This window comes from Callospermophilus lateralis, chromosome 9, assembly GCF_048772815.1.
Source record: "Callospermophilus lateralis isolate mCalLat2 chromosome 9, mCalLat2.hap1, whole genome shotgun sequence".
Lineage (NCBI taxonomy): Eukaryota > Metazoa > Chordata > Mammalia > Rodentia > Sciuridae > Callospermophilus > Callospermophilus lateralis.
Window position 1 is genome coordinate 87,566,695 of NC_135313.1, and position 144,179 is coordinate 87,710,873.

At 34.3% G+C, this 144,179-nt stretch overlaps 1 protein-coding gene and 1 pseudogene across 1 annotated transcript; one reads left to right on the forward strand and one right to left on the reverse strand.

The window, feature by feature from the left end:
* Positions 1–48,675: 48,675 nt before the first annotated feature.
* Positions 48,676–113,016, reverse strand: LOC143642158 (chromobox protein homolog 1 pseudogene; annotated as a pseudogene).
* Positions 113,017–120,670: 7,654 nt separating this feature from the next.
* Positions 120,671–121,303, forward strand: LOC143407185 (transcription elongation factor SPT4-A). Its single transcript, XM_076866334.2, has one exon. The coding sequence runs from the start codon at positions 120,732–120,734 to the stop codon at positions 121,083–121,085; it is 354 nt and encodes a 117-aa protein (XP_076722449.1). The 5' UTR covers positions 120,671–120,731; the 3' UTR covers positions 121,086–121,303.
* The last annotated feature ends 22,876 nt before the right edge of the window (positions 121,304–144,179 follow it).

Below are 144,179 nucleotides of genomic sequence, written 5' to 3' on the forward strand. Positions count from 1 at the left end.
CATATGTCAGAGAAAACATTTGGCCTTTGGGTTTGGGGGATTGGCTTTTTTGCTTAGCATAATACTCTCCAACTACATCCATCTACCTGCAAATGCTGTAATTTCATTCGTCTTTAAAGCTGAGTAATGTTCCATTGTGTATATGTTCTACATTTTCTTCATTCATTCATCTATTTAAGGACACCTAGGTTGGTTTCATGGTTTCGCTATTGTGAATTGAGCTGCTATAATATTAATGTGGCTGCATCACTGTAGCATGCTGATTTTAAGTCCTTTGGGTATAGACTGAGGAGTGGGATAACAGGGTCAAGTGGTGATTTCATTCCAAGTTTTCAGAGTGGTTGCACGTAGGAGTACATCTGAAAATGTATGGTTCATTTTGAGAAGGAAGTAACACCCAAGGGTAGTTTGTTAGGATGGAAACTGAGTATATGCCATATAAGGGCTAATAATGACAAATTCATAATTTAGATCACAGAAAACTTAGGCTATAGAACTTGGTTTAAACAAATTTTCAAAAAATCTAGCTTGGAGCACAATCACTCATTTGTTAAAAATCTAGTTGCTTATTTATTTGTTTATTTAATAAACATTAACTGAACACTTAGTATTTTTCTCCTGCTATTTCTGGTGTCTATTAATTAACAAATTTTAAAAAATATGAAAAATATTCTCTGCCCTTAAGGAGACAGCAGTAGACAGGAGAACAATACACATTTGCACCAAATTGATGATATTTATAACAGAAACTGCCAAGAAAATACACAAAAGCTTATATTTATGTTAATATCATAGATATTGAGAGGCCAAGGAAAACATCCAGTAATTTACTAAATATTTATGATTTGACTTTTTATCTGTGTGTAAGACTTACCAGTGTATGCTGTTAATATATAGCACTCTACATTTATTTTACCAAGACCAGGAGGAAAATTTGCCTTGACAAGTACTACTCACTGAATCGCAAGAATGCCAGCAATGTAACAAACTGAGTTTGCTCCTATTGCTCAGAACAATCAAGGAAAGTTGTAGAATGTGGTGTCTGCAGAAACACCGGTCTCCTCCATGATCATGAGCCTCCAGGCCTAGGCATCATTGGGATCATTGTCCACTAACTCCGAAAATAGCCAAGATTGTGTAGATTACCCAGAAAGGACATGAACTGGATTTTTTTTCCACTTAGAAATAGCTGTTCCAGTAAACAAAAGAAGGACTAAAATATTTATAATTCTCATATTAAAAAATGTATGCTGGATACTATGTGTTTTTCTATTAGTGATCCTTGACAAAATATGTTTGAATTTTAAAAATCCAGACTCTCATAAAATCTGCACTCCCATTCTTAAATCAACTCATATGTTGAACTGAATCTTGAATGCAGGTAAATCATATCATGTAAAAACTCACTGGATATCTGATTTTTGTTTCTGAACGTTGGTACAATTAATTGAAGAGTTTATTGAGTTTTATACTTTAGGGCATGAAAAATATGGGTGAAAAAAATCCTAGATTATAATAAGTAAAACTATCATTCTCCAGTTAAAACAGAAACAAAGTACAATATGAAGCTTGATACCTAGAAATTACTTTATGATGACTGTCAAATGAAATACTTTCTCGCATTAATTTACATTCCTTTTATCAAGCTTTACTACTATAAGGTCCTTGCTTAACATCTGGATGGTCATCTTAAGTGACAGTCGACCCTTTTAAGAAAAAATTTGCTTTCCCACCCAAGGGCGTTTACACCATTCCCTCATACTAACCCCACCCTTAACCACCTGCATTAAGACCAACCCAGATCTGATTTCTGAGCCTCCCCCATAAAAGTCCTGAACCCCAAGCCTCTATTGCTTCTCTTTCTCTATGGAGAGATGTGCCTTTATTTGTCAGTTCTGACAAAAAAACCTCTTGTGCATATCTCTGCCTGGTCTCCATCTTTCATTTCTTGCTCGCCTGTTACCCAGTTCCTCGATTTCCTTTCAAATACTATTTTTCATGTTTGTGGATGATCTGTATATGTGTGATATTTTTTCTCCCTTGGCATTTGTCTTATTTTTATTAGTCGAAAAATATTTGTTCAAAGGGATGATGATTTGTCATTTTTATGGCCAATATTTAACCCAATTATTTTCTTTTTGAAGTGAGAATGTGAAAGGAAAACCATACTAATGTTACTGCTGTTTACCGTGAGAAGTCCTTGCTTCCCCGAATGCTGAAGTATAACACCAGAGAAGCACACGGAGGCAAGTGTAGAGTGGAAAGGGGAAGACTTTATTAAAGGATAGCAGAAAAGACTCCCCTTCCCACCCCCCGAAGGAAGAAGGGGACCAAGGGGGCCTGAAAGGCAGAATCTGTGTAAAGGGGAGGCCTTCCCTCTTTTATTCCTAAGGTCTTCTTTTTTCCTTCCATGTTCCTGTCCTTTATTTCCTTCTATCCTGTATGTGATGGGGGATGCTGGTGGAAAAACCAAAAGTGGGAAACAGGTGGACGGATGGGCTAGGAGGAGTGATCTTGGCAGGAAGGGCCTAGAGTGGTTTGATTAGCATCTCCCTGTTTTTCTGAGAGCTACTTCATTTAACAGTTCTTTAGGACAGACCCAGGGCCTTGGGGACATTAACATTTCAATTTCCCCAGGTGTCCTGGTTTCCCAGGCTCAGATCAAACTCCATTTTCTTTTGGACTCCATTTTTTATATGGTCTTCATTTTCTTTATTAGACCCCATTCTATCTACATTAACTACCTATCTTTAAATCTGGCTTCACTAATATAAGTTTTTTTCTGAATTTCTGTGCAGATGGCATTCTTCCTAAATAGCTGAAGAATTCCTTTGCTTTAGATCAGCTAGATTAGAGGAATAATTAAGGAATTATTATATTTTAAAATTACTTTAAGGTAATTTGATGGGTGCATAATTTTCTAATCATTAAAGATGATTAGAAAGAGTATTCTAAGAATAAAGTTGTTCAAATTTTCTCATCCAAATATGAATTTTGGGTTTTTCAGCAAGACAGGAATTCATTTTATAGCAAGAAATTTCAAGAGCTTCAATAAAAAAAATGGGGATAATTCATTCTTTTATATTTCATGGATTATATAGCTCTTAGGGGGCATGTTGTCTAGAAAACTAGATAAAGAGGAATAAGCCCACCTTAGGTCTGTAACTTACAGTGCTTAGTATAAAATGAAAATGCAGAGTCCTTTTATAAAAAACAAAAATCAAGAATTTCAAAATGGTGACAAAAAGACATTAAGCCAAGTATGTGGCCCTGTAAAGAGGCACAGTTTGCATGTCCACGAAACCAACTTGAATCAGCCTCTTCCGACCCTGTTGGATGTGGGGAGAAGGGAGACAAAATGAAAGGAACCTGTTGATCAGAGATGTGCCCCTATTTCCCCTCTTAGTCTCAAAGTACAGGGCTGGGTGAACACTTTGTAGGTTTAAGGAAGTTGCTAGGGAAAGGCGCTATTTTCCTTCATACACATTTCACATTTAGAACTAGGGATGGTGGTGGGTTTACTTTGTTCTATAGCAGCCCTCCTCCCCCTCTCCCACCCAAAGGAGGTCACATGAAGGATAAATCAGCAGATTGTAGCTTGGGCAAGCAGTGTGGAGCTTCGCAGAATTTATTCGCTTGTGATGTCAACAGGACCTCTTTATGCTCCTAAGAGGAAGAAAAAAGTCAGTAAAGGAGACTCTGAAGGACAGTGGGGTGTCCACTGCATCTGGGGAGGGAATTACTCCTAAGTAGTGAATGGAAGAGGAAAGTGCCAGGCAAAGCTGCCCAGCCCCAGAGCAGTTCAGCAAAGGCCTAGAATTCAGCAGCATCAATTTATTCGTCTCTATGGAGCAGTCTTCAGAAAGAAGGGTAGAAAATTCTGGTGAAGATTATTGACCTGACACAAAAAATACTTTATGCATTAATTTGTCCCACAAATAAGTGACACATGACACAGTAAAAATCCTATCAAGAACTTTAGGACATATACAGCTTGTAAATAATACATCAGTTGCAACTTCTGTGTTGAAAACTCTCAGCAGCCAGATGCACTGACTGGCACATACCTCTAATCCCAGCAACTCTGCAGGCTAAAGTAGGAGGATTGCAAGTTCAAGGCCAGACTTCACTGTGTTTAAAAAAAAAAAAAAAATGGGTGGTCCAACTGAGGATATATTTCAGTGGGAGAGTGCCCCTGAGTTAAATTCCCATGATTAGAGGGGTGGAGAGAAAGGAAGGAAGGAAAACAAGAAAGAAAAGCAAGCAAGCTCTCTGCTATTGTTAGTATCAGCTTCCAACTCTCTAGACAGATACCAAAGTGTCCTGTTCATAAAAGGAGACCAAGTTATACTAACTTATTACAGGAAGGAATACTTCTACCTTAAAAGAGACTTGGTAATGAATGAAAGATGGAAGACTAAGGGTATTTATGGGGCTTTAGCCTTCTTTGCATAAAGGAAAGTGCTCAATTCCTGAATGTGATAGGCATTAGGCACAGTTTAATAAAATTGTCTAGAACTGGGCAAAGAAACAAATTGAAACTCTTAGAAAAATTGTCCTGAGTCACTTGTTTTCAGATAAGTTATCTCTACCCATTTGAACAAACTCTTATTCTGAAAAGAAAAAAAAAAAGTATTGTCCTAGAAGGACATTGGTTGAATATATTCGAAACAAACAAAAAAAGAAGTTATTTGCTAATTTTCACTTTTCTCATTCTGGGAAGAATTTTTCAGAACATGTGTAAGGTCAGGTTGATGGAGGCAGCCTTAGTAGTGAAAACCAGGCTGCTGGTAAACTCAGTCCTCTATAGATTTACAAAAGAAACAATAAATGCATCTCTTAGGGAGAAAAACATTAATTCCTACTATTGGTTAGGAGCACCAGACATTCCTATGGTAATTGCTAACTGATTTATATGGCCAATTCTGAGAGACATTTTGAAGAAAATAAAATCCTACCACTTCTTTCAGTACCTTTGTAATTTTACTCCTCCTCAACTTTGGATTCCCTTGTGTGTTTTTTTGCACCATTGCCCTTATCCCCCCACCACACACACACCCCAGATTCTTAGATACATAGAACTACTTGCTATTAGTTCATTGATTTGGTAGTGGCTGACTACTTCAATAGACACTTCATAAAAATATGTCCATACATATCTGCATGTCACAATTTGTTCTATTAAATAGAAAGTATAGCATCCAGAATTCATATCTTTTAGAGAGGAAGAATTACTTAGAAACACAAAGTATATTTTCTAGAAATATTTATTAATGGCACAATGGGTTGAATATTAATTCCCTTCAACATTTTAAGATTTGGTTTGCTCCATTGGGTTGCAGTTGGCTTAAATAAAATATTGAATTGGAGATTTCAGGCCAACAGAGATTGGATTAAATAACTGTAGCTCATCAATCACCTTCCTGTAGTTATTTAGTGCAATATAGTAAGTAAACACAGGATTGAGAGTAAGGAAATCTTGGTTTTACTCTTCATTCTGCCACTAAATGACTGTGAAACTTCATATATCACTTAATTACTCTAAATTCCAGTTTATTTATTCATCAATTGAAGAACTGACCTCGAAGACTAATGCCTGCTCCATCTCTGATGGATGTTGCTGAGTTGTGCAGCATTTTCTAAATGAGCCAGTTAGATGTGAAAGGTCTGTTTGCTTGTATGCATTTGCCTGACACTGTTGCTAGATCTATTATGTCATTTACCCACATTATTGATTTATCATAATTCTATACATCTGCTTAAAGTGTCTAAAATAAGCATTTCATAGCACTTCCGAAGTTTGTAGAACACTTTTAAAAGGATTAACTTTACCAAAAGCACATTGAGAAACTTAATAAGGTAATGAAGATTGTTTGGGATCAGGAAAAACTCTTGTAAACTCCTCAGATTAGCTACACAAACTTTCAGATCCGTCTCAACAAAGATAACCTATCTCAGAAAGATGTCTGACTTCTCAATTGATGATAGTTGGGAGTGGGAGGACAAGAGTTAATTAATTCCAACTCAAAATATTGCTTATTCTTACTCTCAGATATAGCTCAGTGAGAATTAAATTGTACTGATTTCAAATGGTTTTGTAAAATTTTTGATAAGCAACATTGAAGTGAGGAAAGATTCCTACCTTCTATATCACTGTAACTGGCAATAGTAAATGTAATAAACATTTCAAAACATAAAGGAAAATTAAGCTTTAAATCTTCTTTTCTATCATAGTGCAATTTGTGACCCAGAGTCAAAAAAGTGAGAGTTTATCCCTGTTTCCCATTTTTGCACATTTGGTTTTTTTGTTTATTTCATTTAACTTGTATTTGCTTTGTTTGTAGATGAAGATTTAATTAGAAACGAATTCCTTACCTCATGTAAGAAATATGAACCCAGTATGCATTATAGAGGTAAAGTATACATGTGGCAGATTAACTTTTTTTTTTTTAATGAGTTTTAGGTCCTGAGTATATACATCATGCTCTATTTCTATACTGTCTCAGAGCTGCTTCTGTACCACAACGAGGTCAGTGTTAATGTGTAAGGATAGCAATGCTTGATTATTTCTACAGTGTTGCGTTCACCAAAGTAGTCCAGCCCAAACTCACTCTATTTCCAGTAACTGCAAAAAATTTTTCAGGAATGCACTGCTGGCTTTTTGCAGCAATAATCACTGCTATGTTTGGATATGGTTTGTTCCTCAATGTTTCAAGTGCTGAAAGTTTGGTCTCCCACATAAGTGTATTGAGAAATGGTATAACTTGTGAGAGGTACAGCGTTGGTTTATTGTTTTCTTCATTTCAAGAACTTCTGACTTTTTTTTTTTTTCAGAATCTCTATCTCATTCCTGAAGTAATCTTTTGCAACCTGTAGTTATTCCCTTATCTCTACATTAGAGTGATCAATTTTTGCCTCTATTTGCTCACTGAGGTCATTCTTTAATTCACAGATCTTTTTAATTCTGTATATTCTGTTATTGTAGTATCCTGGTTTCTTTGGGCACTTTCCTCCCTTGTTTTTTTTCATGTTGTCTGTGTGCTTTCCTTTCTTACAGTGTGGATCTGAGGTATTACAGTTTATACCCTCTAATCTTTTAATATCCATGAAGATTGTCTGTACCTCACTTTGGGGTTGGGCTTCTAGACCCTGTTGGTGTCCCATCATGGTTGCTACTACGGTTAAGGTAATAATGGAGGTAACTTGAGGTAGCATTGGAGGTGTCTCAACATGGATGCTACCTCTTTCAAAGATGGAACTCAAAGGATAGGCCTTACACTGGTTTTGGGTTGCTTGTTTGAAGATGTAGCTGCATCTTCCTGTCTGTTGTCACAGGTGGATGCTACTGCATGGGGAGGGCAATAGTGATGGCTGCAGTGTCCCAAGATGGAGGTGGGTGAGGTCTGGGCATTCATAGGTGGGTGGTGGGGGAAGGGGTTGGACCTGGGCTTAACCTAGGCCTAACCTAGTCCTGGGCATCCATGCAGATCTGCAGAGGGGGTCCTTGGCCTGGGCCTGGATCCACTGGAGGTTGGCAGGTTAGTGGGGCAGACCTGGGCCTAACCTGGGCATGGGCTCCCATGTAAGTCAGCAGAGACAGTACTTGGCCTGGGCCTGGATCCAGTGTAAGCTGGCAGATTAGCAGGGCAGACCTGGGACTAACTTAGGCCTGGGCTCCAGCTTGGGGGTCAGGGGCAGTCCTTGGCGGGGACCTGGGTTCCCAGTTGGGTCAGTCTTGATGTAGCCTCTTGATGTGATCAATGGACAAATTAAATATAAGATACATGAGGCTATTGGTTTAGTGTGACATATTGCTATGCCATAATTTTTATTTAATAGGTAGACACAAAACATTCTAAAATAATGATTGCAAAGACAGTATATTCCATATATTAAACACTTACATGCTCACTTATTTGTTATCAAGTTTTATGTGTAAATTATATATTATATACTATTGTATGTATTGCAGTTTCACATAACTATTGGCTCAGTAGGTTTGTCGTGCAGCAGCACAACAAATACACGGGTAATATGTTTTACTACAGGGTTAGGATGATTACTATGTTACTGCATGATAGGAATTTTTTAACTCTATTATCATTTTATGGGACTACTGCTGTTATGCTATCCATAGAGACTGGAACACCATTAAGTGATACTTGATTATAAGTGGAAAACATTATTAAGTTAAAATTATAAATATTTATGTTAATTTTAATGAAAAAATTGTGGAATATTCCATACTAAACAATATACACAATATTTACAAATAAAGTGTCCATTGAATTATTCAAATAAGCATGTAAGTAATAATTGATATAAATAAATGTAGCTTATAAATAAATTACAATTAGTGACAAGTTTACTCTTCTTGCTCAAAAGAGAAGGATGATTTGGGGTTATTGTTGAAATTGATGGAGAAGTAGTAAAAGAGAATAACTCTTTTGAAGATGCCTCTTTACACTTTTGAAGGAGCATGTTTATCTTTCACTCAAATTGCAGTTAGAAATGAGTGATGGAACAGAAAAACACCTTTAGGGAAAAATAAAGGCTCTACACAAGAATTCTTTGAAATATGTGGAAATAGGCCACATTCACAGCCCCGACAAATCCTAGAAAACACGGACTTTTCATCACTCTTGTTTGGCATAGAATTCAAAGAAAAACCTTTTGGGTTCATTCAAACAGTGCACAAATTCAATTTTGTTCGTTGCTATGTTTGCTAACTAGAATTTATGTTGAGTAAATTGGTGAGGGCATTTCTGCTTGAAACCAACATGTTAAAATATAACTTCTTTCAGAATATCTACGTATTATATTTGAAGGATAAATAATGTGTTATTCTAAAACAAAAGTCCTTATCTCAAGTCATATATGTTTTCCAGGATCATTCTGATAAAAAAATTAAAAGTAAACAGTCATGTGAGATAGGTCGGTGGAAATAAAATAAGCCTCAATGTAGATACTGATATAGACGCAGAAATAGATGTAGCTATAATAACATTGGATTTAATAGATTATTTATTTCAATATACTGAATATATTTGTCTTGAAAAGTTCAATGAAGTACTTGGGTATTTTTGTTCAGAGAAGCACATAGTTTTATCTGGAAGATAATCTGAACTGAGATGAATTAAGATTGACTTGCCTAGCACTGTGTAGAACAGACAGACTTTTCTCTCTTCCAATACAGCCCTTCCAAATTATTTGTTTCCAAACTGTTTTAAGTGTGTGTTTAAGGTCAAGGCAACCTTAGGAAGATGGAAAACATGAGTGAAAATGAAATGCGAGAAAAGGTCATGTCTACATAGGGCTCAAAAGTCGAGCTCAACCAAAGTGATCAGAGAACAAGAGACCATTTTATCGAGGCTTATATTTGACATTATTTATGGAAGTATTTTATTTGTGTGTATGAGTAAAATCATCCCCTTATTTGGGTGATGTTGTGTTTCATGGTGGTAAGGGACAGATGGTGGGTGTGCCATACCCATACATGTCTGTGCTGCAACTACACCACAGCACTCCTTTACTCCTCATTTCTGTGTCTTACACCTCTTGCTTTGACACATCATTTCTATTTATCTCCTCAAAAAGGTTTTCTGAATACTTACTTGCTTTTCACCTTCCTCTTAAAATCATTTTCACTTTCATTTCATATCTACCTATATGATTACCAGGGTTGCAGGATGATGGATTGAACACATGTTACAGTCCATCTCCCTTATATTCCGGGTCCTTTTAAATAATTTAAACTTGTAATAAATCTCAAATCACAGTGAAAATCGCAAGGGAAAAGACTCATCAGCTTACAAGCTATGAAAAATTCTTGCAAGTTCAAAATAGTTGAGGGAGAATTAAAGAAGAAAATAACTATTCAAATTATCTGAGGGAGATTGTGTCAGTGCTACTGTCAAAAAATACCGGTTGCTCAGTGAATTTATTTTTTTTGTAATAGGGTTTATGTGGCTCACAGTGCTAGAGGTCCAAAAGCATGGTCTTAGTGTCTACATGATGTATGGTGAAGACCTCACAGTGAATGGCATTATGCAGTAGGAGCTCACATAAGAAAAGCTGGCAAGCATGTGTAGAAGAGGCCAAACGTTTGTACTTGCTTTATAACCACTTATTCTCTTGATAATTAATCCATTCTCTTGAAACTTAAACCACTTCTACCACTTGAAATACAGAACATCAGATAATGAAGACAAAGTATACAATCCAGAAAATAAAGTTGACTACACAGTGAAGATGGTAAGAAACCATGAACAAAACATCTAAGAATTATAGGATACTACCTAAAGACCAAATCTAAGGGCTATTGGGATAGAGGAAGGCACAAAGATTCAAACCAAAGGAATGCACAATCTCTTCAATGTGATAATATCAGATAATTTCCCAAGCATGAAGAATCAATTATAAAATCAAATACAAGAAGTTTAGAGGATACCAAATGTACAAAATTACAACAGATCTACACCAAGTCATATTATAATGTAAATGCCTAGCATACAGAATAAGGATAGAATCCTAAAGGCCACAGAGAGAGGTATTATATCACATATATGGGGAGACTGATTCATATCTCAGCATATTTTTCAACCCGACCTTCAAAACCAGGAGATCATGTAACAACATATATCTTGCTTTGGAGATCATGGAACAACATATATCAAGGTATGAAAAAAAAAATGGATGCCAACCAACAATCTTATACTCAGCAAAATTAAGCTTCATATTTAATGATGAAATAAAAATCTTTCATGATGAACAAAAGTTAAAAAATAATTACAGTGAGAAAGCCCATACTACAGAGCATCCTCAGCATCCTCAGCAAAATATTCTAGGAGGAAGAAATGAAAACCAACGATGAAATCAGCAAAGGGAGGAACTACACTAAAGAAAAGGCCAATCAAAAGAGAAACCAAGTCAAGTTAAAAACTAAAAATAAACCAAATATATAGGAATACAAATCTTATTTCAATAATAATTCTGAATGATAAGGATTAAACTCATCAATTAAAAGACATAGACTGACAGATTGGATTAAAAGAAGAGTGCCAACAATATGTTGCCTTCAAGAGACTCATCTCACAGGAAAAGACATCCACAGACTGAAGGAGAAAGGGTGGGAAAAAACATGCTACTCAAATGGACCACATAAACAACCAGGGGTTTCCATCTTTGTTGAGGGCCACAGCCGAGTTGGGATGACGCATGGCATTTTTGCCAGAAGTAGTAGTTGAGAGGTGACACCAGTGAGCCTTTAAGATGATGACTTTTGAGTTCTCGCGGAGTTCCAGTTGAGCTCTCGCGGGGATTCCTGAAGAGTTGGCATTGGTTGGGGAAGTGCTGGAGGAGGGATTTCCGGTTGTTGGTTCCTGGAGGAGCCGCGTGGCGTTCGGGAGAGTTCCAGGGGAGCGTGTGTGGAGAGTGCTGGTGGAGTTTAGAAACAAAGTTTGTTCCTGCTTGAGTGGCTCATGATTTGTGCCCAGCCAGACTGTGGCACATCTTCATCTCAGATAAAGTGGACTTCAAACCAAAGTTAGTAAAAAAGGATAAAGAAGGATATTTCCTACTGCTTAAGAGATTCATACATCAACAAGACATAACAATCATAAATATCTATGCCCCCCAAAATGGGGCAACTATGTATGTCAAACGCTTCTCAAATACAAGAACCAAATAAACCACAATATAATAATACTGGATGACTTTAATATACCTCTATTACCACTGTATAGACCTTCCAAACAAAAAATAAACAAAGAAACTATAGAACTCAGTAATACAATCAATAATTTGGACTTGAGACATATATAAAATATTGCATCCATGAACAAGCGAATACACATTCTTCTCAGCAGCACATGGATCTTTCTCCAAAATAGACCATTTGTTATGCGATAAAGCAAATACAAAAAATTAGAGATACCACCCTGCATTACATCTTACCTTAATGGTATGAAATTAAAAATCAATGATAAAATTTAAAAAAAGAGAGAGAGAGAGAGAGAAGCTACTCCAAAACCTAGAAACCAAACAATATGCAACAGAATAATATATGAATAACAGAATACATCAGGGAGGAAATTAAAAAAAAATTCTTAGAGATAAATGAGAACTGTAATACAACTTATCAAAATCTCTGGAGCAATATGAAGGCAGTGCTAAGAGGAAAGTTCATTGCATGGAATTTATTCACTAAAAACAGAAAAAGTCAACAAATAAACGACCTGATATTACAGCTCAAAGCCCTAGAAAAAGAAAAAAACAACACCAAAAGTGGTAGAAGACAGGAAATAATCAAAATCAGGGCAGAAATCAATGAAATTGGAACTAAAGAAACAATTCAAAAATTGACAAAACTGCAGGGTTTCTGTTTGTGACTAAAAGGCTCAGGGGTCACTCCAGTTGAACTGGGTAACGGGGCTGCACAAAATAACCACACAAGAGACACAAATACCTTTTTCTTTGGGGTAGCTATGATGGCTCCTCTGACCTTAAGGGTCCTCAGGAAGAGAGAGCGCAAGAGCATGCGCTGACCCCTTTTATTGAGGAGAAGCTATTCAAATGAGGCAAGGGGTCAGATTTCAAGGGGCTGAGTCTATCTTCATGATGTCCACTGTCAGCAGGTTGACTGACACCTAGGTAGGCTATACCCAAGGGCACAGTAAGAGAAAAAGACACACACAAGATACTTACAAGGAAGATTCTACCCTAAACAGGGCAAGGGGTTATATTACAAAGGAACAGGTGAGCATAGCTCCACCCATGGGGCTGTAAAAAGGACACACCCATGCATGAGACATGGACCCTCGAACCCAAGAAGGGTGGGGAAAGCTCTGCCATATTTCTGTGACTGAGCACCTCAGCACCCAGCCGGGTAGTGTGACTCAGTCACGTGCAAGGTTGGTCTCCCACACAAAACAAAAAGCTGGTTCTTTTTTAAAAAAATAAATAAAATTGACAAACCCTTAGCCACCCTAATGAAAAGAAGGAGGAAAAAACTCAAACTACTAAAATTTTTGATAAAGGAAATATCATGACAGTCACTATTGAAATACAGAGGACAATTAGAAACTATTTGAAAATTTATAAGCCAGTAAAATAGAAAACCTAGAAGACACTGACAAATTTCTGGAGGCATATGATCAATGTCCAGGAGAGTGTGGGAGTCGGGACTTATGCACCATATTGTACTGGTTGTGCAGTGGCTAGAGCCATTATTTGATTTTCTCCATGTGACCTGAAATTTTCGTTACTAGCCTGAGGTCCCCACTTCGTGAACAGTCCCGTCCTGAGTGTCCTCCATGCCACTCCATGCAGAGTCAGGACACCCACAGTCCTGGTCTGATGAATGTGGCCATGATGGCCCCAGGTGTCATTGGGCCAAAAGCCACAGAGGCCATGGCCTTACCCTGCTCACCCTGATCATTGCAGATTTCTCTTCACCCCCAGAGAGTCCCAAGCCCTCTGCACTCTGCCTGTTATTAGAGCTTCTCCTGATGCTTTGGCTGCAGACATTGTGTCTGGCTTCTATGGCCTGGAGAAGAGCCCTCAACTCTGCAAGCCACAGCTACCATCCAGCACTCCCGTCACCATTGGGCTGTCTGCCTATGTCTTACCACTCCAAATCCCTCCATGGCAGCATTGTGGTGGAACCCCCCCTTCCCTCCACTCCAACACCCTATCAGTGCCCTAGCCCAGACAGAAGGCAGAAACCATGGGCAGAGAGCTACAGCCAGTCCCCTGTCCCTCCCACTATCAGGCAGGTGTCTGAGCTCCTGCAATCTGCAAACAACCTCCAACACAAAAGCAGGCTCCAGTGGCATGCACCAGTGCTGCTATTAGTCCTTAGGGCCACCTGAATTTGGCACCCAAGCCAGATGCTCAAGGGGCAAAACCTCTACTGGCCATGGATCCATACACAAGCCATAGACCCCACCAAAATTGGCAGTTCAGGGCCCTGTGTCTCTCGTAGTATACCAAACCTGCATGATTGGAGTTCAGCTGGGCTATACTCTAGGCAAGATCATTTGATCACAGCATTTGCAAGGATGTAATGGGAGATTCAGTGGAGAACCCACTGGCTCAGTTTGAAATGTTAGATATTCCCGAAAGCAGTAGAAAAAGCATCTATTTTTGTTGTTGTTAAATTTATTTATCTAAAAATAGAGGATTCCTTGTGCTTAATGTCTCACGATAAGAGAAATCTTTCTTCTCTCCTCTTATTGTCGAAATACCTATCCACAATACACTGAATCCACAAAATTCTCATCCAACATATTTTTGTCCAATAATACTTCAATCCACATGATACATCCACAATATTCTAAACCGTAGCATGCTTTTTCCTGTGGGAGAGGGCCAAATATCCACTATTTTCCTTAATTACATGCAGAGGTTTCCTGTTCTGGCACCACTAATCACCCACATCCCACATGGGCAATGGAATTTGAGTCTCCTCTGTGTGAAGTGGGCTGGCTGCAAAACTAAGCTAAGAAAAATAAGCAGCAAAGAAACCACACTACACAGGAAATAATTTTGGAAAGCAGGGGCAGGACAGCTCTATGACATTAGGGGTCTAGTTTCCAAACTGGGAAGAGAGAGAGAGTGCGAGAGCACACATTTGCTTTATTATATATGGGGAAACCTAAAAGGTTAGCCATAGAATACTCTTTGCCAAATAAAACAGGAGGTAGGTTATTCAGGCCCAATGGGTCACTCCCAATTCCGGAGCTGTGAGAGTAGAGATTAGCCTTCCAAGCTGATTGAAGACTGAAGTCAGGTGCATTGTGTAATCCATTAAGTGTGAGGGGCCACAAAATAGCATTCAATACCAGACTGTAATCTCCTTGGCTCAATGATGAGTGAAGATGCTAAATATCTCAGGAATGGCTTCCCACAATCAACCCAAACTGAATCAAGAGGACATACATAGTTTAAACAGATCAATATCAAGCAAGGAAATAGAAGATGTCATCAAAAGCCTACCACTCAAGAAAAGCCCAGGACCAGATGAATTCACAGCTGAGTTCTACAAAACCTACAAAGAGGAATTAATACCAATACTCCTCAAATTATTCCATGAAATAAAAAAGGAAGGAAGCCTTCTAAACTCCTTCTACAAAACTAGTATCACTCTGATACCAAACCAGGCAGAGACATATCAAGGAAAGAAAATTTCAGACCAATAACCCTGATAAATATTGATGCAAAAATTCTCAATAAAATTCTGGAAAATTGCAAACAAAAACATTAAAAAATAGCACATCATGATCAAGTGAAGTTCATTCCAGGGATGCAAGTTTGGTTCAACATACAGAAATCAATAAACATAATTCATCATATCAATGGACTCAAAGATAAGAATGATATGATTATATCAATTGATGCAGAGAAAGCATTTGACAAAATACAGCACCCTTTCATGTTTAAAACACTAGAAAAACTAGGGATAGTAGGAACATATCTCAACATTGTAAAAGCTATCTAGGCTAAACCAAAGACCAACATCATTCTAAATGGAGAAAAATTGGAAGCATTCCCTCTAAAGACAGGGATGCCCTCTTTAGCCCTTTTTAGAGTTTCAACAGAGTCCTCAAAACTCTAGCCAGAGCAATTAAACAGATGAAAGAAATTAAAGGGATACAAATAGGAAAATAAAATCTCAAACTATTATTGCTGGTAACATGATTCTATACTTAGAGTTTCCAAAAAACTCAACCAGTAAATGTTTAGAATTAATTAATGAATTCAGCAAATTAGCAGGATAAAAAAAATCAATACACATAAATCAAATGCATTTATATACAACAGTGATGAATCCTCTCAAAGAAAAATTAGGAAAACTACGCCATTCACAATAGCCTCAAAAAATGAATAAATAAAATACTTGGGAATCAACTTAAAAAAGAGGTGAAAGACCTCTACAATGAAAACCACAGAATGCTAAAGAAAGTAATTGAATAAGACCTTAGAAGATAGAAAGATCCCCCATGCTCTTGGTTAGGCAAAATTAATATTGTCAAAATTGCCATACTACCTAAAGTACTATACAGATTCAATGTGATTCCAATAAAAATCCCAACATAATTTCTTATAGAAAAGAAATAGTAAAAGCAATCATGAAATTCACTTAGAAAAATAAGAGAACCAGAGTAGTCAAAGCAATCCTTAGCAAGAAGAGTAAAGCAGGAGGCATCACTATACCAAGCCTTAAACTACACTACAAAGTTACAATAACAAAAATAGCATGGTATTGGCACCATAGTAGACATGTAGACCAATGGTCCTGAATTGAGGACACAGAGACAAACCTACATAAATACAGTTATCTCATACTAAACAAAGGCACCGAAAATATATATTGGAGAAAAGATAGTCTCTTCAACAAATTGTTCTGGGAAAACTGGAAATCCATATGCAGCAAAATGAAAATAAACCGGTATCTTGAACCATTCACAAAACTCAACTCAAAAGTAGATCAAGTACCTAGGAATTAGTACAGAGATCCTGTGCCCAATAGAGCAAAAATTAGGCCCAAATCTTCATCATGTCTGATTAGTCCCTGACTTTCTTAACAATCCTCCTAAAGCCCAAGAAATAAAATCAAGAATCAATAAAGGGAATGGATTCAAACTAAAAAGATTCTTCTTAGCAAAAGAAATAACCAATGAGGTGAAGAGAGAGCCTACATATTAGGAACCAATTTTGCCACAAGTCCATCAGATAGACCACTAATCTCCAAAATATAAGGAATTCAAAAAATTTAACACCAAAAAATACAAACAACCCAATCAATAAATGGGATAAGGAACTGAACAGACACTTCTCTGAAGAAGATATACAATCAATCAAAAGATATATGAAAAAATGTTAAACATCTTTAGTAATTGGAGAAATGCAAATTAAAACTACTCTAAGATTTCATCTCATGCCATCAGAATGGCAGCTATCAAGAATACAAATAATAGGTGTTGGCAAGGACATGGGGAAAACACACATTCATACAATACTGGTGGGACTGCAAATTGGTGCAACCACTCTGGAAGGCAATATGGAGAGTTCTTAAAAAACTTGGAATGGAATTTCCATTTTACCCAGATATCCTGCTCCTTGGTCTACACCAAAAGGACTTAAAATCAGCATACTATAGTAATGCAGCCACATCAATGTTCTTAGCAGCTCAATTCACAATAAGTAAACTCTGGAAGCAACCTAGATGCCCTTCAATAGATGAATGAATAAAGAAACTGTGGTATGAAATTTTACTCAGCATTAAAAGAGAACAAAATTATGGCATTTGCAGGCAAATGCATGGAGTTGTTGAGTATTATGCTAAGTGTAGTAAGCTAATCCCCCCCACACAAAAAAAGCCAAATGTAAGTGGATGCTGATAAATAATGGAAGGGATGGGGCATGGAAAAAATGGAGGAACTTTCATTGGGCAAAATGGAGAGAGGGGTGGGGAGGGGACACAGGCAGGAAAGGCAGTGGAATGAGATGGTCATCATTACCCTAGGTACATGTATGACTGCACATATGGTGCGACACTACATCTTGTACAACCAGAGAAATGAAAAGTTGTACTGCAATTGTGTACAATGAATCCCAATGCATTTTGCTGTAATATATACCTAATTAAAATAAATAAAATTTTTAAAAAGTGAAATTTTAAAAAAAGAGGCTACATCAAGTGATTGAGCTATATTATCCAGGTTTGTATAATGACCCTCTGTGATACACAGACAAAAATCACCTAATGATACATTTTCCAGAATGCATCCCCTTCATTTGTTAAGCAACTCTTGAAGTAAAGTTTTCTGAAACCAATTAAGTTCCTTAAATAGGGATAAGTGTGCATAAATTATTTCCATTCCAAAAGGTTAAGAATATGTGTGTCAAAGATTTAATATCTCATAAACTAACATAGAAAACATTAAGAAGTTAAAACTCACTCAAAACAGAATTCAAGAAATGAAGTTGTTTTATGTAGTCAATCTGTCATAGAAAAGCTGAAAAGGATTCGCAGTTACATATAAAATTAGTGATATTCTACATGACAATAAACTCTAATATAGTTACTTTTTCCCCTGGATGCAAATAATTTTACATTACTGCGAATAACAATTTGTTGTATTGTTCTTAGTTGAGAAACCTTTGTATTAGTATCAAATTTTTAAGTGTAGTGTTGGTTTGGGATCATACTAGTTTCCTCTAAATTCTTTGGAGAAATCAGAGGAAGTGACACTGTACGCATCTTGCTTCTTGTCTGGATTCCTGATAGGCGTGTGCACGTGAAGCCCCCCTAGTGTGTGAGAGCCAAAGGAAGAACCCACTGATAGATGAGGATATTACCCTCAGTTTGCCCACAGATTTTGTGTCCTTAAATATAATGCCCAGCTTATTAAGGAAAAGAGTCAATTTCTTCTCTAGATGTGACTTGATTAGGTAAATGGATTGTTCATATATATAAAACCTGGATCTGTAGTGAAGCCAAGAGAAGCAAAGCTGCTTCTCTGTAGGCGGAGCACATTCCCAGGGAGCCTCAACCCAAGCTATCGTAGGTACCACCTTAGCTGAGTAGAGATAGGGTAAATACATCAGTGGAGACAGACAGCATAAGAACATTGGTGTGTAATAGGCCACCCAGATTGTGAAATAAACCAGAAATGATAGAGGAGGTCGAATGAGGCCAAAAAATTTGAAAACCTGGGAAAGAATGTTCAACAAGATAGGGACTGATCTACAAGGCCTGAATTAAATGAGAAACTAACCATTGTTTTATACAGAAATTATCCTCAGAAATGAAAAAAAAAAATTAAATCAACCACAAATAGCAAGCAGGTAACTCCAAGACAAAGAATTTTTAAAAATTATATATTTATATGTGTAAAATTAAGTATAACTTTTATTTATAAGTACATTATATAAGTCTGTCATTGGGCTTGTAATTTTACTAAATGTGCATACATGAGTATTATTTATTAAAGAAGATTAAAGTAAACCCAGATTCTAGCTCAGTTACTTGCATCATTATACCAAAAACTGTATACTTGATAATTTTCACAAACATGAGAGTATAGTTAGAGCACCTAAATATACTGTTTCACTATCTGCCAATATTTTAATTAGAATCATTCAAACTTATTATAAAACGCAATAGTGTGTGAGAAATACTGGTAAAAAACTTAATGAAAAAAAAAGTACATTACAACTGAGAGATGCTTATATTTACATTAAATCATGGGAAAGCCCAGAAGAAAGATGAGGCTAAAGACAAGAGGAAGAGAGGAGGCCACTTAGCAATTAGAACAAGGTACCATGTCGCCAGCGTAGGTTTGATTTCCTGAAGATCAGACATTCATGCTTACTTTGAAAACTAATTTTTCAGAGGTTTACTTCCTATTATACTTTTTGTTGTCACAAAAATTATATAAACAAACAAAAAACCTTGTTGTCAACTGGTGTCAATGACCAAAAATAGGTTTTCTCTTTCCACATAAGGGCCTTCTCATATTACAGGATGAAGTGAATAAAATACACTTAAAATTTACCATCCTAACAGATGTAAAATATACAACCAGTAGCATCAAGTACATGCATAATATTGTGTAACCATCTCAATTATTTACTTCCAGAACTTTTTCATCACCACTCTGTACCCAGTAAGTGACTACTCTGCACTCCCCCTTCCCTTGATTCATTCCTTGGCAACTACTAACCTATAATCCATTTCTATGGCTTTTCCTCTTGTGGATATTTCATGTAAGTGGAAACAGTCCACAGTCATTTTTGTGTGCCTCCTTTTATGGCTTCATTATATTTCATTGTATGGATATACACATATTGGTAGACATTCATTTGGTCAAAGACATTTAGGTTGTTTGTATCTTATCTGGCTACTGTGATTAGAGACTGATAAATATTTGGGTATACATTTTGTTTGAATACCTCTTTTCAGTTCACTTGGATGAATAAATAGAAGTAGAAATTTTTGAATGTATGATAATTCTGTGAATATACTATTAAGTAACTGCCAAACTGTATTCCACAGAGGTTTCACAATTTACATTTTTACCAGTCATATGTGATGGTTCCGGTTTCTCCACCTCCTCACAATACTTGTTATTTTGGGTTTTGGGTTGTCATTGGTGTTATTAATTGTGTCCAAGTCTAGGTAAGAAGACTAGCTATATCATTGTGGGTTGGGTTTGCATTTCCCTAACAATTGAGGTTGCTGAAAATCTTTGCTTGTTAAGCACGTGAATATATTCTTTGCAGAATGCTTATTCAAGTCCGTTGCATATTTTAAAATTTGGGTTGTTTGTGTTTTTGTTGTTAAACGATAAAATTTTGAACATGAGAGTAAATTTGAAATCATTTTGAACAACACTCTCTAGTCTTGTAAAAAATAAGAGTGAAGATTTTAATCAGTTTTTTCACCACGGTGACCAAAAGACCTGACAAGAACAAATACAAGAGAAAAAGTTTATTTGGGGGCTCAGAGTTTAAGAAGTCACATAAAATATCTGGCTCCGTTTCTAGGGACCCAAGTTAAGACAAAATATCATAGGCAGAAAAGGGTGACAAGGAAAAGCAGCATAGGACATAGCCCCAGGATTCAGAGAGAAAAAGACTTGCCCTCACCACAGACAAAATAGGGCACACACCCATCAATCCATCGACCCACCTCCTCCAACCACATCCTGCGCACCCATAGTTATCACCCACTTAATCCCTGCCAGGGGATTAATGCACTGATTAGGTTAATCTTTTTATAATGCAATCATTTAACATCTAAACTTTCTTGCATTGTCTCACACATTAGCTTTTGAGGGACACCTAATATCTAAACCCTAGTAGTCAGATAATGGGAAGTTACTGAGCATGACCATATCTAGTTCATTATTACTGAACCTAAGACTCAGTTGCAGGTGTCTAGTCTTCTCAGTGCTCAAGTGCTCCCTATCCTCTGTTCTTTTATATGACATCATGATGGTAAGGGATTTCAAGAAAGTTGACTGGGATTAATAGGGCAATCTATAATGCAGAAAAAAATGATAACTTTCTAAAGCACTCTTACATATTTTAAAAAGACGGACACATATTTTAACTTTATATTGTTGATTTAAGTTTTAATAAAAGAATTAGAGTAATATATATTAAATAATATGCAAACTATCAATATGAAGTTTATTATTTTGTGATTAACCAAGTTATCAAAGAAAATACAAATCATAAGTATATTTGAATGTGAGCAGTATAGATTTAGTTTAAAATTTGTTATCAGAAAAAAATAAAGGAGGGAGGCTAACATCTGTTATAAAATATGCAATAGGAAATGTAACTACAACAAGTCCATTATTATGGCTTCATTTAGTATGCTCTCAGTTTTTCATTCATGTTACTTATTAATGATTAATAAAGTATAAAAAATAGCACAAAGGAAAACAAAAAGTTTCAAAAAATGTTTTTAAAAATGGGTGACAGTTCTCCAGAGACCAGAATTCTTTGGGCTAGATATTAAGTGGAGTGCAAGGAGGCCAGGTCTGCCCTCTAAGGACTCTGAAGTCAACCTTTGCTGTTCTGTATCAATCAGAACATGGAGGAAACATAAGAAAAAGCAGGGCCAAAGGTCTAAAGCCACTGAGATGGGAGATAAAAGATGGAGCTAATCAGATGCTTAGATGGTCCAGGAACCAAAGCATGGATTTAGGATAAAAGCACTCAGCTATTTCAGACACAGCCAACAGAAGAAGAGCATGACCTTCAGCTAGGGAGAGGACGAGACAAGTCCAGATTTTCTCAGAGGTCAGGGATTATAAATGAAGGAACATTGATAAAAATACGAACAGGAGTAAATTGCCTTGGTGCCTTGTGACCTGAGAGGTATATTTGCCCTGCTATTCTTTCCTGTATAAGAAAGATCATTCTTTATCTCAGTTACCAAGAAGCATTGCAACATTTTTTTTCCCAAGTTCACATTCATTTCTTCATAATTTTAATATAATTAAGATTACCTCTTCCATTTATATGAGAAAGTCTTAATTCTTATCAGTGATTCTTTACCTCAGTCTTTTAAAATAATTTGCATAGTTTAAGTAGAATTGGGGGTCTGCTGCATCTTGTGTGGATGAACAGGAGCATAGTGGAGCGCCAAGGGAAGCTAGGTGCTCTTACACATGAAATAGAATTCATTTGGAATTACATTGCTTCTGGTTAGATAGTTAATTTGCCTTGAAGACAAGGGAGTAAACTATGCACAAACTCAATTTCCCATTGGGCTTTTATGAATGTCTCCATACAGATGATGCAGACCATTAGTTTTAAACAATGGGCTATTCTTCCTAAATACAAAATATGTTTCCACTTGATATCTGGCAATATGAAAACAAAACTATGAATTTGTAGTTTCAGAAATTAAAATATGCACACATTTATTTTGCTCTGGAGAATGGTATAATTCATCCATATGTTTTCTGTTACCTTTGGAGACATTCTTTTATTTTTAGTTTTAAGTAGTTGTCTTATGTCCAATTTATAGGACCAACTCTAACACAGACATATTATTCATATCTCCTTGCTATGTCTCTACTTGCCAGCAAAAATAGAGTGCAGGAGAGAGGTATACAGAGTAGGGAATTCTGGGATTGAAATTATTATGATGGGTCAATCTTTGGTCCTTAAAACTGGTGGGGCAGATGCAGCACATTGCACAATTGAATTCTACCTGCTCATATTTTTGATGGTAGAAAACAATTTGTTTACACATCCAACTTTCAAAAATGGTCTTCTCTCTCTAGCTTTAGAATAAATCCTAATTTTTCAAAAGTTCCAGTACTGTTTAGTAGGAATTTGCATGATGAAGAAAATGTGTCATGTCTATACTGTCCAATAGTTATTAAGTATGGAGTTATTAAGTACCTGAAATGTGTTAAGACTGAGAACTGACTTTTTAGTTTTATTTAATCTTAAACAACTTAAGTTTAATTCATATGAATTGCACTTTGAATAGATGCATGGAATACTGACTGCCAAATTAGACAAAATCATGCATTTATTCATGGTAAGACTGGAGTTAATAATTTGATCAGCATTAAGCATTGGACAAAGTTTTGACCAAAAGATAGGAGGAGAATGCTGCTGAAAAATGAAATGGTCTTTTTCACTGCTCAACAACACTCTATTTTTAATTGTTGCCTAGAATTTGCAGCAATTTGCAGCATGGGAAAACAAGGCCGATTCAAGATTCATTAATTAATTTTTGGAAGAGCATTACTTTAAGACTCCCTATAAATGAGATAAGATTTTTTTTTTTCCTATTCTGTAAACCATTTTAATCCATGTGTCCTATTATTTGATTAAAGTGTCAGGGAGGATTTATTTTTTTAATCTTTGAAATTAAAATAAACTATTATGTTAATATTAAGTAAAGAAGGTTTCTTTGTGTATAGCATGTCGCTTTGATATGGTAAGGGTAGTACATATGGTAAGGGTAATACATACTCACGATAATAACATTGAAGGTCAGAGTAGAGTGCTTTCATATTTGCTATCTAAACTGAACTTCATCTTAAAATCTTGTGAATGGTTAGCACAATGAAATATATATACAATTTTGTCCATGAATAAATTGGTGTTTGGAGAGAATTATGAGATTATATAGTTCATAAGTAGTGGGGGTATATTTCAATTCAACCATGCTTATTTTAGTTATATTGATTTTCCTCCATATAAACATTGTAGATAATATCTACTCTTTATTAATAAATTATAAGAAGAACGGAAGACACACCATTTTGGTATTTGTACATATACATATAACAGTTCGGTTTTCTTTGTCTCCAACAAATCTCTGGCTTTAAGTAGAACAAGCACAATTTTGAGTCTGGGAAATAGGCTAGAAGTGTCATATTGAAGGGATGAGAATTTTCGACTTCATAGAAAATACAGGAGAAAAGAAATAATTGAAGTAAGAACTCAGATTCTAAAAATTCTTTGAAACAAAGGATATAAATTTATGAAGTTACTTTCAGAGAGTGACTTACTAAATTTCAGGGTTAAGAAACTGACGAGAAGAAACATTTACCACTATTAAAAGTTAACTATTCAAATCATAGGTCGTAAACATGTTTACAATTAGTTGCAAATGTTACGGTATATTTCAGAAAGCCTGCCTAATAATAAGAGCAGTAGGTTTTATTTAGTGTCTCCTGAAATTCAGATAAGGAATTGTGTTTTCCTTTTCCTTAATGGGGTGGGGGATCAAATAATGTTGATCAAATTTTCTATATGATATTCTATATGAATGTAGTAATTAAGGATTAAACCCAGGGGCACTTTACCAATGAGCCACATCGCCAAACTTTTTATTTTTTTATTTTTAAAAAGGGTCTTGTTATGTTGCTTAAAGCCTCTCTAAATTGCTGAGGTTAGCCTCAAACTGTCCTTAGTTGCTGGGGTTACAAGGGTGGGCAAATCAAGCAGTAACAGAGCTCCTTAATTCAGGCATTAACGTTTGTGAAACTCAAGAAGGGCTTGTTGAGGGAGCCTCATGCATCTCCTTTCATGAAGGCATTTAAATGTAGATTTGATCATCATGTATCTGTAAAACAATTTTCTATATGATATACTATATGAAGGTATTATGAACTAGATATTATTCAAAGCTTTTCCAACTTTTATGATTTTATCATTTAACTTTAATCATTATAAATTTAATTAACATGTTCAAACGTTTGAAATTTAAATATTTTAAACATTCGATTTACCTGAGAGGATTTACTAATTTAGGTTTTTTAAGACATTTCCAAAACAAAAATTAGAGAGTGACTCAGATAAGGGTGAATAGAAAGAAGTCTATTGCTGTCTAAGAAACTCCTTTCTAGACACCACTGAGGTGAAACAACACTGAACAATGATGTACAAAAATAATTATAATGTCTATTATAATATAGGTGTTAAACAAAAATTATAAGAGGACCTTATTTGAACTGAGCTGTTGTAGCAATTTAAACCAAAATGGTTATATTCATGTTAACTGCTGTGTAACCAAACTGAAACTTTAAGGAATTAGGTAGACTTCAAAACAGATCAGGGTTTTTTTTGAGAACAAGAGATTCCAGTCTATCCCAGCCAGTCTAATGTGGAAGTCCTCTCTGCTTTAACCCTTACCAAATGAGTATCTTGATGTTACCTGACATTAACCAATCAGCTTTTTTTTTTTTCCTGTTGTTCTGCTTACTTGTCTCCTCCTTATAAAACCCATGCTCTGTTCTGCCCTTGCTCACTGAGAGCACCCATTCTATTTTGTAGAAGGATATTACACTGATTCATGAAATGAGAATAAAAGATAATTAGATCTATAACTAAGTCTGTTGTAAATTTGTCTTTTAATATATAGGCATATATTATATATTGTATATATTATGTATTATGATGTATATTTATATAGAAATTATTTTAAAAATTATTAAAATTATTATTAAAAATTGCAATAACAAATTTTATGTGTTAAGCACTAAGATTTGATTTACTTAATTATTATAGAAATCTGATGAGATCCATACTAATATCATGTGAATTAAAGAAGCTAATCAATTTTCTCTCTCTCTCTCTCTCTCTCTCTCTCTCTCTCTCTCTCTGTTGGTATGTATGTATGTATGTATGTATGTATGTATGTATGTAGTTTGGAAATCAGGGATTCAACCCAGGGGCACTTTACCAATAAGCCACATTCCCCAACTTTTTTAATTTTATTTTTAGAAAGGGTCTTGTTATATTGCTTAGAGCCTCACTAAATTGTTGAGGTGAGCCTCAAACTCAAGGTCCTCCTGCCTCAGTCTCCTAGTTGCTGGGGCTACAGTCATGCACCAGGACTCCCCATCAGCCAATTCATTTTAAGGCATGAATAATAGTTTAAAAGATGGAGGATGCTAGGACTGATCTTCTTTGCTTCCCTTCTCTTAAAGATCATTATCCTGTTCTGCCTATTGGTCAAAGTTTGAATATGGTGATTTTCTGGTTTGGGGGAGGGGACTGGTGTTTACTTTGTAACTCTAATCATGTGTTCAGATCAAGCAGGTTGAAATCCCATAGAAGAAAAGCAAATCCAAAATTAGAATTCTGATTAGATTCCAAAATCAGTGTGATATATTGCCTCACTTCTTATTTAGAGCTAAGAGGATACAACACTCTCAAAAGGGGGAGGTGGGGAATAAGCTATACATTGAAACAGTGAAACTCAGCTGAGAGGGCCAAAGGTAACCTAAAATAGATCTCCATACTGAGAGTTGCTTGGAATAATAATTTGTATGCCCCAAAGCCTGGCATACAGCTCATTAAAGAATAGCTGAAGTTGGATGAGTGTAAGGTCCTTTTGCAATACACTGATATCCAATGAACTGCCTATCTAACCAAAGTTTTGGTTCCATGTAAATGTCCTTCACTCAATTTAGACAATGCCCTGGTGGGTGGGGTAGCGGGAAAGAGATACAAAATTCCCTGTGTTTAAGATTCTGCTGTTAAAGGAGTAGAATTCAAATTATTGGTTTTTTTTTTAAGAGAAAATTGCATTTTCATATTCCTAAGTTGTGAAATTGCAAATATCTAATTCACACATTAGATCTAGATTTCTGAAAAATGTAAGTTGATTTATAATTTTTATAACATGATGATATATGGCAGATATGACTAGCATGTCTGCATTTGCATGCCATGGTTAATTCAATAAACAGTTTGAAATGATTGCATTAGAAATGGTATGTTCTGACTATTGCACAGAACTATGTGTGATTACATCCATAATAACACAATGTAAGCTCCCTAAAAGTAAAAAAAAAAAAAAAAACATGACTTTTTTTAATGCCTCAAGTAGATTGTTGGTCTAAGGTTAATATTGAGAGAATAAATACACAGATGAATATAATTATATAAATAGATAAGAAAAATCTAATACAGTAAGGGAAAAAACTGTGAATGATATAAGCCAAGTTTGTCTTTACTTCTTGGCTTAGCTTTATCTTGACATGTTTTAGAGATCAGAAAATTCACATTGTGTCTTTATGCAGATAAAATGGTGGTTTTGACCCCTCTTGGATCTTATACCCTCAGAATCATGCTGGATGAGACTGATATACTTAATTAATTTATCTCAATGCAGCTAACAAGTAGGCTTAAATGTCATAATTTCCTAAAGTTTTCCACAAACTGTTTCTGATTGAAAGGCATGTGTTTACACATGGAAGGCTTATCTTGAGATGAAAACATTCTGGGACAAAAAGACTTTTGAGTGACTTTATATTCACTCTTCATAGACAACTTTTTGTGCATTCAACATGTGGCTCAAAGTAATAAAGTATTATACATAGCTACAATTTTTACTGGGGTTTCTGCTAATGGATGTGGTCTGTTAGTCCATATTCACAACTAACAGCCAGTAGCCTCTGAGTTTTACAAACATGACTATCCAAAAATACACAATTCCAGACTTTGTGTCCCAGATTTCTCAGCCTGGTTTTCATGAAAGAAAATGTTAGATGATCTGTAGATGAAGGAAATTTCATAAGTAGCATTCATTTCTATCACAGGAGGTTCATACTGTAGTGATCAAAATGTCTGAAAAGGAATTGGCATTTTTCCAATTTGGAAAAGAGTAATTCATTTTTATATTAACTAGGTTTATAATTATCCAAGATTAGTTCAAAATATAGGCATTTCATTAAATGAGTTTGTGTGTGCTGGTAAAAATTAAGCTTACAATGGAGGGCATATAGAAGTGATAGATGAGAAATAAAATAAAAACAAAGAAAACCTTTTCATCTTTTTCACTTTAACAAAAGATTTCCACTGCACATTAGAGCAAAAGATAGCTGTTTCAAGTGCCAGCTAGAGGAAAAGTATCTAAAAGTGTAGTGGTAATTATTTAATTGAGCTTCACCAACGACATGGGCGAAATCTATCCCTCCAATAAAATTATTGTGACATCTCGTAACTATAAATGATGGGGCTCCTGCTTCAAGCACCAATACTTACTACAGCAAAATGGCTCTTGAAGCTGTGTTCACATTTGGCCTCCAACTCCAGTGAGGGCAAAACAGGGGAAAATAAGGCTATAATACCATCTGAGTGATTTAGAAGAGTCATAAGAAAAGGCACTTCGCTCCGAAAGTTTATACACTCATAGATAAGAGGTTATGTGACCAGGGTGATATACAGCTGGCCCTGCCCAGAAGTCAAGTGATGTAGTATTTCATGATTCTGGGTGTCACCAGATGAATGAATTGGCAATAAAAGTTATTATTGTGTAGGTGAGGGAGGGGAAAGACATACTATTTCTATTTCATCAAACTGATAGATACAAAGTAGGTCTTAGATTCTTGATTCAGTGTCCTAAAGCAACAACAGGTGAGATTTGGCAAACCTATAAACACCTAGAAATTAACTACATAAAATTTTACATGCATGCCTATGTTCATTTATATGAAGGAGATCTACATATTTCATTGGATTCTTTGTAAAATCTGCAATCATATACAAAAGGGTTAAATACTTTTTGTAATTAATTTGGGAATTAAGAAGTATGCACATGGTTTTAAATGGTGATGCTTTCAATATGTTATAAAGTATTAATAAAGAAAAGAATTATCCTACAATTTTTGACTTCTGTGCAACAACTTCCTTTTTTTTTTCCAAGGATACTCACTGTTACACTAAGAAAATTCTAATTTGAAAAAAAAAAATCATAAATACTACTGCCCTCCTTTCTGCCTCTGTCACAAGCTTCTGTCATGTCCCAGCTTGTCCCCCTCAAGCTTTCAGCCTTGGACCTATTGACTCCTGCAATATCCAGTGTGTTTTGTGTCCTCTCTGACCTCTTACCTTTTGCAGACACCACTTTTTCTGTCTGAAACATTATCTGCACCTCTGATCTCCAACTGATTAACCTTACTTGTCCTCCAGGACTCCTCTCTGGTGACCTTCAAGCAAGACTCTGGGCAAATCTCTGCCAATGAACATACCAAGCTGCATTAAAAAATATGATTTTACTTTTTTTCTCTCACCAAATTGCAGAACTTCTTGAGACCCTATGTGTTTAACTTTATTCAAGTCAGCAAGCCCACAGTCTTGCAACCTATCTGGTGCATAAGGGGCCAATCATTTTTATGGAATGGTTGGTGGCCTGGAAAAAATGAATTGCAGTGGTCAAAAAGTTTTAAAAACCCTTCTTCTTTATACTGAATGTGTCTTAAGTTAAGAAAAAAGAAGTCTTTAAGCTAAAGGAAAATCTTTAGGCTAAAGGCCTAAAATTTTCTAAACTCTTCAGTCTTTAAACTAGTCTTAAACTAAATGACTAGTTATAAAACTGATTTCATTCATAAGCAATGTTGAAAAATATCCGGTAATGAGCAAACCTTCCTACAGCCACTGAGAAGAGAAAAATCACAAAACAGTAGGCCTATTTTTTCTTGAAACATGAATCACATATGCTGTTTGAAAGTGCATTCGAGTGTACTTTTTTTTTTTTTTTTGGTACACACAGTATAATTAAAATTTGCAAGAAAGGAATACTATTTATATTTTGTTGGAAAGACAACTATCTTAGAAATATTCTAATAAGACATAAATTTAACCTCCTCTCTTACTGATTTCCTAAGACTAATCATTTCCAATGGGTTGTATAGTGGATATTGTGATGTTTTAACTGTATTCTTCATTAGTACTGAAGGGTTTATTTTACAGCTGCTGGCAACTTTTTTTTTTTTTTTTTTTTTTTTTTGCTCCTTGATAGTCTCTAGCTATTAAGGGTTTCTATATTTGCTCTCAGTGGAAGAAAGCCTACTTATCCAAAGTCTCATTCTGTTTCTGGGGTAGTCTGTATTCCATGAATGGTTAAATGTGACATCTTGGAAAGAATGCCAACACAGCTTCAGAAGTTCTTGTGGGATTGACTGACCTTTCCTGAGACTGTATCACAGCTCCACTTCTCTCTCTGCTCAAAGATGTTTTTCTCCTTCACCAAGCAGATTCAAATGTGATTCCAATTCTGAGAATGGTTCACAATAAACATTGGCCTTGTGTTGAGAATGGGCTCCAATAGAGAAAAGTATAAATAGAAAGATCATTTGGGAGGATATTTTAATAGCTCTGGGAATGAATTTTGGTGGTTTCGATAGAAGGAATAGAAATGTTTGGATTTTGGGCAACATAATTTCCTGACCAATTGGGTATGGGCAATGAAATAAAATGAGAATTCAAGGATGACTAAATTGATACTGGCATGAGCATGGGAAAAAGGGTGTGGGAAAGGGTATATGTAAAGCAGATTTGAGGACAGATTATAAAGAATTCATTTTCAAATATGTCAAGTATGAAATGTCTACTAGACATCCATGGGAGATTACAAGTTGATAACTGGATTTACACGTTGGCTATCGGGTGGTGTACCATGTGTGGGAAAAAGAATTTTAATATATTTGAAATATAATAATTTTTAGATCTATGAGAATAGATGAGATTTCCAAAGCAATGAATGAATGCAGAGAGTGAAAATAAAGGCTAAAATATAGAATAATCTAATTTAGAGAGTAAGGAGAAGAACCAACGACAACAAAAACTGAAATGGAAAGACAAAAGACTACTGAGGTAGGATTCATACCAAGGGAGTGTGGAGTATCACTATATAGCTAAGGAGAGGAGTCCTCTTGGAAGAGACATGGGAAAGTAGATAAAGACAAAGGACATGATCAAATACTTCAGATGCTACCTCTAGGTCAAAAATTGAGCTTATTATTTTAATGGTGATATTGATGTCAGAATTTTTAATGGGGCAAGGAGGTAGAAATCATGATTAGAGTGAGTTCATCAGAGTATGTGAAGAGAGTAAATGAAATTTTCTAGGTGTGTTGCTACAAAGGGAAGCAAAACACCAGAAAAGTAGTTTGTCAGGAAAATAGAGATCTGAAAAACTCTTTTGTTAAAATATTTTCATTAGTGCATTATAGTGACACATAATAAATTTTTTTATATGAGAAACAATATACTTGAGTGTTGATAAAAATAATCCAGTAGAGGCTGGAAAACTGGTGAGAAAATGAAGGATTTCTGGAGTAATGAGCTTGGATTAAACAAAGAAAGGTAGGATTGTGCATAAGAGAGGTATTAGATGTAAGTATTATAATATAGAAATAAAACATCAATGTTTTGTGTTCTGAAGAAGGTGGTGTACACATATAAAGTATTATTTATGGAGTGGCACTTGCAAATAATAGGCTGAAGTCTCCCCTGTTATATGAATGATCAATAAACATGTAAAGTTGCTCAAAATCACTAGTAATTAAAGAAATAGCTATTTTAAAAGCCAGCAGCTACCACTTTCAATCCATCATATGAGGTGAAAAAAAGCACATTTGAATCTGCAAATACCACCTACATTTACGTATATATTGATGTGATTTTAAGTGCACTACTTGGAAGAACACATTTGTCAATATCTAATGAAGTTGGAGACTCACAGACCTTAAAACTCAGCAATTCCACTGCTATAAACCTAGAGAAATTATCACACTGGCAAGAAAAGACATGCTCAATCATGTTTAGTAAAATATTATAATGGAAAACATCATAATCAGCCCAAATTCCCACTGACATCAAGGATAATAATTAAATTGTGCTTAAGGCAGACATTTTTGGCATAATTATTAAAAGTGATGCTTCTTTGGGAGCCAAACTGTCAATTTTGAAGTCAAGCTCTGTCAACTTTGAGCAAAATGTAACTCTATGCTCCAGTTTCTTCATTTGTGGAATAAAAATTGTACCAATCTCATGTCTTTGTTGTAAAACATTAAATGTTTAATATAGAGTTCAACATGTATAATCAAACACATAATGGGCATATAATAATTGTGAGCCCTTATTAATATTAGTTACATGACTATAGATTGTATAGCAGATTATATAAATAAACTGAATTTATATCAATCTGAGTGAGTTAAAGCAAATTATATTTAAAGTTTTAAAAGAAAGATGTATAAAGTATTGTAGCATAAATAAATTTAATACTTGAAAATAAGACTATGTACGTTAATGGATATATACTGATATAATTGAAATACGAAAACATGCACAGGAAATATATGGGTACATCCTTAACTGGATTAAACTTTCCCCCAAAACTGACCTGAAGAAAGAGATGCATACAATATATGAACATTTACTTAGTTATTCTCTATCCTTTTATCAGTGCTTGACATATTTGATAATTACAAATGTCATAATGTTACTATATTTTCTGATCAAGATATCTCCATTTACTCAGCTTTTGAACTCGACTTCCCCCCATTATTCAATTTTTAGAAATCATTTCCACAGTTCTTAAAAGTGCAATATCATTTGTCTGTTTAAGTCTTCTTTTGTAACAATTAGAGCTTGTCTATATATGTGCTACAAATTTATTTTATAGTACACAATCATCCTCTTAAAAAATGTGTACACAAACAAATTAAACAGTAAGATAATCACTCTATATTTTTAAAAAGTAGCATACTACATTATAAACAAGAATTGAAAACTGGTGCATATTGCCACTTCCATGAGACTGTCCTTTCCTTCAAAGCTTTCTGTGGTGCTTTATTTGTGCATATAGTCCATTATTTTATGAGTTTTAATAGCCTTCCTGTAAACAAAGTAGACCCTTTTCATATCCTGTGATGAGAGACTTATATTATTCAGACTTGGTATTGTAAAACATTTTCTATAAAGGATAAGATGTAAGTATTTTAGAATATGTGGTCTATAAAGTCTTTGTAACTACAGTGATATTATAGTGCAAAACCAGGTACGGATAACCTGTAAGGGCTAAGACATGTTCTGATAATGCTGTACTTGGAAATAAAGAAAAACAGGCTTCAATTTCCAGCTCTGGTTCAAAGTCTTTATATAGATAATTAGCTTTTTAGTTCTTCCCAGACCCTACCTGAAAGTTTATGTGAAAAAGATGACTCATTATTGGACTGGCCATACTAGAAAGATCAACCATTTGATTAAAGAGTTGGGACTTTGGACTATATAATACAAGCTCAACCTCTAGAGATAAGAGCTGGAGGTTGAGTTTAACCATGTGGGAAATTAATCAATCATGACTGCCTAATGAAGCCTCAATTAAAGACACCCAGAGCCAGGTGAGTATCCTGGATAGGCAATAATCCTTGTGCACATTGCCACATTTAGATGCTCACAGTAACATCTTCCTTTAACACACAAAAGGCTTAAACTTGGAATGCTTTTTCTAGCCCCACATTCTGCTTTATGATTCTTCCTTTTGCTGTTCCTAATTTTCACCTTTTATATAAATACAATAGTAAAAGTAATGGTAAAAATAGTGCTTTCCTGAAATCTGTAATCTATCAAATGGGAAGGTAGTCATGTAGACCCTGGAATATGTAGACAGTCTGTCTGAATTGAGAGTAGCCGTGGGGACTCCAATTGTTGCAACTTGCAACTGGAATCAAAATTTATGAGAAGACTTGGCAATGTGAAAAATTGTACCTCAAACAGTCTCAAGTTTGGACCAACTTTGTCCAAACTTGGATAGCAGATGGTGTCAAAATAAGAACACTATAATAAAGATGCACAAAAAGGTACATCATCTATTATACAGCAATTCTATGACTAAAAGTTTATACTAAAGTGTAGGCATATGAATACTTCAAAATTATTGATGATAGTAAAAAACAAGATTTTAGGTCTTTCTCAATATTTATTTAGTCTTATTTATAGACCAGACAGGGTAATAAGCCAATGATAAAATATTGAAAAGGACAGATAAACATATTATTTACTCTAACAATTAGAATATAGAAGTTATCCATTTAGATGAATAGGAAATTTTAATATTCTCCAACATCTTTCTTGATAGATGGTGAATATATTCCAATTATATAACATAGAAATGGCACCTACTATGACACTGGGAATCCAGTGTATATTTCCCAAATGAAGTGAAACAATAGAGTAAACCGTGAAGAAAAAAAAACAGAATAACAGACTGAGTATATTGTTTTACAAATAAAAATATTTGGTTATCAGACAGTGATTTAAAATAAATATGCTTAATTATCACACCAAAAAAGATGAGAGGCAGGTGATAGTGAATGTGGAACCAAAATTTAGTAGTTGTCACCAAGGACTCAGTAATACCATAAAGTGGACCTTTGTTTTCCTGCTCTGCCATCTTTAGCTAACTGTTTGTTCAGTCCTGAGTAAGAGTGGATGCTGAATGCTGGATGCTGCAGGTTCATGCAATCACATTAAAGAAAAACAAATAAATGAAGATGGAAAGTGATCATATGATTTTTCTGGAAGAAATTCTTTTCATCAGGGGAGCAGACCAATGCATTTTCCAGAATGATATCATAGGCCTCAACAGTGAGAGAATGAAACAAGTGAGGTTCTGACATAAGTGCATGGAATTTCCAAGTTTACATTAATCTTGTACTGACTGATACCACTGTGCTGGTGAAAGTACAACACCATTTTGAAATCAACCCTTTGCTTAAAAAAATCCTTTTTTCCTTTAAAAAAGATCATCAAGTAGGATTTGGCTATTGGAAAAATGACCGGTATCTTCCATAGTAAGTAACCTGTAACACAAAATGTGGTGGGTAAGTAGGATTAGCTAGAAAACATACGGGGATTAGAGGGAGAAATTGAGAAAAAAAAAATGTTCAGATCAGGAGAATAATACATGAAAAATTCCAGAGAGAAAAATCTTGGTAAATTCACTGAAATTCCAAAAATTTGAGCTCAGACTGTAAAAAGGTGATTGCTAAAAAATTATGTTTTAAAAAACTAAGAATTAAATAATGAAAACATAAGCACAAATTTGCACAAATGATTTTCTTAAAATGGAAGTTATTTATTTATCAAAATGACACTAAAATTATATGAATCATATATATTTATGGCTAATATTGAGAACAAATTTCCTCAAAATACACTTTTTGGGCAAGAATACATAGTAAGTGGAAAAAATGTCTAATACAATATGCAAAACAGATATAGTTGTGAGATGATGGTAGAATTTCTATACTAAAATATACAATTATATAAAATTCTTTTAATTTTTTGTTGGACCAGAAATTAAACTTTTAACATGTTAATTGATTTCTCAGTAACACTTTTTTTTTTTACCTCTACTATCAAGTTACAAAGAATAATTGTCAAGTAATAGTTTATTTTCTTCAAAGTTCAAGCTGCCATGTATAGTTACATAGATCGTGCACTATACAAGGTCACTAAAGAGAGTTCTGTTGCTTGGCCATTTGTCTTACCCTGGAACGTTTCCATTCCTAATTCCCATAAAGTTATTTCATGCATTAGCCAGAGCACTACTCATGCTGAAGAATACCTTATTACTTGAAGAGGTCTTTTAAGATATTCATTTTCCAAATCCTTTTTTATTGCAACTATCATGACTGTTCAAAGTCAGTATAAAACACATGAACCCACCAAAGCAGTATTCTTGAACTTACACAAAGGCATAACAGTAGCAAAGTTCATGGAATAATGAATACCAATATTCTTATTGGGAAATAAAAATTCTTTTAAAGAAAAAAATGTATCTCAAGCAACAGTGGTCCCTTGAGTGACCTCTGGAGATTCCTATGGATGCTCTTTGCTCAGAGCTCTTTTTCTTTTCATTATTAAATTATTTCCTAAACTTCCCAGATCTTTTTTAGTGCTGTTTGACCTACAAAAAAAAAAAAATATATTGAAATAGATTTTTTTTTTTTCCGTTCTAAGGGAAAAGATGATGAGAAGGAAAAGGTTTGTGGAAGTTTTTCAAGAAATAAATTAACTATTTATTACAGAAAATTATTTGAAGGAAAGGGTCAAAATATAATTTGATTTCTGGCCTTCCTATTAAATCACATAATTTTTCAAACTTTGTAATATATTATTCTGTATTTTCCTGAAAAAAAAATCAGAATCCCCCTTTGGTTTAAGCTGGTGATATGCCATGCTGAATACTGTCACAATACAGAGCAAATTTCTCATATGTGACTCTGAAAAAAAAAAAAAAATCACACAAAGCTTCGGTAAAGTAATATGAAAAATATCTTAAGAGACATGGACATCAGTGCTCCTGATATACATATTTCCTTTTGCCCTAGGGTTTTCCTTGCCTTATAAACTTGCCTTTCTTACTTCTGGATGGAAATTTTAACCAGATGTCAAATCAACTTAGCTCATCTGAATTAGAAATTTCCAGAAACAGTGGTTTTTATCTGAAAGTAATTTATATTTATTTTCAGAAATCTGTCTAATGACCTCAGCCAAATCTATTACCCTGTGGCAGTATTATTAATATCACTAATTTATAATTAAATATTAATAATTAATTTATTAATAAATTATTAATAATTAATAATTTATTCAATGCTATTTACTATGATGTATTCTAAGCGTTTTAACTGCCTTTACTAACCTACTACTAACAATATACCACAAAAGTACTATTGCCACTTACAATATACATTTGAGAAAACTGAGTTATTGAGAGATTAAGTAACTTGTTAACTTGTCCACAGTCAACTAAACCTTAAGTGATGAAGTCAAATTCAAACCTGAGTGTCCAGTCCTTAATAACTTCAACTGTATGTTCTCTGTAGTGATGACACTGATGGATTGGCATTGAATATTATATCCAGGTCAGAGAAATATGGGAACATGTAGACTAACAAGGCCAACCTACCACCCAGTGCTTATCATACTTCTGCATCAACCCCACTAATCATTTATCATCGCTGGGAAAAGAAACTCTTGTAAATCTGGACACTTCATATAATTAGGAAGTATTAAGCTGTTACTTGTATTCAGACTGGTTGACTTAGGCAAACATTACTGGAGTTTTGGACTAGTGATCGTATCTATTATTAATGAAGTGAAGAACACCAATAATGTCCTATCTGATCAGTAGGCTTGAATTGTGCAAGACATATCAACATCAACATGAAAGAATTTCTTAAACTATTTGCTCCAAACCATTTTTTTTACCCCCAATCAAAAAGCTTTTATACACTCAAAGTAGCATTTTGTGCAGTTTGCAATAATACTTTCATAAAAAAAATTGAGATAAATTTTACTTTCATGAGAACAGTTTTAAGGCTTCAGAATAGAAAACTTACCTGAATTATGAGGTTACCTATGAATTAGCAGAAATAGGGCCTCTCTGTAGGGCAGCACTGCATTAATGCTTACAACTTGTTAAAGTAGCAAAGGGCCTTCCTGTTGTGCAAATGATGGCTATGTTATCCAATCTGGGTGAAAAACATGTCCTTGCTTAAGATGCTTCTCCAGAAAGCAAGGACAATGACCTATCAGAGTAGGTATATAGTTTTATAAAATATATTAGAATTTTTAAATACCCTTCCCATAAACTTACATATCCTTAATAGTTTTCTGATTCTCAACTCCAGTCTCTAGTCAGTCCCTCCTTTCATGTGGACTCCTTTACTAGCCTTCTATTTGAACCTTCTCCCGGGAATTTCTCTGGCCTCTAGCCCAGTCTCCCCTCAATTATCTCAGTTAAGTTTCTAAATCACATATCTCATTTGTTTATTTCAGTGCTTAAAAACATTCAGCAGAAGGTTGATTTCCTGATAGGATATCACATTCTTAAATATGTAACCCAAAACCCTCAGCATTTGCTCAAACTTCTGCAGGCTTCACTATCTAAAAAACTCTGTTATTTTTCTTCACTAAAAGTTTCACACAACAATATGACAATAGCAAGGTATAGATAAGTCACACACTCTCCTAAAGAACATTGAGCAAGGCTGTGTGATAATTGTGAATTAAAAGTAGTCATGTAGGGAATTTTATATGATGTGAGTTATGGAATTTTTCAAAAATTAAAGTTTTAGAAAAATGTAGAAAACAAGAAACTCAAAACCAGAAATGTAGAACTGTAGCATTCATTACAAAAATACTTATAGAGTTAGAAAATTTTAATGAATTAACCATCACTAGATGAATTAGGAATACTATGCCATGGCCTTTAGGTGATGTCAGAGCTCTGAAAAGTTGTCATCAAAATGCAGGCTGAAAGACATTTAAATAATAGGCTTAAAAATTCTTATTTGTATGAAACTGTACTAATTTATGAGGAAGTGAGTATAAATTGTCTGCAGTTGCTTTATATATTACTTAACTAAATCTTCTTTATTTTTTAATTGAATGTTGGCCATTGAACTCAGGGCCTCATGAATGCTAATCAAGCAGTCTTTCTACCTCAGTTCACGTTAACAGATTTTTACCAAATTTTCAATTTCAACCAAAATATGTTTTTAAATGTCAATGAAAATGTATATACATCAACTGTTCATTATTTTATGTTTTCATAAAAACTTAAATGAAAGGTTGATTGATCTCCATAGAAAACATATTGAGTTATACCAACAGGAGCAGTGTTCAAGATCTCCTATAGCCAAACATACTCATAAATACACATGCTACCACATTTTAATTAATTAATTTATTTTTTATTTTTACAGGTGAAAATGGTAATTTATGTTTATTTTAATTTCAAATTTACCTATTATGAAGGAGACTAAGCTTTGAGATCATAGGCTTAATATACATTTTATATATTTTGTGTAAATTATCTTCCTATTTTTTGCTCTTTTTCTTTTTAGGAGGATGTCTTTTCAATATAGTAAAGACATAAATCTAGTGTTTATGTTATGAGTTGCAAATATGTTCTCTAAAGTTTTTCTCAGCATTTTGCCATTTTTTTTAAAAAATGCATGTGGTCAAGTTTATCATTTATTTATTTTGAATTCTGAGTTTGAGCTTACAATTAAAATATATTTTAACATTAACATTAGAAAGCTTTTCTCTTAAGTTTTCTTCTAGTACTTTTACAGTTTTATTATTTTACATTTAAATAGGTTGGAAAACTGCAGACTATGGGCCGACTATTGTTCAGAGAAAGCCAAATTCAGTCATGCTAATTAGTTTATGTATCCTGTATGATGGCTTTCACACGGAAATGGTAGAATTGAATAGAGTGACAGAGAGATTTTGCAAAATTTTACAAAAAAAAAAAAAAAAAATTCTATCTGTACCTATAGAGAAAACCATTTTCTGACTCCTAAAATATGTAATAAAAATACTGAAATTGAAAAAAAATAAGCATATAAATACAAAATCTCCCAAATAGCAATTAAAAATTCATAGCTAAAAACTGATTTGCCACTCCTGCTTATGAGTTTTGTATATAAGGGGCATCTATGATTAATAGGTGAGCTCTGAACCACACTAATTTAGGTGCATCCTTATTTAAAATCCACCACTATCTTCCTATTATCATGAGCAATATCTAAATTCAAGGATGAAAGGCAAACCTCATGTTCACTGCAAGAAGATTTACTTATCATTTGGCTCACTTTTTCTCCAACTGAATAAAAGGGGGGAAAAAAGTGTGTGCGTGTGTGTGTGTGTGTGTGTGTGTGTGTATTCTTTTTTATTGATGCATATTAATTTTGCTGCATATTGCTTATACAGAATGTGAATGCTATATTTTTATTTTCAATTGCCTAAAATATTTAAATAAATATATTTCATTGCTTTTGTGAATTTTATGACAAACATCTTAACTCATTTGTACAACGTCCAAATTATGAGAGGAAATTATTGACTGGTTGATGCCCAGACATCCACTACATGGCCAACGTGGAGAGAAAATGGAAGATTGGTAAGCTAACTGCCATTTTAAGGAAGACTTGATATGACAAGTGAAATATAGTTCTCTAAAGTAACAGTTAAATCTCTGTCGTTTTCAGATCGCCTAGGAAGTTTTAAATGGCCGCTCATTGTGAGGAACTCATTTCGAGTTCGTTTGAAAGGCAAAACATCTAAAGGTAGAATGGCCTTTCCACCTCTCGGGAACTTTGATTGGCCCCTGACTGCGAAGGAGAATGCAGAGAACTGAGCCACCAGCACAGCTTCTATAGCACCCTGGGGTGCTTTGCAAGCGACTCTCCAACCTCAGTTTAGGAAGGTTTGCAGCAGCTACTAGTCAACGCAGGGGTCTGAGATAAACGACCTCCCGAGCCCTTGCTCAGCCTCATGGGTCTTTGATTTTGAACTGAGGAAGTGCAAGCCGACTTTAACTAGGTCATCCAGAGAGCTCACATCCTGGCGTGTCGTTGGCCTTCACTAAATAATATGGCGGGAAGAGAGAGAGAGAAAAGCAGAAAACGAGAAGGGGAGGGAACTGGCGAGAGAGAAAAAGCTAACAGTAGACCTTTTGAGAAAGGAAATCTTTATACATATGCTCATGTTTTCCAAAAGTTTCTGTATCTTTCTCCATCCTCTGAGCAGCTCTTTCTGTGGGTAATAGCAATGATTATAATGAGCAGGGAAATAAAATTATATGTGATTGTTTATGGCACCCCCGCTCACAAAGCAACTGTGAAAAAGAAACCTTGATCCTTCTGTCTAATTCTTCAATGAGGGAAGGTGGCATTTGGATTCATTTTACTTAGTGGGCCAAATACTTTACACTCCATCCTGTAAAAATCATTGAATTTTTAAATGTATGAGTTTGATCAACTCTGGAAACGTTGTGACTGCAAGTTCTCAATCTTTCACCTCCTTGATCAGGTTTGCAGCTGACTTTTGTTTCACCTAAATTTCTGAAATTACTGTTATCTATGATGCAGAGGAAAAGTCAGATGTTGCCATGGGTTATTGATATCTTTGTAACTTCTGTGACCTGAGAATTATGGTTCTTTAGCAATCTAAGAAATCGTATAAAGTCCTAAAGTTACAAGGCATCATTGTGATCATCTAATTCAGTTCATTGACAAAAACTGAGAAATTGAAATCTTTCTGGGTCAATTTTCTGTATCAGGTACCAAAGTTATTTTCTTTCATTTAGTAATAAAATGTACTTTTCATTTTTATTTCTAATGAGCTATTTTATAGGCACAATTTCTTATCAAAGTAGATTAGACTATATTCTCTTTCATAAATGTCTCCTTCACAAAAGATAACAATGCTCATTTTTCATGTTACTATGGACGATTTTGAGGTGTTTATTTTGCTAGAGAAATAGTTTCAAAATACAAGCATTCTGCATTTTTTTTTTTTTCCCTCCTTGTCAGCAGAAGAGGTGGCTGGAATTTGTCATGTTAGGATTGTTTTGTTTTTTCTGAAAAACAGTATACAATTTGTTTCTCTGGCCTCATTAATGCACTTATTAAAAACAAAACAAAAACAACTCAGGCTCTGAATCATTTTGCCTCAATCATCAGCTTCACTTGAGTGCTCTTCCAGGCACATCACTCATTTGAATGCCTTGGTGAACCCCTGGCTTGCTCCTCAGATAGGTTCCTTCATTTTTTCCCCACTGCATATATGTATATCTTGGATTGATTGGGAGAGGATCCTTGTCCATGACTCTGTAAAAGTATGCAACATTAAATAAAATTCACTAATAAACATGCAAAATATTTGATTTAACTACTATTTTTTCCTCTAAAATGTTTTTGAGAAAAGAAAACATAGACATTTCATTCTTTTGACTTTTCCTTTGTGTTTGTTTCTTAGATGCATACAAACTATTTCAAAAAGTTGCAAATAATGCAGTTTCATAACTTGAATATGATCTGGTAAATGAACCAACATTTGGTTTACATAAAAATAATGAGATTATTCATTATTTTAACTCTGGTTAGGATTTATGGTTTCACTCTTTTTCTCATGTTTCTTTGAGAAACATTATCGACTCATTCTACTTTTTAATCAAATATTCTTGAATTAGAGGGGTTTTTTTGATGCATTGTCTATCTGAGCCTCAGATCTGGAACATCATTTCATAGAATCCAAAATCCCATGTTTATCGTGGTCAAAAATGGCAATACTGAAGAAAGCTTGTCCCCCAAAGATGGGTAGTAATTAATGAACTCAGAACATTGGAATAAGGAGTTAAAATCAACAACCTTTGAAATTAGCAAATTCTGTTTAAGTGGTTTTGGATATTCTTAAACAAGTTTTTTAGTTCTATGCAAATCTATTGCTATTGTAAATTTCAAGTAGATTATATAACTCCCCAAGACTATCTTAAGTCATAAAAGAGGTGAGTTTTTTCCTGAAAAAAAAAATAATAGAAAATTTACATCCATCCAATAGATATTTTGTTATTTTAGCTGTTTTTTCAGAGGTGCCACAGACATGCTGTTTCATGTTTTGTATCTCTGTAATAACTAGCAGATATCTGTTCATAGAGAAGTCCATTTCCCCCCAGAATCAAAAGCACAAGGATCCCTAAAGAAACACCACATGGGTACAACAAAACTACCAACAGAGAACAAAATCATTTTGTTATAGTATTAATTATAAAATGCAATAGAGAACTCAAGTATTTGAATATTCAAAGTGAATCATTACCATGAGTCTAGGCTGCAGTTTGGCAAATGCTAAAAAATTGACGCTGAGGATTTGTGATAAACCTCTGTTATAAAAAAACAAAGCTGTTGGAATTAATGCTTTCCTTCTTGCTTGAGAGCATAAAGCCATAACTTATCATGCCGGCCAGATAGACTTGTGCATTTTTGTTTCTGAATTCTTTCCTTGACATTTTAAAAGATTTTCCAATGTGACAATATAAAATTTCTTCTGCTACTATTGATTACATGCTTATATAGTGAGAAGAGCCCTCATCAATTCATATCAAACAATTTGAGTGGAAAAAATAAAACAAAAATATCATAAACAATGAAGTAGAAGAAACTTGTACAAATGAATAGAAACAAATTCTTATAAACATATTGGTGTTCAGAAGCACTAAAATCCTGAAGGGGGAGTAATGGACACCTATATTTCAGCAATCCTCCTGATTGCTAACACCCAACACCTGAACAAAGAATCCTGCTCCATTCCACAGAAGACATTTGTTCAACTCACATACATTGTGTGCTGGACCCTGTGCTTGGAACTCATGAGAAAACAGCAAATAAACACAATCCCCAAGGAAATCATACCTGAACTTGATAGACATGCAATGTGGTTGATCTCAGTGAAAAATAGTGCAAAACAAACATCAACAAACTACTAATGAATGGTTTTCCCTGATGAGTAAAATTTAATATTTTTTTTGTCACAGTTAACATAAACTCCTGTAAGAAAGAGGACTGTACCTGAGTCCTATAAATCTATCAGAGGAGGTAAAGGGTGTTTTTTGAACCAAAGTAAACTGAACCCATGACAGTGAAAGATAAGTGCATTTGTTTTTGCCATAATAAATATGAGATCTTTTAAGAAAATATTTATACATATTTGACTAGTTCCCTTCCAACTCTCCTAGGATCAAATGTCATTTAAATAAAGTCAAAGCCAAAATTAAGAATACTGAAGGAATTTTAAGCTCAGTATGAGAAGCATATGACACTGGATCAGAGAAAAAATCACAGCTCGATCGCCATTTATTAAAACGTTTATTTATTTTTCTAGTATTGTTGGTTTCATTTCATAAATCTTGGAAAACTAGTTTGAATGTTATTCTGTTGCTAAGATCCTCTAACATGGTGGCACATCTTGTTTTGCAGAACTGGCAGCAATGTAAAGAATCATTTCTAACAGCTTGTAAATGTTGCTAGAATCCACTACTCTTGTATAAACTCTGAATACATTTGACTGGTATTCGCTAATTAAATCATGTAAGTCTGCCTGCATTAGGGACATATATTCTCAATAGGGGAAACAATAGAAATCAATTTACATCAGAATGGAGCTCTCAGGACTCAAGAACCCAAGCACCTTAGTTCATTTTGCTACTGTTCTAGGAAAGCAGCAATTGAAGATGAATGTTTATTTGAGATTACTGACAAGAAAAAACCTTTTGTCATTCCTTTTTACTTTTTCATTCTTAGTATGGTAGTATAATCAATAACTATAATTAAACTTTTCTTTTTGTTATCAACTCCTCAAATGCCTTCTTACATGTCATATTTTCTGACCAAGTCTTTATGCTTGATTCTTGTACTCAAATGCTACAAAATTAGTAAAATGATGACTTTGATTATAATAGGTTATAATTGACATGGAAAAATAATTTATGCATGATAAGAGTACTTTACCAAAGACAGTAATTAAAGGTGAAAGAATTAGGGTGAAATGAAATTATCTCTATTGTTCCTTATTTTAAAAATGAAATGTCTAATTCAGATTGTTAGCAATTAATTAAGTAATTCATTTTACTCTTTCTAAAGTCCTTGGATATTTGTTGAGAAGAAGCAAAATAAACAATGTGAAGTCTAACACCTGCGCCACATAAATGGGCACTAAAAATTATTCTTTTCTATTTATTTAACTTTGATTCTTTCTACTTAACGAGAGCATTTAGTTAATATTTGTTGGTGTTGCCTATTTTTCAAGTATTCTTCCTCAGGAAATTATTGCAGCATTTGCTGGTCAAATTGATAACCAGACTAAGAAAAAAATGTAAAAACTTAATGGATTCTGAAACGTTTTCATATTTGTAATATTTTTCATCAATGACACAAAATGCCAAATTATTTTGAGGATATGTGCTAATTAAAACCATTTCCTGTGTCCTTTATAGAAAATATTTAATAATTTCATTGAGCTTCATTTCTGACCATTTGGGAAGTGTGATCACTCCGGAACAGCATATGAAGTGTACTGTTGCTACTGAAAACTTAGTAGTTCCACCTATGGATATTCTCTTTGGGGTAGAGGCAAACTTACTACAAAATAGACTTATAAACTGAAGGGTCCTCATGTAACACTTCTCCAGATGTGGATAGAGATGCATATTCCTTATGATCAAGCCTCTTGTCAGAATGCATAAAGAAAACTACTGGCTCCACTGCTTATTCTTTTTTATTGTAATTGGTTATTAGTTCTGAAAAATTATGACTGTCTTTACTTGTCCCCATCATCACAGATTTTCCATGGATAAAATCATTTTGCATTCCAGCTAAAAAGTTTACCAGAGTATCTCACATGCCACATGCCAATCCGTATTTTGTAGATTTCCTAATCAGAGGTTTACTTTCTAATGTTAAGAAACATTTTTGAAAGCATAGGTTTTATATGACTTTTTAAATGTTTGCCTTTTGAAAATGTCAGGTTTTAAGCAAACTTTCTTAGAAATGAAATATTAGGAATCCCTGTTTAAGTGGAATATTTTTACAGAACTATTCACAGATCTGCCACTGTTCCCATAGTAATTCATTCTTAGATAAGCAAAGAATCAGGGAGGGACTAGGTAGTGTATTGATAAAACTGATTCCATAATATTTGATAAATATTCACTCATATCTAGGAGGAGATAATAGGAGAGTAGATTTTTTATCAGAATATAAATATGTTCATTCATTGTCAAAAACAGGGAAAATAGATGATTGGATGAAGTTTGCTTTTACCCTCTGTTGACTTTTCAGAAGATGACTTCTCTGGTGTCAGGAAATATTATGATTTTATTTTAAAGAAGGAAAAAAATTATAGAGTAACTTCAGAATCCTGTAATGCGTTAGAAATTATAAGTACAGTTTAAAGAGAACCAATCTTACGCCAGGGTATATAGTTAATGATTTTATGGCTCTATACCAACATTTGACACTTTCAATGAGATTGGAATCCTCAGAGAAGTAAGCCTGTTATACACTTATTACTTTATTGAAAACCTCAATGGGTAAGTTTAGTCCATAAATGAAAAAGATGAATAACAACAAAAAAATAATTAAAATATTGCTGAAAAGAGCTGTTGCTTCTAACATATCTTTCAAATATCTCTGAGATATTCTGAGGTCTATAAATGTTTTGAAGCCCATGCCTGAATCTCCTGCAATAATGACACTTTTTATTTTATAATTAGAAATAGGAAACGAAATATTTTAAATAGTCTTACTTCTAATCCTAACTCCCCTCTAGACTTTATTTTATGCTCATATGGTTTCTATTTTTAAATGTGAGATATTTTAATTGATCAATTTAATTACAAAATTGTGAATTTGGCATAAGATTTTTGCTTATATTTTTATGGTAACATAATGAAATTATTTATATAAAAGTGACTGCTATGGCAGGTGCTGAGATCCAAGTATTATATCACATACTCTGTGCATATGTTCTCAGTGAGGGTCACTAAATGTTAGGTGATAAATAACTAACCACATATTTTATGTAAAATTATATGTTTTCAGCAAAACGCCGAGATAAATTTATTTTGACAACTAATTTTACTTTCTGCAAATATCATTTGAATATGTCATTATTTCTTAATTATAATGGCAAGTTCATATGATTCAAATCATTAAATTTAAGTCTTTGTATTCATGCAAAGTTCATCATATTTTATGTCCTTGGGAATTGGTAAAAATTTTATTAAAAAATGGAAACTGAGATGTGTGTGCCATACATTCTAGTCTTCTATTAAGGAAAATGAATTTCTATGTATTTTATAAACTTCACTTAAAATGTTATATCATGCATGATATTCTTGGAAAATGTCAATGGTCATAGTTTATATTGATCTAGCTTCACATCGATTTTTTTCTTTATCATTCTTTTAATAATATGTGTAAAATGGTAACATGCAAAAATAATAACTGACTGCAAAATTTGGGTCCCATCATTATTTACTGTATCAAAACATCTTCAGTTCCCACTTGAATTGGAAAGAGGCTTAAATTTATCATCAGTTAAATTGGCACACAGAGATTTGAGTGTGTCTTCTTCTGGCAGGCTTGTGGGCATTAACACATGAGCAGGCTAGTCCAAAGTTAAACATATGGGCTCAAGGATTTGCTAATTAGATTTAGAATCCAAGTCACCCATTTTCTCTTCTCATTTTAAAAATGGAATAATAGTATTCACAGGTAGGGGAAAATGAAAATTATGTGACCAAATGTAGGAGAAATTATAATAATTACTGGCATCAAATAAGTGTTTAATAACTGTTATAGTATTACCAGTGACAATACTTCTGTACTTGAGCAAAGTACTTCTATTTCTCTATTTTTTCTATAAAACATGGATATTTTTATGATCCATTTAAAAATTTGTTATGAAGATGAAGTAAAACAGTGCACACAGAGTTCTTAACACATTGCCTGGCATACATAATCAGCACATATTATTATTATTACAGTCAGTCTATAAAATTCTCTTCATGATTGCCACCCTTTTCCAAGTTATAAACTGTTTTTTCTTTTCAGTGATTATAAATCTATAGCTTTAGTAAGTCAAAAACTGATAGTGTGGGCTGGGGCTGGGGCTCAGTGGTAGCGCACGTGCCTGGCATGTGTGAGGCACTGGGTTCGATTCTCAGCACCACATAAAATAAATAAAGGACTATCAACAACTAAAAAAAAAAAAAAAATTTAAATTTAAAAAAAAACAACAACTGAATAGTGTGTATGAAGTTTACATTTAAACAAAAATTTCACAGAAACCTAAGACATGCCTAAAAAGATTTTACAATGTAGCTCTAGATGCAGGTCTGCATGATATCAGGAACTTTTGGATTTCATGATTTAAGACAGCATTTTGGGTAGCAGTTGATTCATTAAATTTTTTCTTCAAAAAAAAATTTAATGTGTTTAAAGTGAACCACTGCCCCAATGTGAAAGAGAATCTCCGGAGACCAGGGCTTTCGAAACCACTCAACCCTTGAATTGACTTAATGAAACTCTTGCTGTCAGTGACTGAACCCTGCTGCTAATGGTTTCAGAGTTTAAAGTTCAAAAACCAGAGGTTCCAAGAGTTTTCATTCCAAGAGTATGGGCCCTCCTCCTTCCCTACTCTTCCTCTTTGTCCCCCTTTGGCCCCTGCCCTTGTACTTCAGCCAGTGGCTTAGATGGACAACCTGGTTTTATTTATAAATTCGTAATTGGAAAAGAAAAGGTCTTTTTGTCTAATTGCAAGAATTAGCACCTTTAAGACAAAATAATCTGCCTGTGTCTACTCTCCAATAAAAGACATTCCCATCTCAGTCAATTTCTATCTCCAAAATGGCAGCTTTGGTAACTTAGGAACTGGCTTAGTTCTTTGTGAGGAACCACATTAACTCAGACTGGGAACACCTTGGCTTATAGGTTTTAGGCATTCACAGCTTTTAAGCAGTCTCTCACAGTCCTCATTTATGGTGCCAATGACCTTTTTTTTTTTAAGGTAAAATATTCTGTACATAGAACCAAATCATTAGTTATTTATTCTTTCCATTGTTTCACCATTTTCCCAATCAGGCCCCAAATTTTAACAAAAATGATCCTACTCATCTCCTTCTTTACCACCTTATCCCTCCCACCCCAAATAATATACCAGTAATAGACAAAAACTACACACATGCTTGCTGTAAAAATGCAGAATTAACACTGTGGGTTAGAAGGCTGTGGGTGTGGGGATCAACAGTACCTTTTTTTTGCCTTCCCCCACACCCAAGTCTTCAAATTTTGTCTTTTATAGAATTCCCTTTGCCTTTCTCAGTAAAGTGAAGAATGGGTTGCCTTGAAACACTCACCCCTACTAGGATGAGTGTGCAAATTATACAGCTTGGAATGGGCTTTAAAACACTGGGGCTTCTGCAGGGCACAGAAAATAAGCTGGCTCTTTAAAGAACATCTTCTCATACCACCTTTATGGGGTCAAGACATTGGAACTCCTTCCCTCCCTACTTAAATACACAGTCAGAGGTGACAGGGGCTGGTACTCAGGATTGTCATCGTTTATGTCATTATCCTCTGAGGAGTAGGAATGCCACGTCAGTCTTTTCTCACAGAAAGATAAGACAACCTGTGGACACTTGACATTGGCCTCTTTGGTTCAGCTCATCAGAGTTTTTCCATTTCATTAGGAACAGGAGCTCTGGGCTGGAGTCTGTAGTTCTAATAATCTGCTTGGGCTCCAAACCCCAGGTCTAAGTCCCATGGCTTTTCTGACTCTTTTCTTTCTTCTTTGGTTTGCTCACTTCTCTTTTATCTTCAGAATCAGAATCAGCTCTACACTTGCCTCAGTCTGATTTATGTCTCACCCACTCTTTTCTGCAACTGTAGAAGCTCAGCAATGAGGGCCAGTTTTTTTCTGGTGCCTGTGTGTTTTACTCACCTGAGAAACCTTCCACTTTAGGAGGTTCTCCACTTTTTCCAGACAATTGAGAACTTTTCCTACCACATGTTCCTCTTCCTCTTGTTCTACTCTACCTCCTCTACTTTTCTTCTTGTTTCTCCCCCACCCCCAACCCCCCTCCTTATTGCCCTACAGCTTTCTGATGTAAAGGGTGACACTGCTCAGAGCAGCGCCCAAGAGTCCAGAAGGAATTGGTGTTGCAATGGTGGCATGGCATCGCGCTATCCTGGGGAGTGGCGCCCAGTAAAGCCTATAATAGTTTGTTTGTTTTTCATTCTTTTCTTAAGGAAAAAAGTTGTTCATGTCAATCTAATTTCAGCTATATATAATTGACAGGGGAGGGATTATACCCTGTGATTGATTTGCCCCATTCTCCTTTGTATCCCTCTGGGGAAGACCCTGGGCATGGGCAATAGCATTTTCTCACAACAAACATATGTCCCTGATTCCCCAGCCTCCTTTTTCATGCATAATCCTCTGCCAACTGCTGATACTGTTTGGCTCATGTTCAAGATAAACAAACATCCTTATCGATTCAGAAGCCTCTTTCTGATATTTGCAAAGACTAAAAGAAGTGTCTGGATCTAGATGTGTCAGTTTATTATTTTAAACACAAAATTACTTCACACCATGCACCTCCTCATCTATTTACTTTTGCATTTCCTTTCTAAGCCATTAATTACTTGCCACTATACATGTGATCATTGACAGAATCCTGATATATTCCATATGACACTTAGGGCTTCTGCTGCTTTATTCTTTGTGTTATCTAGAAGAGAAAGTCAAAGATGCACTCTCTCGTGAACTGATGATGTCCTACATATAGTTCCTGTTATGGCAAGTGATTTTTTTCCTTATACACCCTATTCTCCAGCAGTTTTCTATCATAAGTTTACCTTTGCTTTGTTTTTGTTTTTAGAAAGTGAGAGCTTTCTAATCCTTTCTTCATTTAAGTAATCCTGCTTTGATCCCTTGATTTTATAAGATAGGCAAACCCAAGTCTAATGTATAATGTAGAATTATTGAAGTAATTACTAATTATTCTCTCTTTCCCTCTTTGTTTTTTTGTCCCTAATGTTTCAGATCCTCTCAACCTCATGAAACAGAATTCTGCCTCTTTTGTCTTCAAGAAGAAGTCCAATGAAGGTTTAATGTGATTTGCTAAACTCATAGCATGCACTGAGCAATGCATGTCGCTATCAAATATTTCACAAGCTCACACCATGGGGTCGGACCCCAAGGCATCCAACCCAACCTTTCTGCCACTTATCCAAAGCCATCACTCCCTAAGTGAACCTCAGCCTCCTAAAAACTGTATCTATTGAATTCCTTCCCTTAACTTACTATTTTAAAAGACAACAGGCCTGAGACACTTGTTACAGTACAGCCATCAGCAGAATCAGGCTTGTTGAGTTAATTTTCACATTCTTTTCCTTAGCATGACAGACCAGGCCTGTACCTTCTAGAACTATCATTCCAAATCTTCAATGTCTTACAACAAATGTTTGAAAAAGAAAATAAGAATGTCTACTTTGTGAAGAAATATAACATTCAAGCAGGAGCAGGAAAAAAAATCTAGATTTAGAAGAAAACATTATTTAGCTTGCATGGGTGTGATTTCACTAAAATGAATCTATTTTAGTGAAATCTATTCCTTTTAAGAATATGGCATCACGATCATAACATCTTATTTTAGATTTGTTCATTGCACTTAAGTCTTTGCCAAGAAAATAGTCAATACTTATCTTTGTCTTTACATCTAAAGGTCCTGTTGAAGTGATGTTCCTGAACAACAAAACAGTCTTAATTTCTCATAGCAATTGGTCCCAACCCTGTGCCTTGGAACTCCAGGTAACTCAGTGAATTTATTGAGCTCCCTCCTCAACAATTTCATATCAGGTAAGTTGTAATTTCCTTCCATCCAACTGATTTTATAGTTATGTTTATTACCTATACTTAGTCATATATTTTTTATATAAAGTTTCATTATATATACACTTTTAAACAGTCATACTAATATGGCTAATATTCCTGTGTGTGTATATTTAATATATTCATATATATTATATATATACACACACACACATGTGTATGTCTATATATGCATGTGTGTATACATTTATATATTTACCATTATATAACTATGCTAAATTGTCATCTTTTTTTTTTTTTTTTTTTAGGACATATATAAAGCCCTGTAGATGTCCCACAGGTCTTATCAGTAGCAAAGTAACATTCATTGGGTTAAATTCATTTTACCTTCTAGAGAGAAAAATAAAATCTATTTCATATTTATTTCTACTAATTTCTATTTCCATGGGCATTCTCCATCATTGTCCTTCAAATTTTAGAACATTACTCTAGGTACTTTGATGTCTGCATTGATGCAATGAAAAATGGCATTTCTACCTCTTCATCTACTCACTTAACTAGAACTGAGACAAAAATTCTTATCCTCTTCATCACAGATTGGAGGAAGAGTCAGACATCCAAACTTCCTGATTCCTTGATATTCCAACCCTTTCTTTTGTCGGAAACTTCCCTTTGCTTTTCTCCACAGCAGGAGTCCTAACTTGTGATCAGCCAGCTGCCTATAGTGACACCACAGTCCCTGGCAGAGTTTTAGCTGTCCTGAGGTGCTGCAGCTGAATACTCAGTGTTGTGTCCTCTTAAAGGGGATCTTTCAAGAAAAATCCATAGGCTTCATAAACACAGAGGGAGGCCTGCCACTGAATTCTGATTCCTCTCTAACCTCCAAGTTCCTAGAGAGCCTTTTAAGATACCCTTTTCGTGTTCCTAAAGACTTAATTTCTCTGAACGAATTTTTTTGGGGACAATTGGAGAGAATAAAATTTTATATTTCTATGAAATAAATAAAAATAATATGTAGCTGTAAGTGGGTTGTCTTAATTGAGTCAGATCTACTAGTTCGTTATAGCTTCTATCAGCAGTGTCATTTTGTACCTACTGATGTTTTCTAAATGAGAAGCTTTTTTTTTTTTTTTTTTGTAGGCAAGTTTCTAAGCTAGTTGTCAATCCACTGGCATGTGGTATACTTAAGGAGTATTGTTAGAAAATAAGGAATTACATGTAGGTGAACTTAATACTTATCTTTCTCAAAATAGCATCTTTTCAACTGTGTGTAAAGATCATCCAGCTACTAGCAGACTTCCCTATCCCTTTAGGATAAACAGCAACCCTCACAGGCAAAGCACAATAGTTCTCACAATATACACCCTTTCTCTCTCCCACATTCCCATTTTTCATGACTTAGATTTAAAATCTTAAACCACAACACATTTTTCTATAAGGGGATTGAATGGCAGTTTCCCTGAAGTTATTAACACTTAAAACCTATACATGTAAACTTATTTGGGAAGAAAGGAAAAGGTCTTTACAGATAAAATTAAGTTATGGGTATCAAAAAAGATCATTCTGGTAAACCCTAAATCTAAAGATAAATATGTATTTGAATAGAATGCAGAGAGAGTTGCTGATGAAAAGCCAAGGCAGAGGTCAGAGAGATGGTATTCTTGCAACCACCAAAGCTGGCAAAGGCAGGGCACAGAATCTCCCCTAGAACCTCTGGAGTGGGCACATCTCACTGACTGTGGACTTTTAGCCTTCAGAACTGTGAGGGACTAAATTTCTGTTGTTTCATGACAATATTTGAAGCCATTTGTTATAGCAGCCCTAGGAAACTCATATAAGGTCGAAAGAGTAAATATTTAGGTTTTGTGAGCCATATGGTCTCCATAGCAACTATTCAACTCCACTTTGTAGTGTGAAAGCAATATACAAACAAATGAGCATGACTGTGATCCAGTAAACTTTATCTATGATTTTTCCTATGTCAAAAAAATATTATTCTTCTTTGCTATTTTTTTAACATTAAAAAATGTAAACACTATGCTTGGCTTACGGGACATGCATAAATAAACAGTGGGCCAGATTTAGTCTGTAGGTTATAGTTTGTGGTTTCTTTCTCTGGAACAGGAACCATCAAATGGAACAGCATTGATTATGCAGATGATACTCATTCTGGAGATCAGTTTGAATGTCTGATTCCACTCATCTTTGGAAATGCCCTTTGTTTTTAAACTCAATTTCTGATGCCTTTGAAAAACCTACGTGAGTACCTCTTTTAAGAGTGTAGATAGTACCTCATAGATAGACTTGAACCAAAACTACATGGCCAGGGATTCTGCTACTAGTACCCACCAACACATATCAAACCAATATTCTTGACCTTATCAATAGATTGGGAAAATTATTCTAAACATTGTATTCTTATTCAAATGAAGCAGGGAATTTGATTATGTCTCATTTTAGAGACTGTGATTTCATTATTCCAGGATGAGCTCCCCTGTCACTGTAAAGAGCTTCCTGGGCAATATTGGCTTCGGTACATGATGCTGAGAAGCATTTGCTTGCAGAGACCCTAAAACTGTAAGTCATCCCCTTAGCCACCAGCATTCATATGCAGTTGCAAAGGTCCTTGCTCCCAAGCATCTCAAAATTCTAATATGGCTCACTGCTTTACCAGCACAATGTTCCCACACAGTGTCTTTCTGGTACTCCCGAGGAGAAAAGTTACACCTGTCAGAAGTTTGACAGACTGTTGAAAAATTTGAAATCACCTATGTCAATTGGGAATTAAAAAATGCTATGGGGATTTTTTTCCCAAGATAGTATAATTGCGAAGTTTTTATCAGGATTTAAAAGTCAAATAAAGACACTTGAAATACATGATGAAGGGATCTCCAATATGTCACTGAAGGAATCTGTCCCTCTTTGTCATTTAGACACACTCTGTACATGCACTCTTCCACACTCTTTCTACTAGCCTCATTCCTGTTTCAAACAAGGAGAACCTAATAAGACTCAGATGGGAGATTTGTGACTATTCCCAAAGGAAGGAGTCACTGCTTCTGAAGATATCCTGTTTGTTCATTTTCTTTTTCTGATTTCTTTTCTTTGTTTTGTTTCTGGATCCCTCTATCTTTCTCCCAGCTTGTATTGTCAATTTCTGTTAACCTCCTCTTGGGAGCTCTCCCGACAAGTGTGGCAATAGAGAATGGCTTTGAATAAAACATGCATTCTATACTTGATATCAAGTCCCTGTTTCTCATACATCTACAGGAGGAAAATAAATAGCTTTGGACCTAAAAACCTAGCAAAGCTGTTTCTAACCTATGTGAAAATTTATAGAAGCTTTAAATGTATTAAATTAATCACAATCTTTAGGTTATGACAAGAGAGCTTTTTTTTTTTCCTTTGAGCACCATTTTTTTGTGTGCTAAACATTTATTCTGAAGCATTTAATGTGTCTCTTCAAATGTACTTAAAAGACTTTTGCTAAAATGTACCCAAAACCATGTGAACTTAAAAAACAATTTTATTTCTAGAAGTGATTTAAGTGGATGTATCTAGTAGCCTCTAATACTAGAGCTGTCACTGACAAATTTAATAATTATAATAATTAAGATGAATCAATGAAAAGAATGACCTTAAGACATTTGGCTCATCTCTGTGACTAATTTGTAACCACTTACATCACTGATGACATGAAATACCACATAACTGGTGCAGAATTCTAGACATATCATCAATATATTTGATCAAACATGTTTGTTCATTGATTTTTATATAGCACATGCCACTTTTTATGAAAATTACTTATACTTTCAAAAAAGCTTTGTAAATATTTTAAGAATTATTGCCTTAATTTTTTCTTTCACCAGAACTCTAGTCTTAGGAGTAGACAATAATGTTAAAATAGCTTAATAAGCAGACAAGCAGCTGTAGTCCACATAGACATCTATTTCATATTATGCTAAAGGGCAAAAATTATACTAGGTTCACTTTTTTATGAGAACTTACAGCTCAGGATAATAGGGATTGGATCATTATAAGCAATAAAGTGTTAAAGGAGGATAGTTTTCTGAATCTAAAAAGTAAGGATTCAAAACTTCGCCTTGCTAGTTACATGACTGATATTTAACTTATAGGAATATATGTTTTCTTTGTAAACTTTGGTGAATTCCCATGTAGGATCTAGAAAAAAGAAAAAGTTTGTGTTGATGGCTTTGCCTATAGAGTAGTCCATCAAGACTATGGTAGTTAATATTATTCTTTTGATTTCCATGTAGTGCATGCTTGGGTTTGGTAACATTAATGGGATTTCTCCCTATTGTTCACATTGTTCACCAACAGAGGCAAAAGTATTATTAATCTTCCACAATATACATTTTTATACCTTATCTCAAGAATGAAAACACACACACACACAGGCTTTAAAAAAAGTCAAGATAAATTCAAGGATAACACAGATGACATGAATTTCTAACATCAGAAATGAAACAGGGGCCATCATTACTGGTTTAATTGGTATCAATAGAAAAAAAACAGAAAGAATAGTGAAATAAGAAAGAAAAATAGAAGAATATTAAAAGAAAAAGCTCTGTAATCACAGATTTTATAATTTAGATGAAATGGACAAACTTTGGAAAAAGAACATTTTTAAAAAAAAATTCACACAAAGAAATATAGGTAATATAAGAATGATATTTATTAGAGAAATTGAATCAATAGTTAATAATATTCCAAAATAGCAAACACTGGAACTTAAAGGGTTCACTGTGAATTCTACCAAACATTTAAATGATGATATATCAGTTCTCTATAATTTTTTGAAGGATATAAAAACAGAGGGGATGCTTCCCAGTTTATTCTATGAGGTAAGTATTATCATTATTTTAAAAGAAGATAAGTCATACAAACAAGAAAATCTACACATCAAAATTTCTCATCAACATGTTTAAAAAATTCTCAAAAAATTTTTAGTATACTAAACCCAACAAGGCATGAAAATAAATGTAGTTCATGATTAGATGTGATTCATCTCAGGTCTGCAAGATTGGTTCAACATTTGAAAATGAATTAATGTTAAACTTTTATATCAAAAAAGAATCATATGGTCTATCTTTTGAAGCAGAACACACATTTGACAAAATTAAATTCATAATAAATATTTTCATCCAACTAAGCATAAAGGAGAATTTTCTGAGGATGGTAGAACTTACAAAAGAACTCTACAGCTAACCTCATCCTTACAGGAGATAAATTATAAAGGAAATTGTAGCTAATCTGATAAGAAAAAGATGAAAAAGGTACACCAAAGGAATAGATAAAACTATCATCATTCATAGATGATTGTCTATGCAGAATATACAAAAAAATTGACAGAAAACATCTCTTAGAACTAATAAACAATTATAAAATTATGCAAGATACCAGGTCAATATTCAAAAGTTTCTATATGCCAGAAATAACAAGTGGAATATAAAATTTAAACAGATTGCCATTTATATTAGCATTCTCTTTAACATGAAAAAAGTCATATACTTAACAAACTATTGTCAGAATCTACATGAGAAAAGAGACAAAACCTAAATAATTGGAGACATATCTTATGTTCGTGGAAGGAAGACAATATTATCAAGAGATCAGTCCTTACAAACTTGAGTTATAGACGCAAAGGAATCCCATTCAAAATTCAAAATTCCATTATTGTACCTATATTGACAAACTGATTCTGAACTTCAGGTAAAGAAGGCAGAAGGCTCAGAAGAGTCAACACAGTATTAAAGAAGTAACTCTGAATATTGGCACTACCTGATCTCGAGATTTCCTAAAAACCAAGGTAGTGTAACATTGGTTTTTTTAAAAAAATAGACAAACAGAATGATATCCCAGAAATGAACCCACAGAAACATATTCAATTGATATTTGTAAAAGAAGCAAAAACAATCCTGTAGAGAAAGAATCACTTAACAATCCTGGAGCACGTGAATATGCACGGGCAAAAAAGGAAAAAAAAAAAAAAAAAAAGAGAGAGAGAGAGAGAGAATAGACTTCATATCTTTCCAAAAGTTGACTCATAATCTAAATAACTTTGAATTTGACAAAGACTTTTTAGATACACCAAAAATATAATCCATAAAAGAATAATTAATAAATTGCACTAAAATAAAATTAAAGGAGAGGAAGGAATGGGGAATGGGGGTAGGAAAGATGGTGGAATGAGATGGACATGATTACCTGAAGTACATATATGAAGATGCAAATGATGTGACTCTACTTTCTGTACAACCAGAGAAATGAAAAATTGTGTTCTATATGTGTACTATGAATTGAAATGCATTCTGCTTTCATGGATAATAAATTGGGATAAACAATAAATTTAAAAAAGAATTAAGTCTATTAATTAAAAATTAACAAAATTTAAACAAAACTCTGAGCTTCATTCAAGGCTTTTAGTTATGAAAATATTATGGTTTCATTTCTTCTGAAAAGTCTGACTTCCTCATCATGACACTCAATTAGCATAGTTAATCAACAGTCTGATGCTACATTCATCAGAATGGTATTACTTAATGAGAAATAAACAATTTATAGTTAGTAGAATATGCAAGGTCTCTGTCAAATATCTCTATTTTTATTTTCTGTGAAGTTCTTTCAAAAGGAAAAAAATTCCTTTTTAAAAGATTTAAAATCTAATAAGGTGGGGAAATAATTTTAAGTTCACTGAAGCTTAAAATTATTACAAAATTACTGGTGGCAGAACTGTTTCCAAACTTAACTCTTTTTGTGGACACAAAGTAAACCACAACATTGTGCTTATCTGTGGTGGAAATTGTGACAACTCTAGGAAATCGAAATGCAGTGTCACTCTTAGTTTTTCTGTTTTCTAAGGACATCACTATCCCTCTGAAATAAAATATAATTAGATGAGAAATGCCATAAGATTTTATGCACACAAACGGGCACATGTGTACTATTGTAAACCCCTAAAGAAATACTTTCTTTTCAAATTGACAGAACCTAGAAAGCACCTCTTTGGAAAATAACATTAATCTGGTATAAGCCAGAGGCACTGCGTTTTATTATTGTTCCCTAACACCTTGAGAACAATTGCCAATTTGAAGATTTTGCTCAATGCTCTGAGTGATGTTAGTATCTATCTTTTGTCAATCATAGATAGCAAGTGAAGTTCTCCTTCATTTTATTCAGATTTATACCATGTCATTTAATAGAAAGTCACATGTTCTAGAGAGGAGCCTTAGATATAGTTTCAGCATGTGCTATCAAATCACACAAATATTACTATTATTGATGCAAAATGGAAAAGAGCTGGAATGAAGCTAGTTAATTATTTGCCCTTTCCCTGACTCTTAATTTATAAATTATGATTTTCCTGGTGATGTCTTAGATTTTAGAGAGATAGCGTTAGTCAAAAGCACCACAATTACTCAGTTTTATAGTAACAGACTGCAATAGAATCGACATTTGACCTCTTAAGTATTTAAATTTCTGTACTCAATAAGTCCAATTAAATTTTTTCCCCAAGGGAATATAGCATCTATTTTGATAACAAACAAAGCATATAAGAATAAATATGACAGATATTTCAGATATTTGTGTTATGTCCATTAATAGGATAAACAATAAATAATAAAATTCATTATTTTTTAATTTTTAGAGTAAATTTTAATAAAAAAATTTAATGTGCTTTTATTCAGTATTAGGCATCTTTATATGATTCATTTAGATCATCATAGAATTTTGTGAGAAAATGTTATTATCATTTTATGTTGAGGAATCTAAGACCAAAGAGATGACATAACATGGGGGTACATGAGAAAAGTTAGAAAAAATTAGGTGGAAACCAGATTCCAAGTATGAAGTTCAGATCTTGTATCTTTTGAATGAATCACTCAGCCATTTTCTACAGAGTTATTTCTTTTTGTGCCTCTGATCCATTCATTCCCTTCAGGGAAGTGGCAGGTAAGGACATGCTCCTAGAAGAAAAGAAAGAACACAGGTTTCCAACTTTAATCACTGTCAACTTGACCTTCAGGTAAGTGGATAAATGATCTTTTCTAGAAGGAAGAGACGTATGCTGGGATATTTCCCAGCAGGCTCTGTTCTATTACCTTTAGTACAGGGACAACCATGCCTGGCTCCCCAGAGAACACTGTGCAAGCTGTACTGCTCTCTGCAAGTGCTCCCTGCTCTCTGAGGAACTCCTGAACCTTACTCTTGACACCTCTCTTTTTGTGGCCCAGAAGTATATTTCTGACAGACCAAGGAAAGGCCTGGGAATCTACTTTTGAAATTCAAGATTTCTTTCTACTTTATGGGAAGCTCTTGGTAGCCAGTATCCTGAAATTTTTATAAATCTTCATATATATGTTTCTGGTTTATGTCTATTTGGCTACCTCGACTGGTATGTTAGCCATCTTGCTAAACTGACCATTGTTAGCATACATGTATAGCTGACAAAATGTGACCAGGGAAAGCTGGTAGATTAGGAGCTCTACAGTAATTGTAAGATTCCATAGCTATGGGTGGCTGGTGTGTCTGTGCCACTATTTCCTCTCAATTCCTGAGACGGTGCTAGATCTCTGGGAAATGTTTTCATTTAGCACAAGAAGTTAGTAATCACTGGTCTATGGAGAGGTTGCTCAAGGGACTGGTGGTATGGCACCATCAACAGATGGTGGAAGGAAATGAATATTGTGGAATTAAGCTCCAAGGGAATCTCAATCAGGCCAGTTAGAGCTATTCAATTATATTATAGGGGGACTTGTATTCTGTCAAATATGATGTGAGTAGACCTCTCACTACATGTTTAACCTTTAATAACTCGTTTTTGAAGGTCTAGTCCTCACTTCTATTGCACAAAACTTTCAAATTTCTAAGCCATAGAAGTTGGCAATGGCCTTCATAATCAGAAATAGCAAATAATGTTATATAGTAGAGCTTACACTGGCTTAAATGCATTTTTTCAATAAAAGATTTGCTCTCTATTTCACATTTTTCTAGACTGTTATTAAAGTTAGCTTCAGAACATTGATTCCTTTATGTTAGACTCCCAATAGGCAAGGTAATCGCTTTAAATTTATTACACTATGTGTCTTTTTTTTTAAATCCTCTGTGAAAGAGAGGACAAGATAGAATCAGATGTGCAAGATATTTATTTTGAAAGAAACTTACGAAAAAGCAGGGGTAAACAGGGAGAGGATGAAGATTACAGTGAAGGTCTGACTCTTGTCCAGGGAGGAAGGCACAGCTGGAACACTTCAGAGGATGGCACCATTCTGTGAAAGCTTATGGCATGGTGATGGGGATCAGATAGAATTTGTCCCTCAGATGAATTCCTCACTAGAAAACAATCAGTTTGCATGATAACCTTAGTGCACCCAACCTGTGGTTAGGAAGAAGTTTGGAGAATGGTGATCATCAGTTACTTTCATTATTTGTGTTTTCTTCTTGACCATAGACCATACTCTCTTGCCCCAACCTTTCTTCTAAATTTTTAATTCTGTGCCAGATCGGTATGTAAGAGAATTAAAGATCCTGCTACTTTCCACCAGAAAGCAATTTCCTTTTCTCTGTTAGTCAAATGCTATGGACTAGATGTTTGGGCCCCCTCAAAATTCATTTGTTGAAATCTAATTCCCAATGTGATGGTGTTTGGAGGTGAGGCTTTGGGAGGTAATTCGATTTTGAGGTGGAGGCTTCACAACTGGGATTAGTGCTCTTATAGGAAGAGGATGCTCTTATAGAAAGAGAGGTAGTCTGCTCTCTTTCTTCCATGTGTGTATAAAAATAAGTAGGCAATGTGAAAACTGGAAGAGAGCACTTGTTAGAACTCAACCACGTTGATCTACCATCTTGGACTTACAGCTTCTAGACTGTGAAAAATAAATCTCTGTAGTTTATAATCAACCTAGTCTATTGTACTTTGTTATAGCAAACTGACCAAGACAGCAAATGAGGTAAAACCAGTAGTAATCTTAACCAGTTAGGAATTGAGTTGATTTATGTTGAATTGCGGTTTTAGAACTACAATTTAAGTTTGTCTTTCTTCTTTGGCCTGGTCTTCTTTGTTTCTGTTCAATGTGGTGGTTTCTGTCGTTTTAGTCATGAACATTCCAAAAGAATTGGTTCTGTGCTTTGCAGGTTTTGAGCTTACCATGTTAGCTTCCACACACAAAAATTTAGACTCTGTTACATGTCTTCAGGAAGAAAGAGACTTTGTCTATTTAAAGCAGGTCCCTCTTCTAGCAGGACTCTGATTTGTAAACACCACAATGCCACAGAGATTTTACTCTGTCTTTTTAGATGGCTCAGAACAGCCCTCAAACTTTCTGCTTTACTGCAACTTGCAACAAATTTCTCAGGGGAAAAGTCAGGTGAGCAATGGGGGCTCCTGTAAGAGAGTGATCTATCACGTCAGTATTCCAGGAGAGTACTTCTGCTTGGGTCATGCCTCAGGCAATGCCTAGAATTGATAAATTCTTCTAGTGAAGAAAGTGGCTGGTCATTTTCACTTCCTCTAACAAGTTTTTTGTTTTTTATTTTAGCTAGTTTTTATCATTTACAGTTTTCTGATATGTTTGAAATATGATTTAAGAAACTTGTTCTTTTTTTTTTTTATGGCTGTGATAGGAAACCGCTCTCTCAGTATTCGATGATTTAGAACTATTTACCAATTTATTGTGTAGTGCTTTCTGGGTTCTGAGATAGTTAGAAGGACTTTTTCCCTCCTTTGATCCTATAATTAAAAGACCCATGTTTTCTTCTATTCTTTAAATTATAGATTATTATCCTATTTAAATCTTTAGTCTAGGGTTGAAGGTGCACTTCAGTGGTAGATTGCCTGCCTAGCATGCAAAAGGCCCTGAGTCCAATTGCCAGCACTGGAAAACAAACAAACAAAACACACACAAAACAAACAAAAACAACAACAACAGAAAAAATAAAATTAAATTAAATTATGTGTCTACCTAAAATATTTTCAAAGCTCTATTCCTCTCCTATCAATACTTCCTATTGGATAATTATATCTACTCTCCACCCAATTTCAGATGCTACTCTTATAATATAGTAATACATAAGTGCCCATACATAGTTTGTATATTTTGGGATTTTCTACTCTTTTACTTTGGTCTGTTTATTTACTAATAAAACTCTCCATTGTCTTTTAACTTTGAGACTTTAAAATACATGTATCAGTATGTGGAAGTTTCAGTCTTTTCCTCATTTTTCTTCTGTTTAGAATTTTCAAAGTTTTTCTGTTTAGTACATTTTTCCATGTAAAATATAGAGTTAAAAGAACAAATAGAGGATTTTTAGTGGGATCTCAACAAACATAAAATAATATAAGAAAAATTAGAACCTTTATGATTTTATCTTATTATCCAAACATATTGTATTTATTTTCATTTGTTTGAGACTCATTTATTCTCTTTTACTAGTATTTTAAAATATTTTGTACATGTGTGATTAACTTTTTTTATTTACTATACTCCTAAGAGTTTGATTTTCTGTTGTTATTATAGTAAATGATTTTTCTTCCCATTTATCTTCCATATGTTAGCTGCTGATTTTGATGTCAATGACAATTTAACACCTTTGTTATTCATTTGTGGTTTTTTTCTCTTTTACCAGTCACACTGATAAAATTATAGAATATCTGCAAGCAAAATGAAAGTTTTAACTTTATTATTTAAATAAAATCATAAATCTTTTGAACTCTTCTTTTCAATATTTATTTTTAATTTCTAATTTTTTCTTGTCTGAATGCATTCCATAGTACCTTTGGGCAAAAATTATTCAAAAAGAAGCTGGTTATGGTGGTGCACACCTAGAATCCTAGCTACTCAGAAGGTGACAGGAGGATCACAAATTCAGTGCCAGCCTGGGTAACTTAGAGAAACCCTATCTCACCAAAAAATGAGCTAGAGGTATAGCTCCGTGGTAGAGTCTGTCACGTGTCAATTCCATGGTAGAGTCTGCCATGTGTCAACTCCAGAACAGAACAAACAATAACAACAAACCACTGTCCATGACCTATTTTTCTTGTTTCTGGCTCAACAATGAATGCTTTACTGTTTTCTTATTATCCATATTGGCTTGGCAAAGGAGGTAAATATTTTTTTAAATGTAATTTTTTTAAATTTAGAAGGATTCATCTATTTTTATTTCTTGAATATTTCATTTTTCATTTTTAAGTATTTTAATGATTCAAGAAAGTACACAGAATAAAAATGTCTATGTGAGTAAATAAATTGCAACAAAATGAAAAGCTATGTAAGTTATCAGCCAGGATAAAGATAAAGTAATGGGAAGTTTTCACCCTCTGGCTCACTACCCCTTTTTTATCCCCAAAGTTGAGCCCTTCTCTCACTTCTAACTATATGGCTTAGTGTTGCTTGTAAGTATATTTTAAGATTTTTTTTTTTACTCAATATTAAGTATGTGGGATTCACCCATGTAATTTTGTTCATTTTTACTGGACTATACAATCAGTTGTATAAATTTAAGTTATAAAAAGTGTCAAATGTCACCACATAAAGGTTAATTTATCAGTTTTATTGTTTCTGGCAATTTTTATGCCACATGATTGAGGTTTTAATTTCATGTATAGCCTGTACAAAATAAATACATATATTTGACAATCTATTTTACTTTCTTCTTTATGGAATTAAAAAAAATTCCTGTAATTATTAGTATTAAAAGTTATGCTAAACTCAACAAGGCCAAGTTTTACAATAGATGTGAAGCATCTGAGATCCTCATATATCACTGGTGGGAGTGAGAATTTTACAACCATTTTGGGCAGCTATATATTTGAATGTAACAACTAAAATTAAATATATGCATTCTTTATGATCTGTCAATTCTACTCCCAAAAGTATACTCACTATGCATATGTCTGTTAGGATATTGTATATAAGAATATTCACAGTGACATTTTGCATATTATCCTCAAATTGGAAACATTCCAAGTATACATCAACAGTAAATAAGGTATACAAAAAATAGTACATTTATACAATTGACTTTATAGTCAAATAAAAATGAACACAATCACATGGATGAATGTCACAAACAATATTGAGTAAAAAAGTAAATCCTAAAATATATTTAGAAGCAACACTATGCCACATAGTTAGAAGTGAGAAAAGTTAGAAGGCTCTGCTTTGGAGATAAAAAAAGGGATAGTGAGCAAGAGAGTGAAAGCTGCCCATTACCTTTTATTTGTCCTGGCTGAAAACTTACATAGATATTCATTTTGTTGTAATTTATATACTCACAAGCACATTTATATTCTGTGTACCTTCTTGAATCCTTAAAATACTTAAAAATAAAAAATAAAATATTCAAGAAATAGAAATAGATGAATCCTTCTAAAACTCTAAAAAATATTTATCTCCATTGCCAAGTGTGCACGTGTGGCATGTGTGTGTGTGTGTGTGTGTGTATATATACATATGTGTGTGTGTGTGTGTGTGTGTGTGTATATATATATGTGTGTGTATATATATATATATATATATATATATAGTTTTTCATGTACATTCTTCTTCAGAACATCTGGAATATTGACAATTGAGCTTAAGGTATTATGCATACATGCCACCAACTAAATGCTAATAATGATATTAATATAAAATAATTTTTAAGTATAAACTTTTTTAAGATAAAACTATAAAATACAGAGCAGTAAAAGTCAGCAATAAATATTTTCTGATCCTAAAATTTTGATTCTTCATTAATAATCCTAGGTGGTAGCTACCTAAGATTAATAGTTTCTAGTGTATTATTTCAGAAATTTCTGCATAGGAATACATAATATGTGGTAAGGTAGCATACTTTATAGATTCTTATTGACTTCTCCACTTTTTTTACACAAATAGGTCATCTTTTGCAAATGATAATGCAACTTTGTTTCTTTCACTTAAGATGTAAATTTTGGAATTTAATATATGCATATAATGTATGTAAAAATGTATATATATATATATCATATATACATATGTACATATATATAACATATAACACACTTACTATGTATACAAATGGGCATATATAACATATATACACATTTACTATATCTAGTTTATCCTAGAATTATATATATATATATATATATATATATATAATTTATATATATTATATCTATAATATATGTATAAAGTAAGATTTAATATCAAGATGTATATTGTTTTTTACATATAAATTGATGACATATAGTTATGTAAAGATAAAATAATCATACATGAAAATCAAATTGTAGAATGTATTTTATAATAATACACATGCATTTTATGTATTTTATATTTGTAAATATAAAACATGTAAAACACATTTTTATACCCACACAGATTTTCTGTTTTAAAAAAAATACTTATTTTTTAGTTGTAGGTCAGCATAATATCTTCATTTCATTTCTATTTGGTGCTGAGGTTTGAACCCAGTGCCTCACATGTGCCAAGCGAGCGGTCCACCCCTGAGCCCCAAACCCAGCCGTACCTACACAGACTTTCATTACACTGGTATGACATAATTAATTTTACTAATCCTTCATTGAAGTGTATTTTTCTGTTTCAAAATAGGTTTAAATGAGCATCCTTAAGACACTTTTTTTTTTAACTTTCTACAGAGACATATTATTTAACCAGCTATTGCAGAATAAGGATTGGAGAACTTTTAAACAGAATTATTTAGGTATAGTAACCTCAGATAGTAATGACAACTATTGTCCATTAAAATTTTTCTTTCGAAATTCAAGAAAAAGAAACAGATTTATACAGAAAATCGAGGGTACTGTTCTTACAAACTAATTCTAGCACAAGAGCTTAGAGAAGCTACTTATCCTTGAGTATAAGTAATAGTGGCTATGCAATACATGGGCTAGGACAGGACCAAAATAAGCTTCATTTGGATTGAAATAGTTTCCATTAATTGTACTATTTTTTTTAAGAACCAAAATATGAACCTACTTCAACTGTGCAGTGTCAGATTACACACACAAATATACACACACACACACACATACACACACAATCCTGTCATAATCTTATGGACTTTCAGAAATGCATCAACTTTTTATACTACATAAAGTATATTTACATTGATGTGCATATCAGTTGGGCTATACCATTGTAATTGTTTAGTAACTGTGTTAAAGGATTTATGAAACATTCATTGGAAACTTCAAAAGTTACTTATCTTAGTCCCATGTGTCTGTGTGTAAGCAAGCATTTGGATAAAGTATAAACTGAAGTCAAACTTCAGTCCACATAAATACAGACTTGCATTTACTAGTTTGGTAGTTTGTACCCGCTAGCTTTCTGGAAATGGCTTTATTTCTCATTTTTGACATCTTTGGATGTGTATTGCCATTGTAAAAATATTTCTGAATTAATTAATTCTACATTAAAAATCCAAATGTACTGACTGTAATCAAAGAAACTAAATGTGATGGTTTTCTTTCTTACCCTCCAGATATTGTTCAGCTATTTTTTTGACAGTTTTGTCAAATTTGTTTTATGTTAGAAGACTTCAACCTTTAAGAAAAAAAATCTACTTGTGAGCTGACAATATTTTAAAGATAAAAACCCAACCAGTTTGGTGCCTACAATATTTTTGTTTAAAGTAAAACCCATCTTTAATTGATATTTTAGAAATTTATTCTGTCTTTAAGAAATCTTATACATTAAAAAATGTTATGCACCTATATGAAACTCGAAAGCAAGATAACTAAACTACAACTCTCGTTTCTAGTATTATTGTTACTCAGTTCCAACTGAGAATTAAAGGAGGTTTATGAATTATTGAAAATTATTTACTAATAAAATAAGCCAAGTCCCATGATACACAATTACAGAAACCATTAATACTTCTTGTATAATTACTATAAGAAAGAATAAATAGTCTTATGCCATTAAACATATATTCACTTATATGTGTATAATCTTATCTTAAAACAGTTTAGTTTCTTCCAATGTTTTGTGTTCCAGCTATGAATTTCATTGTTAGGATTTTATGGTTGTATGCTATAAAATTCCATAAGTTGCAGAACTACTAGCCTGGGATTTTCTCTCTTTAAAGCAATAGAATCCAGATGGTATATGGAGGAATTTGATGCTAACTTCTGAAGGAGAAATAGAAATTTCCTTCTTACTGGTGATTTGGCACTCACTGAATTTCCTTACATTTAGATTAGAGCCATATTGGTACTCCTGGCCAATGAACTGTGAGCAGAGTTGTTGTCACTTTGTGGCAGGTGCAGGCAAGGACCTCCCACACCTCTTCCTTCTTTGCTCTTATAACCTTGGAAGCTATACACTTCAGACAGCAACGTGAAAGATGAAAACGACTGGCTGACCTTTACCAGATTTTAAGGGTTTGATCTCGTGCATCGAGTACACTAAATTTAATCTAAACTTACATCTAAACTTAAGAATTAGTATGATCTCAACTCTTATTTTAAGTGATGTATGCAAAGGCAGTAAGACAGTCATTAAATTTAAACAAGGTTCTGCCAAGAAGTAGCTGAGTAGCAAAGCACATTTTAAGGCAAGATAGAGTCATTTCTCAGAATCTGGTGCAAATACATAAAGCTCACCAAAAATCATTCCACCATTTTCTTCATTTTAAAACACCCAAGTTATAAAGGGTTCTAAAGACAGTAAATACAAGATAAGAAAGTAACCCAATACACAGATGTATGTCAAATGTAAATAGATAAAACCATTTATGTGTTGCCAGTCTGAAGTGTAACTAAAAGAATACACCAGGAAAGTTCACTGCCAGGGTCCCTCCTTTCAAGGAAAAGACAATCATTTCCTTGTCATAGAGGAAGACTTTCCAGATCCAAAGAGTTGAGGAACAGGTAAAGATCGTACAATTACAAAAATATGAGTATATGCTAAGTGTTAATTATACTCAGTACCAATAGGAATCCAGTTGAATCAAAGCACACCAAACTCCCTTGATCTAGCAAGTAAAATCTCTAGTAAAGTGATAATATAAAACTCAGAGAGAGAACAGATGTGCTGCAGGAGAACATGCTGATTTTATAGGCACTAAAGTTTCTCTTAAAATAAATACAGTCATTTAAAGTCTTTGAGTCATGGCTGGAGAAGCACCACATGGAGGTGATAGAACAATTAAGTGTCCTGTGGGAAAAAGAAAGAACTGGAAGAGAATCTCTATGGAGCAAATCTTGAATATACAAATTAAATTGTCTGTAAATAGTAGATTGAAACATGTCTGAAACTGGTTCTATAATAGCATAGGAATCTATCATTCAATAAGACTGGTCTTTGATGAGGCATGATCTAAAAAGACTGGGGGAAATAACAGTCACATTGCAACCCAGGCTCAATCTCATCACTCTTTCTCAATTTAGTCTAAGTGGTCAGTTTAGCATTGACTCTGCATGGCTAGTTTCATCACTCCGTGGGCAACCAAATGTGAAATTTCTTCAGTTTTTAAATTTTATTTTATTTTTTTAATGAAAAAAATTGCAAAGAATTCTGAATTTGATTTTCAGCTCTATTTGTTATTTGAACATCTTTGTTTTAAGCTCCTTAATTAGTTGAAGGGTATTCCCTTATTTTTCAAACAGAAATTCTAACTCCTTACTTGTAGGGTTTTTGCAAAGATTAAAGATAGTAAGCTTTGCAAACTCTTAGCCACATAATGCATGCTCATAGCCATTTCTCTTATCTTTTGAAAGAAGGCAGAGCATATGGTCAGGTTTACAAAGGGCCTGGAGGTAAGCTCTGAAATAATTTTTTTTTATTTAAGATTTTGCTTCTAAAATTTCATGTATTAAATAACTTATTTAAGTTTTCTCCACTGAGAAAACTGAGAGGATTACAGTCCTTCAAAGATGTTTTAATATTATATTGAGAATTTAGAACAGTATACAATATTAACCATGCTGACTTTAAAGACTGTTGCAATATTTACTTTTTAAATGGACATATAACCTTTTCAGGAAAAGTGTAATGCATTGTTTTGTTCATATCCACACTTGGATGTCTAACAGGTCTTAAATTTGAAAAGTCCAAACCAAACATATTTTCTTTCCTCTACCAATGTAAAACCTTCCCCACCCCACTCAATCTTTCTAAAGGTCTACTTCTATTCTACTACTTAGTAAGAGTAAAATTTACTTTTATCTTTGTCTTATATTCAAAAACCAAATCAAAAGTTCATTTTTTCAATGACCTTCAAAATACATGGAATTTTAATACTTTCCCTCAACTCTTCTGCTGCTATTAAGGTACAAATTACTGCTGAGGTTCCTGTAGATTATTGCAATTGTCCACACATGGTCTTGTTCTATTTAGATTTTTCAAATAGTCTTGTCAAAAGAGAAATCAGAGTAGTGTTTTCAAAACATGAATGCCAAAAACAGCAGGCCACTGCTCAAATTGCTTCATAGACTCCCATTGCCTCCAGAATAAAAGTTTCTGTCATGGGTCATCACCTAGGTGACCCTTAGCTATCTGTTTCTCATTAACTCTAGAGCTCAGTTTTTCCTTGCCTTAGTCTATCTAGTCATTCTTACCTCACTGATGGGCCTCAAGAAAAACATGCTTTTCATCAGTGAAGTCGGAATGTTCTTCTCCATATTTTCCACCGTTCACCCTCTCACTTCCTCTCTTCAAACATCATCTTCTCAATGAAACCTCTCGACCACATTTACCAACAAGAACACCCCTACCCAAGGGTGTTCCCTATGCTCCTGAAACTGCTCTTTGCTTCTCTTCATGTGAAATGCTGGATAGCTACCTGTTTATTGATTGATTGTCTGAATCCCCTTGTTCACATCTATTTGTTGTTATTATCCTCAGTGTTTAGAGTAGTGCCATATCCTCTTTTCTCAAAATATATTTGTTGAAGGACAGAAGAAAGGGAAAAAGATAACATTTTTATTTTCTTTTTCTGTGTCTTTAGATTTCCAAAGAGAGGGAGAGATGCTTTGGAAGTCACAATCCATCTCCAGCATAGTCTCTCTTAAGACATTTGTCAGGTGACTTGGAGAGAGAAAGTAGTCACTGTCCTAATAAAGCCTCAATGCCTGCCCACCCCCAACATCTGGAAGAATTTGGACCTTGAAGGAATAATGTAGTCTCAGTTGTTTGCCAAGGTATTTTGCTGATTCTGCAGGGAACAACCCACCACAGGAAGGTGGCACTGAAGGTTACAAATCTGGATTACCTCACTGGTCAATAAATAACTCTCCAAGTACATTGTGAATTCTGTGTCCTTAGAAACATGAGGGAAGACCTGCAGTTATTTTTAGTCTTAGGATAATTTTGCAGAGCACTATGAGTTGTGTTAATCTTGTCAATAGTAATCACTATTGGTAAAAAAAAAAAAAAATAGCGAACACGAACATATAAAAGTGACAGGAGGAAAATAATATTAGGAAAAGGAAGCATTAGAAAGCACATAGCTTATTTTTCTTCCATGTTCTCAAAGTATAACCATTATTTCTTGAGTGCCTACTATATGATAGGCAATTTACAAATCTTAATTTTGCAATAACCCTGTGAAATATTAGTATTCTCACTAAGTAGGTAAAAAACAGGCTTGATAAAGTTGAATGTTTAATCCATAATTGTACACAAAGTACACATTAGGGCAGAGAATCAATCCAGCATCTCTGTGCGTTCACAGCCTCTGAATTCTCTTGAACATGCTGTCTTGTTTTAGAAGTGTTGCCTGTAGCACCTCTTTAAACCCAATAGAATAATTGGCCTGCCTCTGTAGAAGAGATTCTGAAGGTATATTAGAGAATATACTGTTTTATTATAAATAATGAAAAATTGCTATACCAGTATGTAACAAAATAATCCAGAATAGGATGTCCCTATACCGTCTATTAAATTCAAAGGAATCCAATCTGCTGCCAAAATGACGTCCTAGCCATCACTTTCATCACATTCAAAATGTAAGATTATGTAAATAAGTTACAAATTACCTCTCATCGTTTTATAGAATGAGCTTCTGCAGAGTAGCTGCTGAATCAGAGAATGAACTCTGTGTAACACTCATTAATTTTAAGGGTTATTGCAGTCATTAGTTTCTGTCAATTCACAATTGCTTTAAGTGAGCCTAAGATATTTGAGTTTTTCAGGTTGTGCTACGTCTACATTTGTCTTAAAAATGTAATGCTTTATCATCCTACCTGGCAGTTATTTGGCTTTCCCTATACACAGAATTTGGCAGAACTCATAGAGGTATTAAGTCTTTTCTTTCAAAACAATTGGTTATTTCTTGCTTTTCTCAGCATAATAGTCTCCCCGCCCCTTGGATACTTAATAAAACCCTTCTTTAACTAGCATGGTTGGCTCTTAGTTTGAAATTAGTTCTTCATAATTTAATTTACATAAGATATGCAAGTGTTTTTGCTATTACTTGGATTATACAGCTTATATCTTGTATAATATTGAAAGCTATATCAAGCGCCTTATGCATATTGTATTTATCCTTGCTACATGCTCTCTGTCAGGTGAGTATATGCATCTTCATTTGCTGAGGAATATGCATGAAGCTCCAATAGATTATGACTTACTTAGACAAAACTGGCACTGCAACTATCCTTATCCAGGTCTGACAGCCTTCACTCAGTTTCCGTGATGTGGGTTAATTTTTTACTCATCAAAATTAAATAATGCCTGCTCCATTTACTCTACAAGACTGTGGTGAGGTGAAAATAAAAGGAAAAAGACTTAAAAAAAAAAAAAAAAATGAAAGATGCTTTCAATAGCACGGGAACTATCTCCAGCTCAAAAAAGGAAGAGCCAAATTGATCGGTCTGCTCGTAGAACTTGTCATGATGGAGAGAAAGTCTGGCTGCCTCTGCAGCAACACCTTTCATCTCGTGGAAAACTGCATGATTGCATTGTGGCGTGCTAACAGAGCAATCCAGAGGGAATCCACATTTGGCAAATGAAACTGCTAGTTAAAAGCCTTACTTTGTGAGAACAAACTCTCATTACATAATAATGCCCTGAGAGCAGGCCCCTGTTCCCCAAACTTACTAAATCCTGCCTTTTCTCAAATTACCATTTTTATGGGTTTCACATACATAGCATAAGGCTTCAGGTGATGGAATTCACTCTGATCCGTGTGGTTTGGAATGGTAATTGCACCTATGCAATGAATATCCATTACTAGCATATTGCTATTTCACTTCCCCAGTAAAGTGGGAAAGCTAAAGTCGGGCAGTGTCACATATTGGAAGCTACAAAAATAAATTTCTTAGTATAGTAGAGTTTCAAGAGAAAATAACTTGACTAACGCATACTCAGGCTTCTAACCTGGACCCGTAAGTAATTTGAGGCCAAGTATGAGAAAGTTCTGTGCGTAATTTGTGTCTTACTGTGGCCAAGGATGGGGAAAAACATGAGAAGAAGAGAAAAAAGCACAGAAGATAGGAACTCTCTACACTAGAGCAGCCAGCAAAACTAAATTCTGGAGCAACACCTATGAGGTATGATTTATGTACAACATCATTCATTCATTTAAAGGGAAGAATTTGATGGGTACTGAATGATGCTTACCCACAGAGCAATCAAAATACAAAATATTTTATATTATTCCAAAAGTTGCCTCAAACCCCTTTGCAGCCATCTGTATGCTTCCTGATACAGGAAACCATCAACTTGTTTTTCATCACTGTAGGTTACGTCGTAGCTTTATTATTGTATATAAGTGGAATCATATAGTGTATATTCTCCTGTGTGGCCTTTCACCAGCTTATTAATTTTGAGATAGATTCATAGTTTTGCATGTACCGTAGTTCTTTCCTTTCTACTATTAAGTAGAATCTAAGCATGTAGAATTATATATTATTTTACCACTGAACACTTAATTGATAGTCACCATTAAATGAGTAGTTATTCCCAGTTCTTATACAGTTACAGGGGAATTTATATCTAAGTCTTTGAGAGAATATATATTTTAATTTGGTAGTATATTTTAATTCCAGGTATAGGACAGTTAGGAAGAGGTTAAACAATTAAAAAACTGCCACATCAAGTTTCAAAAGTTTCGGTACGATGTTTCATTCCTATCCACATCAGCCTCCTCAATACTAGATACTGATGGTGTTTTTAATTTTAATCTTGCTAATTAATGAGACTATGGTTTTGTCTTACTATGCTCTTATTTAAATAATTTTTTAATTGAAGAATCATGCACATATAGAAAATATGAAATGTATAGTTGGACACATTTTCTTGAAGTGAACCTCTAGTGCAACCATTAGATAAAATAAATAGAAGGTAGAATGCTAAGTTAAATATGATATATTTTATCAAAATGATGTTGTAACAGTGTGCGGGTTTAAAGATTATAGGGAGCACTACCTTAATTCAGTGAGAAAAAGGCTTTTGAAGGAAATTGTGTTGGAACAGAGGATGGCTTCATGAAAGAACAGAGGGAGTCATTTCTATATATACAGGAAGAGCCCCAGGAAGGGAGAAGGGCAGGTGCAGGGGTCTGAGGCTGGAGTACCTATGGCTCATCTGTGAAGTCCAAAGATGCTGTCCTCTGTGAGTTCTGTCCACCGCTGCTGTAGAGTTCCAGCACTGGAGTGGACAGTGCAGCCACCACATCTAGTGTCATTATCTTATGTCGGTCCATATTTTCATGGAGTGTTATTTTTCTTACCTGAAGGACTTCAGTTAACATTTTTCATTGTGTGGATCTGTTGGTGATAATCTTTAGATTTTACATGCTTGGAAATGTCTTTCATTTTCCTTATTTATTTGAAGCTATTAGTGATAGGTTTGGACTTACATGCTTGACAGTTTTCTTCTTTTGATACTTTAGTGATGTTTCTCACTTCTTTTTTACTTACATTATTTCCCATGTGTGATCTGAGGCTATATTTTTTTAATCTTCTTAATGCACCTTAATCTGACTTTATTTTTGATTTTCTGCTTATCAGTGATTTTGAGGCATTTAATTATGATGAACCTTGTCGTCACTTTTCTCTTCATTTCTTGTTCTTGGTGTTTGCAGACTTTTGCCATCTGTGGACTTGTGGCGTTCATCCAAACCAAAACTATTCCCCTCCCTACAGGGCTTTGGGTAGAGAGGTTGTTGGGTTTTGTTGTTTTGTTTTGTTTGCACTGGCATTTTTTAAAATTTTATCTTTTAATTTGTTCTAATAGTTATACATGAAAGTAAAATGCATTTGGACACATTGTATACAATTGGATCCCAACTTTTCTTTCCTCTGCCTGTACATGGTGCAGAGTCACATTGGTATTGTAACTAATCATACATGGATATAAGGTAATAATGTCCCTCTTATTCCATCATCCTTCCCATCCCCCAACCCTCCCCTCCCCTCCCCTCTCTCCCCTCTGCACAATCCAAATTTGCTTCATTCTCTTCTAACCCACCATTATGGATCAGCCTCCACTTATCAGAGAAAACATTTGGCATTTGTATTTTTGGGATTGGCTTAATTTGCTTAGCATCATATTCTTCTGCTCCGTCCATTTACCTGCAAATGTCATAGTTTCATTATTCTTTAAGGCTGAGTAATATTCCATTGTGTATAAATACTACAGTTTCTTTATCCATTCATCTGTTTAAGGGCATCAGGTTGGTCCCATAGTTTAACTATTGTGAATTGGGCTGCTATAAACATTTTTTTTAAAAAAATGGCACTTTAAAAAAAAAAAACTCTCTCAGTTGTTTGAGAACTTGCGTTACATATATATATGTATATATATATATATATATATATGTATATATATATATATATATATATGTATATATACATACATATATATTAGATCACTTGTATCACAGTTTACTGATTCCCTCTTTTGTTGTTGTAGTGGTTGTTGTTGATATTTTTAGTCTCCTTTTTTTGTACTGTTTCATTTTGGATAATTTCTGTTGCTAGTTCTTCAAGTTCAATACTCTTTTCTTCTATCCTATTCAGTGTACTTTTCATTTTGTACATTTTAATTTTTTCTGTAGAAGTTGAATATGAGTCTTCTAAATATTTCCTCTATGATTTCTTTTCCGTGTTTTTTTTTTTTTTTTTTGCACGAGGGATTGAACCCAGGGATGATTAACCATCCCTGGCCATTTTTTTTTTTTTTTTTGAGACAGGGTTTTGTTAAGTTTCCTAGGGCCTCATTAAGTTGCTGAGGTTGGCTTTGAACTTGTGATCCTTTAGCCTTAGCCTCCTGAGCCACTGAGATTAGAGGTGTGTGCTACCTACCTCACCCAGCTTATGACTTCTGAGTATACAAAATTAATTAAAATAATTTTTGTAATGTTCTTGTTTATTATTCTAGCATCTGCCAATTATGGGTTAGTTTTAGTTTTGTTTTTTTAAAGTTTTCCTTTGTTATAAGTTTCATCTTCTGGCCTTATTTTCTTTGAATGTCTGATAACATTGAATGGATGTCAGGAATTATAAAATTTACCACATTGGGTAGAAAAATTTGGGTATTCCTAAAAATATTTTGAATATTGTTCTGATATTATTTTTCTAAATTACTTAGAAACAATTAAATCTGTTTAGATTTGCTTTCAAGATTTGTTAGGTAGATCAGATACATTATTCACTGTAGGACTAACTACTCTTCAGTACTGAGACAAACTTTTTTGTACACACTACCCAGTGTCTGATGGAGGGTGAGGACTCAGTTTTACAATGGAAGTAAGCACTATTTCCAGCCTTCTGTGATCATTGAGTGCCATTACCTCTATTGGTGGTTCATTCCCCAGCTTTGGATATTTCTCACACATAGCTCCTGTTCAGTAATCAGCTGAATGCTCAGGGAAGACATCTTGCAAACTTCTTGAGTTTTTTATTTCTTATTGTCTTCTCTCTCCTCAGCAGTTTTCTGTCCTGCAAACTCTAGGCATTGTAGTATCTCTGGATCCCCTGGACTCTTCAACTCTAGTATTTTGCCAAACTTTGCCTGGCTTTCTTCCCCCGGTGACATTGTTTGGACATTCTCTCAGAATAGTGAGCTGGGCCAATCAAAGTGCCTTCCTTGCTTATTTCCCTTTATGCAGGGATCACAGTACTTCATTGTCTGTGTCCAGGTTTTGATAAAACATTGTTTCATGCAGTTTGTCTATTTTTTCGTTTTGGTAGTGTTGCTCTTATTTCGAATGATACATGAAATCTCTCCATCTTGGTGAGAAGTGGAAGTCCTCTCTCAAAGGGATATTCATTTGCATTTATCTGAAGACTAATGATATTACCCATCTTTACATGCACTTCTTTTTTTTTTTTACCATTTGTATATTTTCTTTTGTAAAGTGTCTCAAAATATTTGGCCTGTTTTTTATAGGATTACTTCTCTTATTGTTACTGAATTGTAAGAATTTTTTCATATATTCTGGATATAAATTCTTTACTAATACATGTATCTAAAATGAGGCCTGTTTTTAACCTTGTTTTTTAAAGTTTTATTTTATTTTTAGTTAATAATAATTGTACGTGCTAATGAATACCTTCCAAAGAGCAACATGTTTAACTATGAAGTAGAATTCATTTTAAGTGATGCTTTTAGTGTGTGTACTAAGAAATCTGCTTACCCCTAAGTTCATAAGTCATTATTTTTTTTATTTTTTAAAAATCTTTTTTTGTAGTTGTAGATGGAAAACATGCCTTTATTTAATGTTTTTTAATGGGGTGCTGAAGATTGAACCCAGTGAAGATTGAACACATGCTAGGCAAGTGCTCTGCCACTGAGCTACAGCCCCAGCCCTCATAAATCATTCTTTAATGTCCATCCTATCTTGGTTTGTTGTTTCAACATTAACATTTATGTCAATGATTCACTTCATTCACTTTATTTTATTATTTTAATTTTTGGGGGTACTAGTAATTAAACCTAGAGTGTTTAACATCGAGTCACAATCTCTGTGGCTTTATTTTTTTTTATTTTTTAAATATTAAGACAATTTTGTGACCCTCCTGACTCAGCCTCCCAAATTGCTGAGATTACAGGCATACGCCACCATGCCAGCTCAATTTATTTTACTGTGTGTATGTTGCTAGGTAAGGGTTAATTTTTATTTTTGTTCTCTTACAAATACTAGCTATTCCAGAAAAAAATTGTTGAAAAGATTTCCTTTTCCTCCCTAAATTTTCTTTACATCTTTTCTGAATATATCTATTTCTGAATTCTTTGTTTACTTCCATTTATTTATATGTTTATCATTTTACTTTCATCACACTGTCTTTATTAATGTGGCTTTAAATTAAATCTTGGAATCAGACATTGTTAAAATGAATACAATTTAATTGCATAAGGCTTATTTCAGCAATTACTGTGAGCTAACCTGGAGTGACTTACTGTGGAAGATAACTTTACCCTCTTTCTTGGTATCCCTCTTAACCCATAAGATATAAAACACCACACCCAAATTCATTTCTTAATGTAATTTAAGATCATTCACTAAACATCAATTAATTTTAATGTGCATTTATATCTTTGTATTAGAAGTCAAACTAGAATTTTTCAAATTATGAATATATTTAAGGCTTTGGAAGCATTTAGGTGTTACCTTTATTTATGATTAATTAATAAAATAGAACCATGTGTGTTTCAACAAGTATTTAAGCCATTTTCTCTTCAAAAGGAAAAAAAAACTGCTAAAAAGCCATAACACAAGATGATAGTTAAAAAATTAATGGAAAAAATTAAAATACTGTTAAGATTTCATAATAGAAGGTTATTGTAGACTGGAGTGGTTTCAAAGAAAGAAGAGTTGAGTAGTGTCTTGATAGAAAAATACCATTGGACAGGCAGGAGTGTGCTTTTCTATGGGTTGCCTTGGGGCTGACCTGGGGTCATGTTGAGGTAGGTTGGGCATAGGTAGGTGAAGCAAGGGCCCCTTTGAAATGAATAAAATAAGTGACTTATCCAATTTTAGTTTATTTATAGTATATTATTATATGATATGGTAATACTGTTATTAATATACACTTATCTTGCTAGTGTAGTCCACAATAAATTTTAAAATCTGAGAATATGAGATAGTACAGGGCAACTGTGGATGAATATGCATGGAAATTTATAATCTCTGGGAGTCATTTGGTCTATCTTTACATTAAATGCAAAAAATCTTTACTGCAACATACCAAAAAAAAACAAAAAACAAAAAACAAAAAACAACAGTTATCCTTGTGATTTGTCCAATAGTAGAGAGTTTGCTACCTCACAAAGTAGAATATTCCCTTCCTTGCAATGTCCTGTTATTTACAAAGTTCTTCTCACATAGTGACCTGTGTTATTGATTCACTATCTTACTACTTATACCCCACTGTATGTTTCCTCTCCCTCATTGAGCCTCTGGTATTTTTAGAAACTACTATAATAGCTTCAAATGCCTGCTATTGATCCAAGTAGTCATGTAACTGGTTTCCCCACGTTGATTGTTCTCTCAATGCTCTGCACATTATGCATTTCTCTGCACGTGTGCTTCTGTTTATGGCCAGATCACTGCAGAGCATGATCTCCATTAATCTGGTCAGTAATTATGTATAAATATAGCAGAACCCAGAGATAATTTTGATGATAATCACATTGTGCAGTTGATCTTTATGAGATCTTTGTGAGATAGCACGCTACAGTGGAAAAGCCATAAACTTTGGAATTATGCAAACTTGTTTCCTTGTTTGATTAACATTAGCTATAGGATGAGTATTTCAGACCTCTGAGTTCCAATTTCCTTCCCACTAAAATGGGGATAATACCTATACCATATAAAGTTATTGTAAGAATAAATTTTGTTAATGTATGCATTATGACAAACATATAGTGGTCCTATGCAGAATAAATGTTAGTGAATTTCTCTTCTGCTTTGATATGTTTAACAAACAGCTGCAGCAGAGCGCAAGCAGATATTGATATACAGGTTGGACAAAACAAGGCCAATAATCTACAACTTGGGCATGGCGTGAGATAGTTTCTACCTGCCTGACTCTGATTCATAAATCACCACCCTGGATGTGAGCACAGAATCAGGCTCACATCCAGCCAGTGCACTATCTGCTGGCCCACATTGCTCTAGTATCTGCAAGGACAACTGAGACACTTGTCAAATTGCTTTCTAAAATCCAGATGCATTATTTTCTGGGGCATTTCTCTCATCTAGCCTTCTGGTAGCTGTATCAAAAAAAGGAAATAAATTTAGTCTGTCATGTTTCATTTACTGAGATCATGCTGAGCCCAAATGTTATGTGCTTTCTTTTGTGAATGTTTACCGACCATCTGTTTTGTTATATGGACTGGGTATTTGGGGGAATTTACATTAGGTGCTATAATCTGGGGCATCTTTACTGTTTACCCTTTTGGAAACCAAGTAATTCATCCATCTGTAGGCTATTCCTTTTCCTGTTTTCTTTCTAGAAACTTCAAACAGTCTTCATAACCTCAGTAGTTAAGGGAACATTTTAGTTGAAAGATTATTATTCTTGGAAGAGAAAATGGGGCAAAATTAAAGTTGTGTCCCTCAGCTCAGTGTCTATTGGCTATTAACATTACAACTTGAACTCTGGATATATTCCTCCTTGTTCTCCTTTTTATTCCAAACACAGTTTTTAAATCCTTATGTTATTCTTAGTATGATTTGTTACAGCCTATTTTGGGATGTAACATTTTGCTTCACTTTACAATTCCAGGATTATTTAACATCTTTTTTTCTTGTTGTTTTAAAATCCTTCTTGTTGAGATCATAGCTCAAAAACCTGTGTGTGTGTGTGTGTGTGTGAGTGTGTGTGTTCAAAATGATTTCTTTAGTTTTAACTCCACCTTTAATTGATCTAACCAACTTCCTTCATCCTATTTATATTTTCCTCCAAAAGGCCATACATTTCCCTTGAGCATCAGTCCTTTACAAAGCCCCTGCCCAAAGGATTGCACTTTCTCTTCCCTGAGAAGCTTGACATTTATTTTTCTAAACTCATAGATATTGACTCTGTATGGAAGTAGCATTCCTTTCCTTGGATATTAAGAATTCCCCAGTGACATGGTCACTTTTTATTTTTTTAAAATCATGTCTTTCCTAACTTTAAATAGATTTCTTCATCAACATCCTGTAAGATAAAAATAATAAGATGATAATTCATAGATTATTCCCTTTGTCCCATAGAGGTTTTAAACATTTAGTATATATTTATATATTTCTGCATTCTTTCCCAAATCCCTACAAAACTATACAGTAGCTATTCTGGTTTCTATATTCCACTTTTCTGAGGTTTAGTAACTTTAATAAGGTGTCTCAATTCATAGGCAGTGGTATTGTAGAACTCAAGGAAAGTGAAGTCAATTGCAGATTGCGCATACTATAAAGATGGTCAAAACTTTTTAGACCTTTGATTTTAATAGAAATCAAATTGTATGAATATTTGAAGACTCTCACAACAACTTATATCTGTCTCTTATCCAGTTTGTAAGTTTGGAAAATATTTCCTATATTCTTTTCTGACCTTATCACTTGTCTGTCTGTATGTGCTTTATAATACATCATTTTCTAACTTTTATTATACTCAAAAGAAATATGATATAACACTTATGTATTACTTTGATTCTAGTACTTTGATATAAATTATTTTATGTAGGCAATTAATCATAAAACTGATTTTTGAATCTGGGTTTAGATATCTTCTATCTGATTTGCATTCCTTTGAGTTTTTACAATGTCTGATATAGCAGGAAGAAAATATTTTTAACTACTGACTTCTGTTTGAAAATTTGTTATATTACTTTCCTCACATCTTCTTTTAGATAGTTATATATGGATGATAACTTTATTTAATTTTCAAATAGCTCTGGTGGACTAAACTTGTAATGTAGTCATCTACCTTATCTCTAGTCTTGCTTCACCTGCAATGCCTGCTTTTTCTAAAATTAATAAGACTAAACCAAATGAATTATGGTACATATTTTCCAATTTACATTTCAATCTTTTATGTATGTTGCTTAAACACAGCATACAAGAGAAGTTTGTTTAAGCAAAGTCTGACAATTACTTTTTATGTAAATTTTTCATTTATATATGACAGAAGAATGCATTACAATTTTTATTACATATATAGAGCACAATTTTTATATCTCTGGTTGTATACATAGTATATTCACACCAATTCGTGACTTCACACATGTACTTTGGATAGTAATGATCATCACATCCCACCATCATTAATTACCCCATGCCCCCTCCCTTCTCCTCCAACCCCTCTGCCCTGTCTAGAGTTCCTCTATTCCTCCCATGCTCCCACTCCCTATTCTATTAATCAGTCTCCTTATATCAAATAAAATATTCGGCATTTGGTATTTTGGGATTGGCTAACTTTACTTAGCATAATGGCAGTTTTAGTCCACTTAAATTTATTGTGAATATATATATATATATTTAGATATGCAGGAAACTCATGATTTTACTGAGACATAACCTAACTATATTCACTATATTCAATTAAATTTACTCCTTTTATATGTATATTTTAATGAGTTTTAACCAATTTATAAAGTCATGGAAATCCATCACATTTATTAAGTTATGAAATACTAAAAGTTTTCCCTACTTAATAATTAATTCTCACTCGTTATTTCCAGATTTACCCATTGTCCTGATTTCTATTACCATATATTACTTTCAGTGTTTAGAATTCTACAGTATTTGCATCTTTGACTGGTTTGTATTTAAATTAATATTTTTGAGCTTAAATCATATTACCGTCTTTCCTTTATATTTAAATAGTAGTCTATTATATCAACATAGAATTGTTTATCCATGTAATTCTTTCTTTCTTTATTATTAGATTTTTTTTTGAAAAAGAAAAGAGTTTTACTGATTTGTTAGCAATAGAGAAATAGAGAAATACAAGGAACTCCTGTCCCAGAGGCTGTGATTCTCCCCAGTTGCATTAAGAATATCATTGTTTTTTCTTTAAAAATACATGTAGGGCTGTGCTTAGGCTATACTTTCTTGCCAGGTGTTTAAGATCAAGTTGGTCAAAACTGAGTTTGTTCCTCTTTTTAATAAGTTATACATAGACTATTGTGTTATTCTTCATACTGAAATAGGAATTTAAATGTATTTTGGAAGGTAATAAGGAGAGCCTGATCTGTTTAAAGGTGGCATTGTAACACATGGAGGCATTTTGCCACTTTTTCCATAAAAAGAGAGTTCAACAGTCTCTTAGCTTTCATTTATTCAAGTTTCAGGTGTAATGTTGTATTGTGTTATTTGTCAAGAGCCCCACTTTACCTGAGATAAGTCTCTCCCTCTCATCTTATTTCATGTTAGAATGGCTCCAACATAGGCTAGACTTGAGCTTATTTAAAGTTGTGGTCAAAAGATTGCTTTTTGTTGTAAAGATTACTGTGATATCAAAATAAACAGGGAATATAATGTATAACTAAGTAAAGGTTTACAATCATAAAAGTATTTTTTCTTGGCTGATAGCTTTTACACAAATTAAATATGGTTTTGCTGTGTTAATTTTATTTTGTATTTTCCTTGTAAGCTTTATAACTGTTTCCTGTTACTATTTTGCAGAGGTACTGCTTCTAATAAAACCACTTGAGTTAATTTGAGATAGTAAGCCATCAACCTATAGGACAGATAGTATATAATGCTAATTTCCGGTACTGATATTAATCTAAATTAAATGAAAGGGGTAACTGCAGAATTATAGATATTGAAGTCATAACCTGATATTCCCACTTTAAGAATAGTGAAACTGGCCTGCTGGATGTTTAAAACTAAAAACTAGGAGACCAAAGTCAAGGAAGCCAAAAGCAAAGGAAAAGGCAGTCAACAATTTGACCCTTGCCTTCTAAGGTCAGCCAAGACCCACAGAATGATAAGATCTCTCTAGAGGCCCTGCAATTCTGATGAGTCACCTGATCTGCCATTCAGAGACATCAAGAGGACCCTAGACAACAGAAGCCAACCAATGCACATTTGGTAAAGAGGAGGGACATTGGAGAGGTAATGTCCCTGATTCTTCCAAGAGAAGCCACATATGGTCAGCAAAACCATGTCCCATCCTGTCAGATTGGCACCATGAGTAGAGAAAAGCTAAAAGAGCCAAGAGCCTCAAACATAGTCCCAAGATAATATCTGAGGAATCTCAGCTGACTCTTTTTTTAAAAATATTATGTATTTTAATTAGTTGTACATGACAGTAGAATGCACTTATATACTTTGATATATCATATATATATATATATATATATATATATATATGATATAATTTCTCATTTTTCTGAGTATACATATTGTAGAATCACATTGGTCATACAGTCACATACATACATAAAGTAATAATGTCTGTTTCATTCTACTATCTTTCTTATCCCCCCATCCCCTGCCTTACCCTCCTTTCACTTCTCTCTACCTAATCTAACACTTTTCTTTTTTGCATTACAATTATTAATACACATATATACCACAATTTTTGTATCTGTTTATATATAAAATATGTTGACACCTAATTTAAGTCTTCATGCATGTACTTTGTATAATGATGTCCATCACATTCCACCATCCTTGCTAATCCCCTGCCCCCTCCTTTTCCCTCCCACCCCTCCTCCCTATTTAGAATTCATCTATTCTTCCCATGCTGTCCCTCCTAATCCCACTATGAGTCAACCTCCTTATATCAGAAAAACATTCAGTTTTATTGGGATTGGCTGACTTCACTTAGCATTATCTTCTCCAATGCCATCCATTTACCTGCAAATGCCATGGCTTTATTATTTTTTAATGCTGAGTAAAATTCCATTGTGTATATATGCCACATTTTTTTTATCCATTCATCCACTGAAGGACATCTAGTTTGGCTCCACAGTTTAGCTATTGTGAATTGTGCTGCTATAAACATTGAGGTGGCTTTGTCCCTGTAGTATGCTATTTTTAAGTCCTTTTGGTATAGTCTGAGGAGAGGAATAGCTGGGTCAAATGGTGGTTCCATTCCCAGTTTTCCAAGGAATCTCCATACTGCTTTCCAAATTGGCTGCACCAATTTGCAGTCCCACCAACAATGTATGAGTGTACCTTTTTCCCCACATTCTCGCCAACACTTATCGTTGTTTGTCTTCATAATAGCTGCCATTCTGACTGGAGTGAGATGATATCTCGGAGTGGTTTTGATTTGCATTTCTCTGATTGCTAGATACGATGGACATTTTTTCATATATTTATTGATTGATTGTATATCCTCTTCTGAGAAGTGTCTGTTCATGTCCTTAGCCCATTTGTTGAACGGGTTATTTGTTTTTTCAGTGTTTAGCTTTTTAAGTTCTTTATATACCCTAGAGATTAATGCTCTATCTGATGTGTGAGGGGTAAAAATTTGTTCCCAGTATGTAGGCTCTCTATTTTCCTCACGGATTGTTTCTTTTGCTGAAAAGAAACTTTTTAGTTTGATTCCATCCCATTTATTGATTCTTGGTTTTAATTCTTGTGCTATAGGAGTCTTATTAAGGACTACTTTTTCTTCTATTAGACAGAGTCTCTCTGGTTTAATTTCTAGGTCCTTGATCCATTTTGAGTTAAGTTTTGTGTATGGTGAGAGATAGGGGTTTAATTTCATTTTGTTGCATATGGATTTCCAGTTTTCCCAGCACCATTTGTTGAAGATGTTATCTTTTCTCCAGTGCATGTTTTTGGCACCTTTGTCTAAGATAAGAGTATGTAGGAAAAAAGTGAGTTTTGACTTAAACATGTGGCAGGAGAGTATAGCTTATTCATGTAATCTTAATTGATATATCAATTGTTTATATCACTTTTCTGAATAAAGACACTAGAAGAATCTTTCTCATTAATGCATTTTTATTTTGGTGTACATTACTGATCAGAGTGCAGATGTATGTTTAAATTTATAAGAAACTTCCAAATTATTTTTTAAAGTAGTACTGTTCTATGCTTCTTTGAGAGTGTTAGTTGTTTCACATCCTTTCAAGTACATAATATTGGAGGTTTTTTTTTTTATTGTAGACAATCTAGTGTGCATAATTACCATGGGAACAAATTAACAATGTCTTATTAACTTTCACCTATTGAAATGTGTTTAGATCATTGGAGGCATGCCCTTGTAAGGAAATGTGATATCCTAAATTAATTCTTGTGAAAGTGTTGGTATGAAAAGACCAAGTATTACCTCTCATCTTGTTCTAGCTTCAGGTTTTGTGATGTGATACGTTTTCTGCACTCAACTGCCACAATGATACCCACCACCGTGATGTGATAGAACCAAGTAGGTCCTTGCAAAATCCAGAACCATATATTTTAGTTCAGCCTCTCAAACTATAGGCCAGATAAATTTCTTCTCTTTATGAAATTCCCAGCCTCAAATATTTTTGGTATAATAACAGAAAGTAGTCTAAAGGAAATTTACTTTTTGGGGGACAGGGACTAAAATTGAATGCGATTTGTACTTAATTTGTTTTCCAAATTGTTCCAGCATTGACTGTTGGGACCTGCTTTAAACTGGATGTTATTTCTTTTCAATGTATGATTCTTTTTCCGGACACTACTTTCTATAATGCAAAGTGCTCTAGACTTACCCTGTATCTTTTCTGAGCAACTATTAAAATCACCACTTCTCCAGAAAACCTTGTTAGTTATATTGAAGAAGAGTATTTAGAAACCAATGGTTTGTACTTATTGCTCAAACTTTGGAGCAGACAGTGCTTGAAGTCCTCTCAGAGGACAAAGCTAGGAATGTGTGTGTGTGTGTGTGTGTGTGTGTGTGTGTGTGTGTAACTAATATATCCATCCATACACATCTACTTTTATTTCTGTATCGAAAACATGAATTCATATTGATAACACCAACTCCAACCTACATTTGGAATCTATATCCATATCTATGTTCATGTCTATGCTGATATGCATAGATTTATCCACATCTATATCTAAAACCACAGGATTTATTTTTCTCCTTTCCTCCCTTCCTAATTTGTAGCTACTTTTCCAACAGTGAGAATCTGGGCCTTAGATTTCTAGGGCCTACAACCCTAGAAATTATATGGGTTTCAAGGTGATAGTTCTTCTTCCTATAAAAAAACACAATTACCTAATATAATGTTTATTCACAGCTCCCTTGATCTTAGCCCTACAATATCCAGTGAAAACACTCTTTTCTAAAGTAACTTAGGTTAGCTCCTTTCCCCATAGGCCCTTCAATATGATTACATGATTGATTTATGAATCAGGCAGGTTCATTTGTCACTGTCTACATTTCATTTTGAGTTTCCCCCACATCCTGGTGGAATTTTTGAAAAATTGCACATAGTAAAAATTCACTTTGTGGTGTTAAGTTCTATGGGTTCTGACAGATGCCTAGAGGGATGCAGCAACCACCACAGTTACTTATGGCATAGCGTCATAACTACTAAAATTCCCTCATGCCAACCTTTTAGTCAACTCCTACTCCCACTCCCATACCACCCCAAATACTGGGCTATCATAGTTTCTTGTTTTTTATTGTTTCTTATACTTTTTCCATTTCCTTAATATCCCAAAAATACAATTGTAGAATCTGGAAAATGTTGATCATTTAAAAAATATTTTTTCTATTCTTTTATTCTTGTCCTCAGATTCCATTATACATATATTAAACTTCTTTATGTTATTCACTAGGTCTTATTTACCCTGTTCTTTATCCTTCCTATTCTTTGTTTTTACTTGTTTTTTTTTTTTCTCTTTTGTACTAAGTCTACTGATGAACCCATTGAAGGAACATTTCTAACATAACTTTTAATTTCTATCATTTCTACTTCATTCTTGCCTAGAGGTCTCATTTCACTGCTGAAATTACTCTTGTTATTTCACAGATTTTCTAACCAAAGCTTTAATGTATTATCCATTGTTATTTTAGATTCTGTATCAGAAACTTCTAATTTGTATGTGTTATCTGAATTTTATTCTGATGACTTCTGTTTCATTAGGGAGGAGTTTTGTTATTTGGTTTTGTTTTGCTTTGCATTTTCTTATGCCACTTTTTTTTTCTTTTTTTTTTTTGCAAGCCAAACATACTGTGCAAAACGCTAGAGACTGAGGTAAACAAGCCTTATGCTTGGAGATGGCCATGCTCTTTAATCTTGTAGGCCCAATGTGCAAGCCAATGAATTAGAAGTAGTGTTGTATTGGAGATTTTTAATGATACACAGTGATGGCTGGTTTGGCAGAGAATATTTTCTTGGCATTGGCTTGGCTTCAGATGTTGCACCCCAGTGGGAATGTCTTTCTATATTCTTGTCCTTCTTATTTTCTCTCTCTCATTGCTACCCTGCAGTTATTTTTTTGTTGTAGGTGAGTGGCCCATAGTGCAGACACACTTTCTCTGGGGACTTGGAGACGGCTAAGTTCACCTGCCCCTATCTGGGATCATCTGAGCTCACACATATTCCAAGCTCTACAGGAATCAGTCACCTTTCCCCTTTTCCATCAGCAATACGTTTTTAACTGTCCTTAGAATGATGGTATTTGTTGCCTGTTCTTCCATAGATGAAATCTTTTACTCTGAAATGGACCCGGAGAAGACAATCTGGGGCAGTTTGTTTCTCTTGCAGTGTTTGCCCTTTCACTACCCTTAGTCTGTACCATAGGTATACTTTTTTGCTACCTTTCCCAGTACCTTCTGTGAGGGCAAGTGGAGATCATGAAGAAAAACCATGACTAGTATTAATGCCCCAAATATTGTGATCCTCAGGGGTTCACACTCTCTTGCCAGTGTGTGGCCAGACTGTACCAACTACCCACCCTCTCTAGAGGAATTCTTGCTATCAGCATCTTGTTATGTCTACACATTAAGTCAGTGGGTTGGTATTCCCTAGATTTTGGTGCCTGCATTTATTAGATTCTGAACTAGTTTACTGTCCAGTAATGTCAATTCAGATTCATGAAAATTCCTGACTTCACTTTTTTTATTCTTTGTATGAATGGTGCTCTTTCCATTCCTTTAGCTCTCTAAGAGATCTAAATAGTCCTCTTAATCCTATGTTCTTTTCACTGTAAAATATTGTTTTAGAGATTCTTTAAATAATTTTTTCCGAAGGGCCAAAATACTGTTTTTAATGCTTGTTTTCCTAAAAATTATATTCAGAGGATTAAATCTCATCTACCTAAGATTAGTTTTTTTTTAAGTGGATATAGGTAAAGATTAGGGACTGATGGATACATGATAAATACTTAAAGAATATACATTATCTGATTCCATACATAAATTTATTTATGTGCCATGGCTAATGATGAAATAAATAAACATTTCATGAAACACAAAGTAACTGGCCCACTTTCTGGCTTTTCACATGCTCACACTTATGTATATATTAGTGTTTCTTTAGTTTGTGAGTTTCTGCTTCATCACTTATAAAGGATTTTTAGTTGAATTTAGAGATAATTTTAATAATGTTTGAAATGTGTCTTTAGTAATGATATAAGTCATGTATTTTAGAACATTTTACCAATAAGTTTGCAATAAAAGTTTGTTATTTCAATCTTTTAATAAATGGATATACAATTGAAGCAAGAAAGCTTCCCCTTTCTTGCAGGGACTATTAGGCTACAAGGCATTCAGGGATGACTAAGACTGACCACTAGAAGAATCTACTGGGCTGGTAGTTCTTCCATTTTCATCATGCAGAATAATTAAAGGATAAAAGGCAAAAAACATAAAATTGGCCTCAATAAATGTTAAGTTCAATTAATGAATTAAAATTGGGTAGTAATATTTGGGATTACTACTTTAGTTAAAGAAATGTTTTTGTTTTTGGTACTGGACATTGAACCCTGGGGCACTTAATCACTGAGACACATCCCCAGCCCTTCTTTGTATTTTATGCAGTCACAGGGTCACACTGAATTGCTTAGGGCCTTGCTAAGTTGCTGAGGCTGGCTTTGAACACCAAATTCCTCTGCCTCAGCTTCCTAAAATGCTGGGATTACAAGTGTGCACCCCATACCTGGCAAAGAAATTCTTCTTAAATAAGAACTCTTGGAAAAGATTAAACTTAAGTTGAAAAACAAAGCCATTCAGAAACTCCAACTGTGTTGAATATCCAGGAGAAAAGAAATAGCAGTTTGCATACATATGTGTTGTTTTAGGCATCTTTTTCACTGCTGTGACTAAAAGATTGGACCAGAACAATGGTAGAGGAAGTAAAGTTTATTTAAAAGTTCATGGTTTCAGAGGTCTCCATCCATAGACAGCAGGCTTTATTCCTTGGAGAAGCAGCTCGCATGATGATCAGAAGCAGAGAGTGTGGTCTTTGCTTGTCAGATACAAACATATACCCCAAAGCCATGCCTCAATTCCCACCTCCTCCAGCCACACCCACTTTGGTTACCACTCAGTTAATTCCTATCAGGGAATTAATTCATTAATTGGGTTAAGACTCTCACAACCCAATCATTTCTCCTCTGATGCTTTTTGCATTGTCTCACAGGTGAGATTTTGGGGGACACTTCACAATCAAACCATAATATATATCATGTGCATGTGTGTGCATGTGCATAGCAAGAAGCATTAAGTTACAGAGCATCACTGATTAGCAAATAGCTTGAGATAGAGTAATGTTTTCTCCATTTCCACTCCAAGTCATTTAAAATCTATTCAAGAAAAGCATTTATCCTGATTCCAGAATATATTATAAGGTAGAGTGATCTACACGATGCACTTTTTTCTTCACTCCATTTCAATGCCATTCACATAAAAGAAAGCAAATTAGATTCAACTTCTTTGTGCAATTAAAAAAACACCTATGATGTTCCAATCAATCAGCACACTTGATCTCTCTTTATCACTAGAGGGGAAAAAGATGTACCTCCATGGTCCATTGCTAATGGGTTGTTCCACTGCTGTAGTTAATAGCATGAGTTTCTTCTACATCTAATTTAAATTTTCTGAATTAAATAGATTAAAAGATTAGTGAGAGCTCAATGATGTATTACCATGTATGCAGCCAATTATGTGTCTTCTTAACTTAGTTTTATCACAATCTGACTTTTTATCAGAAAACTTTTTGACTTAACTAGGGGAGATCAGTTCTTCCATCACATAGCTCTTGGCACAACAAAATTATTCCATAGGTTAATAAGTTTCCACTGGTACATTTGATTTCCTGAGTTGCTGTCAAGAGCAGCATAGAGTGGTTAGAATATATATATATATATATATATATATATATATATATATATATATACACACATACACACACACACACAAATCGAAAAATAAGCACTGTTTGTGGAGAATGGAGATTTGAATTTTAGTCTTATATATACTCTCAATTCCTTGTCTCTGGCCAACTTACTTGAAATTTCTTATTTAATTTCCACATTTTTTATTAAAAATACAAAACTCATGACTCCACTAGTCATCATCAGTAGGAACCTGACATAATTAAATAGATTATAGGAGCCAGATGCATTGGCACATGCCTGAAATCTCCATGGCTTGGGAGGCTAAGGCAGGAGGTCATGAGTTTAAAGCCAGCCTCAGCAACTTATCAAGACCCTAAGTAACTCAATGAGATCCTGTATCTAAATAAACTATAAAAAAGGGCTAGGGGTGTGGTTCAGTGGTTAAGCTCCTATGTGTTCAATCCCTAGTACCAAAAAATAAAAATAAAAGATTGTAAGACTCTGTCTTTTTTGTTAGTTAAATCTAAGGGAATTACTTTTTATGTAAATTATTGAATAACTTGAGATACAGGTGACATTCTTGTCTACACATGACCCAAGTGACAGAAATTCACAAAGAAATTTTATAAATGTTCTGCCTACTATAAAGTCCAGTGTTTTTCCTCCCTACTACAAAGACTACAGTGACCCACATAAATATTAGTTTTAAGAGCAGTAAGTACTTTGCTTCTGCAAAATTTATAGCTTTCCTGGGAAGTTGATAGTTCATAGAGGAATGGTCAAATTTCCTTCATACCCCAGAACATAAACATCAATTTTTAAAATTTTTTAATCTATGCTCAATTAGCATTAAATGAAAGTAAAGGAAAAGCCATTATGCAGATATATCCATTAAGACTCATTTTTCTTTAAAGGTCAGCTACAATGAGGGGTGCAAATAGCCTGATCTGACAGTTCTGCTTATAGTTAATGTCAAGATTCCTATTTTTATTCATATTATAGCTCAACATATCAAGGTCTGAGACTCTATGGTAGTACAATTATGTCCTTACCACAATATTTATAGAGCAACATGCAAGCCCCTGAGTTTATAGAACTCATACTTGCCACACTCAATCATCAATAGTTATTTTTGGACAGAGAAATATCATCCATCCAAATAATTCTGAAAGTCCTCTGGATGTGAAGTAGTCCTGAGAAAGTGATTTCTCTTGTAAACTTTAATAAATTACTAAGTCTCTGAAATTTTGTGCATTTTTTTAAATTTAAAGTACCTTCTGAAGAGATCTTTTAGCTCAGGAATTTAAGCAAATAATAAAAGATTTGAGAAGACCAAAAGAATGGTAAAAAAATGGCAAACATAGGTCTGAGGATGTGGTTCAAGTGGTAATGCGCTCGCCTGGCATGCTCAGGGCGCTGGGTTTGATCCTCAGCACCACATAAAAATAAAACAAAGTTGTTGTGTCCACTGAAAACTAACAAATAAATATTAAAAAAAATTCTCTCTCTTTTTCTCTCTCTCTCTCTAGAAAAAAAATGGCAAACATGCTTACTTAGTGGATAGCTTGTTTCAAAAAAGCATTAATATGGCATAATTCCAACAACAGTTTTGACTGGCTTAATGAATAGTGTTATTTTTCAAAATATTGACTGCCCTTAGGCCATGGGTAATCAGAGTTAGGGACTTGGTTGTCCTAGATCATACACTGCTACTTGACTACAATTCACTTTCTTTTTTTAAGTTTAATGTTCCACTCAAAGATTCTCAACTTCTTTTTAATGGCTCTTCCTTCTCTAACACCCTATAGTACCAGTATTATACCATATTTTTCTCACTTTTAGGATTTTCCTTGACAGATACCATCCACCCGTTTTGCCTGCCAGACACGTAAGAAGAGTTCCATGTACAATGCTCACTCTCAAGTCATCTCCAGATCATACTTCTCTTTTGAGCTCTAAATCCCCAATTCTTCTTTCATAATACTTCCTAACATAACCTTATATGTATGTCACAATAATTTTCCCTTTGCTTGCTCCATCTACCTGGTAAACCCCTAATTTTCTTCTAAAACTCTGCTTAACTAAGGTCAATTCTACAATGTCAAAGAAGGCTGAAAACTTGCAACGGGATAACAGAAAAGCCCTGGGTCTTTCAGGTTGGTAGATTAGAGAGATTCTCTCTGTAGTATTATGGACTCTCTAGTATAATGTACCTTTCTCCATTGTGACACTTTGTTATAGGACAAAACACTATTTCAAAAATGTTGGCATAATGAAATTTATTTGCATGAAAATATGCAGGAGTGATGAGAAAAATCAGAATGAGAGAATGTCTTATTTCCCAAGAGAGTCATTCCTCTTAGTGCCAAGAAGAGCTTCTTTTTGTGTATACTAAAGTTGAGTTCTGTTTTAGTCAATTTTTTCTTTGCTGTGACCAAAAGACAGGGCAAGAGCAATTAGAAGAAGAACAGTGTATTATGGTTGTCAGTTTCAGAGGTCTTAGTCCATGGAAAATGGAGTCCATACCTCTGGGCGTAAGATAAGGTAGGTGGAAGGACATTGTGGGGGCCATGACTGTGTTCAGGTCATGGCGATAAGGAAGCAGAAATAGAGCTCTGTTCACCATGGATAAAAGTATATGCTATATACCCTAAAGGCATCTCTCAACTGACCTACCTTCTCTAGCCATGGCCTACCTGCTGGTAGTTAATGACCAGTGAATCCACATCAATGAGGATTAGGTTACAACTCTTATAATCTAATCATTTCACCTCTAAATGGTCTTGCATTGTCTCACATAAACTTTTGGAGGATACCACACATCTAGATCATAAGCCACAGTGCACAGAATAGACCAACAGAACAACCTAGAGGTCGTTACAGGATTTTAGCAACAACTGAGCACATGCACATTAACCAATAAGTAAATAAGGCCTATAGAAAATGATTTAACTCTGAAATTTCCCTTTTCCTGTTGACTAGGTAATACTGCTGCTATTGTGCCCCTGCACATCTCTACTGTATTGTCATCTCTGTCTTCATATGACTGATCTTAACTGCTGTTCTCCACTTCTGGCTGACCTTGCAAAGTCTCATAGATCCATATCCACATATCTGTAACATTTTGCTGAACATATTTGTTCACATATAAATCCACCTTCTATTCCTCAACTTTTGGTTCCCTTTTGTTAGAGACAGTATTATTGGTTTATATGTCATGACACTTGGCACAGAGTCTAGACAATTTATGAAACTTGATAGTATGTGTGAAATTAAATGGTCAAAGTTGTCTGTGACTATTTATTGAGCACTTCCTATATTCTAGCCTTCTAGCCTCTGTATTAGCCACTGGGGCCACATTTGTGAACATAAATCACCTCATGGATCTAGTGTTCAAAGTTCATAAAGGCAAGTTTGCATATCTACACTAGAGAGGGTTTGTTATTACTGTTATTTGTGTACCTTATAAAATACTCTTTGGATATCCATAGAAAAATTTGTTTTTATTACTTCATTTGGGCTTATTTCATCTTATTCTTTGCATTCTGCTCCATTAGTTGCTGAGAGCCATAGCCCAGTCGGAATGATGCATGGCATTTTTGCCAGAACGGACTGGTTGAAAGGTGACGCCAGCAAGCCTTGAGATGATGATGGTTATGTTAAGCTGTGTATTCATTTATATATTAGACCCCTGCTTTCTACCTCGGCCTGCTATTTTGGAATTCTTGTGGGGATTCCCGGAGAGTTCCCATTGGTTGGGGAAGTGCCAGAGGCGGGATTTCCAGTTGGTAGTTCCTGGAGGAGCCGCATGGCGTTCGGGAGAGTTCCTGGGGAGCGTGTGTGGAGTGTGCTGGTGGAGTTCAGAAATAAAGTTTGTTCCTGCTTCAGTGGCTCGTGATTTGTGCCCAGCCAGACTGCAGCAATTAGTGACCTGCCGTTGGGTGTCAATAAGTGGGTCCATTGCTTTCTAGTGCATATATTGTGTGCTTTCCATATTCACAGCTGTGACAGGATTGGCACCACTAAAATCATGGAAGTCCACACCCAAGCTCTGAAACCTCATTGATGATCAGAACCACTGTAGGGAGCTTAAAATTATGCGTTTTAAGGCTCTCTGTCAAGAACAGATTTTGTAAATTTGGAATGAAACCTAATATATGATATGTTTAAAACCCTTCCCTTCCTGTCTCTATCCTCCCATCTCCCACTCCCCCACCCCTCAAACCTCAACACTGTAATTCTGATGATTCACTAAAGTCTGGAAAAGACTTCTCTAGGTCACTGAGGATTGGCTCTGTGGGAACTTCCTTGAGAATCCCAGGAACAATTCTATATAGATTGTGTAATGTTCTTTCTGATATCTCAAACCTAAATTGCTTTTAATATGAATTTAAGTTTGCTTCATTCTCCATACTTCCACCCAAAATAGAATATTCAGAATCATCTTTTACATATTTTTGTGTTCATGTCTCCATATTTAGAGATCAAGCCATTGAATTTGGCAACCACCATGAATTTCAAATTTCTTCTATCATTTCATTCCCCACAGCCCCTGCTCTAGTTAATTCTGAGTAATGTCTCTCCAGAACTCTTCCAATTATCTCAATGGCTTTCTCTACTTCAGTCCCTTGGACCTCTTAACTCAGTGCCTAAACTTCCTCATGACTGATTTATCTGAAAAAGAAGCTGATCACCACTCCCAAATTTAAAATATTAATTGGCTCCCTGGAGCCTACAGCATTAAGCCTAAACTTCATGAGATAAAATTTAAGGTTTTCTTCAATATAGCTGAATTTATTTTTATATTCTTTCTCTAAATGCTGTATTTACTTTTTTTTGTCCACAGCAAGCTAAAGTCATTCTCTAAACACATTATGCATTCTACTCATTTTTGTTTATTTCTTCTACCTAAAAGTCACCTTCTGTCTAAAATTTTTCCACCCATGAAAGGACAATTGAAACATTACATCTAGGTGGGTGTAGTATCACATATCTATAATCCCAGCTATGAGGGAGTTGATGAAGGAAGATTGCAAGTTTGAGGCAAGTGTCTGTAACGTAATGAAACCCTGTGTCAAAAAATAAAATAAAATAAAAATAAAGGGCTGGGGATGTAGCTCAGTGGTAGAGTGCTTGCCTAGCAAGCATGTGGCCCATGATTCACTTCCCTGTAAAATACACACACACATATACACACACACATACATACACACACATACACACATACAGTTACTGCTACTTATCTGTAAAAATGTGTCTTATCTCATGTTGTTGATTGGTTTGTTTATTTGGAGGGGGGGCAAATTTTGATGGCATGAGTAAATATTCACAATTTAAACATTAGTGATATATACATAGCTAAAATTACTATATTGATCTATTTTTGTACCAGTTTTTATACACATATACAGACTCACAATGTGACAGCTGCATTGTGTCAATTTGGTTTGACAGGGAACAATGTTGTTCTACTTTAGTGTTTCCTAAAAAAAAATTCACTGATGGTCCTCTGGTAGAATTATGGCACGGGACTGGAAAGCAGAGGTGAAAAATAGCAGTCATTTCTCCCCGAACTTATTTTCATGGTCCTACACAGTAATGATCAGGTGAAGGTTGTTTGGCAGTTCCCGGGAACTCTCTCTCTCTGCTTTTTATCCAGCTACCGTATTTTCTTCCCTTATGACTAAGAGTGATTACACACAGACACAGCTTCCCTGAGCTCTCCCCATGAGCTTCCACATTGAAAACCACTTCAGGAGTTGATCATACTTGTCTTCTTAGTTTACTGCTTGGCAACCTCTTCTTTGAATTCTGAATCTTTAAATTGGGTGACTCCTCCCTCCTTATCCCATATGTTCATACTGACGCCAAGTCTATAACTGACTCTGAATACATGAGGGGAGACAGAAAGAGAAGAACGCGTGTGCCTCTGTATGTTTATACTCCAGATAAATAGATATGTATATAGATAGATGATAGATTTAACGTACATCTCTGTAAAAAGACAACTGACATCAGTTCACAGATGGTTAGTTGAATAATCTATGCTGATTTAATCTTATGATTTGGGTTTCTGTTTCCTATTATATTGCCATTGAATCTAATTATTTATATATTTGTTTGTTTGTTTAAAGGAGAATAATTCCACCAGATGACCACCAGTGATTCCACTGAATTGAAAGTATAGCCTGTTCCTCTGGCTGCTTTAGGATCCTCCAGGTGCTTCATAAATAAGCAGAAAGACTCAGATTGTGGAACTGATTATAACCATCAAAGATATAAGATTGTTGATGTATAATGAGAGCAGGGAGGAAAAGGAATCCACAGTGTCCTGTGGATTCTCAATGTGCCTTCTTGTATCACACTAACCTGATATATTCAAGTACTTTTAATGTTTTCAACCCTCAGTGACTAAGATTTGAATCATTCACTGCAAAAAAGGAATCCAATCAACCCAGGTGCTGTTTAAAGGGAAATATGAAGAAGTATATGGAAAAGGTAACAGTGAAATCAACTCATAAAGAGAGTCCCAAGACAATCTGAGGAAACAACAAATTTGGTTGTTACTTTCTTTAATATTTAGTTTATTACTTCTCTTTTACCAAAATTTTATAACCAGTATAAAAGTTTAAATCCAGTGAGAAATCTCTACAATGTAGCTAAGTAATAGTTTACAAAATGGGGGAAATCTCTACAATGTAGCTAAGTAATGGTTTAGAAAATTTGAGATAGCAGTTATAAAACCAAAAGACTAATGGACATCTATCTAGTCCAGAGCATCTGGGAACCAAGTTGTACAAATGATCTAACTAGATTTTGGATTTTATCTCTATGGTTATGGGATGAATGTGTTTCCAGTTTTCCTCATGTTATATTGGGGGTTTTAGTTATTTGCTTCCCATAAAGTATGAATATGAAAATGAAGATACACCTGTGTGCTGGGGAAGTATAAGGAGAGGACTGTCAAGGATACGAGTCACTCTTTCAGTGTCCATCCTAACTTGTAGGAGTGCTTCATCATGAGCATTATGAAAACTAATGAGGGCAATTTCCTATAGAAATTAATTTCTATAGACCCTTGGCGACTTGAACGGAAACATATAAAAAAAGAAGAGGCTTCTACCAATGATTTTTAAATTTGCATGAGTGACAAAAATGCATAAGGAGTTTAAACATAATCTACAATAGCCTGGCCGAATGGTCACACAGACTCCCACTAACCCTAGTGTCTATCACCCTATGGTAAAGGCAGAGCCAGTAGAGGTCAAATCCAACCCTTCTGATTGCTGGACACTGGCTGTGATTTCTGCTTCTCATTTATCTTGTTTCCTTGACTGTACATCAAGGTCTCAAAATTCAGACTCTTCAAGCATTTTGTAAGGTATTTGTTAGCTTTTAAGTAAGTTCCTTTTCCATTTACCCTAGCAAAATTTAGCCGCTGCTCCTTTCAGTGAAGAACCTTGCACTATTTCTTAGGTATTTGAACTCATACTGTGTGTGTGTGTGTGTGTGTGTGTGTGCACGTGCATGCGTGCACTTACTGACTTCTAAGGTTCTCCCTTTGAAAATTCTGCTAATAATATCCCATGAATAGTAAAATCTTTCCATTTTTTTTTTAAGTATCTTATTATCCAAAACACACTTTCATTTATTCAACAGCTTCACTGTGTGCATACCACATGACCGACACTGAGTAAACACATGCACACATGAGTGAGATGGACTCTTGGTTCCTAATATTTTTATTATGCTAAAGGAGGATATTTTTAAGTTTTATAAATAATAAAAATATAACTGACATATTTGAGAAATTTGTATACAGTTCAAGATTTTATTTCTATGTGTGTTTTTAGGTAATAGTAATAAATAGAATTTGGGGAAATATTTTTTAAATAAACATGAGAATTTAGGTTTTATAACTAGTATGTTAAGCTATGTGTCTATACATATCTATATCTATCTATCTATATGTATATGTACTCACATTCATAGTTATGTATACACGTACTTATATATACCTAGACCAATATAGATATAGCAAAAATAAGGGTATATATAATATGTATGTGCATATAATACTTATAATTATTAGTTACCAGTATGCTTCCATCATTGTTAATACAGAAATATCCTAAATATCAAGATCTAATCAAAGTAAGATTTTTCTCCAAATTAAATGTCTATAATTTTAATACCAACCAGAGCTTTTTATAGAAAATCAAACAAATATTTCAATTTTTCTATTTAAAAAATGATATTAGTATACAAATACATTTTTACTAAAGTTTCTTTTAAAATAATCTTCAAAAATATTCTCATATACTTCAAGCATTAGTGATTATACATGAAAATACCATCCCGATTTTCTCCCTCACTACATAAGTATAGCTTTGTGATCATTAATTATTTTCTAGTTCACTGAAACTTAATACCCGCTACACACCATTGCCTCATTGGCAAAAGATTGGGCTAAACTCTTCAGGTGGGAAGCTGGTGAGACTTTCCATTCTGGTGCCAGGGACTACAGGACATATAAACTAAGATTACACCTTTTGAAGACTCTTGTTGATGAGGAAAGAACTGTTTCCTAAGATGTGCCAGTTGGAAGCCCCTTAGGGACAGACACCACATGACTTGAAGAGGAAAAGCATGGCCCACATAGAAATGGAAGATCAAAACTTTCAAATAAATCTGATCGCGTGTTTTACCTCTGTGGGTTTAAAGATCATAAATACCCAGCAAATTAGAAGTGTTTCAAGAAAACAAGACTGCCCTATCTTAACAAATGTCAGTGCCTCGCTGTTTCAGAGAGCATTGCCCTGACACTGAGACTCAAGAAATCTTCAGTCCTTTAAAGCCACCATGTTTTTTTCTGAACACACAAAAAGCAGTTTTTGTCTAAAAGTAAGTGCCATACACCTGAATACAGAGTTATTTACAATCTAAGTTATAACAAGAGGTGACCAGAGGTTTCTCCTTTTGATTTCCATTTCTAGTGTTCATTTCTATTTTTGACTCTTGTCCTTTACGTTTTAGTAAGCCTTTGTAAGAACAAGAGCATAAAAGCTAAAATTGAAATTGCACTAGGAAAGTCACCCAGACCTTAAATCTTGACAGGGATATTGGTGTTTGGTGATATTAACTTTAGGCTTATCTGTCTGAATCCTCTTGCACACGTTTGCAGAAGTGCCCCATCTTTTTGGAGATTTTTCCCTTGGGAGAGTTAATCCTGCTTTTCTTACTCTCCTACTCCACCCTTCAGCATTCACAAATTCCACAAAAGGGGGAACAGCCTTCTTCATGAAATGTGGCACTTTTGAAATACTTTTCCTATCCTAAGAATTGGCAGAAGGTTTATATTAGCATTGGAAGTGGCATTGACTGTGTCTCCTCTCAAGTTTAAATTTGATTATTTTCAGCCTTTTACATTATTTTAAAAATTTCTTTTAGGCAAGGGCAGATTCTCATTCAAATCCTACCTGCTGTGCAAGCACTACAAAAGATTGAAGGGATGGGAATGCACTGAAGCAGCCCAAATTCATCCTTTGACCTCCAAGCTCAAGTAGCTGTCATGCACAAATTTGATTTTTGCTAGAAAGATCCATTTTTTTAATCCCTCAAAGGGGAAAGCTAATGAGACTAAATGAGTTGAGGAATTATTTCTTAAGCAATTTTTCACAAGCAACTTATAATAAATTTGGGAGTTTTCTTTCCAATATATATTTTTCTTGGGCAATTTGGAAAGTGAGGACAGAGAATTTCTTGATTTAGAAAATAGAAAAGATGTTAGGGGATAAATACAAATGAGAAAACCCAGCAAGGTGGCCACATGGTACAGTAGAAAATATCTTAAACTTGGAATTTGAAGATATATGCTAAAATATTTAAATGCCATTTATACCTCTTAAGAGCCATGTATCATCTTTTTCTGTTTTTTCCCTCCTTTTACCCTAACTGAATGTAATCATCTATAATGATGTTGGGTTGTCCCATCCAATCTCTTTCCCTCCACTTAGAAGTTTTCCTGAAAAAGGAAGTGAATTACTCATTCACAAAGGATTGAGCACAGTTGATGACTGAAAAAGGCATTTGTCTAATTCTAATGGATTTTGAGATAATCAGGGATATCATCCATGCATAAGATCTAGAAAAGTAGCCATACAATGTTTGCTTAAATACTGTAAAGAAGAAATTTTCAAGATAACAATTTAAGGATGGAGAGAAAAGTTTGGGCTAAATGAATGGGAGAGGATTTCACAGAGCAACATGACTTAATCTGTGCCCTGAGTTCTTGGTAGAGTTTTCTAAGGTTAATGAAGAGACCATTGCAATATGATGGAATTATATTGACATGAGGCAAAAATTGCTAACCAAGTTGGAAATAAAATTTAAAACACATTGACTTTCAGTTTATCCTCTATTATGTAAAGTGATTATAAGGAGGTAATTATTTATTATCATGGGATAATTGTGAGTATTCAACAATATAATATATAGGAAAGAGAACAGGGATCTGGCCCACACCAGTTGCTCCCTTAATGATTGAGTTCTAGAAGAGGCAAGGCAAAGGGAAGGCATGGCAGTGATAACATGTTCTGTTCAGAGATGAGTGCAGAGACCAGGCTGTCTAAGAATAATTCCTCGCTTTAGATAGTGAACTGCAGTGAGAAGGCATTTCTCTTTGTGGTTCATAAAGTCACTCTGACCTACCTATGATAATTCACCCATCTTAATGAAATCTGGGCTTTAAGATTTTCCACCTAAATTTGAATTCTTAATTTCTTCTTTTGTTGAATTTACTTAAATTCACTTCTTATTGATATCCATACAAACCCAAAACAACAGGTCAATATAACATAAAAATCAATAAGGACAAAGGGGAAAAAATACAAATGAGAAGTGGCTGTAGGTTACTGAATGACTAATATGAGTAAATTCAGTAGAAGAACCTGATGCACTAAAAGTGTACATGGATGCATGTAATATTGTAAATATACATTTGGTCTTCCTCCCTATTTTCTTGCATCCATCTACTAAAATTCTTGTAATCTTCACAATAACAGTTTTTTTCCTGTATGCAAATAAGTTGAATGAAGGCTAGTAATTTCAGGATGGAGTTGGTCAAGAAGAAATTCAGGCATGATTAGAAGGTTAGGACTTTCAGTTCCATGCTCTAACCTCATGGAGAGGAGAGCAGCTGAAGGTCAAGTTGATTAACATTGGCTCATGACTTAATCAATTATTCCCATGTAATAAAACCTCCATAAAAAAAACATAAAGAAAGCATTCAGAGAGCTTTCAGAGAACTGAACACATAGAGACTCCTAGAAGTTTATACATGCAGAAAGGGCATGGGAGTTCTATACCTCTTTCCCATACCTCAGCCTATGCATCTCTTCATCTATACCTTCTCCAATATGCCTCTGAACTAATAAATGTGTTTTCCTGAGTTCTGTGTTCCATTCTGACAAATGAAGTATGCCCATGGATGGGGTTGTGGCAATTACAGTTAGTACATAGTGGCAGAAACACTGGTAAGATAACCTAGGTCTTGCAATTGGCATCTGGCACATGGAGCGGGCTGTCTTGGAGACTGAGCTTTTATGCTCTGAAATCCAAAACTATGTACATATAAATAATATCAAAAATGACTTGCATAAGAGGATACAGCTGGTGTCCACCGTAGAACTGATTGTTGCTTACTGGTGGGTAGAAATCCCCACATCTTTTGAGATTGTATAAGTCTAGCAAGTTGATTGTTGTGGTATGAGAGCACAGGAAAAGATTTCCTATTTCCCACCGAATGCACTTTGAACTTTGGTACATTCTGAAATCACACATCAATTAGCTCTTATTAAGTTATGTCACAGTTAAAAAAAATAATTGCCCCCAAATATCTGGGTTTACAACAGTATTTCTCACTCTCATATATCTATTGAAAGTTGATTTCAGTTAGCGTAACTTGTGCTCTGACCAGGCCCCAGGTTGCACATGTGGTCTTGTGGCAGAGGCAAAAGGGTTATGGTCACGATTGTAACCACTCTCAAAGTATGGCACCAGGGGTGTTTGGCACTTCTGTTTATTTTACAATGGTCAAGGAAAGTCAAGTGCAGCAGGTATGTGCACTCTACCAAACAAGGCACTTCAAGATGCATATCAACTGAGAGTGAAGTACCATCCTCTGACAAATGAGGAAATGACAACCAGAAACAAAGGTACAATCTCTATCATAATCATAAGTACCTGAATTATAGTTTTCTAAGAATTAACATATGATTACTTTGTCCCCAACCTTTAAGGGAAAATGTAGCTCAGAGCTAGCATGTCACTTTTGCTTCTCTAAATCCGTCTCTATTTCACGGACGTGCAAAATTGCACTTATCTATTTCATTTGCCTGTTCTTCTGTGGGCCACTTCAGAGACGCTGTCTATTCCTAACATATCTAAGTCAGACAAAGTGGCAAGTCTGTAGTTATTCTCTGAGATCTCCCTCTTGGGTATGCATATTATTGTGCAGAGAGGTTAGTGGGTTTCACAGAATCTAGATTTATTGATAAGTTTCTGGGTGCTCCTAATATATGTTAAAAGGCATTGTGCCATGCAAAGTAGTGACCTTGCATTTAAAGAATTGCCTCAAGTAAGATGCAGAGTGTGTAATGGATAAATCAGTCACTGTCAAGGGTCTTTGGAAAGTATGGCTATCATTACCGCTGGAGCAATGAGTGAGCTGGGTTTCAAGCAGTCCCCATCTGTAGCTAATATTATAAAGCCAGTGTCTGAGGCATCTTTGTTCTTATTGTGGCAATATATCTCAGACTTTTCTTTATCTTAGGTAATCCAGTACCCCAGAAAGATGATGCTGGAACTCTGAAAGAAAAAATAAAAAGCTGATAAGATAACAGCTTACAGTGACATTTATATAATTGCCCCAGTCAGAACTCATTTCCAGCTGCCTATGTGGGAGCGTGCTTCCGTGTGTAGCTAGGAAACAGGGAAGGCAAATAGCTGCTTCTCTTTGGTGCCAACCTTATGAACTATTCACGTTTAAAGGAAAGAATTCCACCCAGGAATCCTGTACTTGCTGTCACAGAGATTTACCTCCTAAGCTCCAATTATTTTTGAAAGATAATTAAAAAAGACTTGTCATGACAGATCTACTGGTCCCTACTTGCAACCAAAAGAAAGTTCCTTAGCAATCAGTAAAATTCTCCATGTCCCCCACCCCATTTGTATACTATTGATATCCCCTAACATTTTATTTTAACTGAAGTATTAACCTAAAAATTCCGCTGGGTTGACAGTAGCATGTGAACTGACATATCTCTGTCTGCAGCCAGCAGAAAATATTTTACTTTGTAGGGCTCACCTAGAAGCTTTTGCCTTGAATTCCTACTTGAAGATTTGAGGCAGTCTTTTCCTGTATCTTTGTGTAATCAATGGTCTCTGTTTCCTCACTGCAGGGATATCAACACTTTACAGGGATCAAAATTATACCTCCCTGCTCTACCATTAAGCTACCATGACCCATCCCTGAATGCTGTGAGTGAGACTCAGTAAAGAGAAAAATTCAAATGACAGATATATTTCTGGTAGTCTACTCAGTCACTCTGATTTTATTCTATATAAAATATAAATATAAAGAGCAACTTTATTTACAAATTGTATTTGTCTTTCCCATCAATATCCTTTCTTTCCATGACCCTTGGAAGAATCTTAGTCTATTTACCTCTAACTCTCCCATTCCTAGAACTCTTGGGGAGGTGTCTTCTCAGCTATTCTGTACTGAGATACAAACCTTAACCCAAGCCATTTTTCAGTTGTCCAATGACCTGGTTAAGTTGACTCAGAAAGGTTTATACTATCTCCATTTAAAAGGCTGGAATCTTGATGAAAAACAAATTTTCTTTTCTTCCATTCACATGGTCCCCACTCTTTGAGACTAAAGTCACTGAAATGGTGAATTAGAGTACAGTGACTTAGAAAAACTTATCTTTAAGGATCTGCACTTTAGCCCCCAGGAGGGCAGAGAAAGATGATGGAATAGTGCTCTTCCACTACTAGTGCTGTCCCCCAAAGAAACACCAATTTGAACAACTATCCACACGCAAAAAAACTTCACAATGGCTAAGGAAGCCAGAAATTGTTCTCTAGGCAGCTGTGGTGAGGACTTAGCACTTCAAACCCTGTATATCAGAAGAGCTGATTCTAAACCCAGTTCCACCACCTTTGAGCTATGTGATGCTGACGGGTCTCCTTCCTGATCTCTAAGAGTCTTTTATCCTCATTTGAAAAATTAAAACATATATATATATATATATATATATATATATATATATATATATATATATATAAAATCTCTGCCCCAAAAAAAGAGTCTGCACTTTGGAAAAATGTAATTTGTTTAGAGGTCATCTGAGACAGACAAAGAGTACATACAAATAACTTGACAATCACATGATTCATTTTATACTGTGAGGTGAGATCTCAGGACAGGGACTTTGTATTACTCATTGTTGTATTTTCAATCTTTAGAATACTGGTTGGCTCACAGTGATTTTTCAATAAGTATTGGTGATTTGAATAATGAGAAAAGCAAAAAGAATGCATTATTATACATGATCATAATTCTATCCATATGTATCATTTATCATTGACTAAGTTAAGATGCTGTGAAAACAGTATAAGAGAACTGTACTACATTTTTTTTCTTATTGCATTGGAAAATCCACAACCATTCAACAAGATGAAGACTATTATGATCGTTTGCCATTGATAAAAACAAAACCAAAAACAAAAAAATTAAGTCTACAAGATTTTAGCTTGCTTGCATGATATTTTGCACAGGTACAAAATTTGCTGTTTGTGCTTTGTTTAACAAAGATATCTAGTTGACAGGCAAAAGTAGAGATAAGATAATGAAGAAAGTAAAGGAATCAGGAAAAAAGAATGACCAAGATATGAAGTGGCAGAGCCTGCATTGCTGAATGAGTACCTTCTAGTTCCAAAAGGTACTCTTTTCTCTTATTACTACTAAAAATATGCATGGATTCCATTGATATGTTCAGATGTATTTTATTTGCAAAGTTACTGGGTACTGGGATTATAATGTTATGTGTAATAGAAACTCTACCTTCAAGAATCTTTGAATCTAATGGGAATGTTCATAAATCAATATATTAAACTTAATTTTGAATAAAAAATGGGCACTTATAAATCAGAAAAAATGTATTTTTTGTTTGTGTTTTTTTAACCAGGGATTGAACCCAGGGGCACTTAACCACTAAACCATATCCCCAACCCTTTTTATTTTTTCATTTAGAGACAGAGTTTCGCTCAGTTGCTGAGGTTTGCTTTGAACTTCTGATTTTCCTGCCTCACCTCCAGAGGCACTAGGATGACAGACATGCACCACTGCACCCAGAAATGTGATCTTTTTTATGACCAAAATGTAAGTCAATGCTCAGAAAAGATGTGAAATTGGAAGTAACTTTTGGCTGTCTTGATTTTCCTGTGACTTCTCCCATCTTTTTAAAGCAAGTTCACCTTCATCCGTTTCCTTCTGCCTATTTCAAAATTCCCCTATTCAAAAATTTAGTATCAGTTGTTAACACACAATATGAATTTTACTCTTTGAGCTACATTTTTGAGATTTGTCAGCATTTAATCCCAGTGTCTATTTGTGGAACTCATGCCCCCCAGCAAGCAGGCAGGTGGCATTTCTGTGCAGTGAGCATATATTCATGAAGATATTATTCTATTCCCATATTCTCTGCTTATATAGAAACCTGAACTTAGTTGAGATAATACCATACAAAATAGAGGATTGTGACTCAGCAGTCCTGACTCGATGTTTCCTTGTTACCATTCTACTAGTCTTGCCTTATATCAAACTACCGTTCCTGAAACATGTTATATAGGAAACACCATAAGTATTCCTAGAAATAACCACATATGGATATAAGTTTTCATTAAATGTTATGTATGTCTGAAGCATATATCATAACATTAATGTTTTAATATAAAAATATTTAAGGATTTTAATGGCTATAAAATATGTAATAATACAAATTCCTCTTAACTTCTTTTAAGTAGCCCTCAACTGATCTTCCTTTAGTATTTCATAATTTTTTTATCATAAAAAAGTCAAAATTAATGTCATTAAGTAATAAGTCTGTGCATGTGTACCTGATTATTTCCCTAACACAAATTCCTAGAAGTAAATAAATTCTTTATGCAACACCACTGAAAATGTAAAATGATTTCAAAATTAACATTTAAAAATGTGTCAAATTACATGTGTACATATGAATAAGAGTGTTACATACACTCTTAGCTGTTTTCTTACACCCTTTTTGAAAACATTTTTTTCCAATCAATGCACCTCATGTCCTACAAGACTGCTTCCAGAAGAAAGAAATGAATAATACAGTATTCTGGCTCATAGGAAACATTCAGAAATATTTGAGAGAGATAAATGAGTGTATGGGTGGATGACTGACTTTTCTTCACAAGCCATGGGCAGAATGTCATGCTCTCGCTGTGTTTGTTCTTTCTGTCTACAACTGCTACATCCATGCATGGCTCTTTTTTGTTGTTTGTTTTTTTTTCACATGAACCATGCGCAAGTCCAATAACTTGATGGCTGTTACCTCCCTTCTTTCAACCAAACTTCTCCTTCTCCACAAATGGAATATTAGTGATACAAAATTACTGCTGCTGAAGTTCCCCCATTGAAACTTGTTGACTCCTCTGTTGGGACAAAAATCTGATGTCATTATATTAGACATTCTCTGTGCTGTGTAGAGCTTCTGTCTAAAAATTTCATATGTTTATTTTCTATTAAAGAGGATTTAAAATAGAACCTCTGACCTATTCTTTAAGGAAAAATATGTATTATCACAACCTTTATGGTACTTTCAAAAGCTCTTTGGGACTCCACCATGTGAGTTGACTACAAGATACTCAGAATTCTTTTTGACAGTGTCAGGTGAGTAACCTACGTAGTAGTTTTGGAAGCCAAAGGACAAGCCTCATGATTTCAAAATCTATCTCAACGGCTCTTAAATTGAGCCCTTGAACTCTCAGAAATATTTCATTTTTCCTCCTTGTTCCTCTCTGAATCTATGCTGTTGAGCTTTCAGTCACTGTACAACTGTCTTTGTTTACTTCTTTTGCCTTTTGTTATTTAAATCTAGTTACATGTTGTTGGAAGATGGTACAAGAAAAGAGATCCCTTATCCTGGAAATGAACAGACCACAGACGTGTTTTCCTTCCCTGTCTTGCCTTTCTAATTCAGAGCCAGGCACTCAGATGTTCTGCTAAGACAGATAAAACTCACTGACTTATACTGAATTCTTCTTGTGGAAGAAAATGTTCTAGCCATCTCAAAGCAACTACCTTCATTTCCAGTGAGTATCAGGCAACAAGAGAAATCCATGCACAAATCTAACAATGAAATGAATTAGAATGCAAACATATCAAGAAACAGAAAGAACCTTCACAGAGATGTGCTCTAATACGTTGAATTTTATTTTCCCCAAACTATACTACATTTTTGAAAATGTACACATTTATTTTTGTTCTTCCAGAATAAAAAAAGAAACAAAAGACCTTCCTTCCCTCAGTGAGGTTAATGACCCCAGATGTGATACAATATAAGAAACCTGAATGAGGCACTTGACAGTTTAGTCTTTTTCTTGCTGATATATTACTTCCTTCTCATTTTAAGGACAGATCATGGCTAAGGAGAAGTCCTGGGTTTGACTTACAAGTGTTCTGCAATTCACTGGTTATGACCTTGGAAAAGTCACTTATTCGCTTTCAAGTTTGGTTTTCATTAGTGACATTAATACCCTTCGCAAACTTTAAGGTTTATTTTGATTTTAATGTAGTTTGATTTGATTTGATGTCATATTTAGTATGTCTATTTTTGTTCCTGCCAAGAATTCATCCATTCTTCTGATCACCATTTCTGACTTTCCTGTGAAGAACCACCCCTCTCTTTATTCTTATCATGCTTATTGGGTGGTTCCCAAGGAGATATTTAACTGTCTGAACAGCATATTCTCTTGTTCACATTGATTGCTCAATGATAGATGCAAGATGGAATGAGAGTAAATGAGAAGAAATAAGGTGGTGACCGGGAATTTTAGACAAGGACTTCTTCTTCGCTCCATGGAACATCAGGATGAGAGTTTGTGAAATAAACATCATTCTTTGGACTGGGGTTGGATGAGGATAGAGTTCTGGGAACCAATACATGAAGCAACAAAATTAACCCAATGAAGTGGAAGAGAGACTTAAGAGAGACAAGACAAGTCCTGATGTTCTTCATTTGAGTTCCTATATCTAGCCGTGCTTGAAGATAGAATACTAGGAATATAGCAGTTATGTAAACCAACAGCTGCTTTTATTTGTGCTAAAGTCAGCTGTTCAGTTAGGATGGTTTTGAAACAAGAGAAAAATATATTACTATAAATGGTTTAAATAACATGGATCACAAATACAAAAGTAGGAAGAGTTTTAGGACATTTAGGCTGTCAGTAACGTCATCAAGACTCACTTTCTTTTGATTTCTCCTATCTGATTTCCATAACAACAATTTCATATAAGGCTCATAGTTACAATAAGGTAATATGCAATCTGATTTATATACTTCCCTGTCCAAAGCAAGAGTGATCCTTCTTTTTAGTAAATATGTCTGGGGAAAAAAAGGGGGTTTTCCCTATAAAATGTTACCTTTATGTTCTATTGGCCAAATTTGTTGAAATGTTCATTCTTACCCACTCCCTATGGTCAGGAGAAAATCATGGCTGATGGATTTAGAACCAGATTTCCTAAAGTCATAAGTATGATTGTGTGGCAGAAACCTGTCTACACTCACCCACCCAGAGAGTGGAGAGGGTCAACCTCATCCACATTACATTGGGGAGAATATAATAGGAAGGGGGTAATTGTGCAGCTGAGTGATATCACAGTGGCCACCACAGCCAGCTGGTGTGGGGGGGTTTCCTGTCATGGGCACCTGACACTGCCATAACAGAGTATCTCATTGATTTGCACCTTAGTTTCCATTACACCTAGTTGTAGATCAGATATAAAGGAGGGACAGAAATTTTCAGTTTCTCTTTTATCTTATTCTTCAGTCGTTCTTTACCAAAAAAAAAAAAAAAAAAAAAAAAAAAAAAAAAACTTTAGGAAGCCCAGCTAGCTAGATGAGATGAAGAGGAGAGAATAGTTTGCAGAAAGAATCTTTCTAGAAAGTGAACTGGAAACCAAAGTAGGTCAGAAGAAGTTCCTCAGACCCGGAAGTTGAGATCACTCCCTCGGAACTATTTTCTATCCTATCCCTAATCCAACTAGGATATTCCAATAGGTCCTGAAACCTTCATCAGAGTTTTAAGAAGTTTAAAATTCTGCTAAGATTTGGAAGTAAAACCTTTAATACAGTTGCTATCTTTTGTCTTCACGCCTAAAATGTCTTCTTTGACATTCATCAGGGTGTTGGGTGACCATCAGAGGCCACATTGTGCCATTTAACCCTAGTTTTCCTGCCTAAAACATGATAGAAAAAAAATTTTCAACCAGATAATGAGAATTGGAACTGGGGAACAAAAACATTCTCTTCCTCTGTTGCTAGACACTAAGGTTATAAAGTGGTATCATATACAGGTGCTGATGGGCTGAGGTCATGGCTGAACAAAAATTACTAACTGTAGGAAGGAGACTTATCTGTAGAGAAAAGAATGAGAAACTCACATATGGAAAATCAAGAAAAAGGATCTTGTTATCCTGAAAAGAAAAAAGAGAAATGCTGAGAAAGACCCTATTCATTGACTTTCTTTCTGTGAAATACAATTGTACTGAGGTCCCTAAATTTTGAAAGTACCTCCACCCTCACCTTCTGCATGTTTCCTGAAAGTCTTAAGCAAAATTGGGTGGTATTTCTGATTTATTTATTAATAATATTGTTTTAGGTAAACCTCCTGAAGGCAAATGCAAAAACATAGACATATGAGAGATTGATGTGTCCTTGTAACAGTACTTGGACAGTCCTGAGGGAGAAAATAACACTCGAAGAATCATAAGAACCTTAACTAGGAGAGAGTTTTAAAGTCTTAGGAATGATAGTCTGAGAAAAAAAAAAAAGAGCCTAGTATTTACTTTGCCCATAACATTTCATATGACCTATTTAATCCTCATAACAACTGCATGACAAATACATTATGATCCTCATTTTTACAGATGAGAAAGTAAAACTCAAAGAGTCCTCATAACTTTCACAGAGAAAAGTGGTAAAGTAAAAATATCTTCTATAACATTGAGGGAAAAATACTCTATACTTTTATACATTTTTTTTCTCCTATTGCCCTTCATGATAAAGATGAGAAATCTTCATATATCTGAGTCTCTTTCTCAAATCAAGCACACCTGTTTTTTTATTATTTGCACAGAAAGTAAGTAGTATTCTAGGCAGAAGAAACAGCATGTGCCAGGGCCCAGGAATGTGGTATCTGGTATTTGAGAGAACTGCACATAGTTCATCTCTAGAAAAGAAGTTTCCCAATGAATCCAGATGAAGCTGGACAAGTAGGGAAGGGGACAGTTCACGGAATCCCATTTAAGAGGTGTTTTTTTGGTTTGGCCATGGGTGATACAGACTCAGAAAGAGAGAGTGCATAGAAACTGTCATCAAAGGTATGAATATGTTGTTTCTGAGCTACAAAACCCATGAAACCATGTAAAACATAGTCATTCACAGATATGGAGAGAGAATACAAATAAATGTTGCCTTGGCTCTCTGAGACAAGAAGAGAAAGGTAAACGGTGGAATTCTATACACTGGATTCTATCTTTATACATACAGTCTTTGGGGTATAGAGCCACACACATGTGATAATGCTAGAATCTTCACAGGTAAATCCAGGCCCCTGGTGGAAGATTTTATGTAATTCTAATAAATTTCTTAGTAAGTTTACAAAATGAGTTTACAGATAGAACAAGCACCCACTGATGAGATCCTGTGAAAATATTTCCATCTGAGACCCAGGTAACCTGGGCATTCTGTTTTCATTCAGTGTTCAAGCAGATTTCTTGGGCGCTGTCTCTCTAGTCACTTGCAGGTTGTGTAGATGGATGACGTTAATTTCAGACGGGGAAATCTCGTAATGTTGTCCTGAACTCGGCAAACAAGGTCAGACATTTGTTCAAGTTGTTGCCCTCCAGGAAAATATGTGCTTGTTTATTCTGTCTGCCTTGTTCTCCTTTTGTGTTTTGTCCAGAGATTGTTTATATGAATTTTACATGCATAAGAAAACATCCTGAATGTTCCCACACTTTACTCTCTTATGTTTCCAACAGAAAATTCAGAGATTTTCTTCGTTAGATTAGAAAGCAGACTGTCATCAGATTAAAATGTGTCAGTGATATAAGGTATAATCAAGGTTGATGTATGCTTATGACAGCTGATCAGGGTGGAAAATCAGCTTTTTTAGGAAGGTTTTATTCTAATAAATGTTTTAAATGAGTGACATCTTTAAACACCTTCTATCTTCTTTTTTACTTCTGAATACCCTGTGGTGCCTCCCTTGCCCTTATGTTTCACTCTCATGTAACTGAAAGGCAACGGACCTTGGCACTCTGTATATCTAATGAAAATTAAGTAGTATTTCTTAAGCAGCAATTATGCACAAAACTGTTCTAGGCATGGCAGAATGGGGTTGCTGTCCTTAAATAGCTTTTAATTTAGATGAGGAGACAAAGTATTTAAAAGTAAAAGGTTAATAACAATAAGAGGTAAAAGTTACTACTAGACATTTGTTAGGTAGTTTGGTTTCTGCCCAGGATTTGTCTGACATCCAACAGGAAATGACAGTGGAGAGCAATCAAAATTTATAACTAGCATTATATCCCCTAATCCCACTGTCACCAACACAGGAAATGACAGAGAGGAGATTCAGAAATGACTCCAAGGTATTGGGCTTGGGTGACAGAGTTAATGATTGCACTTTTCACAAAGAGAGGAAGTAAACAAAGGGAGCTATTCTTGAAAGGAAAAATGAATCTCAAGAAACAGCTTAGATGGCCTTACTTTCCTGCTTTAAAAAAAAAAAAAAAAAAAAGTGTCCATGGCTTCATGCTGCCTGCATGTTGAGTTCTGTAGAGCAAAATGATTTCCTTTTCCAGTCTTCATGCTTAGGGAGTAAGTGACACAAGATTTAATAAACTGCACTCTCTGCCCTTGAACTCAGTGTAAGTGAAGTCATGAGAGTGGATGGATTCCTTGAGAATCAGAATGCTGTAGATCAAACAAAGGTGAATTATCAGGAAGCACATACTCCAGACTTCTGAAACAAAACCAATGGGGAAAGGCCCAGAATAAAGGAAACTGTGGTAAGACATAAGCAGGCCTCTTCAGTTTGTTGCAGTCTGGCAGCACACAAGCACATTAGACTTCCGGAGAAGGACTCAGGCCCTTGATCTGTGATTTTTCTAAGCTCTTTAACTGGTGAGGTGCTAACATTTCCCTGGCATGACCAGGGACTTAGATTCCACAGTACAATGCAGCAGAACCTTGGATGCAAACCTAACCTGACATCTACAAACTGATTGGCTGAGAGCATCAGTGCTCCCTCTCGTGGAACTCTCAGGAACCTGAGAACAAGTCTCAAAAGGACAGCTGTAACAGTAGTGGAGTTCTGATCTGTTTCTCTGGCACCTGTTTGTGGGGGTGTCTTTTTCCCCTCTGCAGGCATTGTCGGTGCATGAGGCTCATGACCTGTGGTTACAGGGATTTGTCTTGGCAGAACCATTGTCCTACAGTTCTCTTCTAAGTGACCCTGCAGGTCTCTTCCAGGACGGACTCCATGAAAGCTTTCAGTGCAGCAGCTTCCAGGAAGCACTACAGTGGCCCAGTAGGAGAGAATCAGCCTTAGGAAAATTAACCCTAACCTTCGAATGTCAAAAGAAATCTGATGGAAGAAATACTAAATGTAGGAGGAAGAAGAGGGCAAGTCACCCCAAGAGACAGAAAAGATTATCCAAAGAAGCACAAGGTGAATGATTTGGGCCACAGAAGCAAAGAGAGAAAAGAATTCCAATAAAGAAGGATATTTCAAGATCTAATTGCTACTGGTCCTCTAGGAAGAAAGAGGCACAAACTAAAGACGAAAGCATAAAAAGGGAGAGAGAGATTAATGAGTATATTTCAGTGGAGGTGTGCAGCCAGAAACCAGATGAAAAGTAAAGAAATTAAGATGAGATAAGAAGAAAGGGGGCAATAGCTTGAGACAGGAAGACCTTGCAGCAAAGATGTTTCTTTTTTTTTCTAACACAAACATATCCTAAGTACTTTTTAAAGGGACCTTTGAGGATGGAAAACATTAAGATGGTTAGAGAAGAGTGTTCCCTGCCAAATGGTTTCTGGTTCACATGAGTTAACATATATTGAAATTAAAGAGTTTCAATGAAGATTTGCATCAGGCGATTGTTTTCACGTGACTACGACAAATTTTGTGATTCTGTGCTCTAATTCATAGAAATATTTCTAACTAGCTTTTCTGTTCACCAAGTCAAGCTGAGAAAATAAAAAAAAATTTTAAAAAAAGGTAGCTGACTACCTTTTGGGTCAGTCATTTTTTGATGACCTTTCACATTTTATCTCCAATCTACTCCTCTCCTCACATATCAAACAGCTTTATCTCTATAAAATGGCATAAGCACACATCTTTCTTTTCTCCCCCAAGCTCTAGGCAAAACAAGTGTGACCAATATCAGTGGTGGATAATTTGTGTGGGAAAACTCTTTTCCTAGGGAATCATATTTCTAAATTCTATTAGTTACAAAGGCAAACAAAAACAAAAGTGAATTGAAAGATTTATTTTTCTTGCTAGAGACTCAGCATTATACAAATGTAAGGTCTTACTATTTTTGAAGTGCAATATTCAGTTGATAAATGAGGAAACTAAGGTATAGGAAACTTAGAAGCATTTTCAACATCACAAGAAAGGTGAATAAATGTACCTCTTCTAAACAACCAGATGCCTTTGACCATTTTTTTTTTCAGTTTTCTGAACTTCTCTGTTGATATGCAACTGAAAATGACTCATTCCCAGGTTGCAAAACCATTTATCCCAGAATATGAGTTTTTTTCTTTTTATCTTGATGGATTTTCCCATTTGAATATTTCTATTTTGAGATTTGACAATCTGTAAGGCATGCCAAGGCAATATCATAACAAGTAGCCATCCTGGGAAAGTGAATGACAATGTCAGTCTAAACAGTAGCCTGATATCCCTTAGAAATGACTTGCTTTTTATTCACTTCACTTCTAACCCATCATCCAGAGATATATACACACCTCTCTACAAATCATACAATATACAAGATATTTACTAAATTTCATGATCTGGAACAAAAAGAGTTAAAGTTGCTTCCTGCTTTCTGATATGGATCCTTGGTTACACCATTAAAAAGGATCTCAGTGCAAACTGAGGCCATAGATCTTCATTAGTTGTATCTGCGACTCAGGCAGCATTAGCTAGAGCCAGTAATAATTACATTCAGAAAACAGGCATATGGTCTAATTTGCACCATTTTTTTTCCCCCTCAAGATTGAAAGATGCTGGGCTTTTAAAATACATGACTTTTCACCCTATGGTTGTCTGCCTTGCCAAATTGTAGGTCACAGACACTGAGCATGCTAAAGCTTGTCCTCATGAATACGCTATAGGGAATCTTTCAGTAGCAGAGATGGAAACTGCAGAGGCCAGATGGGACTGCATTTGTTGTTGAACACGAGACTAGGAAGACCATCCACTTGTTCTGTGATCCTATAATTCTAAAGAGTGTTTTTTTTTTTTCTTACTAACATTAAAGTTTTAAAAATAAAGATGTGTTGTCCCAAAGAATCTGTTTGAGGTATTTTTTAAAAGACAAATATTGATATTACAGGGAGAATCATGATCTGAAAGACTTCAAACATCTGCTCTTTTTCACTGACCCCTGTGTACCACTGCTTCCAACTCAAAATCACCTTTGTAGTTGTACTACAGGTATGGCCCCTGCACACTTCCCACTTGGTTAATTTCAACAATTTACTCTGTGCTTTCCACCTTGATGTCACAAAGTATGTTATGGTATATAACTGGATAAATCGACCCATGTAAGTCACAAGGTACAATTCAGTTCTGCCTCCTTCTTTTATCTTTTTTCTACCTGAACATAAATTTCATTTGGGCAGATATTTTTAGTCTTACTCATGGTATTTCTTCATCTCCTGGAACGGCACCTTGTAAGTACCATCTCCTGGACGCTAAATGAAAAATAGGACATGTATTTATATCCAATTTCTCTCAGTACACATATTTGAATATATAACTGAATATATAGAAATTGTATATAACAGATTTCAGAAAAAAATTCTTTAGAGTTGAGTGACAGACATTCTTACAACTTTTCTTTCATCTTTTTTTTTTTTTTTTTTTTTTTCTGTGTATTGTAATACAGACCTTATGGCCGGACCTAAAGCAGCCGCTGAGAACATGAGGTAGAACTCATTTGTAAAGATAGTAAATCAAGTAAGTTGAAGGGTATTAGATAATTGACTCTATGAAGTCAATATACTATCTCATTATGAGACAAAAATCTATGTTTTATTCAAATTACTATTATGTTTTAGTTTCTTTTATCACTGAATTTGAATGCAAATGCCAGGTAATACATACCTTATATGAGGTGGCATTTCTTACCAAATTTCTTAGAATATTTTGATAGTCTGCCAACTGTCACATTTAATTTTATAGGGAAGATTGCAAAAGAGATTTTATATAGCATATATATAAAGTTTATGTTTGCCAATAAGAGTTAAAGAAAAAAACACCTGACAAACATTAAGAGTTAAAAAATTAATATAAAATACGGCCTTTGTGGGTCCAAACTCATCACACTAAGAGTTAATTAGGGTTGAGTTTAAATGAGGAGTGTTAGGCAATGTGTCAATCTTGATTAATCCCTCCTAATCTCTACTTGTCATTATACCTTGGCTATTTCACACACTTACATCATTTGCCTGACATCTGTGGACATTTGACTTCATAACCATCAATTCAGGAAATAAATGCATATTCAATGTATTTATTTTGGAAAAATATGAAAAGTTCCCCCTTTGTTCTTTATTCAACTTAACCAACTCTTTTAAAAGTATTATCTTTCTAAATCATGGACATATTGTGTTTGTAAGCACCACAAATTCCTTGCATTTTAGGGAAAAGAGAGATAATAGTCAAGTAAACAGAAATATAATTAGGCACTCTCTGATAATTTTAAGAACTATGATATGAGTGAAATAAGTGTGAAGGGAGAAAGAGTAATTGGTGGCTGGGTGCAGTGGTGCATGCCTGTAATCCCAGCAGCACAGGAGGATCTCAAGTTCAAAGCTAGCCTCAGCAAATTAGCGAGGCCCTAAGCAACTCAGTGAGACCCTGTCTCTAAATAAAATACAAAAAAGGGGCTGGGGATGTGGTTCAGTGTTTGAGAGTCCCTGGGTTCAATCCCCAGTACTAAAAAAAAAAAAAAAAGAAAAGAAAGAAAGAAAAAGAAAAGAAAGTGATTGGCATTAAGAACTGGGGTTTTGAAGATTAAATTATGAGGAAAACCTCCCTGAGGAGAGGTTGTTTTTTAACAAGATCTGAATGACAACCAGGAGTTAGAAATTCAAGACCCGAAGGGAGATTATTCAGGTGGAGGAAACATCAAGAACAAATACCGTACAGTGAATAGAAGTGTGGAATGTTTGAGGGCCAGGAAGATGATTGGTATGGCAGGAACATGGTGAACTGGGGGAGCAGCGATAACAGAAAGGGTCAGAGAAGTAGAAAGGGTTCATATTGTCCAAGAATTTGTGGCTATGGCTACCTAAGATTCCTCCAGTTCTCCTGGGACTAGAAAAATGTCAAAAAGGAATCCTCTTTTTTGGTCTGTTTTCATTCAACTTCAGTTTCTAAAAACAAATGAAATGGCTGATTATTGCTTGTGGAAATGAATGTCCAATAGTATAAAAGACTGAGATTATGGTTGAACAATCAAATTTGTTAAGTTTAACTAATAGATGTTAATAGTGGCTATACAATTTTAATTGTGTGGACATATGCTTCTGTTCAGAGTGTTCTCTTTTTCCATGCTGTTTTATTCAAGATATGAGTTACTCAGTTCATGAATCTCAGGAAGTAGACAGACTGATGCTCATATCTTAATCATGTACTTCAAAAACATTCAAACCATACATTTCATTTAAATACCAGGGGGAAAAATGTGAGCCATAGCCAATGCACTCCATGGCATATCCACATCTTTGAGGGAATTGAGCAGTCTATTATTGTCATATAATTACACACACACACACACACACATTCAGAAGCACAAATATGAATATTTTAAAAATCAAGTCTACTTACACTGGTAGAAACCTTCATTTCTTAAATAGCAATTTAAAATTTTTAGGTGTTACCATTTTTCATCAACTCAACAAATTAATCTTGATTGTTTCATGGTAAAAAAAAAAAAAAACTGTGATTTGAAAAAAGCTGAATTTTAGCATGTACCTTGTTCAGAAAGCACGCATGTAGGAGAACAGCCATTCCTAATTAAAAATACAACATGTCACAAACAATCAGAGTTGAGTCCTTTGAAATAGTCGCTCCCACGCCAGTAGAATATTCAGCCACCATCACATTTTCTGCATTCTGCATAATGCACTGGCAATTAACCTTATAAACTTATTTTCTGAGCAACTCTCATAGTTGATAAATGTTGTTAAGGGCAAAATCCAGCAAGGTTATTGAATAACAATCAGTACATCCAGAATGAAAAATAACCCACCTCCTTCTGAAATAAGATATGAATAGACTTTACCCTTATAATTAATGTGGTTGCATTTTGCATGAAGATGGTGTATTTTTCATTTAAAGCCCATGTGTTAATTTTCCTTCACAGATAAGCCAAAAACCTTGACTCTATCATAAGACCTTTGGCACTTCCTTCTGCTTCAGTCTTGAGCCTTTGCCAATGCACAGGTTTTCTGTATTTGGACTTTAGTGTTGGAGTTGGGATGTAGATAGTCAAGAGATTTCACTTTGTTTTTAATCAGATTTAGATTAAAGGAAGCCACATAAATACCAAATGGTATTCCTATTAGCAAAGCATATGTCAAATATTCATCTAAAAGACAAGGAAACCTAAAAGGCGACATTAATGAAAGCTGAAGACAAAAGCCATTATGAGGAAATGATGGCTGGGACCAAGAAGTGCCAAGCCCTGACATTTTACAACAATCTTCCCAAGGCACAGCAATTTGGAATCTCCAAACAACTCTGGACTTTCAATTAGGACAACTGTATTCCAGTCCAGTGAAATGCACCTGGTTGGTGGTAAACTTCAAGAAAAATCTCATTAAGTTTCTAAGAACTTTACTTTCTTTGTAAACTGCACAAAATGGGAATTGGCCTTGGAAACTCCTGTGGCTCTGTGGCTCTATCTAAAATTAAAATTTGTATGACTTCAAGAAGATTTAACCGTTTTCTGTTTTCTCTTAGAAATATAAGTTACATAACTTATTTCTTCAATCAAAAAGTATTGTGTGTTTGTTTGTAACTATTTTTACATCAATTTCTGGCTTGCCACTCTCCTTATGAGGAAAACAATAGCGTGGGTCACATGACCCTGCAGAATCCAAATATATATATATATATATATATATATATATATATATATGTATGTATGTATTCAGACTCATCCCTCACCACTTCCTATAAACCTTCACCTTGCATTTCAAGACATTGAATTATATGCTTCTGAAATGTGCTATTCTAGTTCACTATAAAGCCAATACTAGCCAGTATTCTTTTTTACTACCCCCATTTACTTCATCGATTTCTATCTGTAATCAAAATCCAGTTAAGCAAGACTTCATTCACAAATATTATCTTCTATCAAGAATAATTAATTCCTCCATTTTCTGTATTATCCCTTAGCTTTATACATCGGTTCTGTCATTTGAATTCATGAATTATCATATTTAATTCAACACAAAATAGGCTTATGTCAAATTCTTTCTTACATTACCAAGCACTACACACTGGTAATGCTCAGGATGGATGGACAAAATCAAACACCTCGAAATTTGAGATTTTGAGTGAACATACTTATCATGTGTTGATTTTTGTTTTATTTCCCTCAATAAACTAGTTAAAGAATGTGCACAGAATTCATATTAGTCCATTCTGTCAAATATTTTAAAGCAATTGATTACTGTTTTATTTCTCAGTATCAGCCACTAGAATGAAATTTACAAGACCTGCAAGGACTTTATTAGGAAGACATTATATATTTCTTCAGTAGCATTAAAATATAAATGAATGTTCAAAATTCTTAACATGTGGTCAGATATTTACAAAGGCAATCAAATTTTGGAAACAACACTTCTAAATTGCAAATGAGTAGTTTGAGATCTTATCATTTGTGGAAATCCAAAGTGTTAGCTAATAACCAATCTGCCTGTTAAATTTCTATGATCCCTTTATTTTATTGCATAATTACTGAGCAGAAATTTACTCTCTTGAGAAAGCAAATATTATTTCTTCATGATATTTTAATATATACATACATATGCACATATATAAAGAGATAAATTGATCTTTATAGGATACATATTTTAAAGATTAAAATTACTAAACATAAATGTTCTAACATATTTTAAACAAAAAAACTCTTAAAATTATTGCTATAGTGGTAAGACCTTTTTTATTCACTGAATTGTTACTTATTTATAAATTTTTCCATTTTAATATATATGCCCAGGATCAATTCTAACCCTCTCAAAACCATGAATATAATTTCAGAGAAAATGAAAAAATAAGGATATTGAGAGTTGCAAATCCACATTCCCTCTTTTTCTTCTTTTAAACATAGTAAACTAGAACTCATCTCTTTTTTGTGATTCCTCTGAATACTATCCATTTTTCATTTTTTGCTTTTATAATGCAAGGTTATGTTTATGTACTTTACATATCCCTTCCCTCTAATAAAAATTAATTGTAGGGGAATAGCAATTTTTCTCTTTATCATTAGCAAATAACACAGAGCTAAATATATAGGAGATTCCAGAGTAAGTTCTTGTTCAGTGAATGAATAAGTGACTAAGTACATGGATGAATTGAAGGTGCATGATTAAATGAATAATGGTGTAAATAAATGGCTACTTTTACCCCTCAGGCATAGGAGTCATCCAGCAAGTGGCTAACTAGCTGGAGATGTCTATAACATCCCAGAGTCTATGTGTTCACGCTGCTTCAGGTTTTTTCTTAATCTTCCAATATTTCCCATATTTTTTCAGAGTAGCCAAGCTCATAAAAAGGAATGCAAAATTGAAAGCTAATTTTATCACTTATAAAAATATAACTGAGTGAGCTGTTTACTTCCTGCGGTGTGGAGGCTGTGGTCGTGTACCCTGCTGTTCTTCGTATCCGAGAGGATGGCTTTGGAGACTGTGCCCAAAGACCTGAGGCATCTGCGTGCTTGTCTGCTGTGTTCGCTGGTCAAGACAATAGACCAGTTTGAATATGACGGTTGTGATAATTGTGATGCATACCTACAAATGAAGGGTAATCGAGAGATGGTATATGACTGCACCAGCTCTTCCTTTGATGGAATCATTGCAATGATGAGTCCAGAGGACAGCTGGGTCTCCAAGTGGCAGCGAGTCAGTAACTTCAAGCCAGGTGTATATGCAGTGTCTGTCACTGGTCGTCTGCCCCAAGGAATTGTGCGGGAGCTGAAAAGTCGAGGAGTGGCCTACAAATCCAGAGACACGGCTATAAAGACCTAGCAAGATTCAGGCTGCCAGCATCTTTTATGTCCACCTCCTTCCTCTGCTTATTTTTTGTTGTGGAACTAACAGGCAGAACTTCAAATACTACTTGCCCTCCAACTCTGAGAATGAACAGACAATTGAGAGAGTAGCACATCCTGTCTCCACCATTTCACCTTGGGACTAGTGGTGGAGGTGGAGGGGTTGGGGCTGGAGGGTTCACAGAGACTGAATTGAGGGGAAAGGATACTGGTATTCTTGCTCATGCCCTGGGCTGTGCTTTTGTCCATGGGCAGCACTTTGAGTTAAATTCCAATTAATATGAACCACTGGAAAATTCTTAAAACTATGACACATGGTTTGCCTCCTTCTCCCTTTCTTTCAGCTAGGCACAATAAGGGCTCACTTGCCTGGTAAGCACCATCCAGCACAATAAAGGCTCTTCTGCTCTTGTCACCTGTTTCTGGGCCTCCAGAAGTGCAGCCTTCCCAGCATACTTGCTTGAATTTCACTGGAAGGTCTGCTGTTCTGTGGCACAGTAACCCCTCAGTGTAGTCCCACTTTCTAGTGCTTATGTCTTGCTCTCTAGACCTGTCCTATCAGTCTCTTGAAATCTTGAGGCTTAATGTTCTTTACTCCTTGACTTTGTTTAATACTGCTTCTTTTCCTTCTTTGTCTCTTTATATTTACTGATCTACCTTTACCTTTAGCTAGTCTCATCGCCATTTTACATCCCCTCTCTGGAGACCTTCCAGCCTCAGGTGGCTACTGGGTCTTGTCTGGGAGTTTGTGCCTCTGTGGGAAGTTGGCCTTTCCTTCTCTAACCTGGTAGGGTGCTTTGGGTAACTACAAGGGCCAAGATGAGTTACCTGTTTTAAAATAAAAAAATTACCATAAACTCATTTATTTAAGTTTCCACAGAAATCCTATTAGTATCCCCATTTTGATTTAAGTTCATCCATAAAGTGACTTAAGTGATTATACTCTATTTACTTCAAGATTCTTGTGATCAGAAATGAAGCGATGTGGGCTGGGGATGTGGCTCAAGCTGTAGTGCGCTCCCCTGGCATGCGCGCGGCACTGGGTTCGATCCTCAGCACCACTGGGTTCGATCCTCAGCACCACATACAAATAAAGATGTTGTGTCTGCCGAAAACTAAACAATAAATATTAAAAAAAAAAAAAAAAAGAAATGAAGCGATGTGCTAGGCATGGTGGCACATGTTATAATGAGGCAGGAGGATCACAGGTTCAAAGTCAGCCTCAGCAACTTAGGTTGTAAGCTACCTAGTGTGACCCTGTCTCAAAATGAAAAGGCTAGGCATGTTGCCCAATGGTTAGGCACACTTCGGTTCAACCCCTGGAACCAAAAAAAAAAGATGAAACTGTAAAAATTCTAGAATATAAATCTCACCAAAAGCAAAAAAAAATATATATATATATATATAACTGGGAAGAAGATGAGATTTGTGGTTTCTTTGACCAACTGACTCACTCTGCAGGAGATCACATGGGAAGGCAAAATATTCTAACACCATTCTTTCTTACTAAATATGAACAATGAGTACATGGGGTATGAGCAAAATGATTATAATGCCAAATTATGCCATATCCAATAAATACTTTAGAGTTGGCATTGCCCCAAGTTTGTTTCCATTAAAAATCCATTTTCTAAAATAACCAACATTATTCTGAATAATTTACTTACCCATTTCTCAATATCAAATATCTCTCAAGCATTCATTTTCTTTACTGTGTTGCTCAGATATTCATAATTTGTTAGTTGTTTTGTGTACAAAATTGTGTCATTACAATAAACTTTAAAAATATAATAACTTTAATATTTGGAAAACAACTAAACATCTATAGACGAAGATAGGATTCATGTTCATAATATCAGAACCAGGACTCAATTTAATTGTTGGGAAAGATTATTAGCAAAATTATTTATTGATGCCACTTAAAGTCACGTATATTGATTTCATCAGTGCTTCATGAGGAAGAGTATATAGCAGGTTGATGAATTCTAGCTAATTTTTGTTCTCCAGATTCATGATAAAAATAATCAAAATTATATTGCAGAGAATAGTTGTAAATGATACCTTTAAGACTTTCATTTAAAATGTTCTGGCAATATGGCAGCTTTGATTTTTCTGAATAAATCATGCACTATTAAACATACAGAAATGCTAAATAAATATCTTAAAATGTATCGCAGAGTTCTCAAAAAGTTAAATAAAGCCTAGAAAGGGCAAAAATGAAAAGAACCCTGAAACCAAAGTGATAAGCAAGGACTGTAACCATATCTGTTCTATTGACCTGTGTTGATACCAGGAACCTTAAGCTGTGGCTATTAATCATTACTTGAGGAAAGGAGAAATGCTTGGGGTCCATCAAAATCACATGTATCCATCCTTCTTCAACCATAACATCCTCAGATGAAGAAAATAATGCCCATAAAACACACACCAATGAGACCTCAAAGTAAAATAATGTAAAATTTTCCTTTGTTTTAGACAAGACTTTTTGGAAACATATGTGAAGACATTGGACAAAATTAGAAGGAGTTCAGACTAAATAAGGAATACATATGTAGTTTAGAAAACCTCAAGTCAAAAAATCAAATTACAGACATATACAAATTTATATATATATAAACTAATATTTACTTATTTATATTTTTAAACTCAGATGAGTTTTTGTAAACACATATATACATATATGTACATGGAGAAAAGCTAATATATTAATTTTTAGGGAATATAGTGAGGGGAAAATACAAGTCTGTTAATTATTTTTGCAACTTGTTTGAAATTATTAAAAAAAATAATAATTGCTGAATACTAGGAACTCTATTAGAAGGAAAATAAAATCTGTTCCAGAATGAAACATCCCCTAACCTAGACTCCTTAGAACAGTGCTTCTTTAGTAGAAAATCACAGACTCAAAAAATCTCAAAGCAGAAAATAGAATGGTACTTAACTGAATTAGACCCACTAAAGACCTACATATATGCACTATCAGATATACACTACAAATAAAACTTCTAAAGTATGTTTTCACTTAAAAAATGAAGACTTCCATTGCTGATAAATATAGAGTAAACGGGACTGAATCTACTCTCCTACTTGAAAAATACTAAAAATATCCAGAAAAATATGGAAAAATTGTCATTATGACATTGGATATCAGACAATGAAAAAACAGCAGTGCTTTGTAGCCAAGAAACAAAGTGAGCTTTATGATTGCCCAGATCACTGACTATAGAGAATGTTCAGGCTTCTGTGCAGAGAGAGAAAGCTCAGGATAAGTTCATCACTCTCCCTGAGTAAAGGGAACAGAAATGGGTATCTGGAGGAATCAGAATTTGAAGGATGCAAAGTTCACAATAATAAAGAAGTAAAAGCTGCCCAGTGAAATTCTGGATATATTCAGATTTTTTTTTTTTTATCTGAGTCCCTATGAGTACTGATCAGTGCCTGAGTCAACATGATCCTCACAAAAGCATTTTAGGGAACTATTTCTGAAATTCAAATAGGGCCAAAGATAGTCATGGTTTTCCAATAAATATAGTGGGAATCCTAATGATTTATGGGTAACAGATAAAGTACACAAAATGATTTTGACTGAGTAGTGAGAAAAAAATACTACCCCTAGGATGAAAGAGAATAAAGTTAATCCCACCTAACAAAATTTAAAAGCAAACTTGAAAAAAAAAATATTGCCTAGTAAGATAGATGAGTCTCACAGGAAAACTCAAGAACATTGGTGAAAATTAAAAAAAAAAATATGCATCACTCAACATGATAAAAGTCATAATCATTGGAAACCAATAGAAAACATAAGTAACTATAGTTTTATCATAAAGGAGAAAAAACACAATTATTTCAAATTGACCTACTAAGAACAGATGGCAAAATTAGCTTATCACTCATTATGCACCTATTTCATATTTAAAAATCAGAGGAAAAATTGATCATAGTTAAGTATGGACAAGAGAATTTTGTTGTTGTTGTTGTTTGTTTATTAAAAAAAAAACAAATTGAATTTCTAGAGCTTAGAATGCAGTATCTGAAGTGTAAAACACAGGGGTAGGAGGAATAGAAAGTTAGTAAAGAAACGATTAATGAACTCAGTATATTAATGGAAAACATACAAGTGTGAAACACAAAGAGGAAGAAAAAACACAAAGAGGAATAAATCCAAGAAGTCAAATGGGTGTTTAATTGGTGCCCACAAATGTAGAGTGACAGGTTGAAAAAAGAAATAGTAGAGAAACTGATAAAACATTTCCAAAATATATAACATTTAAAAACTATCTCCAAGAAAGTCAACAAACTTCCCAAGCCTGGAACTACATATTATAATCAAACTACATATTATAATCAAATTTCTTAAAACTGATAACAAAAAGGAAGTGTTCAAAGAAGCTGAACAAAAAAAGACCAATTCCATATAGAAGACAAAATATAAAAGAAAGCAAATCACTTTTAGGAGATATTGGAATCCAGGAAGCAGTGGAACAATATCTTTATAAAATATACAAAGTGAAATTTATATGTCAACCAAAAATTCTATATCCAATGAAAATGTTACTCAAAAACCAAGAATTACTAAAGACTTTTTCAAAACATATAACTTCAGGGCTGCAGATATAGCTTAGTTGGTAGAGTGTTTGCCTTGCATGCATAAGGCCCAGAGTTCTAATACCCAACACCACAAAACAAAAAAGGCACATACACCTTAAATAATCCATTGCTATCAAAAATATAAGAAATTATTAAGAATGTCTTTAAGAGAAAAATTAACACCCAATGGAAATCTGAATCTCTAAAAATTATGAGTATTTCAGCAAATATGAAAAGTAGTTTTTATTATTTAAATGCCCTTAAACTCATGGAAGTGCCTACTCTGTGGAGTGAAACCCAGAAAGCAGATTAGGCAGCTTCTCAGCAAGGTGTGTGAAAAAAAAAAAAAAAAAAAAAAGTGGGGGGGACTTTATTGGAATTTAAAATTGGAGATTCAAAGCAGACCAGGGACACAGGAGGTTGGATATAATAAAATAGGAAATTAATCCCCAGTGGCACAGCTGCTGTTGCTGCAGCCAGGCCAGAAGCACCAGACAGAACAGTACCTCCATGAGCATAGCAGAGAGATAAGGGAATTAAAGGAACCCACATTTTTGGGAGACCCACGGTATATCTGGGTATACAGCATGTAGAGATCAAGGTCAATGCCAAACAAACTTGAAAGACACATTGCAAAATATTCCTGTGCGGGAAAAGAAGCTATCATCTTTTTAGGCCTTACATGGAGGAACCATTTTTCATCCACAGTGCTTGGACTGGTAGCTGAGGGATCCAATTCCTGGCAAATTTAAGTTTGGCCCCAAATTCAGGCCCAGGAAATACACACAACATAGAGTGTGCTTAAGTGACCAGGAGAAAATCAAACATAGAGAGAGGGTTACACAGGGGACAACTGGTCATGGAAACCCACCCAGCTCTATGCTTCTCCCTCCAATTCAACTATTTGCAGGAACAGCTGGGAGAGACACATCCGGCTGGGAACTTGGAAGGGCAGGGGTGAGAGAGATTGTTTGGAAACTGAACCCAAGACCAGGAAATGTGGAGTCCAAAGATGATTTAGGGGACTAAGAACTGGGTCCCCCACCATATGAGTGGAACCCTGGAGAGATCCCTGGGTACAGTCTTCTAGCATGGACCAACAAGTACTGGGCCCTGGAGATGAGCTCATTTAAAATTCCCAGACCAATTAGCATTTAGTGAAGAGCCTGGAGCCTGGCTAAACTTGTCCCCAGGAACTCCACATATAGGATTACCTCTTTCACTCCAGCAATCCAGAGGGTGGGAAAACACTCCAGACAACTGCTGAGAAAAGAAATTGAGAATCTTTTGAACTTCAATGGAAAGAAATTTTTTTTTCATGGACATTTTTTTAAAAAATTCTTTCTCTGTTTAATTGTGATCTTAATGTTACATGGACATTTTTACATATTCATAATTTTTTTCTCATTTCTAGCCTTTTTGAAGCTAGCTATTTTTCATGGATTAGTTTTTTATTAATTAGGATGTTTGATTAGTATGTTTTAGTTTTGTTTTGTATCCTTTTATTTTCATTTTTAATTTTTTAAAAACTTCTACTTCATATATATTTTTCTCCTGTTTCCCTTGATTTTCTCCTTTCTTCTGCTAACAGCCAGTCTCTATTGTTCTTTCATTCACCCTTTAATTAATTTTTAACTCCTTCTTCCCTCCTTCTCCCTCATTATCATCACATCCTACAGCACTTCTGTTCTCTTCCTCTCCATGATTTGGAATTATAAATCCTTGTGCAAACTTGCTGTTTTTATTGTAGGCAACAACTGATCATATCATTTCTATTTATTGTGATAATTAACATTATAGACTTCATAGTAGAACCTGCTTGGTTTAGTGTTGTATATTGTTTGCATTTGTTGTTATTGTTTGTCTTCCCCTAAATAGTGAGGCACTGGAAATCTTCACAGACACTATAAGTCCACAAGGTAGAAACTCTACTGCCTCTGATCCATACTGTTAGTTGGGTAGACACACAAACAACATGAAAAAGCAAGGGAACAAATCATCCCAAATAAACCAAGATATTCCAATAACAGAATCCATCAACACCACAGTGGAAGAAACCTCAGAGAAGGAGTTTAGAATATACATAGTTAAATTGATCTGCAAAGGAAAGTATAGTATAAGAAATTAAATCAAAGAGAAAATTCAGGAAGTGAAACATCACTTTAATAAAGAGGCAGAGGTTCTGGGGGAAAAAAAAAGCAAAAATTTTTAAAATGAAGGAAACAATAGACCAAATTAAAAATTCAATAGAAAGTATCACCAACAGACTACACCACTTGGAAGACAGAACATCAGTCAATGTAAACAAAATATATAATCTTGAAAACAGAGTTGACCACAGTGAGAAGATGTTAAGAAACCAGGAACAGAACTTCCAAAAACTATGGGATAACATGAAAAGACCAAATTTAAGATTTGTTGGGATAGATGAAGGCACAGAGATACAAACCAAAGGAATGCACATTCTTTTCAATGAAATAATATCAGAAAATTTTCCAAACATAAATAATGAAATGGAAAATCAAATACAAGAGGCTTACAGGGCTTCGAATGTACAAAACTACAACAGACCCACACCAAGGCACAATATAATGAAAATTCCTAACATACAGAATGAGGATTAAATTTCAAAGACTGAGAGAGAAAAATATAAGATTACACATAGGGGGAAACCCATTTGGATCTCAGTAAATTTCTCAACCCAGACCCTTAAAACTAGGAGGTCCTAGAATAATATACTAAGCTCTGAAAGAAAATGTATGCCAACCTATATGCAGTAAAATTAAGCTTCAGATTTGAAGATGAAATAAAATAAAAATTTAATGATAAACAAAAGTAGAAAGAATTTACATCAAGAAGTCTTTACCACATAATAAGCTGTACAAAATATTCCATGAAGATTAAATGAAAAAAATAGTAAAAACTTGCAAAGAGAGAACTACATAAATGAAATAGTCAATCAAAAGAGAAACTAATTCAAATTAAAAACTAGAAATAACCTAGATGCCCTTCAATAGATGAATGTATTAAAAAATGTGGCATTTATACACAATAGAATATTACTCAGCACTAAAAAATAACAAGATCATGGCATTTGCCTGGAAATGGATGACATTAGAGCAGATTATGCTAAATTAGCCAATCCCTAAAAAACAAATGCCGAATGTCTTCTCTGATATAAGGGGGGTGACTCAAAATGGGATAGGGAGGAAGAGCATGTGAAGAAGACTACCACTAAATAGGGAAGAGAGGTGGGAGGGAAGAAGAAGGAGAAGGGTAGTTGCACGGAAGATGGAAGGAGAACCTCATCATTATATAGAATACATGCATGATATTGTGATGAGAAAAAGAAAAAAAAAGTGTGTCACATTAGATTGGATAGAGAGAAATGATGGGAGGGGAGGGGAGGAGTAGGGGGAGAGGAAGGGCAGCAGAATAGAATAGACATTATGATTGCTGTAGGTATAGAGGTGACTCTATGACCAGTGTGATTCTGCAATCTGTACAATTAGAAAAATGAGAAATTATACCCCAATGATTCAAATGTATGAATTGACAAGATCATTGTAATGTCATGTGTAGCTAATAAAATAATAAAATTAAAAAAAATAGAAATAAGCCCAAATGACCAAGAATACAAACCATATCTCAAAACCTTGAATATTACTAATGGCCTAAAACCAGCAATCAAAAGACATAGACTGGAAGGTTAGATTAAAAAACCAAACCCAACAATATGCTGACTCTAAGAGACTGGCATCATAGGCAAATACATCTACAGACTGAAGGTGAAAGAATGGGGAAAAAAAAAAAAAAACCTATCACTCACATGAATCAGGTGAAAAAGTAGGGTTTCTATCATATCCAATAAAGTGGACTTTAAGCCACAGTTAATCAGAAGGGACAAAGAAAGCCATTTTATACTGCTTAAGGAAATTATACATTAACAAGACATAACAATCATAAATATTCATGCCCCAATGAAGCATCTACATACATCAAACAAACCATTCTCAATTTCAAGAATAAAGTAGACCACAACACAGCAATACTGGATAACTTTAACATGCCTCTCTCACCACTGGATAGATACTCTAAAATATATATATATATATGTCTGGTAAGTCTAGATTATCAATTATATAATATAATTGATAATCTAGAATTACCAAACATATAAAGACTATTTCATCCATCAGTGACTGAATACACTTTCTTCTCAGCAGCACACAGATCCTTCTCTACTATAGACCATGTTATGTAAGCTATCACATTTTTTGGCATATAATTGTAATATTACCTTAATATATTTAACCTCCCTAGGGTTATTTTGATAGCTCCCTTTCTATGGATATTTTTGTTCTTCCTTTTTTTATTAGACTTGTTTGATTTTATCAAATTTTAGCTATATTATTTCTTCTCTATTTCATGTTTCCCATTCTACTCTTATTTATTTTCCTTCCAACTACATAATTTGAAAGTAATTTGATTGCTATTCTAGTTTCTTTCTGATACAAGCATGTTTTTTAAATGTTCATATGAATACTATTTCATCCCAGAGATCCTGATATTTTAAGCTTTTATTATCCCTTATTTCATTTACTTTTCTTGTCCTTTCTTCCTTTACCTCTGAGATATTTATAAGTGTGCCATTTAATTTTGAAATAGCTAACATGTGGGGGTGGGGTTCTATATATCTTAAGGTGAGCGATTTCTCATGTAATAGATCATGCAGGAAACACAGTTTGCATAATTTTATTTTTTTTAAAAAGTAATGGAAATACTTTTTGTATTAAATACATGTCAAAACTAATCAAATTGCATATATCAAATATGTGCATTTTATTGTACTTCAATTTTACCTCAAAAAAGCTACAGAGAAAAAATAAAATAATGCAATATTTGATAAAACTTTAACAACATAATATTCAAAACATATAAAGTAGTAAGTTATATGAGATAAACACAAAGACTATAAAAATATAGGTGTACAGATCTTAGATTTTTATACCACACATGAAATGGCATATAATCACTTAAATATATATTTTGATGAAAAGAATATGTAGACCATTCAACCTAAAGCACCCAATAATATGACAATAGCAAAAAAATTATGCAATTCACCCTAAATATGACAAAGTGCAAAAATGAGAAAGAAAAAACAGAATCATTAGAAAATAAATTATAAGGAAGAAATTTTATAATCAGCCACATCAATAATCATAAAATATATGGGAGTATAAGATTATAATTAAAAACACATCTTTTCAGATTGCATAAATAAATAAAACCAAACTCAAAGCTGCCTATAAAAAAATAATTTTAATTAAAAAGTAATTTTTAATTTCCATGATGTAAGGAAGAAGGCAAAAATGTTTTCTCCTTCCAGTTTTGTTTAATAAATATCTTCTAGCCAGTATGAGAAATCAATATAAGAAATAAAAGATACACATGGAAAGCAAAAGTCTGTTTATTTGAAGATAATACAATAATTCTTGTTCAAGATCCTGTGATCTTTACAAAAATAAAACAAATTAAAAAATATCCTACTGGAAACAATAAATGAGTTTAGTAATGCACAAATTAATTTCATTTTAGGTGCAATAGTTACAAAAAGAAATTGATGTTTAAAATATAATTTATATAAAATCAAGTATGAACTATTTAGAAATAAATTGGAAAAAAGCATGCTCTAAACCTATACACAGAAACCCTGGAAATAGTATTAAGAATTCAGGAAAGTCACAATTATTGGAGACTTATTCAATGTTTCTATATCAGAAACTGCAATATTGTTAAGAAGTCAATTTTCACAAAATTAGTCCACAGATTCAAAGTAATAGCACTAAAATATCACAGATGTCTTTATTGTAGAAAATTACAAATATTTAAATTCATAAAGAATTATAAATGTCCTACAAATAGTGAAAGCAATTTTGAAAAGGAAAAAGAGAGCTTACATTATTTGATTTCAATATTGATTATAGGAAACTGTAGTATTAAAGATTGTACAGTGTTATAAAACAAAAAAAAGAGATCAATAGAATAAAGTTAGAGGATAAAAAGTAAACTCATGCTCAAATAGTTAATTGATTTTCAACAAATAAATCAAATCAATGTTGTAGACAAAGTATAGACTTTGCAACAAATGGCAGAACTATCGGATAGTCATATGCAATAATAAACGTGAAATTGATTTCATAACATACATCATATAAAAATTAACTAAAAACAGAACAAAGATCTAAAACTTACAGGTAGAGTAATAAAAATTCTGAAATGAATTATATGAGAAAATTTTTGTGGCCATGGTTTAGGCAAATTTTGGGGGTAGTATATAATTCTATTTATATAAAGATTAACAACAGTAAGAACTATTTGTTGTTTATAGAAATCAGAATATTCATTACCTCTAAACAGGCAAGAATGAGAATAGTGGGAGAATCACTGAAAAGAAACACAAACAAAGTACATGTATGAAGACTTGAATTGGGTGTCAACATGCCTTATATACAAACAGAGATATGAAAAATTGTGGTATATATGTATATTAGGAATTGAAATGCAAAAAAAGTACATACATAATGGCATAAATTGGCATGAACATACTTTATATACAGAGATATGAAAAATTGTGCTCTATATGTGTAATAAGTATTGTAATGCATTTCACTATTGTAGATTATTTAAAAATAATAATAAAATCAATAAAAAATTGCAATAGCCAAGTTATAGAACCAGTGTACATGTTCCTTAATAGACAAGTGGATAAAGAATATGTAGTATATACAAAAAAAAAAAAAAACCACAAAATAAATATATGAGGTGATGGGATGTTCTAACATATCTTTTCATTCATTCATTTGTTCAATCATTTGTTCATTTTTTCAGTGCTGGGGATTGAACCAAAGCCCTTGCCATGCTAGGAAATGTGTCACAGAGACACATTCTTAGCCCTCTATATTTTTAAAGGTTTTATTTATTTTTAAGAAGGGCTTTAGGTTCACAGAAAAATTGAGAGAAGAATATAGAGATTTCTCATATATTCCCTATGCTCACACTTGTATAGCCTTCCACATTATGAATATCTCCTACTATGATAGGGATATAATAGTTACAGTTGATGAAAATACATACTTCAATACATCATTATCACCAAATTCTACAGACTTTATCAGGGCTCACTGGTAATTTGGTGCATTCTATGGATTTAGAGAAATGTATAATGACATGTGCCACAACTGGGGCACCCATGGAGCACTGTGCAGGAATTCAGGAAGCATAACTTTGAAATTGTTCTGTTCCCTGACCTTGGGGAATCTGGAGCTGTAATGGGAGAAGCCTCAATCATTACTGAAATGCCTTTAGGATCAGTCCTCTATTACCTTAATGAACAGAATCTGGCTTCTGTTGGGGGTGGCAGTTCCATATCAAACTCCTTATTAAATAGTGCCCTTATTTACTCCCTTATTCTCTGCTAAACATACTTCATCTTTCTTTTCAATATGGGTAGGCTGAAAATTTTTCAAATATTTAATTCTGCTTCCCCTTTGGTTAAAAATTCATCTTGAAATTATTTATTTATTTTTTCAAATTTTATTATATGCATTAGGAGCCAAGCCATTAGTCAATTAACTCCTCACCGGATCTACCTCACAGAGAACACCAGGACACAAATAGAATTCATTTCAACCAAGTATGCTCCCTCTCCTTCTCTCTCTCTCTTTTTTTCTCTCTCTCTCTTATAACTAGGATTGTCTTCCTTCTCGTTTCCAACACCTTTGATTTTTCAGTCTAAGAGGATTTTTCTCCAGTAGTTGTTACAGGAAACTGGTTGAACTCCTGGAGGTTAAATCCACAAAAGTGTGGGGACTTCCTCCCTGATGATTGAGTCTTTCTGGAGATTTTTACATTCAGGTTTGTGCACACCTGTTCTTGAGCAATACATTAATTATACTTCTACCCTGGCATATAGTTCTCAGGGTTTTCCACTATGATGTGCTAGGATTCCTGTATCTTTTGTTTGTTTGTTTGTTTCTCTAATTTGGGGTGTAGTGGCTTTGCCTATGACTTCATTTCTCTTATGGAACTAAGAAGATTGTGTGCGTGCATGCGTGCGTGCGTGCGTGTGTGTGTGTTGCTGGGGAACAACCCAGCATCTCATACATGCCAAGAAAACACTGCCACTGAGCTACTCCCCCAGTCCTCTAAGAATATTTTTTATTGTTCAGCATATTTAGATTTTTGTTTGCTTTTAACATGAAATGGTAACTTTCAAGCACTTCATATGCAGAACCACAGCTTTTTTAATATAACACCAAAACCAAAACCAAAAAATTTACAAATGTAAAATATGCTTCATCAAAATTAAGAATTTTTGTTCTTCAAAAATTATTATTAAGATATAAATTAGAAGGCCATGAGAATTGGTGCACACATGTAATCCCAGTGATTGGGTAGGCTGAGACAGGAGGATATCATGTTCAAAGTCACCTTAGCAAATTAAGGTGAGCCTATCATTCACATATATACATGGCTGGGGATGTAGCTCAGTAGTAAAGTGCCTCTGGGTTCATCCCCAGTATTACCAAGAAAACAAACAGAATAGCCAACTAGAAGGAAAGTTATAGGATTGGTGGGGGTTAAATATGTCATTGAAAATAATATTTTTGATAAAGTATATGAAGAATAAATAAAGAAGTGTTTAAAACCAGTAATAAGAGAGCAAAGAATCCACAAAAAAAAATGTGCAATACACTGGAACACTTTACTGAATTAAAAAAACATAGATATAAGCAAATAAGACATTCAGTGAAATCGGTCTTGATGGAATGACAAACACACACCTGTTAGAATGCTCCCTATAGTGCTAGTCAGAATGCAAAATGATACAACCCTTTAGAAAGAAAGCATTCTATTTTCTTAAAAGTTAAATATGCATCAATCATATCATTTAGCCATTATTTCCTAGGTATTTAGCCAAATACAAATAAAAATATATATTCATATGAAGATTTGAATATGGACATACATAGCAGCATTTAAAAAGATTATTAGACCTAGGGGCTTGGAGTGTAACTCAGTGGTAGAGAACTTGCCTAGCATATGAGAAGCCCTGGTTTCAATCCCAGAAACAAACACAGATAAATGCAAAAAATAAGAGTTCATGTGAAACACTCAAGATGTTATTCAGAAGGTGAATGGATAAACATATTGCAGTATATCTATATAATAGCACGGCCTGGAAAACCCCCAAATACTGAATTATGTGCACTTTTTTGTATGACTTTGTGTACAACCATTAAAAATGGAATTGAAAACATGATGTATGAAAGGGCCTATAATGATACAACTTTGAAACATATTTTAGCACAATTTCTATAAATGGAAAAGTAAGATCACTGAAATTAAAAATTGACAAGAATAAAATTTTGGCTTTGTGACTCGATTTAGCCAACAGTATGTCAATGAATCCACAGAGAGCTTGTTCCAAATTCAGATTTCAAAATAGCATTACAAAACTTCTGTTCATGCTCTCCAAACTATACTTTCATGATACAGATAAGTCAAGGCTGAAATGCTGAATGATGAAAGAACTGTTCCAGGCATATCCCAAACTAGGCAACAGGCCCTGCAATGCATCACAGATACATCAGCACACCTACTTTACTTTAGCTAAGCCCAGCACATAGTAAGAGTACCAACCACCTGAGCACAGACCGAAGTGCCAGAACCATGAGCTGAATAAATTATTTCTCAAAGTCCAGAGCAGTTGATAAACAGTAAAAGCTAGCTAATACATATGTGAAGAAGTCAAACAGATTATCCTGAACATAAAGATAGAAATTATGAGACAGATTGTGAGACAGGAAAGATACTATGCAAAGATCTAATGCACGTTTAACTGAAATTCTAGAGGACAACTATAGAATGGGGGAAGAGATAATATTTCAATAGAAAATGTGAAGTGGTAAAATGTGTCTCACTTCCCCCAAAGATAAGTCTACTAAGAATCTCAAAATGTTGTCTTATTTGAAATAAGCCTTTTTGCAGATGTAATTACAATAAGGATCGCCGAAATGAGATCATCCGGATTAGGATGGACCATTCAATCCAGTTGTGGCTGTTCTTAAAGAAGGCAGACCATGGGAAGACAGAGGCAGAGATCAGAGTGATTCATCTGAGCTAAGGAATACCAAGAACCAAGGAGCTGCAAGGAGCCAGGGGAGAGGCGTAGCATGAATTTCAACAAAAGGAATTGACACATTAATACTTTGATTTTATACTTCTGACCTTCAGAACAGTGAGAAAATAAATTTCAATTATTTTAAACTATTTAGTTTATGTTTATTTGTTTTGGCACTAATGCAGGTGTTAGGGTTAAAAAAAATATTAGAATTAATGAAGAAATTGAAATCTCGGTTTCAAAAGTATAACAGATATTAAAACAATAAAAAGAAAAGTATAGCCATACCAACTCAAAGCATGATTAAACTCAACATTAAAGATAATAGTATACAAAGAAAATTAAGCCTACTATCTGATTCTGGAGACAATTACTCTTATCATTTTGTAACATATATGTATCCACTACTAGATCTTTGCATTTTGTATTATTAACTTTTAAAGACATATTTAAGTATTAATCATCCAACTTTGAAAGGCAGAAATTTCCACTAAGTTGAGAATACTATTAGTTTGTTTTTAAAATTAATTTTTATTGGTGTGTTACAATTATACATAATAGTGGGATTTGTTTTACATATTCATACATGCAAATACGTAATTTGGTCAATTTTATTCCCCAGTACCTCTCATTTATCTCCCTTCCTTCTTCTCATGTTTCCCTTCCTCTGTTATACTACTCTCTCTTCTATTATCACCTACTTTTTCCTCTATAACTTCCACATATGTGAGACAATATATGAAACCTAACTTTCTGGTATGCATGCATATATGACTATAGTGTACTTTAATTCTTTCGCATAAATACTGAGGAGTGATAGATTTGAGTCATACAGTCTTTCCATTCCTAGACTTTTGAAGAACCTCTGTACTGATTTCTATAGTGTTTGTGCTGATTTACAATCACACCAACAGTTTGTAAGTTTTCCTTTTTCTCCACATCCTTGCCAGCATTAATTAATTAATTTCTATTTTTTTGGAACTGGGAATGAACTCAGAACCACTTGACCACTGAGTCACATCCCCAATTCTATTTTGTATTTTATTTAGAGACAGGGTCTCACAGAGTTGTGTAATACCTTGCTTTTACTGAGGATGGCTTTGAACTTGAGATCCTCTTGCTTCAGCCTCCCTAACTGCTGGGATTACAAGCGTGCTCCACCAGCACTTATTGTTATCTGTATTCTTAATGACAGCCATTCTAAGTGGAATGAGAAGAAATTTCAATGTAATTTTGATTTGTAATTTCCTGATTGACAAAGATGTTGAACACTTTAAAAAATATATTTGTTGGTCATTTGTATTTCTTCTTTTGAGAAGTGTCTGCTTAGTTTGTTTCTCCATTTACTAATTTAGATTATTTGAAGTTTTAAGTTCTTTATTCTGGATATTCATCCTCTATTAGAAGACTAGTTTGAAAAGATTTCCCCCCACTCCATAGGCTCTCTCTTCACAATCCTAATAGTTTTCTTTGCTTCGAAGAAACTTTGCCTAATTTACTGAACTTCTATTCTTCCATCCCTCTGCCCTTATTGTCTGTTTATATCTGCATATCAGAGAGATTATTTGTCCTTTGGTTTTTGCGGATTGGCTTATTTTACTTAGCATAAGATGGATCTGAAGGACTACCCATTTACTAATAAAAGTCATATTGAGTATGACTTTCCCAATGAGTAATATTGCATTGTATATATGTACCACATTTCTTTATCCATTCATCTGTTGAAGGACACCTAGGTTGGTTACTTTGCTTAGCTTTTGTGAATTGAGCTACTATAGACATTGATATGGCTGTGTCACTGTAGTGTGCTGATTTTAAGTCCTTTGGCTATATGCCTAGGAGAAGGATACTGGATCAAATGTGATTCCATTTTAAGTTTTCTGAGCAATCTCCATATTGTTTTCCACAGTGATTTACAAATTTGCCTTCCCACCAGCAATGTATGGATATACCCTTTCCCCTAAATTCTGGCCAACATGTATTGTTACTTGTATACTTGATAATTGCCATTCCAACTGGAGTGAGATGGAATTTTCCTATATTATAGTTTTAATTTGCATTTCTCTAATTGTCAGAGATGTTGAACATCTTTTCACATATTTGTTGACCATTTGTATTTCTTCTTCTCTGAAGTGTCTATTAAGTTTCTTTGTCCATTTACTGATTGCATTATTTGTTTTTTTTTTTTTTTTAGTGTTAAGTTTTTTGACTTCTTTATATATCCTGGAGATTAATGCTCTATCTGAGATACAGGTGGACACAATTTTCTCCCATTCTTTAGGTTCTCTCTTCACACTCTTGATTGTTTCCTTTGCTGTGAAGAGCTTTTTAGTTTGATACCATCCCATTTATTGATTCTTGATATTACTTCTTGTACTTTAGGAGTCTTGTTAAGGAATTTGGTTCCTAAGCTGACATGATGGAGAGTTGGGTTTACACTTTATTCTAGTAGGTGCAGGGTCTCTGGTCTAATGTGTAGGTCATTAATCCACTTTGAGTTGAATTTTTTGCAGGGTGAGTGATAGGGATTTAATTTCAAACTACTGCATATGGATTTCCAGTTTTCCCAGCACACTTTGTTGAAGAGGCTACCTTTTCTCCAATAGATGATTATGGCCAATTTGTCTAGTATAAGATAACTATATTTATGTGAGTTTGTCTCTGTGTCTTCTGTTCCATTGGTTTTAATGGTTGTTTTGGTTCCAATATAATTCTGTTTTTGTTATTATAACCCTAGTGTAATTTAAGGGCTGATATTGTGATGCCTCCAGCTTCATTTTTTTTTTCACTAAGGATTGCTTTGACTATTCAGGGCCTCTTATATTCCCAAATGATTTTTATAATTGCTTTTTCTCCTGTCCCCTCACCCCCAGTGAACTTTTTGCTGGTGCATAGAAAAGCTATTAATTATTGTACATTGATCTTATATCTTGCTGCTTGCTGAATTTGCTTATTACCTCTAGGAGTCTTCTGGTGGAACTTTTTGGAGCTTCCAAATATAGGATCATATCATCTGGAAACAGTGATCATTTGACTTCTTTCATTCCTATTTATATCCCTTCTATTTGTGTATCTCTTCTCTTGTCTAATTACTTTGGTTAAAATTTCAAGTACTATCTACTTTGCCTTTTATAGGGTAAAGTGGAAGTATTTAACTATTCCATATTCTGGTTAATTTTGGTAAACTTTATTTTTTTATTCCCTTGAATTAATTTTTATGATATTCTATATTTAATTCTGCTTTCTGCCTACACTGTTCATACTTTAATTTATAATTACACAGAATAAATATACTCCTCTTGGTACATGGTTTTATGAGTTTAAATACGCACAGCTACTATCACAATCAAGATACAGGGCATTTCCACCACCAACCAACCAAACTTGCCCTGTGTAAGCTCCTTACAGTAAATCCTTCTTCTGATCCCTCAACCTAACATTCAAGGATATGTTCTTCTTCCCTGTAGTTTTATCTTTTCCAAAATGTTATCTGAATGGAATTGTTGAAGTCTGGCTTTTTTTTTTCCTTAACAAAGCATGTTTGAGATTTAACCATAGTGTGTGTGTATCAATACTTTTTTTTTCAATTGTTAAGAAATATTTTCATGTGTGAATATACCATATTTTTCAAATCCATTTGTCAATTAAGCTCAGCATCATGAATCATCAATAATAGGAAAATTAGATCACAATGAAACATTATTTTATAGATACTAGAACATCCAAAACAATAAAACAAAACTATAGAAAGTGATAGTACCAAGCACAGACAAGGATTTGGAGCAAATGAAACTCTCATGAATTGCCTAAGAGGGTGCATAATATTACCGTCCCTTTGTAAAGTAAAACATCACTTCCCACATCAACCAACAATCTCACTAGAACTGTGTATAAAAGCTTATAGGAGCTGATTTCATAATCACCCTAAAATGGAAATATCTGAAATGTACTTCAGTTGACAAATGGATTTGAAAAATATGGTAAACTTTTTTTTATCAAACCAAATATAAAAAATTAGATATTTAAGTGGAGCAAAATAGTTATCATAGGGCAGAATTTGAGAATTTGAACATCTGAAGCTAAGTGCCCCTTTCCTCCTCTATTTGCAGCAATTCTTTTGCTAAACTGGATTGTAAATTTTGAGCTTTGAACTGTGAAGGTGGGAGGTATGAGCTGCTATGTTTTTCCCATTCACAACTGCTGCCCTGAGGTCTATGTGCCTGACACACGGAATGCTCTAAAAAATCTTTACTCTGATTATTTTAGGATTGTTTACTCCCCAAAGAGGTGAATTAGTTTTGGATAGGATTGTGACTTTTATTTCATGTTACATTAATCCTAGGACCCATCAGGCTGGACTTGGATTCTATGGTTGTTACACAGGCCGCTATTGTGTAATTCAGAGATTTAAGTTAATTGTTGCTCTCTTAGACATTTAAATTTTCTCATTCTTATTATAACAATTAAAAAAAGGTGATTAATTTATAAATTGAATACTAATAACAAGGACTTTTATAACATAGAAACATTGTTCTTGATATGTGGTTTAATAAAAAAAAAAACATTTTCTGGTCCTATAAAAATATTCACAAAGAGCCTAATGTAATGACATGCACTTAATAGTCCCAGATACTTCAGAGGCTGAGACAGGAAAATCACTTGAAATAGGAGTTCAGACTGAGACCCTCATCTCACAAAATGAAACTAATATAGAAAATTAAATAAAAATAATATTAATTAATAATATGTAAGAAACAAAATCTGAGAAAATCTTTGCCAAAATGTTGATAATAGTTATTTCTAGGACAGGATACAAAATGTTACAATTAGTTTTTAGCTCATGTAAAATTTTCTTTATTTGTATAATGAAAATGTGTTATTAACCTTATAACCTATTAGAAAAAATTTTCAAAAGAAAAGTTTCTTTTTCTAGTGGACTCTGAAATGTATTTATATTTGTCTTTATTCTACTTTCTGCTATAAATGATGCATTGTTAATTAAGACAACCAGTTAAAAATATAGAAACTAAAATATAATACTACTTATATTATGGATGATGAATATATTAACTACCTCAAATCTTTCCTTAGCAATTAAAATTAAATAAAGAAAATCTGTTATATTACATCTATCCATTCTATTGCTGTATCATATATAAAGCTCTCTAAGGTGAGATGTTCTAATTTACCTACTTCCTCTCCCCCTTTGTCCTTCTCTACCCACCCCATAATAAAGCAAAATATTTTAGCAATGTAGAAATTTATTTACCTTCTCTCTAGCTTTGTCTGCCTACTTTTTTATTTCCTTCTGCAGTTGAGGATCCTCATGCTCATTACAAGTCATCAATTAATTTGGACTACACTCTTAAAAACAACCAATAAGTTAATATTTAATTATATGTATAAAGTAATTATTGGAATTAATATATGCCCAGTTTATAATGCTTAAATTGGATCACCTTTCATTTTTGGAAAGAAAAAACTATCTAATATTTAAGTTTTAAATTTTTCACCTACCATTTTATACTAATTTGATCCATACTAGTTGAGCTTTCTATGAATTGCTCATATGCTGCACATTCCATTGTCCAAATGGCTTAACTATAGGTTCCTGTTTCATGGTAGACAAAGTCACCACTGGATAAAAGAAAAAATGTGTTAAACAAAACACTTGAAATAATTGATAGCCTTTTCTACAGCTTCCCCAGTAGGTAACTACTAAAACCAAGAAGGAGGAACCATCAATATGCTTTCCCAAATAAATGAAACTATGTAATAGTTTTAATGGTACCACAAAGAGTAATTGAGATTTAGTATCACATTATCGTTTGAACTTTTATTGACTTTCTCCCAGCACAAACCAGGGGAGATATTTCTTCATAAGGTTCAAACGTGCTTCTTCTTTTCTTTCTTTTCAGTTTTACTCCAGACACTGATTTTGTTTTTACAGATAATATATTGGTAACATTTATGTTAGTCAAACTATTTTATCTTTAATAAATAAAACTATAATTTGACACTCTTTCAGCAAAACACCTGAAAGAATTTCATTCCTGATTTGAAAATCCTTGCAGCCTTATGTCTTATTTATACAGTATTGACAGAGGTCATTCCCGTCCTGGAGCTATGGGCATCTATAAATTATAGTAAGCACAGGGTTGTGTAATGAGTTATGCTCAGAAGGGGGATCTGTAATAGAAACTGAGAAGATTTTGCTCAGAAAATCAGGTTGAGCATCTATATTTTAAAAAGCAATAAGCACTTTCTTAAAGCCACAAATGTATTTAACTATTTTTTTCTCTTGAATTCTCACTCTTGCAGTTCCATTTTATTACATTGTATTTTTTTAATCAAGTGCTGAAACACAAAATCTTAGGACAAAACTTTCATCACTTTCTCTTTTCCTTTTGGTTTAAAAGATTTATTCTAAATGCATGTGACCAAGAGTCATTAGAACTTGGCAATCTTGTTTTGAATTCCTAATTAACCATCCACTTGTAATCTGATCTTTATAGATTTTATTAACTCTTAATCTTAATGACCTCATTTGCAAAATAAAGTTTATGGTCACTTTAAAAATAGGTAAGGAGATAATATTGAGAAAATATCAGGTATATTGCAGGTGTTCAATAAAAGATTTGTGACTTTCCTATGTGTAGTTATTTCAAGTAAATTAAGTTGCTTAAAGATATTATGAAGATTGATTTTTTTCCCTTTATTATTATATCAAGCATTGTCAAGTTATTTGGTACGTTTGGGAATTTTATCCTGTGAGGCCTGCCACTCTTGATCTCATTTACTTGCCTCAGTCCTCTGTTTCAACCAGACCATACATTTAGGCCTTTTCACTGCAAAGTCTGCAATGGTAGCAACTGTATCTTTCTTGCTCACCACTGCTGCTCTGAATTATGTCATAGTGCCTGACACAAGTTGATGCCATAAAACATCTTTAATGGGTGTATTTGCTGAATGGTTTCATTGTTACTCCTCAAAGCCATTCTGTCTTGTCTCTCACATTGTCTAATTATCTCTCTGACTCTTCACCCTCCCCTCTACTACCTTCCACCTGCAATTTAAGTACCTGTCATAAATACTTTGGTTGCATCCTCTGAGACTTCATAGAACATGCCATTTGTCTACTACATTGTAATCTTAGAGTGCCAATTCATCTTTTGCCATTGCAGTGTGAGCAGTATTGAGTTATTTGCAGTGTTGAGCTCATTGTGGACTTTCAAAACATGGCCATTGAGTGAATAGAAAATTAAAATAATGATTATTCTCATTAAAACTTCAGAATTCAAAGAAGCTCAGGTACTAAAGAGAAAATGGGACAAGTTTGGCAAAAACTGAATATGGTGGGGTAATTTGTCAATTAACCATCAAGATTTTCTGAATATCTATAATTGATATCAGCGGTGAACACTGGAAAATACAAATAAACCATATGGAAAATGTTAGTAGCTCCTAACTTCAAATTGTTCATAACATAAACACGTAAACAATAGTGTTATGTTTTTCTAGAATTTGAAGTTTTCAGATCAATTTTAAGTGGGCATTAACACATGACAACAGATTTTTACCCCAGCCTACAGTTTTTACTGTAATGAAATGCTTTTGAATGTAGTCATTTGACATTAGAATTATCTAATGTATAAACAAGTACCTTTTTATAAGAAATAAGTATCTGAGACTTCAGGTACTTATTTCTTATAAAAGATAATACATTTAGGAATGAATAATAAAACTAAGTAAATGTGATTTGAAATAAATAATTTACTAAATTTGCTATCTTAATAAATAATTGATCCTCATTTGCTTCAGGGATTCCATCTTTCAGAAATGTGCCAGATCAGTTCTGACTCCAATCCCAAATGTCACTCTGCTGTCAGAATATGACAGTCACCAGTGTTAGATGCTCCTTCCAAGAACAAATTATTTCCAGCAATAAAAGTCCATCTGTTTATCCAATTTGTGGATGTGTTCTGCCTACATTATCATTTGTCCAACTAGCCTTGAAATGACCTATTTCATATGAGGAAGCTGTATAAGCCCTGCCATGACACCATTTTTTTTTCTATGTAGTCATTGGAAAAGATCAACTTCTTTAGCACTGGGAATGAACCAATCTTTTAAACTGATAAAGAACTTTTTTGAAAATATTAGGCGCCATCTTTCTCTCTCTGAAATACTGTTCTGAGTATCCTGGGGGACTTCAAATGAATGAACTAATCTGAATATTTTAAAGAATACAGTTTCCTAGAAGTGAGATCACCTACTATGGTACATTTATTCTAT

Coding starts and splice junctions, on each gene's coding strand:
- LOC143407185 (XM_076866334.2), top strand. CDS start 120,732: ATGGCTTTGGAGACTGTGCCCAAAGACCTGAGGCATCTGCGTGCTTGT.